Here is a 144,179-nt window from a genome sequence, read left to right as displayed (position 1 = left end):
CTTGACGTTCTTATCTGTTAAATGGAATATTTTCCCCCTTCATCTGATTACAAACAAAATTACAGGATACTATATATCCAGTGTTTAAAATACTGCTCATTATTTTGAAATGTTTGGGTATATTTTTTTACATCTTTATAAATATTTTTTAAATGATGTTGCTACATTTTAATAGTAAGAGTTACTAGTAAAATTAACTCTTCAGGCATTAATATAAGACACAACAAAACCACAGCTAATGGGTTGAGAGAACAGACAATCAGAGTAGAATTCAAAAGTATGAATTCAGGACTACAGGATAGTACAGTACTTAGGATGCAATCCTTGCATGGACCTGGCCCCAGTTTGATCCCTGGCACTCTGTGATTCCCCTAGCATCACCAGGTCTGTGCTTGACGGTCACACAGCACCCCTGGGTTGGCCTGGTACCACAATATTAATGAGGTACCAAAGTACCTCAAAGTCCAATCAGTACCTCATCCTCGGGCCTTGGATTGACTTGTTGCCCCGGTTGTCCAAGAGTTGCCCCCAGTCCCCAAAGCCGACCTCCAAAAGATAAGAATTCAAAAACACATGATTCTGGATCTTTTTTTCTCTTAGGGTAAATAAAGACATTTTAATAGTTCCTCAGAATTTCATATTGAGAAACAGCTGCCATTCAACATAATAAAGTTAGTGCACAGGATTTAAATTATGTTCACTGTAACTCCACAAGAAACATTTTGTAGAGTAAGCATTAGGGATGTTTCATTTTCCTAAAAAATGTAATATAATTTTTCCCATTGTGGCAAAAAAAAAAAATGATGGGCATGTCCTTCATTCCCTTGTCACTTTGAGGGAGTGACACTCACAGGGAGCATACACCCAAATTCTTGATCTTCTGAAAATAACACAGGTTTCGGGGGGTGTTTTCATTCTACTATATTTTCTTGGATAATGATTGTCTACTCTATATTTTCACAGTATATTTGTCCTAACTTAAACACTTCTCATTAATACTTTGGCATTTTATTATATAGTCTATGATAATTTGATTTTTTTTGTTAAAGAGCTTCTAATAAAAACAAGTGAAAATAACCAGCAAACTGTTCTTGTCTGATATATGTGCAATAAATATGGTCTTGGATGATTTCATTCCAAACATTTTATTAAGTTTAGGAACTAAAAGCATAAAAATATACTGGGAAAATCTTATGTAATAAGAATATTTCTTCTACGGAATCACCTATTACCATACCAGTTCCCAAACAACAATTCATTTCTCCTCTGAACTGAAGAAACAGTTTGATCAAAATTCTAAGGGCCTCTAGAGTCAAGGAGCCCTGTCCTTTTTCCATTGGAGCTAAAATGAGTCGTCCTGAGCATGAGAATAATATAGATATCAAGCAATGAAGAAAAAGCCCGGTTCTTAGCCAAAGGATCTCAAATCTCCCCCCACTAGCTCTGGTAAGGCTGCATGAGCCACACTTGAGACCTGGAATACTTTCTACTTTCCATGTCAGCGCCAAGTAATGCACATCCCAACACAGCGCTCATCAACACTACTAAAGGGGTAACAGACCCAGTGATCCACAGAGCCTCCCTCAGGCCTGCATTTTCCAGCACCCAAAGCAGATCATATTTCTTCCCACTCACTCAGCCATGCGGCACTCACCTTCTTGGGCCATGAAATCTTTGTTTATAAATCCCAAGTTAGCGCATTATTCATTTTCTCTTTTGCCTATATTTATTGAATGCCTACTATGTGTCAGGCATCAATAGTACGGTGACTAGGTGATAGGAACTATTTATTAACTAGTTATAGATGAAAGCATTAGTCATGTTAAAAATTCACTTAAATCATGCAGAATCCAATAATCTATACTGTGTTCAAAGCAAAGTAAATCACAGGGCAGCTGGCTCCAATTCTTTTTTTTTTTTTAAAGTAAGCAGGGTATAAATAATAAATAGAATGAAAGCGTCACAGTGAAAATTTTATCATGTGGTAAGTGTGGAGAATTTAAGAGGCTGGGCTTCTTTCTAGACCATGACATAACAGGGTGTGACCTTGGCTGAGTCACCTTGCCTGACAAGCCTCCTTTTCCTACTTGGTAAAGTACATGGATTAAGTGGGATGGTTTTTAAAGTGCTCTACTGATGAGCAGTCTCCTGAAGCAGAAACATCATTCTGCATTTGACCTTCATCACCTGGGGTCTCAGGTTGAAAAAAAATCACAAGTTACACTTGGGACCTTAAAAGGCAGAATACCCACAAGAGTGAGCAAGCATTCCTCTTAGAAGTCAATAAGCTGACAGGTAAGCAACATTGATTTGGGAAAATTAATATAATGAAAGAGTAATATTGGAGAAATTCTTAATCTTGGGGCAGTCGCCTACAAGGAAAAGGTATTGGGGGAATTAAAAATCAGTAGGTGACAATAGATCAATATTGGTTTCTTAGCTGTAACAAATGTTCCACGGAAAAATAATACATCACAGTAGAGTGTGATTGGGGATAAGGTATAAAGGGATAGATTCCAGGATAGTACTAATTTTTCAACTTTTTTCTTTCCATTGAAAATCATTCTAAAATAAAAATTATTTAAAAATGGAAAAGCCAAGAAGGGAATCCTCATCAGCTAAGTGACCTGGTGTCTGGTGTACCAAATGGAAAACTACCAAAGGAAAACCCTATTCATATCATCAGAATTAAACTCCCCCGAACTGATGATGAACTTCCTACACTGTTCAACCTCTTTAACCACCTCTTTTAAAATAAAAGTTAAGGAGTCCAGCCATAAAATGCAGAGCAATAACAATCACGGTAAGTTTACAAGCTCATGGTGGAAGACAAAGGGTCTGAGGAGATGAGCCCTGGCTCCCCGGGTAATTTATCTGGCTATCATTTGGAAGCAGAGTGTGCATGCACACCTGCACACACTCATGTACACACACATAAACACACATTGAAATACACACACACACACACACACACAAAGGAAAAGTCAATAGTCTTAGTAAATGTACAGTGTGTGCCAAAAGGCATGTGGATTAAAGGGAAATACACAACCACTTCACCTCAATAATATTAGCAAATTCTTATATAACTTAAAGTACTAAAGTCTGCAAACCTGGTCTAATTTTATCTTTAAGACACAGACTTTTGAGAGGAGCTCCCTTTGATCTACTCATTGCCTTTTGATATACTGTATTAACTGGAAACACCAACGACCTTTATTATGATTCTGCAGCCTTAGCTTTCTGCTCACAAATAATTGATGCTCCCTTTGCACCAGGCATAGTTTTCAACTGATAAGCAGCAGGGTAATTGGCACCTTCACAGGACATTAGGAAGGAGAGGGGGAAAGATCACACTTTGCAGATAGGAAGCAGTCAAAGATAACCAAATAATCATTTTCCTGCTAAGTTCTTCTGCATATATTAGATACTTGTATTTTCTATAGTTATACGAAGTGTTATAGTTTTCAACACACATTATAGAAAAAAATTGTCCTGTTGTCCCTGGATTTGTTAAAGATAAGGTTTTGGTATTACTATATACTCTAAGTGACAAAATTTTATGTAACTTCTAGTAATTGGTAATATTAGCAGCTTATGTTTTTTTTTCCTTTGTGGGTCACACTGGCAAGCACAGGGGTTACTCCTGGCTCTGCATCAAGAACTACCCCTGGCGGTGCTCAGGGGGCCATACGGGATGCTGGGAATCGAACCCAGCTTGGCCGCATGCAAGGCAAATGCCCTACCTGCTGTGCTATCGCTCCAGTCCCATGTTTTCTATACTCATTGCAGCATAATTAACGATGCTGTCATACTGAAATATGTGGACACGATTATTAATAAATTAGAATTAAATCCTTATATAATTATGTGTAATTCACTGTCACCACAAATACAATATTAGTAAAAAAATATAGGTGAACCTGTGCTTTACCTTTATAAACCTAATTTTTATTCTAAGCATAATTAAAAAAAAAAAAAACTTCTGGCCTTGCCAAATTTGGAAGAAAGTTTATTGTATTTTCAGGACAAAATCTTTCAATGTGATTCTGATAACAGCACTGGGCATACATTTTAAATTCTCTGCTTCTGAATAAATCAGATGCCTCCTAGGAAAATAGCTGAACAGTAAGTGTGTGAGCTCTGGGCTCCAAATAGACATGTGTACTGAGAGGCTCTTGCTTAATCCCACCCACCTCTCTCCTGACCTCTGGTGAAGACTATAGATAAGATCTCTGTCTCTTGTGGCAGATCAGTAAATGGGAAATGAGGGGAGAAAATCCTAATCTTCTCCACCAGTATCAACCACCAATAACCTTGGCCATTTTTCCGTGGTAGGCCCTGATACAAATTGACCTCAGTCTATGAGACAGTGTCTGGACATCCCAAATCAAGTCCCATCTGCTGGGTCAAGCACCATCAGGCCAGGTCACTCCAGTCTTCCTACCACGAAGTTCCTTACAGACTTCTCAGATGACTTCCTGAACTAAGCCACATCTGCCACGGCCTGTTCTCTGCTCCTCTTTTGAAAATATTCTCTTGCATATGGAGAATTTTCCTAGACTCAAGCCAGCTCGTAACAATCATCTCAGTTTATCCTCCGACTCTCTCAAACCAACTATGCTCACAGCTAGACAAACCTGGGCTATCCCCAGCATACCATATCGGTTCCCCCAACTACTACCAGGAGTGATCTCTGACTGCTGAGCCAGGAGTAAGCTCTGAGCACTGCCAGGTGTAACTCAAAACCAAAAATAAATAAAAAGATAAAATAAGTATCACTGTATCACTGTGTCACTGTCATCCCGTTCATCGATTTACTCTAGCAGACTCCAGCAACGTCTTCATTTGTCCCTGTCGCATGCTAGTGTAGCCCGATGGTGCTTGCTCACTCCAGGAACAAAAAGAGTACGTTGTTGTTACTGTTTTTGGCATATCAAGTACGTCACAAGTAGCTTGCCAGGCTCTGCTGTACAGGCAGGATACTCTCGGTAGCTTGCTGGGCTCTCCAGGAGGGACAGAATTTAATGGGGTGAGGAGAATAAGATGTTTTCATTTGTTTTTTTGTTTGCTTGGGGGAGGCTCACACTTAGCAACATTCAGAAGTTACTCCTGATTCTAAACTTAGGAATGACTTCTGGCAGTGCTCTGGGAACCATATGGAATGCTGATGCTGGGGATTAAACACAAGTCAGCCATGTATAAAGCAAATGCCCTACCCACTGGACTATCTCTCTGGCCCTATAACAGATATTTTGTTGAAGAGATTTTTTTCTTTATTGAATCACTGTGAGATAGTTACAAGCTTTCATGTTTGGGTTATAATCACACAATAATCAAACACCCATCCCTCCACCAGTGCACATTCCCCACCACCGATATCCCAGGTATACCCCCTCTTTCCCACCCTCCCCCTGCCTCCATGGCAGACAATATTCCCCATACTCTCTCTCTACTTTTGGGCATTATGGCTTGCAACACAGACACTGAAAGGTCATCATGTTTGGTCCATTATCTACTTTCGGCATGCATCTCCCATCCTGACTGATTCCTCCAGCCATCATTTTCTTAGTGATCTTATGGATGTCCAACAGACATATGAGAAAGTGTTACTAACACTTATCATTAGGGAGCTGCAAGTCAAAATGACTATGTGATACTTCATACCAGTGAGTATGACAAATATAAAAATCATTCAGTGGTGGGGCTGCAGTGAAAAAGCAACCCTCCTTTATAGTTGGTGGAAATGTTTCTGGTTCATCCCCTATTGAAAACAGTGCGGAAATTTCTTTAAAAGTAAGATTAGAGCTTTCATATGACCCAGGAATTCCAGGAATTTCACTTCTTGGTTTAGACCACCACTATACACACACACACACACACACACACACACACACACGCATACACAGAGAGAGAGAGAGAGAGAAAGAGAGAGAGAGAGAGAGAGAGAGAGAGAGAGAGAGAGAGAGAGAGAAAGCATTAATTTGAAAAGATATGGCAACAGATATGTCCATTGTAGCACTAAGTACAATACCCAGAGTGGACAAACAATCCAAGCAACAACAGATAAATGGAGAAAGAAGTGTGGTATATATTCATAAATAGCACAGCGGGTAGGGCGTTTGCCTTGTACGCGACCGACCCCAGTTCAATTCCTCCGTCCCTCTCGGAGAGCCCGGCAAGCTACAGAGAGTATCTCGCCCACACACAGAGCCTGGCAAGCTCCCCATGGTGTATTCTATATGCCAAAGACAGTAACAACAAGTCTCACAATGGAGACGTTACTGGTGTCCGCTCGAGCAAATCGACGAGCAATGGGATGACAGTGCGGCAGTGAAACCAGACATATGATATTTATGTATAAAGGAATATTATTCAGCTATAAGGAAAGATGCACTCATGAAATTCATTGCAAAGTGGATGGAACTTGGTGGTATCACATTTCTTAAACTAAGTCAGAGAAAGAAGGACAAATACCAGATGATCTCATTCATCTGCTATATCTAAGGAAACAAGACAATGGAATGTAAAGTATCAAACAATGACAAATCCTTGGCCCTGTGCATGGCGAAATGAAAAAGGAAAACATAAGAAGGGAATGGTGTAGTGGGTTGGATAGAACATAAGTATATTGATGGAGGGTCCTGAGCACTTTGTTCGCAGTGAGCCAAAAAAATTGCAAATCAAAATCATCAATAAACATTAGCACTATTTTTAGTGTGTAATTGAAATGAAAAAAAAACTTAAAAATGTTAAAATTTTGTTCATTTTACTTTTAACTCCAAAGGATGGGTCACAAAATTATGTCATAGCTAGCATCATAATGTTTACAATATTCCAATTTTAGTATATGTGCTGCTGAAACAAACACAATGATGTAAAAAAATTCTGTTTTATGCCACAATAATGTAAATTATTAATCTGCTAATGTGAGAATCCAGGCAAACACTGTAGTAAATATATAGGTAGCACCATCAAGATAGGAAGAATTCCTATCTTGGTCACTGGATACACAACCGTTAGTCACTTGGTACACAATCCTTGGTCACTGGAACCAAAGCAAGAAAAGGATAGGAAGGAGAAAAAAAATTAAAATAAAAATACAAGGTTGACCAGATGGGTTTCCATTTCAAATAATTATGCAATAGATTTTTGGTAAAATTTTATATAGTCAAGGTACACATTTAAGTCCCTTTAAAAATTAATAATCATTAATATTTTAGTTTTTCAAGGTCATGGTTAGGTGAATCTGGTTTTTTAAAAATTGCAAATTTATGGTGGGGGTTATAGTGACAACATTGCTTAACAACATTAGTGTAAAGTTGTTCCAAGATAAACCATGAGATTAAAACAAAAGTTACTCAGCACTTTTAAATAAATATTTCAACACCACTTGTGTTTGTTGCCAAGGTTATGAAAGAAGACTTTGATGATTCATTATCAGTAATGCTGAATTGATATAAGTAAATGTCGATTCACCATTTGTATGGAAAAAGTATAAATATTCTGATGGTATTAATTCAGTCTTCAAATGAACATAACTCAATCTCAGCTATTATCACTTCTTCATCCAATGAAATATAATTTACCTCTTAAAAGCTACTGTGCACATTTTATTTCTATTTTTAAAAGCTGTGACAAAGTTGTTTTAAAAATATTCATCACATTTTTATGATGATGTTTCTCCTTTTTTGAAATGTTAATGATTGGTCTCAAAAGGATACCACATCTAAGACCATAATACAATTTAAAAATGTTCTAATGTGGGGCTGGAGAGATAGCACAGCAGGTAGGGCATTTTCCTTGCACACAGCCAACCCGGGTTCAAATCCCAGCATCCCATATGATCCCCTGAGCACGGCCAGGGATAATTCCTGAGTGCAGAGCCAGGAGTAACCCCTATGCATCACCAGGTGTGACCCAAAAAGCAAAAAAAAAAAATGTTCTAATGTATAAGAAACAATAAAGTAATTGTTAATATTACCAAATTCAAGAGAAAAATAAATGTTCATCATGTTTTGTCTATTACCTAGAGTTGTACTCAGATTTATCCCATTCATGTGACCGAGAAATACTGATATATTTTTTCATGACATCTAAAGATGATGAAAAACTGTGAAACTAAAGATATTATCTTAAGTTTGTTGATTAAAAATGCTGTTATTCTAACCTCCAATTTTTAGCCAACAGTACATCCTTAAATATAAGATAAAAACACATTTTTAACTTTTTTATTTTTTAAATTATTATTATTGTTATTATTATTATTATTATTTGCTCTTTTGGTCATGCCCAGTGATGCTCAGGGGTTACTCCTGGCTTTGCACTCAGGAATTACACCTGGTGGTGCTCGGGGAACCATATGGGATGCTGGGAATCAAACCCAGGTCAGTCATGTCCAAGGCAAATGTCCTACCCGCTGTGCTATCACTCCAGCCCCACATTTTTAATTTTAAAATAAAATTGTACCAAACTATACAAAATAGCCTAGATAAAATTTAATTTTTAATCAATTTTGCATATATTTTCAATGTTTCGTATATTTTTGAATATTCTCAAACAAGAAAGTATGCCTTGATTGTGACTTAATAGAGATAAAGGAAAAACTTTATAATAATTTGAAGGATTATAATGCAGTTATAGATATACACCGGCATAACTTAAAATGAAGAATACAGTAGAAGTATTGAAAACATATTGAACTACTGTGTTATATATTATTATATATCTGTCAGAAATCTACCATAGAAAATTCTAGAGAAGCACAAAATTACTGAAGCACATATTCTGTCAGAACTGTAATCATCACATCTAAATACATGTGCAAAAATAAGAGTTAAAACAGAACATTACACCTACAGAAGAAAATCATTTTGAACTGGCAGACACCCTGAAAGAGCCAGGTACCCAAGGGGTCCACACATCCCACTGAGAAATACTAAGATAACCATGAAAGCTTCCCCCCAACTGGTCAGTTATTCCACTCTAGTCCTCTCCCTTTGATAACACAGGTGGTGTATAAGCTACTGACAAACTTCGAATGATCTGACTAATCTAGGAACAAGGAGAGAGATTTGAGAAGGTAGCCAAAGCCTCAAAACTTGAAGACTAGTCATGAATAATGAGTGATGTTTCCATTTCATAAGTAGAAGTCTCAGATATATATTTGAAATCTGAGCTAGCCTAGTCTGCATACCGATTCTCCCTTGTTTGACTTACGCTTTAAAGCCTCATTAATAGGGGTCCTGACTTCGCCACCACCAGCACAAACTCCCACACTATCTATTAAAGTCCCAAAAAGGGAACGAACTGTTTAAAATCATGGCAGTGATGGTATTCAGTCACTTTGTACCTTCAAACTATGAACTTAAACACATTTGCGATAATTTTACCTAAAGCATATGTTTTTTGTCAGTCCCCATTATACTTCCTCTTTCAACTTCTAATGTTCCAGAATAATTCAATTTTATACTTCTTAGCTTACACATTTGCACTTTCTTCGAATTCTGTTCCTTCTTTTTTTCTTCTTTCTAAACGTTTTTGTTGATCACTGTGAGATAGACCATGACAAAGCTGTTCACGATTTGATTTCAGTCATATAATATTCCAACATCCATCCCTCCCCAGGTTACATTTCCTAGTACCAGTGTTCCCAGGTTCCCTCCCATCACCCCCCACCCCTCACCCCCTGTCTGCCTATATGGCAGGTGTTTTTCTTTTCTTTTCTTCTCTTCTCTCTCTCTCTCTCTCTCTCTCTCTCTCTCTCTCTCTCTCTCTCTCTCTCTCTCTCTCTCTCTCTCTCTCTCTCTCTCTCTCTCTCTCTCTCTCTCCCCCTTTTGGGCTGCAATATTGGTACTGAAAGATTATCAAGAATATTCTTTTACCTACTTTTAACCCTCAGATCTTGTTCAGCATAATCATTCCTAGCTATTATTCAGCTCATTCTTGGACATATCTTTCAAATGTCCACTCTTCATGACACCCTCCGTCATGCCAAAACAGACCTGTGCTCCCAGCACATAACAAGTAGCTGAGGACCATTTGTATCACACCAATTGTCTATCCTTCTTCACATAACTGTCTCCCCGGTTATCTGAGGGAGGAAGACAGAGTTTATCTTAGCCACATTTGGAGTCACTCCTCTAAGCAAGCTCATGTCTGGTATACGGATGCGTAATGAATTTCTGATTCACAGCTGTTGAAGGACATGAAAGCCCTGACAAAGCAATGAGTGTTCCCTAGTCACCACTGATTTAGTTACCGAGATGAATTATCCTGTTCGACTATCTTTCTTCTGGCTCATAGGGTTCCTTCCTGCAATACTGATACACAATGAAAAATTGATACAACACAAAAGATCCAACACAAAAGATCAAGCTGCTGTGATAACAAGAACAAAGCCTGCATTTCTGTCGATTGTATGGAGCAAGTCATCCTATATAGTTAGTTCTCAAGCAACTAGGTTTTGTTGATGATATCTAGCCAAGCACTTACCATGAAATATATCAAGTTATAATCATAGCGTGCCTATGAAGAAGACATTAGCCCCATTTCACGGATGAAGAAGGAGTGCAGAGAGTATCTTGACCCAAACAGAGCTAGCCTGGCATTGAAGCTAAGTTCTCAATATCAAATATCAATATCAAATATCAATATCAAATTCTCAATATCAATAATTCCACTCTGCTTCAAATAGAGAAAGATGGTTCATTCTACAATATTATTTAAACAAAATTTTCTGAATCTGAAAAAACATTCTCCTATTAGCAGTTGATTACAGTAGATTAAAGAGGATACTGTTTTTTGTTTTTGCATAATGAACACAAAGAATAGTGTAGGAAAAAAATCTGTCCCCAATCTGTTCTAAGCAGAAAACTTAGAATTTAGGTCTCAAATATGCTTTTACTGTTGCCTTTGGGTAGTTTATAAATGAAATAGATTAGCCCTCTATTTCTATAATAAGCAGAATTTACTTTCCAGACCTGGTTTCATGTTTTCTTTAAGTGTAGTTAAAATGTTTGTTAAAATCTTATGGGGAAGCAGTAGGTGCATTTTAATTATTATGAAATGGTTGCAAGGGGTATAGCTTTGCTAAATATAGTTATCAGGTAAGAATGGAGAGTGTTAGTGGAAATAAAGTCTATCTTATTATACAACACCCAATCCCCCAAATAAGCACTCATATCTGTCCTGATGATGATATTTCTATATTTGTTTTCCAGTTGTAACTTGAATGAATGCGACTACAAGGCAGGGTGAGAGAAATTTACCAATTGGTAATTAGAACTTAATATATTCAGGCATGGTGAGTATTTTTATTGTTTATTTTACCCAAATTTGTAAAATTAATGTATATAACTTTAATATATATTAATATACTATGTAATTATATATAATAATATTATACTTATGTAATTTGCAAATAATGTAGCACTGTAGCACTGTAGTCCCATTGTTCATCAATCGATTTGCTCAAGCGGGAACCAATAAATAGCATAACCTATATGTTATGTTACTGTTTTTGGCATATCAAATATGTCATGGGAAGCTTGCCAGGCTCTGCTGTGCGGGCGGGATACTGTCAGTAGATTGCTGGGCTCTCCAAGAGGGATAGAGGAATTGAACCCAGGTCGGCTGCACACAAGGCAAACACCCTACCTGTTGTGCTATCGCTCCAGTCCTTGTAAATAATAGTTTTATAATACATATCTGAAGGCTTGAAATATGCTTTTCATGATGAGAATAGCATATTACAGTTGAGGAAGAGAAACAACACTACCTGAGACCATTCTGCTATCAGGCTATTTCTGGAAGGGGAGACCAAAGTTCTGGAACCCAGGAAAGAATGAGAACACATAGACTTTTCTAATATGAAGAGAATGTCCACAAGTTGAGTTATCATGCAAAAAATCATGTGTGAGAAAATATTCTCTAGGAATAGGCAAAAGGAAATGATTTATAGAAATGTGACTTTTTCCCCTTGGTTTGGATTTTCATGACTTGCTTTAGGTTATACTATTTAACATAAAATCATATGCTTGGACTTTAAAAATAACTTTTTTTCATTTGTTCTGTTTTGTTTGGGGGCCACAGCTGGTGATGCTCATGGATTACTCACAGGAATCACTTCTGTCGGTGCTCAAGAGACCATATGGAATGCAGGGGATCGAACCCAGGTCTACCACATGCAAGGCAGGCACCTTACCTGCTGTACTATTGCTCCAGCAACCCAAATAACATTATTTTTTAATACAAAAATGTAACTTCAAATTGCAATGGAATTATTACAGGATTTTTGGTAACTGGGGATTCTTAAAGGAATTTCCTTCAAAATTCGGTTAAGACAATATTATTTTACATAAACTATAGTAACTTAGTATTATTTTACATAAACTATAATGAGTTTTCATTGCAAATGTCAATGTCAATAAAACACAGAAGCTACCTCTTGTTACACAGAGCATAAGAGCAAATGAAATATATATGTGTATATGTATATACACAAATATATGTATCAATGTATCACTGTCATCCCGTTGTTCATCGATTTACTCCAGCAGGCACCAGTATCATCTCTATTACAATCAGCCCTGAGATTTTGGCAGCCTCTCCTTACTCATCTTTCCCAATGACTGGAGGCTCTTACAGGGTCAGGGGAATGAGACTTATCGTTACTGTTTTTGGCATATCGAATATGCCATGGGGAGCTTGCCGGGCTCTCCAAGAGGTATGTTACTGTATCTGGGATATGGTATCTGTTACTGTATTTGGGATATGAATACACCATGGGGAGCTCACCAGGCTCTCCCGAGTGGGCAATAGACTCTCGGTAGCTTGTCAGTATCTCCAAGAGGGAGAACTAGGCTGTTAGATGTTGTGTGGCCGTATTGCTGCCACACACTTCTGGGAGCATGGTTTTATAGTCTCTGGAGGTTGGCCTTGATGGGAATATGTAAAGTTGCTACAATAATCAAAACAATCTAATACTTGTATAAGGACAGGCATACAAACTGATGGAATTTCTATGGTTTTCTAAGCGCCCCAAAATAAGTCATATATATATATATATGTGTGTGTGTGTGTATATATATACATGTGTGTATACACACATATATGATATATATGTGTGTATATATATATGCATATATATATCTCAGAAGCCTCCACATAGCCAAATCACGCCAGGTATAACAATCCCCAATCCCCAGGCTGAACACTGTGACCTTCTCAGAATAAGGTGGACAGGTGTCTCTCGTTTTGCCAGGAGGCCCAGCAACTTCCACCCACACCAAACATCTTCCAACACATGAATGGCCGAACTCCACGGCTTCTGGAGCACAACGTCTCCTAATTTTTTTCTGTATTGGAAGCCCAGTAAGAGCACCAGTTTGGTGGGGAACGTTGTGTAGGAGCTCACCCAGCTCAGTGATGAAAACAGTGACACAGAAGGCTCAGCTAGCTCCAACCAGCCCAGGAAATCCTCAGACAATGCGTTTGGTAACATTATTGTGAGATATAACAATGATCATAAATTGAATTTTATTGATCTACTTTTTTGTATAATTCCATTTGCCATTTTGTTGTAACAAACAATATGAAATATGAAATAAATATGAAATAAATTTTTTTGTACTGGAGCGATAGTGCAGCTGGTAGGGCGTTCGACTTGCATGTGGCCGACCCAGGTTCGATTTCTCCGTCCTTCTCAGGGAGCCCGGCAAGCTACCGAGAGTATGCTGCCCACATGGCAGAGCCTGGCAAGCTACCCGTGGCATATTTGATATGCCAAAAGAGTAACAACAAGTCTCACAATGGAGACATTACTGGTGCCTGCCTGAGCAAATCGATGAGCAATGGGATGACAGTGCTACAGTGACACAGTTCTTCTACGGGTGCAAGTTTGGTGAATGGTTGAAAAACTGGGGACATTGCTGAAGGGAAAGGCATGGTGGTGGTGGGACTGGCATTAGAACATTGAGTGCCTGAAACTGTATTATGAACAACTTTGTAAATCAAAGCGTTTAAATAAAAAATAAAATACATGTATCAGAAATATTTAAAATAGCAAACTAATAAACTAGTTTTGATTCAGTACATTGCAGTGTGTAACAAAAAATCAATTTATAAAATTAAGCATTTCAAGTTTTATTTGAAATCTTCATAAGGATAGGCTCACCATGTCATTTTTAGGATATATTGTTGAGTTTTGCTTGCAACAGATGTGAAGCTTTCTTAAATATTCTCCATTTTATGCTAACCACTCAAATAGCAAGGATTTAGTGACACATATTGAAGTATTTTACAGACTTTTTAATTTTTTTAGATTTTTTTACATTGATATAGCACATTTGCAGTGGTACCTGGGAACCACTAGAACCATACTAGACGATGCTCAGTTGTTCTTTGGTGTCAGGGATTAAACTCTTGGCATCATCAATGAGTGGGTCAGGAAGGAAATCAAGGAAGAAATCAAAAGATACTTAGAAACTAACGAGAATGAAGACACGAGCTACCAAAACCTATGGGATGCAGCTAAAGCCGTGTTAAGGGGAAAATTTATAGCTCTCCAAGCATTCCTCAGGAAGGAAGAAAGGACCCACATAGATAGCTTGACTTCACGACTCAAGACCTTAGAAAAAGACCAGAAAAAGGACTCCAAACCAGACCGAAGGAAAGAAATAATAAAAATTAGAGCAGAAATTAATGACATCGAAACCAAAAAAACAATCCGAAAGATCAATGAAACAAAGAGTTGGTTCTTTGAGAAAATAAATAAGATTGATAAACCGCTAGCAAGACTCACAAAGAAAGAAAGAGAGAAAACTCTAATAAATCGAATCAGAAATGAAAAGGGGGACATCATAACAGAAACCAGTGAGATTCAAAAGATCATTAGAGACTACTTTGAAGGTCTTTACGCCATAAAAAAGGAGAACCTAAAAGAAATGGATGGATTCCTTGATTCCTACAATCTCCCAACACTGAAGAAAGAAGACCTGGAATACCTGAATAGACCCATCAATGTTAAGGAAATTGAAACTGTAATCAAAAACCTCCCCAAAAACAAAAGCCCAGGCCCAGATGGTTTCACTGGCGAATTCTTCCAAACATTTAAAGAAGACCTATTGCCTGTTTTCCTCAAACTTTTCCAGGAAATTGAAAAAACAGGAACTCTCCCAAACAGTTTCTATGAAGCACATATCTCCCTAATACCAAAAGCAAACAAAGACACCACTAAGAAAGAAAATTACAGACCAATTTCCCTGATGAACACCGATGTGAAGATCCTCAGCAAAATACTAGCAAATAGGATCCAACAACTCATCAAAAAGATCATACATCACGACCAAGTGGGATTCATCCCAGGGATGCAAGGATGGTTTAACATTCGGAAATCAATCAACATAATCCAGCATATCAACAAAAGTAAAGACAAAAACCATATGATCATATCAATAGATGCAGAGAAAGCATTTGACAAGATCCAACATCCTTTCATGATGAAAACCCTCGCCAAAATGGGGTTTGGAGGAACTTTCCTCAAGATAGTCGAAGCCATCTATCACAAGCCTACGGCAAGCATAATCCTCAACGGGGAAAAACTAAGGGCCTTTCCTCTGAGATCGGGCACAAGACAAGGATGCCCACTCTCACCACTCCTCTTCAATATAGTACTGGAAGTACTTGCGATAGCTATTAGACAAGAAAAAGAGATTAAGGGCATCCAGATAGGAAGGGAAGAAATCAAACTCTCACTATTTGCAGACGACATGATACTATATCTAGAGAAGCCTAAAACCTCTACTAAGAAACTCTTAGAAACAATAGACTTATACAGTAAAGTTGCAGGCTACAAAATCAATACCCAAAAATCCATGGCCTTCATATATGCAAACAATGAGGCAGAGGAAAGGGACATGAAAAAAGCAATCCCATTCACAATCGTGCCCCAGAAAATCAAGTACCTTGGAATCAGCTTAACCAAGGAAGTAAAAGACCTTTACAAAGAAAACTACAAAACGCTACTCCATGAAATCAAAGAGGACATGAGGAAATGGAAACATATACCCTGCTCGTGGATAGGGAGAATCAATGTTGTCAAAATGGCAATACTCCCTAAAGCATTATACAGATTCAATGCGATCCCTATAAGTATACCCATGACATTCTTCAAAGAAATGGATCAAGCAATCCTAAAATTCATATGGAATAACAAACGTCCAAGGATAGCTAAAACAATTCTTGGGAAAAAGATGATGGGAGGCATCACCCTCCCCAACCTCAATCTTTACTACAAAGCAGTAACAATTAAAACAGCATGGTACTGGAACAAAGGCAGAGCCGTAGACCAATGGAACAGGGTGGAATATCCCTACACACAACCCCAAATGTATGATCATCTAATCTTTGATAAGGGAGCAAGAGATGTGAAGTGGAGCAAGGAAAGCCTCTTTAACAAATGGTGCTGGCACAACTGGACAACCACATGCAAAAAAATGGGTTTAGACCTTGACCTGACACCATGCACAAAAGTCAGATCAAAATGGATTAAAGACCTCAACATTAGACCACAAACCATAAGGTACATTGAAGACAAGGTCGGCGAAACCCTCCACGATATTGAAGATAAAGGTATCTTCAAAGGTGACATGGAACTAAGCAATCTAGTAAAAACAGAGATAAACAAATGGGACTACATTAAACTAAAAAGCTTCTGCACCGCAAGAGATACAGTGACCAGAATCCAAAGACTATCCACAGAATGGGAAAGGATATTTACACAATACCCATCAGATAAGGGGTTGATATCAATGGTATATAAAGCACTGGTTGAACTCTACAAGAAGAAAACATCCAACCCCATCAAAAAATGGGGCGAAGAAATGAACAGAAACTTTACCAAGGAAGAAATACGAATGGCCAAAAGGCACATGAAAAAGTGCTCTGCATCACTAATCATCAGAGAGATGCAGATCAAAACAACCATGAGATACCACCTCACACCACAGAGACTGGCACACATCCAAAAGAACAAAAGCAACCGCTGTTGGAGAGGATGTGGGGAGAAAGGGACCCTTCTACACTGCTGGTGGGAATGCCGGCTAGTTCAGCCCTTTTGGAAAACAGTATGGACGACTCTCAGAAAACTAGAGGTTGAGCTCCCATTTGACCCAGCAATACCACTGCTGGGAATATATCCCAGAGAGGCAAAAAAGTACAATCGAAACAACATCTGCACATGTATGTTCATCGCAGCACTGTTTACAATAGCCAGAATCTGGAAAAAACCCGAATGCCCCAAAATGGATGACTGGTTGAGGAAACTTTGGTACATCTATACAATGGAATACTATGCAGCTGTTAGAAAAAAGGAAGTCAAGAATTTTGTAGTTAAGTGGATGGGCATGAAAAGTTTCATGCTGAGTGAAATGAGTCAGAAAGAGAGAGACAGACATAGAAAGACTGCACTCATATATGGTATATAGAATATCAGAGTGGGAGACTAATACCCAAGAACCGTAGAAATAAGTACCAGGAGGTTGACCCCATGGCTTCGCGGCTGGCCTCACGTTCCGGGGAAAGGGCAACTCAGAGAAGCGATCACCAACTACATTGTAGTTGAAGGCCATGTGGGGGAAGGGAGTTGCGGGCTGAATGAGGGCTAGAGACTGAGCACAGCGGCCACTCAACACCTTTATTGCAAACCACAACAGCTAATTAGAGAGATAGAACAGAAGGGAATGCCCTGCCACAGTGGCAGGGTGGGGGGGGGGGGAGATGGGAGTGGGGAGGGTGGGAGGGACGCCAGGTTTACGGGTGGTGGAGAATGGGCACTGGTGAAGGGATGGGTTCCCGAACTTTGTATGAGGGAAGTATAAGCACAAAAGTGTATAAATCTGTAACTGTACCCTCACGGTGATTCTCTAATTAAAAATAAATAAATTATAAAATAAATAAACAAATAAATAAAAAATATTAAAAAAAAAAAACTCTTGGCATCACACATACTAGGCATTAGAGCCACATTCCTTGCCCACTCTGTCCTTTTCATAGTTTGTTTTCCCATTAAGATATTTTTCAGCTTTCAGTTAATCATAATTATTTTTTATTTCTTAGATAATTGCTCATCTTGAAAATTTTGAGTGATTTTTAATAATAATTTTGAAAATCAGGGCTGGAGCAATAGCACAGCAGGTAGGGCGTTTGCCTTGCATGTGGCTGACCCAGGTTCGATTCCCAGCATCCCATATGGTCCCCTGAGCACTGCCAGGAGTAATTTCTGAGTGCAGAGTCAGGAGTAACCCCTCTGCATCGCCAGGTTTGACCCAAGAAGCAAAAAAAAATTGAAAAGCAACTTCAAAATTAAAGATACAAATTTATTCATGTACATTTGTCAAACTGTATTTTCCGTTAAGTACTTAAATCATTCACTAAAACTGTCTTTAGTTCTCACGTTCATTTCAAACTCAATATACACCTATGTATATGTGCATATTAAAATATTTGTTTGCTATTTTCCTCTTCTCCTACCATCATTTTTTTTTAATAATAATTTTATTGAATCACCATGTGGAGGGTTACATAGTTCTCAGGATTATGTCGTTATACAATTCTCAAACACCCTTCCCTTCACCAGTGCCCATCTCCCATCACCAACCCCCCCCAGTATACCTGCCGCCCCCTCCCACCTCCCCAGTCCCCACCCTTGTACATGATAAGTTCCACTTCGTTTATGCCTTATCTCGATTACAGTCCATGTTTCAACACACAACTCACTACCGTTGTTGGGGTTTCCCCCCAAAAAGGAAAGCAGTCCTATTGCCAAGGAGGCATTTGATAGTTCTCCACTGCTAAGAATATAGAGATATTAAGTCCCGTTGTTTGTTACATAACTTTTCTTTTTTCCCCCTTGCCCCGCGCCACCGAGTTCACGCCTGTTTGGTAATCGCCACGCTGCCTGACAAGGGAAAAAAAAAACTGAAAAGGATGGTTATTTCCCGTCATCGGCAGGCGTGGGGCTCTGGCTTAGTTGATAGACTAGTCGAGTGTCTGCAAGCAGTTTCTGGAACCGAAGGGCTTGCGCTGGTATCGGCTCCGGCTCGAGATTCCACCAGCGTCCCACTGTTCCATGTACATAATTTTTCCCCTTATATCCCATTCCTACGCCACCAGGTCTGTTTGCTTAATGGACATCACACTATGTTTGACACCACGCCGCGTTTCTTCCCGAGAAAGAAGGATATTTCTTCTAGCTGGTGTGGGGATATAGCTTAGTTCAGTCTAGAGAGATGGCTACCACTTTGATTGCCTTCAATATTTCAGCAACAGACTTACTATTCTTGTTAGGATCTCCCACAAAAGTCCGACCCATTAAAAAGGGACATATTACATATTGCTGATGCTAAGATGACATTAGGTCGCGCGGCCGCAGCAGTTTTGGGTTTCTGTATAAAGTCCAGGGAAAGTACAACCAGAAATAACATCACTACAAACTTTTACCCTTTTATGGTGCTCATAAGATGGAGACGCCTAGAGAGAGGCTCGGCGTCTCCATTTTGCGCTCAGGAAAACCGCGGATCCTGCGCTGTGCTCAGGGGGGAGGTGTGGAGAGAGAGAGAGGTTAAAAGAATTGGGGGATGCCCGGCTCCCACTGTTTCATCGCACCGTGGGGTCTCTGGTCCCATGCCGGAATTAGTTCAGTGGGCTGCCTGGAGTCCAAGGGCGCTTCCTTGGGCTCTTCCATCATGCTCGCTCCGCAGCAGGGTCCAAAAAAAAAAGCTCCTACCATCATTAAAGACAGTTTAATGATGAAATAGACAAATTAGATTTGTCTACTTCATTGTCAGTTCTAAAACAGTGCTAGCAGCTGAGGTGGAGAAGCAGTTGGATGAAAATGAGCAACCCAGGTCAGAACAGAGGAAATCTGTATTTTAAAAACACTTTGAAAGAAATTTCCATTCCCCTAGGACATGTGACTCTTACAATTCATTCTGACCAGTAATATAGTAAATTAGTATATTCACTGTATCACTGTCATCCTGTTGTTCATCAATTTGCTTGAGCGGGCACCAGTAAAGTCTCCATTCATCCTAGCCCGGAGATTTTAGCAGCCTGTCTTTACTCGTCCTTCCCAATGGTACCGCATTGGTGGCTCTTTCAGGGTCAGGGGAATGAGATCCATCATTGTTACTGTTTTTGGCATATCAAATACGCCACGGGGAGCTTGCCATGCTCTGCCATGCAGGCAGGAAACTCTCGGTAGCTTGCCAGGTTCTTCAAGAGGGAGAACTAGACTATAAGAGGTCACGCGGCCATGAATTAGTATATTATCTTCCTAGATTAATTACAGAGATATTCAATAATAATTATCCATTATGTTACCTACTACACCCTTATGCCAGCAAGCTAGAATATACCAGTTCATCAAAAGCTGCTTAAAGGAAATAGTCTCTGTACTGATTGACAAATCACGCAGGCACAGAGAAAAAGCGTGAAAGAGACAGAGAGACAGATAGGTACAGAGATCAAGATAGACAGAGACACCAAGTCACAGAGAACAATGTTGGAAACCTGCAAAGGCTCTCTCTGAAGATTGAACGCCCTGCCCAGGGACAAAGTATTCGTACCCAAAGCTAAAGAGAACTTGGGTTTCTATTCACTGATTCTCTTTTCAAAAAGGTTTTATTGAGGTGCTGTGATTTACACTACTGTTAATGCCAGTTCCTTGCATACATCATTCTAACACCACACCTACCACTAGAGTGCTCGTTTCCAGTGTCCCAGTGGCCTTGCCCATTCACCACCCCCTCCCATAGACACCTCTGAAGACCAATTCTCCAGTTGTTGCCATTGGTCTTTTTTTTTGGCTCCCTTATTGTTTATGTTTTTAATTCCACATAAGAGAGAGAGATTCTTCTGTACCCATTCCTTTTCTTTAGACTTCAGTTGCCATGATACCCTGTTAATTTCATGCAGAAAGCAGTAAATTGCATGATTGTCTCCTTTATTATTGCCCCATGGTGCAAATATACCACAACTTCTTGACCCATTCATTCACAATTGGATATTTGAGTAGTTCTCTTATCTTGGTTATTGTCCTAAGGGATGCAATGAATGCAGGTGTGCATATATCCTTTCACGTTGATGGTTTTATGCTTTGGATTTAAATGCAAGATCTCAAAGAGATATTAGTACACATGTGTACTAGTATCATGTGTCAGTATGCCACAGTCAATAGGTGGAAGCAACTCAAATGCTTATCAGCAAATGAGACATATACATTTAATGGATTGCTATTCAGCCTCAAAGGGATGAAAATAATAACACATGCTACAACATGGGTGAACATGAAAACAATATTTCAGTCAGATAAGTCATCAAGAAAAGACATGTTGAATCTAGAGAGTTCAGCGGCTACGGCGTTTGCAGTTTTGCTGCCAACACTGGTTAGATCTCTGGCACCACATATAATACCCCACGCACTGTCAGAAGTGATCGTGAGGATAAAGCCAGGAGTCAGCCCTGAGCACCCCCACTTGCAGCCAAAATCCCACCACTACCAAAAAAGGCAAGTAGTATATTTCATTCACATAATAATTGAGATTAGTGAAATTTATAGAAACAGAATTAAAATAGTGGTTACTGGAGATTTATGGAAGCAAATAATGGGGATTTGTTTAGTAGGTAATAGGGTTGCAGCTTTGCAAGATTAGAAAGTTCTATAGATCCTCAAGTTCTGAAAGGTATTTCGATCTCCTGTTATTAATAATAGTTGTAAGGGAGCAATAATAGAAGAGGTGTACTAGTAGCACTCTTAATAATTAGTGCTTTTACTATAGAGCTGCTACTTCTAACATGAACATCTACTTGTTGAGTATCTACTAAGACATAGAACACAGAGTTTGCAATAACTTTGTTGATTCTTTTTTTTTTTTCTTTTTTGGTCACACCAGCGATGCACAGGGGTCACTCCTGGCTCTGCACTCAGGAATTACTCCTGGGGGTGCTCACAGGACCATATGGGATGCTGGGAATCGAACCTGGGTCGGCCGCATGCAAGGCAAACGCCCTCCCTGCTGTGCTATCACTCCAGCCCCAACTTTGTTGATTCTTATATGCTCCTATAAACTTTGAACTCATGGATGTACTTGCTGCCACATCATCATTTCTTTTTATTTTTTTTATTATATATATTTTAATCACCCTGGGATAGAGCATTACAAAATGGTTCATGATTGGGTTTCAGTCATACAGTGTTCCAACACTCATCCCTTCACCAGTGTATACTTCTCAACACCAGTGTTCCCAGTTTCCCTCCCACCACTCTCCAACTCTGTCCCTCCCCCCATCCTGCCTCTATAGCAGTCACTTCTCTCTCTTTCTCTCTCTCTCCCTCTCTCTCTCCTCCTCTCTCTCTCCCCCCTCTCTCCCTCCTTCTGTCTCTCACTCTTTCTCTCTCTCTCTCTCTTCTTACTCCAGCATCTATACTCAGGGATAACTCCTGGCAGGTCTTGCTTTTCTAGGGAAACAACCTGGGCTGTCACGTGCAAGGCAAGAACCCTACCTCTACTGTATTATCTCTCAGACCTCTGAAGGCGTAATCTCAGACAAATGGAGTCACTTTGCCATGGTCAATGAGCTATAAAAGCCTAGAATATATATTATTCCTTCCTCCCGGGGAAAGACTTAGCTACTAACTAATTGGGATTGGGGCATAGAAGCGCAGCTCCCTTTGCTATATGTCAGAATGAATACCTGAATGTGTCTTACACTCCTGGTTCTTCTCCAGGGCCAAACTCAAATTACTCTCAGTGAGTAATTACTCTCAAATTACTCTCGAATTACCCTAAGCCTGAAATTGTATCTTTGCTTGGTTACTTCCACTTCACTATCTCTACCACTGTATTTAGGTTTACTCACCCTCACCCCCAAGTAATCTTTATAAATCACTTCCATGCAAAAATCGCTTTCTTTGGACCTAATCTGATAAATTCAAATTAAGACATTCTCTGAAAAATTAGTAAAGTTTCTGATATGTAGTAAGATCCAGAGAGTGTTTAAAAAGAAACTCAACTACCCACTAGGAACAGAAAGCAACATAGATGTATCTCCCCATTCTACTAATGAAACAATCAAGAATATATACAATCAGGGGGCTGGAGCGAGAGCACAGTGGGTAGGGCGTTTGCCTTGCATGTGGCCAACCTGGGTTCAATTCCCAGCATCCCAAATGGTCCCCCGAGCACTGCCAGGAGTAATTCCTGAGTGCATGAGCCAGAAGTAAAACCCTGTGCATCTCAGGGTGTGACCCAAAAACCAAAAAGAAAAAGAATATACACAACCAAACAATTTGCATTTAAATGCACAGAACTTCACATGCTAAGTGAAGTCAGTCAGATGGAGATAGACACAGATTGATTTCTTCCATATGTGGAATATAAACAAATGTAATTAGGTAATATCAATGTATCAAAGACAGTAGAACCTGAGAACTGGTTTATAGAATTGAGTTTACAAAGGGTGGGGTGTGCTTGGGAGGAGACCCTAGATAATGGTGGAGGATCACGAACACTGATTGAGTGTGTGGTGTTGAGAATTGTATGCATAAAGCCATATCATTGTCGCTATTATAAATCATAGTGCTTAAAATAAAAATCAAAAATAGAAAATCAGTACTAACTATAAATGTTGGTCCTGGGACCAAAGAGGTATTATGGCAGGTAGAACACTTGCCTTGGATATGGTCAACCATGTTCAATCCATCACATAATGGTCTCCTGACCCCCACTAGGAGTAATCACTGAGTACAGAATCAGGAGTAAACCCTGATTTAGTGCATTGAGAAACAGAGAGTTATCATACCACATTGGTCTCTACTGGTACTAAATTCTCTCTTAATAGTAGCTCCTTTTAGAATCAAACATTTACTAAATAGCCTGTCTGGAAAGACAGACAGCCCTGACCTGATTTATCAGGTGACATTTTTGGAATTAAAACTTATCAACTATCAGGAAACAGTAAAGGTACCAAAGTCAAACAGATCTATTTCCTAACACAAGACAAAGGGAAGACATTTTGAAAAAGTGTGTCTTAGTCTGAGGCAATGCCAAGGAGAGAGAAATAAAAAGTAATAGCCTAATTTTCATTAAGTGATTGCTCTCATAAAGTAAAAGAGAACTTGTCCTTACTAGGACATTAACCCTGCATTGCTCTGACAATTAAGGAAACTCATAAATTAATCTGCAATAATAATGTGTAAAGAAAATTTATCTGAACATGGAGAGAAAGAAAAAGAGTAAGTTATCAGGGAGAAAATTTCATCCATTCTATTTTGTAAGACAATCTATAACTTTCATGTCTTTATCCTTGCAAGTTTCTTTCTTTTTTCCTATCATTATATCTTATCTCTTCTCTTCATCTTCCTTCCCATTAACCTTCAACTTAACAGCTCTCCTTATAGATACTTAAAGAATATTTCATCACTTCAAAAGTATTTTTCACAAAGAACTATAGAACCCCTTCACAGCTACATTGAAATGAAAATTGGAAATAAAAATAATACAATGGTTATGAATTTGTAAAGTATAATCTTTGAGGGGCTGGAGTGATAGCACAGCGGGTAGGGCCTTTGCCTTGCACGCGGTTGACCCGAGTTCGAGTCCCAGCATCCCATATGGTCCCCTGAGCACTGCCAGGAGTGATTCCTGAGTGCAGAGCCAGAAGTGACCACTGTGCATTGCTGGGTGTGACCCAAAAAGCAAAAAAAAAAAAAGTATAATCTTTGATTTTATTTTCATTTCCTTTACATTTTTCATTAAAAATTTGAACTATAAGCATTTGAAAAAGGTAACATGAAGGGCAAAAAGTCACAGTGATAAAGTGCAGATCTGGGGCCAGAGAGATAGTAAAGTGGATAATACTTTAAAGAGATAGTAAAGGGTGCTTGCCTTGCATGTGGCTGACTTGGATTCAATCTCCAGTACTGCCAGAAGCAACTCTAAGGATGCATCACAGATAGTAGCCTTCTTTTTGAATAGTTGCTTGGAGTCAGTGGGATGTCCTTTGAGACCTCATTTCTTTTGAAGTCTCTCTTAATTCTTAAGAAACCTGTAAGATAGTTATTAATACAGATGAAGTTACTTCTAATAGGGAAAACTTTTATCCCAGAGTAAGAAAAAGATTGTAGTAGTAGCGTATAAATTTAAAGACAAAGTAAATTTAAGACTATGGTAAATGCAACTTGCATTAGATAAAAGCTTCATGCATTCATAAATTTCACTGTATTTATTATAACTGGCGAAAGTAATAATAAATGTAGTAAATGCCTTATTAAAAATATCATGTTATTGGTTAAATTATTAGTGAGCGGTGACCCTAATTAACAAGGTAATAAGCCTGTTGACTTGCTGATGGAGCAGTTTTTCAGAGTCATCTGTGCCAGGTAAGTCTTTTCTGCAGGATAAGAAAATGTATTAAACATAGAAAGATAGGGGAAAAGGGTAGCTCCGGCAATTGAATAGGCCTCAGAAAAGTATGTGTTCTATTCCTCAGATCTTTATAAATGCCAGCCATCTCCCATCCCCCATTTGAAAAAAATAGTAGACCATGATGATAGATTTTATATCTTTGAGAGACTATTGTCTTGGGATTCTTTGCCACTTATTCCTTCCAATCTCTCCTTTGCTTCAGGATATAGTTCTGAGCCATCTAGATATTTGCTATTTGCCCAAATGTCATTGTTTGCTCCATAAAAAGTCAGCTGTTTATAACAATATGGCCTACCTCATGTTGATACTAATTTCCTCAAGCAAGAAACAAGTCAGATATGCCAGTTCTGCATGTTCTAAGGTTTATTTCTGTTAAGGAAAATAGGTCAGGGAAGGTTAGCTCCATCCCTACCAATGATTCGCTTAAACATTTATATGAACATGTGAGGTCACAAGACTGAGCCCTGATGTAAACATGAATAAAATAGCAATAGCAACGGAATCAGCTTTGGGTGTTAGTTTTTTAAAAAATCAAATACCCTGGAGCACTTTAAGTTTTATTTTTAATAAAGATTCAGTGGAAGTAAAATAATATCATATATGAATCCCCCCACAAACACACACAAAAGTCTTAGTATCAGATTTTTTGCTGACAATAATTATTAATTTTGAAAAATACCTCCTTAGCTTTGCCAAAAGGTTAAGAAGTGTGTTCTAACGAGTATAGAATAGAATCAGATGCAAATCAGTCTATCAATCCAGGAATAAATATTTATCAACTAAATAAAACATTGGCTAAGATAAGATTTCTTCTGAAAATAATTTGATATTCTCATTATCTTCTGGCTCAGTGATTTAGGAAATGTTAAGTATGAGTATAAGGTAATGACACTTATTCCGCTTGTCACACTTGAACATCAGCCTTGCCTTTTATACTATAATTTTATTCACTTAAATATTAGGGACTTTGCCATTTATATAAATTGAAATGTGGCAGGGGGAGAAAATGTTGCTATGAGTTATGTATCTCAAGAGAGTTTAAAGACCAATAGAACTTATTTCTCTAAATTATTATATTGGGTTTGATTTTAGAGTAGAATTTGATAAATTCAAGGATGTAAAATGTCTCAAAGATTTCCCAAGGGCAAGACTGTGGAGTGTGGTATTTGCATCACAGGACTATATGACTGTGTGAGTTGGTATGAAAAAGGTGGTGTTATAGGAAGACATAGGGGAAGATCAACAACAAAAAATCCAATACCCTGTGCAGATGTCATTTCTACTGTATTTCTTTGCATCTCTGGAATATATTCCCAGGAGTGGTATTGCTGGGTCAAATAGAAGCTCAATTTCAAGTTTTTTGAGAAACGTCCATATTGTTTGCCAAAAAGGCTAAATCAGTCTGCATTCCCACCAGCAATGAAGGAGAGTCCCCTTCTCCCCACATCCATGCCAACACTGGCCGCTTTTGTTCTTTTGGATGTGGGCCAGTCTCTGTGGTGTGAGATGATATTTCATTGTTGTGTTGATCTGCATCTCCCTGATGATTAGTGATGAAGAGAATTTTTTTCATGTGCCTTTTGGCCATTCAGATTTCTTTTTTTTTTTAAGAAATATTTTATTGAACCACCGTGAAAAAAAGAAAAAAAATACAAAGCTTTCAGGTTTAAGTCACAGTCAAATACTGATTAATCCACCATCCCTTCACCAGTGCACCCGTTCCACTACCAAGAACCCCAATACACCCCCCTCCCACCCTACCCCCCATCTAAGTAGCTAATGATATTCCCATTATTCTCTCTATATATTGAGTACATTCCATATTTCCATACAGAACTCACTATTATTGATTGGAAATTTTCCCCAACAATCAGGCCTTCTGAATAGGCATCATCTAATAATTTCTCTTCATTGCTGAGAGTGAAGACTTTGAGTCCGCGCGGCCTCAAAGAAATTTGGGTTTCTAATATTTTAGCTCAGTTCACAGTCAAAATGGATGGCTGCAAGAATCCGCTCTGGTGCCAAAATGGGTTAGGAGACCTCAGGATCACAGTCAATAGGCGCGGAGGGTCTGTTTCTCGTGCCGTGGCTCCCGGTTCATCTCTGGGCGGAAGGCGCGCCGGGAAGGCCCCCCCTCCCAGGACCACCTACAGGCTACGTCACTAAAGAAAGTCCTACCTCCTGGTGGAGGGGTCTTAGAGGGTGGCTCTCACCACGTGGCTGCTACCGCTGCCGCCATTTTCGCTCAGAAAAATGGGGTGGAGAGGGAAAAAAATCCCTCCCCGGGCTGCACAAGGTTGTAGCTCAGTTCACAGTCAAAATGCATGGCTGCAAGAATCCGCTCTGGTGCCAAAATGGGTTAGGAGACCTCAGGATCACAGTCAATAGGCGCGGAGGGTCTGTTTCTCATGCCGTGGCTCCCGGTTCATCTCTGGGCGGAAGGCGCGCCGGGAATGCCCCCCCTCCCAGGACCACCTACAGGCTACGTCCATTCAGATTTCTTCTTTGAGAAAGCTTCTGTTCATTTCATAGCCCCATTTTCTGATGGAATTGGATGTTTTCTTCTTGTAGAATTCAAACAGTGCCTTGTATATCCTTGATATTAACCCCTTATCAGGCTATTGGGTGAATATCCTTTCTCATTCTGTACACTATGTTTGTATTATGGTCGCTGTTCTTTCGAGGTGCAGAAGCTTCTCAATTTAAGATAGTCCCGTTTGTTCATCTCTGATTCCACTTTATAATAGCCAGAATATGGGAAAAAACCCAAGTGTCCAAGAACAGACGACTGGTTAAAGAAACTTTGGTACATCTACACAATGGAATACTATGCGGCTGCTAGAAAAGATGAAATCATGAACTTTGCATATAAGTGGATCAACATGGGGAGTATCATGCTAATTAAAATGAGTCAGAGAGAGAGGGACAGACATAGAATGACTGCACTCAGTTGTGGAATATAAAGTAACAGAATGGGAGACTAACACCCAAGGATAATAGAGATACGGGCCAGGAGGATCGCTCCATGGCTTGAAAGCTGGCCTCACATCCTGGCGGAAAAGGCAGCTGGGATAGAGATGGGACCATTAAGTGAGTGATGCTTGGAGGGCTCGCTCTGGATGGGAGATGTGTGCTGAAAGTAGACTATAGACCAAACATGATGGCCACTTACTACCTATATTACAAACCATAACACCCTATAGGAGAGAGAATAAAAGGAATGTGCCTGCCACAGAGGCAGGGGAGTATGTGCAGGTGGAAGGAGGGATACTGGGAACATTGGTGGTGGAGAACGAACATTGGTGAAGGGATGGGTACTCGATCATTGTATGATTGATATGTAATCACGAAAGTTTGTAAGTCTGTAACTGTATCTCACAGTGATTCATTAAAAAATATTTTTAAAAATCCAATAGGACCGGAGCAATAGCACAGTGGGTAGGGCATTTGCCTTGCAAGCGGCTGACCCAGGTTCTATTCCTCCATCCCTCTCAGAGAGCCTGGCAAGCTACCGAGAGTATCCCGCTTGCACGGCAGAGCCTGTCAAGCTCCCCATGGCATATTCGATATGCCAAGAACAGTAACAACAAGTCTCACAATGGAAACATTACTGGTGCCCACTCTAGCAAATCAATGAACAACGGGACGACAGTGCTACAAAAATCCAATAGCCCAGTCAAAATTGGAGAGAAGAGATGAACTAATACTTTCCCAAAGAATGCATATGAAGGGCTAGGAAGAATATAAAAAAGTTCTCATAGTCACTTATTATTAGGGAAATGTAAATCAAAAGGACAGTGTTCAGATGGAAGCAGGAGTCTTAGTTTTGAGAAGTATATACACTATTTAACAAAGAGGTAGAATCAGTCACCATTCTCACCAGCGTTGGATGAACTTCCTTTCCCCCAGCGCCACACTAATGTTAGTTGTTTTTGTTCTTTTTTATGTGTGTCTGTTTCACTGGTGTTAAGTGATATATCAATATTATTTTGACTTGCCTTATCCTTATGATAAGGAATACAGAGTATTTTTTCACTTATGTATTGATCTCCTCTATGTCTTTTCGGCAGAAAGTTTTAGGGTCACGACCGGTGGTGCTCATGGCTTACTGGCTTACATGCTCTTGGCTTCACATTCAGGGCTCATTCCTTGCAGGACTCAGGGGACCATACTCAGTGCCAGGGAACATACCTGCGGCAGCCGTGTGCAAAGCAAATGCCCTAACCATTGGACTCTCTCCAGCCTCTAATTTTTCAGAAAGATCCATTCATTGACTACCCCCACTTTTGTATCATGTTGATTTTTTTTATTTTTAGGTTTTGAAGTTCTTTAAATATTTTGGATATAAATCCATTATCACTGGATCCAGCAATCCACTTTTTGGCATTTACCTCAAGGACTCTCTCCAGCCTCTAATTTTTCAGAAAGATCCATTCATTGACTATCCCCACTTTTGTATCATGTTGATTTTTTTATTTTTAGGTTTTGAAGTTCTTTAAATATTTTGGATATAAATCCATTATCACTGGATCCAGCAATCCACTTTTTGGCATTTACCTCAAGGGCAAAAAATGCTATAAGAAGGTATATTAGCATTCCTATGTTTATCATAGTACTATTTACAATATTCAGAATATGAAAAGAATGTGAGTTTTCAACAACAGATGACTGGACAAAAGAAACTATGGTAACAAAGGAATACCACTTGGCTATTATAAGAAAAAACAAAATCCTGCAATCTATTGCATATGTGGATGGATCTGGTGTATCATACTCAGTGAAGTAAATGAGAAAGAGAAATAGATAGTATCCTCTCTCGGGGGCTGGACGATAGCACAGTGGTAGGGCATTCGCCTTTCACGCAGCCAAACCGTGTTCAATTTCTCCACCCCTCTCGGAGAGCCCGGCAAGCTACTGAGAGTATCGAGCCTGCACAGCAGTGCCTGGCAAGCTACCCGTGGCATATTGGATATGACAAAGGCAGTAACAATAAGTCTCTCAATGAGAGACGTTACTGGTGCCCTCTCAAACAAATCGATGAGCAACGGGATGACAATGACAGTGACAGTGATCCTCTCTCAGAGAAAGAGGAAGAGAGAAGCGAGGTACCTGCCATAGAGGCAGACTGAGGTGAGGGGTGACTTAGGAGAGTGGGAGAGAAACTGGTGATACTGATGCAGGGAAATTACACTGGTGGAGGGATGGTTGTTGCAACATTTTATGACTGAAACCCAATTATGAACAGCTTTGTAATGCTCTATCTCATCGCCATTCAATAAACATTTTTAAATATATATATATATATATTTTTGGTTCACACCTGGTGATGCACAGGGGTTACTCCAGATTTTCACTCAGGAATCACTCCTGGCAGTGCTCAGGGGACCATATGGGATGCTGGGAATCGAACCCGGGTCAGCCACGTGCAAAGCAAACACCCTACCCGCTGTGCTATCACTCCAGCCCCTTTTTTAAAAATATTTTTAAAAAGTATCCTCTCTCCTATGTGGGGTAAAAAATGAAACATAATAATAGAATAACAAAGGCAAAGATACCTGGTAACTGATCTATAGAACTGAGCTTAACATGGTAGGGGATGAGAGGTGGAGGTCCTCATATATGCATGTAGGGGTTTTACTGTGATGGGGGACATTCGTGTGGAGTGTGTGGTGTTAGAACATTTTATGCCTGAACCCCTATCATTAACAGTATTAGATCTCAGTACCTAAAATTTAAAATTAAAGAACCCCAACAATGAGAATCTTCTTACAATAACCAGAATGGCATAAATCAAAACGTCTGGAAACAACCAGAGTTGGGCGATGTGGTGAGAAAGACACCCTCAGTCACCTTTGGTGGGAATACCGTCTGGTTTAACCTCTATGGAAACAATTGGAGAGTTCACATAAAAGTGAACTCTCATTTGACCTGCGATACTAATGTTGATAACTACCCCCAAAACATGAAATGGTCATTTTAAGACACACACTCAATTATGTTCATTTCATTATTTAATAAAATGTCCAGCTATGAGTGAATGGATAAAGAAGCTATGTTATACTTACATATCGAATATTATGCAGCTATAAGAAATGATGAAATCACCCAACTTACAGCTATATGGATAAAAATAGGAAGGCATCATGCTTAGTGAAGTCATAAGGAAAGAAACAGATACATAATGATTCAGGATAGAAAGATACACAGCGAAGGAATGACAAATGGCCAAAGGCAACATAATTGGAGAGCTGACACACATAACTGAGTTTACAGGCAGGGGCTGGAGGTGGGGATTGATGGAAGGAACCTTTGGGTATTGATGGAGGGAAGTGTTCTGGTGGTTAGTGTGGTTCTGGAATGATGTATGCATAAAACTAACATTAACAGTATTTTAAATCACATAAAATTTAAAATTTTTATTTTTTAAATTTTTTTATATTTTTGCTTTTTTTTTGGATCACACCTGGCGATGCACAGGGGTTACTCCTGGCTCTGCACTCAGAAATCACCCCTGGCGGTGCTCAGGGGACCATATGGGATGCTGGGAATCAAACCCGGGTTGGTCTCGCGCAAGGCAAATGTCCTACCCGCTGTACTATCACTCCAGCCCCCAAATTAAAAATTTTTAAAAGAAGACAATATAACTCTTGGAATTCTTCTAATGGAAGATGCAACACAAAAGATCCTGAAATATAACTGAATGTACAAATAATCAGTTTCTTTATTTAATATTCTGGTTCCATCGATCACAGTTGTGTGACTTTGGATAAATTTCTTAGCTTCAATTTACTTATAAACTCATTTATTGAGTGGGAATAATAAAAACACCTACTTTACATGCTTAGTGTGAGGACAAAATGACTCTATATGAAAAGTATAAAGAAAAAAGTGCTAAGTATCATAAGTTTGAATTTAGTTATTAGTGTAGGTCAATAGCAATGTAAATGAATGATAATTAGATGAAACTACTACTATACTTCTGGGGGAAAATGTCATCCCCGGACCTCAAGTATTTTCTGTTTTTGCTTTTGAATTGGGCAAGGGAGAAAACTTGACTTTCAAAGTTGTTTGTTTCAAACAGAGTGGTTTTTCAAAGAAAGAAATTATGGTCCATAGACCTGGAGCAATAGCACAGCGGGTAGGGCGTTTGCCTTGCATGTGGCCTATCCCACATGGTCCCTTGGCCACCGCCAGGGGTAATTCCTAAGTGCAGAGGTAAGAGTAACCCCTGTGCATCGCTGGTGTGACCCAAAAAGAAAAAAAAAGAAATTATGGTCCATAAAAGTGGTACAATTTTGCCAATTAAAGGACTAGAACATATTTTCCTAACTGCTTAGTTTATTTATTGGCAAGTTGGAGAGAATTTTTATTTTACATTGGTTCCCTGCTAAAAACATCAGTGAGTGAATACTCTTAAGGCAGTGGGAGACACATAAAGGGTAGACATTAAGTAAAGTCAGTCGCTAGTCAACAGCATTTATTGATTTACTTTTGTGTGAAAAGTATTGTATTATATGCCGAATGGGTAAGTTTTATTCTTATTTTTCAAGGCACAGAGTTGATCTGGCATAGGCTGACCTGAATTTTTTTATAAAAGCTTTCTAAAGTTGGTTGCTGAAGCAATTGTTACTGAAAAGACAGAACATTTCCACTACCCTCAATTTGGCAATTTAATTTATCCTCACTTTAGTCCCCTTTTCCAGAACTCACCTTTATACTTGAGAAAGTCTCTTGATCCTGAAGTATATGCTAATAAATCATGTTCTACGATATTAAAAACAAAAAACCAAGACACATGCTTATAATAAAAGCTATCATTTTCTTATGCTATGTGTCTTCAGATATATTAACGTTAATTTATAAACATTTAATTGCACCTACTATTCCTGGATTCTATTCATCCCTGCAAGTCATAGAAATATTTCTAATAAACACCCTGGTCCACAATATGAGAATTACAATTATTTCTTTCAACACTTCTGTTTCTGCAATAGGCTTGTTGCATTATTAGGGAGAAAGAACGGAATTTTAGCCAAGCTCAAGGGATGCAAACATCAATGCAGCACAAATACTTCAAAGAGTACTGGCCAGCAACCCAAAAAGGTCCCTGAGTGCAACCTGACCAGTGCCTTCATAAGCATTTTGAGTTTGGGTTGTTCTTGAGTTTCTACCCATTCTTACTACCCCCTTAATCAGCCACATTTAACATTCCTCTTTATCCCAAATTACAATCTTTACAATTGGTGATAAGTTTTTCACCCTGAATTTTTTTTTGGAGATCAAGTCAGTTCCACAGAGCCCAGATTCGCAATCTTTTATTTACCTTGTGAGTGCATTTCTGGAGAAGGCATTTTACAGGTGTTTCTGTCTCCCATGTAAATGTGTTTGTGTTTTGTGTGTATGCGTGGGTGGGTGAGGTACCAAAGGAAGCACAAGGTATCTTGAGTTCTAATAAAGGGTACAACTAAGAGAAAATTTATTTCAAGGGGGATTTTTCTACTTACTAATTAAAGTATTTGTACACCAGTCACCATCAAAAGATAAGGACAATGACAGGTTCCTCGCAATTGTTTTTCAAGCTTAGATAGTAGCTACCTGACAGCAACTTGCATATTTGAATGTTTAGTTTCATCCCCCATTACTAAATTTTTGCCTCAGGCTGGATATTGGAAGGAGTGTGGGCTTAAAGTTTTACCTGTTAGATGGCTAGCAAGGAATTCTGAGTGCCAGTAGCACAACTAGACAGAATCAGAATCGTTAAACTTTAGATAAGCATGTAGCATTGTCATCCTTGTTTATCGACTTGCTTGAGCGGGCACCAGTAATATCTCCATTGTGAGACTTGTTACTGTTTTGGGCACATCAAATACACCACAGGTAGCTTGCCAGGCTCTGCTGGCTGGGCAGGATATTCTCGGTAGCTTGTCAGGCTCACCGGAGAGGACTGTAGGAATCACACCCAGGTCGGCTGTATGCAAGGCAAATGCCCTAAGTAAAGCACACATACACATAAGATAGACAAAACAGACAATGAAACTTAGTGTGTTATTTCATATTTCAAAAATATGAAACATATGTCTTCATTTGAAAGAAAGTGCAAAATAAAAAGTAACATTAACAGCTAGCATTAATACATTAATACTAAAAACATCTTCGTTAGCAATATGTTTCATAATTTTGTTGCTGCAGTCCTCCCAACCTCAAAAGAAATATTATTCCCATGTTAATGAACAGGGGAGTGGCAGATAACATGGAGTCTGTAAAGATATGCAGTTTTATTTCATTTTCCTTTGCAATTTTGCAGTGTTTCTTACTCAGTTTGTCTCAGACTAATTCCAAGGATGGATTGTTTGTAGGCTTAAAAGTGATTCCTTTTTGCTTGTCTCCATAGGATCTCAGAGGTCTTCCTGGTATAGTTTTCTCACAAAATAGCTCAAAGCTATTTGAGCTAGTACTTCAGGCAATAACAGTGATGGATTTCATTTGGCTAATTCAGAAGAAACTAAGATTTTCCCCTCAATTCTTAAAAAATTTAAGGAGATATTCCTCACCATTGCAAAAATTCCATCTGTCCTATACAGATGCAATTGCAGTTTGTGCAATCATCAAACGCACTGATAATAAAGTATATGCTAATGAATATTGCTCGTCATCCAAAAACTGTGGGCCTGAAATTAAGTAAGCAACTTGACATTCTATATTTTATTAAGGTTAGCAAGCTTCTTTAAGAAACCTGTCACACAGTACATTAATAAACAAGGTCATGCCTCAGCCTCCCCAACAGTATTTTATTTATTGAATTTTATCACGTTTACCTTAGATGTGGGAAGAGAGTGAGAAGTATCACACGTTCCTTATTTTTAGCATTTATGAAGCTGCACACATACGTCCTCTCCCTCCACCTCTGCCGTTATGAATCGGGCACTTCATATTGTAATACTTTGGTGATTATTGATTTCGGGTTACGATGGGAGCTCAGTGTAACTGCGAGCATTCACTGCCTTCAATTTGACGGTGCGCAGCGGCTGCCCACGCCTATTGACAGGTGCCCTCTGACTTTCAGATTGGTGTTCGTTTGCTGATGAACGCGCAGAAGGGGGATCATGACCTTTTCTCTTATCTGGACAGCTCTTAGCTTCACAAACATTTTTTTTTTCTCTTTTGGCTCCAGGGTGTTATTAACAACAGGGCCATAGAACAAAGAAATGAAAAAAATGGGAAGCACATAATTGTATGAAATTTCCTTTATCGGAAGACTCCGGAGGCTCAAGGGAGGGTCTCATTATAAAAGCGTTGACTTTCTTTGAGAGTAACAAATTTTATGCACATATACATACACGCATGTTCTAATGAGCTCGTGGTTCAAAATTATGGGCTACTTGCTTCTCTTCTTCGTGGGAATATGGAATTCTGATTTTATTGGAAAATGGTTGGAAAAAAAATAAAAAAGGACACCAAAGTCATTAAACTTACTATGCAGCAGTCCTGGCTTAAAACAAAACAAATTATAATTAGATGTGACATATTAATGATTAAAAATTAATTGACTCACTTCTCTTATATTTAAAGGTTGTATACATTTGACATTTTAACATTTAGAGTAAAGGTATTAGAAACACAAGCAAATTATAGTTTAGGTTTGGAGCCCTTCATGCCTCCCAACCTTTGTACCTGAATTTAAGAAATTTAACCTTAAAGAAAGAGTCCAGATAAATTGAGATAAAAACATGTCTGAGACACTGATACATATTTTCTATATTCTATAAAGGAAGTTTTTGAAGTTAAGTATGTCAAGGAAGTCAAGAGAATATTTCACTTGGGATGACTAAATTCAAACTAGAAGTTCCCAGAATACTGATTCAACGTGGGATTATTTAGCATAGTCTTCAAAAATAAGCTGAGAAGCAGAGACATGAGAGTAATATAGCAAGAACCTAGCAATTAAATGACAGTAGAAATCAACTGAGATATTTTCAGCATAGCCTATCTGTGACAGCAGATTTATTAATGATTTCAAATGACTTATTTCTATTCACTTATTTCACTCTCTAAATAACTAATATTTCCATGTCCTTTATGTGCTGTATCTAATACAAATGTGTGACAATACGAAAAGCAATTTGCTAAAACAAATCTTACTTTTAAAACCTAATTTTAAGTTTTATGTATGTTTATATTTGAAAACACTCACTTCCTTTATTTAATTTGACACCCTTACAAAAAGATGAGCAATTGGATTCTAACCCCCTCACATTTTGTTTAAAATAAATCCCTCTGACTTGAAAACACACACCATATGTCAAGAGCTCTTAAAAACAGAGATTTAAAATGGCAACATGATACAACCTTAACTTTAATGGTCCCAGCAGGACTTGACCAATAAATATAAAGCAGTAAAAAATAAAAAGACAGAAATTTCAATGAGTATTGTTTTGCATTTTGCCTAACTATGGCAAAGAACTACATAAGCAGTTAAGCATTAAATCTTACACTTCAGTAGAAGAGGTTTATTTTTCCTGTAGGATGAGTTTATCATCTTTGGATATCAGATGAAAAGAGAGGAGGAATTTCCATGACAGAATTGGCTCTGAAATTGTGCCTTATGAGAATTTCCCCTGGTCTCTGATAAAGTATTCTTATCCCCTATTCAGGAACCATGGCATGAACACAAATATAAATAAAAATGGTGAGTATAATCACATTCGTTTACTTATTAAATATAAATGAAACATCTCTTTCTTTCCAGTCTAGCTTTCATTGAGTATAATTTTTCTGTTAGCTATTATCTGCATATATATATATATATACTACATTTTTGTTCATTGCTCAGAATTATGACACTAAAGCATAATTCTGGCACTTTTCTAAATTACTAAAGAAAAAATAGATTACACTCATCAGGGTGTCTTTCTATCATAAACTTCAATATATTTAAAATTCTTCCTTAATTAGTCACAAGTGACATGCATGAATATTGCCAATTAACCAGAAATGTTTTGCCCCAAATATCCATTTGCCAGAAGTTGTTAAATAGGATACATGACAAACTAAGGAGAAGACTAAGTCATAGCTTGGATAAATCACTAAAACCATTTTTACATAAGCTATGTTTTTCTATGTTCTTATTGGCCTACCTGAAGATAATAAAATGTAATTAGAGCTTATCTATACAGTCTATTAAAAAAATCAATAGATACTTCAAATCTATATATTTATCTGGGTCCATCAGATGTCATTATATTTTGTTTTTATGATAATATGCTTCTTTTATTTTTATGATAGTGTAGATAGTAGAAATGTCTGCTAAAATTTCTGCCCAATGAGTCCTCGGAATATGACCTTATTTGGAAATAGAGTCTTCAAAGATGTAATTAAGATGAAGTCGTATTGGATTAGTTTGGGCCATAAATCCAATGACCAGTGACCTTAGAAGAAAAGATGACACAGAGAGTCACAAGAAAAAGAGAAGGCCTTGTGAAGACAGGCAGAGATTCGAAGAATGAGTGTACAAGGTCTACCAAAAACTGCTGGCAGATACCTAGACAGAAGAGTTTATCTGTCTGAGGGGTCACTATGGAAAGACCCCCAATGTTACTTTGACCTTAGATTTCAGCAAGTCGTATCTGCACAAGAGGATGGATTAATCTAAAAGAAATGAAACCTGAAAAGTTTTAACCACAGGTTTCCTAAATGAAACACTGTCCCCAATCCTTTTAGACCTATGCCCACAACATAATTCAGGCATCACTAAAACTTAAGACATAGATAAAAATCTAAAATAAAAAATCCAAATAATAAGATCTTGGCTATCAGCATTGCCCCTTTAATGTACTTCATGGACCAAAGTTGAAAATTTGATATACTTTCCAATAGGAAACAAAACAAAAAAATTGATTTGATTTATTCTTAGCAAGTATACCAGAAAGCTATTTCTCCCTGCTTGATTATTTGGAATTATATTGTATTTGTGGACCCACTCTTTCCAGAGGAGATGGCAGACTTATTTTATACAATGAGAAGGAAAGTTGCCTTTATTCCATCCTCTTTCTCAGGTGACATGATAAAATTTATCATTGTTAATTTTGCACATAGAATTAGAATCACAGCATTATTTTTCAATTTCAAAGTTTTTATTTCATTATTCTTCAAATAAACTTATTTTTCCCTTTCTGGTAGCTGTTTAACCTCATTTCTGCTGAAAACAACTTTTAGAAAAAAATGGACTTTATAGAATGCTAAAAACATTTTTTAAATGTTTAGAAATATGTTAACTATTCAATAAACCTTGAGCAACTATTATGAAAATTAATGATTTATAATTTGATAAATTAAAATTTTATATCACTTGTGTATGATAAATATACATGAATAAATGTATATTAGAAGGTAGAAAAAATCCATGAATAAAACCCCACACCGTAGATGCACGTCAGAGGGGTTTTGTGATCATGCAAAGACTCATGAAGGACAATGAAGAACTTAGCTTTGAAGTCCAGATATAACTTGTTTATAAGAAGGGATAAAATCTAAGAAGGGGGAAAGAGGTTGCTTAATATTATTCTTCCTGATACGGAAGGGAGTGGTAAGTCCTACAGTGCACTAGACAGTCATTTAATTTTTGTAAATTCTGTGTCATTATAGCCTGGCATAAGTAGCTACTCAAAAAAACACATATTTGAATGTTCCGTGTTTATCTTATGATTAAATAAATGAACACTTATTTATACAGAACAGTAAATGGACATTCTATAAGTTTGGGGATTACTTAATCAACCCTGCCCGCTGCCATCCCCTTTCTCTTTGGTAAACCTCCCTTTGTTGTCAATGTCTAATTTATTTTTTTTTGCTCTTTGGGTCACACCTGGCGATGCTCAGGGGTCACTCCTGGCTCTGTACTCAGGAATTACCCCTGACCGTGCTCAGGGGACCATATGGGATGCTGGAAATCGAACCCGGGCCGGCCGCGTGCAAGGCAAATGCCCTACCTGCTATGCTATCACTCCAGCCCTGAATGTCTAATTTTTTTTATTATTTTGTTTATTCATTTGTTTTGTTTCTATTGCACATTCATGAGCCTATGTATTTGTTTTTTCTGACTTATTTAACTTCTCATGATTACCTCAGTTTTCATCCGTGCTGTTATAAATGGCAAGGTTTCTTTTTTATGTAGCCAAGTGATAGCCCATTGTATATATACCTCTGCCTGATTCAGTAACTCACTAATGATCACTTAGGCTGTTTCCATGTATTGACTGTTATGAATAATATTGGTGTGAACATCAGATCCATGTGTCCTTTTGAGTTTTGCGTGTAGCCAACACAGGTTCAATCCAGGAACCACAAACAGAACCCTCAGCTCCTGAGCACAGAGCAGGAAGGAAGCCTGGAGCACCACTGGGCATGCCCCAAGACAGCAGAAAAGCATCTTTTTTCTTTTTAATTTTTTTAATTGGGCTGGATCCATAGCAAAGCGGTAGGGAGTTTGCCTTGCACGCAGCCGACCTGAGTTCGATTCCTCCTACCCTCTCGAAGAGCCCGGCAAGCTACCGAGAGTATCTCTCCCCCACGGCAGAGCCTGGCAAGCTCCCCGTGGCGTATTCAATATGCCAAAAACAGTAACAACAAGTCTCACAATGGAGATGTTACTGGTGCCCGATAGAGCAAATCGATGAGCAATGGGATGACAGTGACAGTGAATTTTTTTAATTAATTTATTTTTAAATGAATCATGAGATACAATTACAGACTTATATACTTTAGTGATTACGTTTCAGTCATACAATGATTGAGTACCCATCCATCCACCAGTGCCCATCCTCCACCACCAATGTTCCCAGTATCCCTCCTGCAACCATGATCCCCACCCCCGCCTCTGTGGCAGGCACATTTCCTTTTACTCTCCTTCCTTTGAAAAGCATCTTTTTTGAATTAGCATTTTCACATTTTTTCAGTGATTATTCATGAAATTTTTTTATTAGAAAGATGATGTCCAAGAACCTGAGAATTATGTATCAGGTAAGTTTTTCCTTTCAGGTACACCCACCATTCATTTGCATTCAAACCAGATATTTTCTCTAGTAGACTGGTTTCCAAAATTATAATATTTACAATTCTTTTTTTTTTTCAGTTAGAAGCGAAAGATCACATAATTAATTTCAACAAATGTCTACACTTTCATTTGTGTAAATCTATAACCTTCTTTCAGATAGACTTCTAGAACAGTTCTTTACATTTAAGAAAAATCCCACAAACAGGCTTAAGATAACAATAACTGGCTATTTTAGAGTTCTAAAATTCAGAAGAATGAAAAATGTTTCACCAAAATCAAAATATTCTCAGATCTATTCTCTTTCTGAATGCTCTCTGGGACAACCAGTTACTTAACCTCATCTAATTTATAGACTCACCAAGTGTTTTGTTTCATATCTCCTTTCTAGTCTATTTAGCCAGTTGCATAGCTATCTCCGTATCTCCCTCTTTTGCTTTTAAAATTTTCATATCCCTTCCCTGAAGATACTTATAACTATATATATACATAAAGTAATATACCTAAGTGCATATGTAAATAATTATGGAAATTATACCAGTTGAGTTTGATGGTATTGTTATATATATATATTATTCTATCTTAAAAAAATTTTTATTAAATCACTGTGACATAGACCCTTACAAAGCTGTGAATGATTGGATTTCAGTCATGCAGTATTCCAGCACCCATCCCTACATGTGCACATTTCCACATTTCCCAGTGCTAGAGTCCCCAGGTTCCCTCCCATCATCACCCATTCCCCGCCCCCTGCCTATCTTAGTGACAGGAGCTTTTCCTCTTCTTCCTTCTTTTCCTTCTCCTTCTCCTTCTCCTTCTCCTTCTCCTCCTCCTCCTCCTCCTCCTCCTCCTCCTCCTCCTCCTCCTCCTCCTCCTCTTCCTCCTCCTCCTCCTCCTCCTCCTCCTCCTCCTCCTCCTCCTCCTCCTCCTCCTCCTCCTCCTCCTCCTCCTCCTCCTCCTCCTCCTCCTTCTCCTTCTCCTTCTCCTTCTTCTTCTTCTTCTTCTTCTTCTTCTTCTTCTTCTTCTTCTTCTTCTTCTTCTTCTTCTTCTTCTTCTTCTTCTTTTTAATTTTTTTTCAATAAAAATTTTATTTTATAAAATCACCGTGTGGAAGATTACAATGCTTTCAGGCTTAGGTCAGTTATAAAATGCTGAAACAACCATCCCTTCACCAGTGCCCATATACCACCACAAAAAAAAAAAAAAACCCACACAATACACCTCCCATCCCGCCCCCCCCCACCCATTACCTTGTAACTGATAAGTTTCATTTTACATTCTGTTTACTTTGGTTACATTCAATATTTCAACACAAACCTCACTATTGTTGTTAGGAGTACCCCACTAGATTCAGACCTACTGTGAAGACAAATGAGGTCGCGTGGCCGCAGTAGCGGCCGCGCGGTTTTGAATTTCTGTACTTTAACAACTAAGTCCAGGGAGATTTCTTCCAGATATTGGATCATTGCAGGCTTGAAAACCCAATCTGTGGTCGTCTTAATATGGCGGACACCGCGCCCTTCATCCCCGGAGAGAAAAAGGCGAGAGAGAGAGAGAGAAATACCTTTCCCCTCCTGGGCGGGCAAGGGGCCGAGGCTTAGTTCTCAGGCTGGAGACATTCTGCGAGGAGTTGCCCATGCCAAAAGAGGTTTTCTTGGTCTGGATTCACGCTTGTGCAGCTGCGGAGAGACCGCACATGCGTGCGGCCCCCGGGATCACATCTCGGCGGTGGGAGGGGCCGGTGCCTCCCACCTTCCCAAGAGCACCCTCGAGTCCTTTTGCTGCAGTTTTTGTCATAAATCCCATCTGTGGTCGTCTTAATATGGCGGACACCATGCCCTTCATCCCCAGAGAGAAAGAGGCGAGAGAGAGAGAGAGAGAGAGAGAGAGAGAGAGAGAGAGAGAGAGAGAGAAATACCTTTCCCCTCCTGGGCGGGCACGGGGCAGAGGCTTAGTTCTCAGGCTGGAGACATTCTGCGAGGAGTTGCCCATGCCGAAAGAGGTTTTCTTGGTCTGGATTCACGCTTGTGCAGCTGCGGAGAGGCTCTTCTTCTTCTTCTTTCTTCTTCTTCTTCTTCTTCTTCTTCTTCTTCTTCTTCTTCTTCTTCTTCTTCTTCTTCTTCTTCTTCTTCTTCTTCTTCTTCTTCTTCTTCTTCTTCTTCTTCTTCTTCTTCTTCTTCTTCTTCTTCTTCTTCTTCTTCTTCTTCTTCTTCTTCTTCTTCTTCTTCTTCTTCTTCTTCTTCTTCTTCTTCTTCTTCTTCTTCTTCTTCTTCTTCTTCTTCTTCTTCTTCTTCTTCTTTCTTCTTCTTCTTCTTCTTCTTCTTCTTCTTCTTCTGCTTCTGCTTCTTCTTCTGCTTCTTCTTCTGCTTCTTCTTCTCCTCCTCCTCTTCCTTCTTCTTCTTCTCCTTCTCCTCCTCCTCCTTCTCCTCTCTTTCTCTCTCTCTGTCTTCTCTCACTTTTTGCTCATTGAGGTTTCAAAAATTGATACTGAAAAGTTATCAGGAATATACCTTTACCTACTTTTAACACAGTTCTTGTCCAGCATGATCATTCCCAGCTACCAGTAGACAATAGTCCTACCAGTCCCTTCTCTATCTTACGTACGTTCCACCCCACACACATTTGTCATGGATTTCAACCATTGACCAGTCCTACTAACCCTTGTTTTACCTGACCAAGGATGTTAGTCTTCTACTATATTCTTAACATACCACAAATAAATGCAGTCATTCTCTATCTGACCCTCTCCTTCTGACTCATTTCACTCAGCATGATGCTCTCCATGTCTATTCACCTATAGGCAAATTTCATGACTTCATTTTTCCTAACAGCTTCATAGTAGTTCATAGTGTAGATGTGCAAAAGTTTCTGTATCCATCTGTCTATTCCTGAACACTCAAGTTGCTTCCAGATTCTGGCTGTGGTAAACAGTGCTGGAACGAAATTGGAGTGCAGGTGGTGTTTCTGATACGTGTTTTGGGACCCCAGGGTATATTCTCAGAGGTGGTATTGTGGATCAAGTGAGAGCATAATGCCTAGTCTTTTGAGAAATATTTAAATTGTTTCTGGAAAAAAACTGGAGTAGTCAGCATTCTCACCAACATGAAGGAGAGTCCCTTTCTCGCCACATCCACACCAGCACTGTTCGCTTTAGTTCTTTAGGATGTGTGTCAGTCTGTGGTGTGAGATAATATCTCAATGTTGTTTTTATGTGCATCTCCCTGATGATTAGTGATGAAGAGCATTTTTTATCATGTGCCATTTTGTCATTTGAATTTCTTCTTTGAAAAAGTTTCTGTTTATTTCATCACCCCATTTTCTGATGAGATTGGATATTTTTCTTGTAGAATTCAACCAGTGCCTTGTATATCCTTGATATTAACCCCTTATCAAAAAGGTATTGAGTGAATATTCTTTTCAATTCTGTAGACTGTCTTTGTATCCTGGTCACTGTTTCTAAGGCACGGAAACTCCTTAGTTTAAGATAGTCCCATTTGTTTATCTTTGTTTCCACTTGCTTGGTCAGTGGTGTTTCATCTTTGAGGATACCTTTAGTTTCAATGTCCGGGAGGGTTTTGCTGAACTTTTCCTCAATTACCTTATGGATTCTGGTCTGATGTTGAGATCTGTAATCCATTTTGATCTCACTTGTATATGGTGCTAGGTAGTGGTCTGAGTCCTTTACTTATACATAGCGGTTCAGTTTTGTCAGAACCACTTGAAAGAGGTTTTCCTTGCTCCACTTCATGTTTCTTGCTCCTTTATCAAAGATTAAATAATCATATATTTGAGGGTGTGTCCATATTCCATTGGTCCACAAGTCTGTCTTTATTCCAATACCATGCTGTTTTAATTATTACTTCTTTGTAGTATACTTTGGAGTTAGGGGAGGTGATGTCTCCTATCTCTTCCCAGTAAGAATTGTTCTATTTCTTCCTGGGGCTTATTGTTCCTTATGAATTTCAGGAGTGTTTGATCAGCTTCTTTTAAAAAATGTAATGGGTATCCTTATAGGGATCAGATTGAGTCTGTATAATGCTTTGGGGAGCATTGTCATTTTGACAATGTTAATGCTTTCAATCCACGAGCAGAGATGTTTTTACATTTCTTGTGTATTTTATTTCTTTTTTTTAAATGAATAACCATGAGATACAGTTACAGACTTACAAGCTTTCATGATTATGTTTCAGTCATACAGTGATCGAGTACCCATCCCTCCACCAGTGCCCATTCTCCATTATCAATGTTCCCAGTATCGCCTCCCACCTCCCCACTCCATCTCCCCCACCTCTGTGGCAGGCACATTCCCTCTCTCTCTCTCTCTCTCTCTCTCTCTCTCTCTCTCTCTCTCTCTCTCTCTCTCTCTCTCTCTCTCTCTCTCTCTCTCTCTCTCTCTCTCTCTCTCTCTCCTTTTGGGTGTTATGGTTTTCGATACAGGTAGTAAGTGGCCATCATGTTTGGTCCATAGTCTACTTTCAGCACACATCTCCATCCTGAGCAAGCTGGCCAAGCAACATTTACTTAGTGCTCCTTTCTCTATCCCAGCTGCCTTTTCCCCCAACATGTGAAGCCGGCTTCCCAGCCGTGGAGCAATCCTCCTGACCCTTATCTCTATTATTAGGTAATGTAGGTTGAGGTATTAGTCCACAGCACTATTAAAGATGAAAATAATTGTTGCCACATGAGTCACTGCCACCTTGGGAGGCCATATCCCTCTGCCACCACTGTACCTGTTATGGACGCCAAGTTGTTGCTGGTCCTGGATTAGAGTTCTACTTTCAGCGCACTTTTAAAACCTCAGCAGTCTCCTCTGGCCTAGGTGCTCAAGTGGGCACCTTAGCTGAGAAGTTATCTTCCAGTTCCCTCTGGCTGCTTGTTTGGCACCCTGCCCCAGAGGCCCACATTTTCATTCTTTAAAAAGATATCTAGAAGTATAATTTCTGGAGAATACAGTAGTTCTGTAATTTTAAAGTAGTCTCCAAATTATTTTTCATAGTGGCTATGCCAATTTTCATTTTCATCACAGACATCATTTTCTCTTTATTTGTGCTGAAACATTTTTTTTTCTCATCTTCGAATATCAAGCATGATTGCAGGTATGAGATGATATATCTTTGTGGTTTTGATATGCATTTCTCTAATGGTAAGAGATAGTGGGCCCTCTTTACATGTACCATATTAGTCATATCTAAATGACTTCTTTAGGATCATTTAGCCTATATATAGAGTATTTTATTACTTCAGCTTGAATATTTAAATTAAATTAATTTAAATATCTAATTAATTTTAAATTACATTTTGTGTAAAGTATAAGATATGATGGTATTGTTTCCTATAGGATGACATTGTTTGTCCTTTCTGCCTTGCCACAGAGAGCTTCGGTTTATTGGGTTGCACCCATGCACATTGTTCCTGAGGCACTACCATTCCTCTGGGATTATCTGTAAGCTCTTTCCTTGTGTTCTGCTTCCCCAGTTGGTCAGTCACCTTTATCTCCTAATCAGACTCTGTTAACTTGCAAATATTGCTTTTCTCTTCTCCTTAAGTCCTTTGCACAGTTAATTCAGAGCAGTTATCCTTTTGTATAGACACAGGAAGACAGTTAATGCTATACTTTTGTAACTTGGGACTTAATTGACTCTGAATAATATTCACTCCTAGGCATCTGTTTTCTCGATGTAAGCCTCAGTTGCCCTTAGTTCCTAGCACCTCAAAAGCAGGGTCCTGACAAGGGACTGGATAGACCCAGGGCAAGCTGTGAGCTACTCTGTCATGAAAATGGGTCCGACCGAAGTACCATAATACTGAACTATAAGTTATGAGCATGGCCATAGACGAATTCTGTCATGATCCAAAAAGTAACAACTAGATTAGGACCCTGCTAGGGTTAGGGATCTATAGCAAGATGTCTTCAGGAGAGCCACCCTACAAGCTTAATGTATCTCTTACTGTGTCCATACTAAATGACTAACATTATTAAGGAGTAGAATTAAGATGAATGTTTAAATGGCTACTGGACTAAGGAAGGAGAAACACACCCTAGGTGGTATTTCACCCTTGAGTGGATCTCCTGGCTTCAGGAGATCAGGAAGGGCTTTCATTTGTTGATTGTGCTACTGGACCTGGGTGTGGTTGCTACTGCCAAGGCTTGAAAGGTGTGAGAGGCTAGAGAGACCAGGATGATGAGTTGGGACACAGAGAAACCAGCAAGGGAGACAGAAAGAGAAGAATGTAGGGGAAGGCTTTATTAGAAGAGAAGAACGTAGAGAGGAATGTAGGAGCAAGATCCAGGGGAGAGGAATTAAAGAATATCAGGGGATCAGGGAGGATCAAGGGGAATCCAGGAGAAGGAAAAGAGATTCGGGGAAGGAGAGTCAGAGGAGAATGGAGACGAGATGGGAATCAACTGCAATTGATACCAACCAGCCTGACCCTCATTTTCTCCTTTGTTTGTTCATGGCATTGGCCGTCCCGGGTGAGGAAGCGGCACGAAATCACTGAATGCAGGCGGCATGAGAGCCACAGAATTCCTAGTCATTTTATGATTACACAGTTTCCTTCTTTTGCACAGGACTATCCAGTTTTCTTAAGGAAGTGAATTTCTTTTCTCTGTTGCAGACTTTTATAAATTAAGTATCCATATATGTGTGGGCTTCATTCTGGGTTCTAAATTATGTTCTGTGGAATCTATGTCTGTTTTTAGTCCAACACAGGGTTTTGGTAACTATAAGTCAGAACATTTTCATTTGGACACTAAAAATGAAAATATGCCCCACACTCAGGAGTTGGAAGATTCTTAAAAATGAATCTTAAAAATTCAGTGCACTCATTATCAAAATACCAATGACCTGATTTAAGGAAATAGCACAAACAATACTATCATTTGTGTAGAACCGCAAAAGAGCCAGAGTAGCGAAAGCAATACTGAGAGGTGGATACCGACAAAATGCAGTTCTCTTCAAAAGCCAAATATGAGAACAGCAGCCTTTTGGAACTAAGGTAGAACCCGTTGCCAGAATTATTTAATATTTTTTGGTAGGTGGGGGAGAGATAATGAGTTAATTTGGGAGTTTTATAATCTCTTCTTCATTCATTCATCCTCAAAGGCTCACCATCACAAAGAGGTCATTCCTGAGACAATTCTAAGGGCTGAGGGCCGGGGAAAGAAAAGAAAGGAAGCAGTTATCTTGATAACAAGGCCACAGAAAACACAATGCTGAGAAGGGCAAGGTCATCCTTGTCTGGAAAATTGCCTGACTGTGGAAATCTGACCTGTTCAAAAACAAGAAAAGAAAAGAAAAAGTACTGCAGAACTTTTAAGTTGGTTTCCAAGAACAAGTCTATTTTTAGTTAAGACTTATTTTAGAAACAGGCCTCCAAGTACAGGGAAGCACTTAGAATTCTTTACAACAAAATAAATATAGGTTTGTAAGATTTACACCTTTTCACAATGTTTGTTTGTTTTTTGCAGATGAAACTCTCCATGCTTGCAAAAGAATTCTTTATCCTATATCCAATAGATTCATGGTGAGTGAAAGAGAGTAATTAAATAAAAATCTAATAATTAGCACAGCGGGTAGGGCATTTGCCTTGCATGCCGCTGACCCGGGTTCAATTCCTCTGTCCCTCTTGGAGAGCCTGGCAAGCTACTGAGAGTATCCCGCCGCACGGCAGAGCCTGGCAAGCTCCCTGTGGCATATTTGATATGCCAAAAACAGTAACAACAAGTATTATGATGGAGATGTTTACTGGTGCCCAGTCGAGTAAATCAATGAGCAATGGGATGACTGTGACAGTGATACAGTGAATTAAATAATGAGTAAGAATCACTTCTGGGGCTTCTGTCCTGTACAAAGTCAAGGCAGATTGAACCAGCTCGTTGATTTAGTAGAGTTAGCCTTCAACCACTGTCAGACTGAACAACTACTCACTTTACAGCCCTTATATGAAAAGTATTTCTAGGGAGATTCTAGACAGCACCTGAAAAACCTGAAAATTGAGTAAAAAGTCTTCTACAAGTGTGATACCATTTCAAAATCAGAAAAAAAAGCATGTCTGTTCATCAAATCACTATAAAGACATTTTCAAAGGCAAAGGCAGCTAGGATAGAGAAGGGATCACTAAGAAAATGATGGCTGGAGGAACCGGGTGGAATGGGAGATGCATGCCGAAATTAAATAATGGACCAAACATGATGACCTCTCAGTGTCTGTGTTGCAAGACATAATGCCCAAAAGTAGAGAGAGAGTGTGGGGAATATTGTCTGCCATGGAGGCAGGGGGAGGGTGGGAAAGGGGGGGGGGTACCCGGGATATCAGTGGTGGGGAATGTGCACTGGTGGAGGGATGGGTGTTTGATCATTGTGAGATTGTAACCCAAACATGAAAACTTGTAACTATCTCACGGTGATTCAATAAAATTTTTTTAAAAAGACATTCTCAAAGGCATGCCATCCCAAGCCATAGCAAGGCAACATGGATAAGGGTAAGGAAAGAGCCTAGGTAGAGCTTGAAACCCACAGACCAGGAGAAACTGAGTTTCAATGTTACATCATTCAAAAAACTCTTCTCCTAATTCAGAGTGAAGACATCTGGAAAGGCCACTGTAGGGCTAGCAGAGAATGGGCCAGGAGCCTGGGGATAGCTCAGGTCCAGCTATAACAGTACAGAAATGAAAGAAAATGTGTGACGTGCAACTTGCCAGGGGCTTTCTATGGTTGATTCTCTCTGGGCATCAGTTTTTTCATGTACAAAACGGAGATCACAATGTCCTTGCTGCTTACTTTTCAGAATATTAAAGGAGTTTTGTACTTACAAAAATGTACACTCATTGATTATTTATTACATCCACTCTGATAATGTGATGAAGACAGAAGTGTCTTCTCTGGACATTCTAGATTATACCAGGTCAAACGAATCACAGAATCACTGCCAGCATCATCTTTCCTAACAAGGATGACAAAACTTTAAAGCATCGGCTGTTGAAAGGAATTTTTTTCCATTGGTATATTCACCATTATAGGCAAAAATACAAATGAAAAAAATATAAATTCAGAACTGGATCATGGGACTGTTTCTATTTTTTTCTCTCCTTCTTTTATCTTCTTGTCCTTTCTTTCTTTTCTTTTCCCTGAAATCACCATCACCACAACCACAGGTGGTTTCATCTGTACCATTTTCACAATTTCAATTCTGACCCTCGTGATAAACTCAAACTCTCCTAGTGAGGATGATGATAATTACACTTTGATGAACACTATTTTTTTTGTCAAGAACAAAGACTAGAATGTTATGTAGTTTTTCCTCATTTACTCTTAACAGCAACTCTGAGAGGTAGTTATTATTATCTGCCTTTTACAGATAATGAGAATTAGAAGAAGTGATATTAAGAAACTGTCACTGTCATACCATTGCTCATCAATTTGTTTGAGCTGGCACCAGTAACGTCTCTCATTGAGAGACTTATTGTTACTGTTTTTGGCATACGCACGAGTAGCTTGCCAGGCTCTGCCGTGCGGGCTCCATACTCTTAGCTTGCCGGGCTCTCCAAGAGGGGTGGAGGAATAGAACACAGGTCAGCCGCATGAAAGGCAAAAGCCCAACCACTGTGCTAGCGCTCCAGCCCTTTAAGAATCTAACCTTTAAAAATGCAGGTGATTCCAAACCATAAGGTACATTGAAGACAAGGTCGGCAAAACCCTCCACGATATTGAAGATAAAGGTATCTTCAAAGGTGACACAGAACTAAGCAATCTAGTAAAAACAGAGATCAACAAATGGGACTACATTAAACTAAAAAGCTTCTGCACCGCAAAAGATACAGTGACCAGAATCCAAAGACTATCCACAGAATGGGAAAGGATATTTACACAATACCCATCAGATAAGGGGTTGATATCAATGGTATATAAAGCACTGGTTGAACTCTACAAGAAGAAAACATCCAACCCCATCAAAAAATGGGGCGAAGAAATGAACAGAAATTTCACCAAAGAAGAAATACGAATGGCCAAAAGGCACATGAAAAAGTGCTCTACATCACTAATCATCAGAGAAATGCAGATCAAAACAACCACAAGATACCACCTCACACCACAGAGACTAGCACACATCCAAAAGAACAAAAGCAACCGCTGTTGGAGAGGATGTGGCGAGAAAGGGACCCTTCTACACTGCTGGTGGGAATGCCGACTGGTTCAGCCCTTCTGGAAAACAATATGGACGATTCTCAAAAAATTAGAAATTGAGCTCCCATTTGACCCAGCAATACCACTGCTGGGAACATATCCCAGAGAGGCAAAAAAGTATAATCGAAATGGCATATGCACATGTGCACTGTTTACAATAGCCAGAATCTGGAAAAAACCCGAATGCCCTAGAACGGATGACTGGTTGAGGAAACTTTGGTACATCTATACAATGGAATACTATGCAGCTGTTAGAAAAAAGGAGGTCACAAATTTTTTATTTAAGTGGATCGGCATGAAAAGTTTCATGCTAAGTGAAATGAGTCAGAAAGAGAGAGACAGACATAGAAAGATTGCACTCATCTGTGACATATAGAATAACAGAGTGGGAGACTAACACCCAAGAATTGTAGAAACAACTACCAGGAGGTTGACTCCATGGCCTGGAGGCTGGCCTCACATTCTGGGGAAAGGGCAACTCAGAGAAGGGATCACCAACTATAATGTAGTCGAAGGCCATGTGGGAGAAGGGAGTTGCGGGCTGAATGAGGGCTAGAGACTGAGCACAGTGGCCACTCAACACCTTTATTGCAAACCACAATAGCTAATTAGAGGGAGAGAACAGAAGGGAATGCCCTGCCACAGTGACAGGGTGGGGTGGGGGGAGATGGGATTGGGGAGGGTGGGAGGGACGCTGGGTTTACTGGTGGTGGAGAATGGGCACTGGTGAAGGGATGGGTTCCCGAACTTTGTATGGGGGAAGCATAAGCACAGATGTGTATAAATCCGTAACTGTACCCTCATGGTGATTCATTAATTAAAAATAAATAAATTTATTTAAAAAAATGCAGGTGATTCAAACTTCAGTAATTAAACTTAAAAATATGTCTGTCGAGTCTGTCTAGGAAGGAGGCTTGGGGGTGGGAGAAAACATTTGGTGGAGGAAAGTTCACTCTGGTGATGAGTTTGGTGCTGGAGCACTGTATGCCCAAAACTTCATTTGAACAACTTTGTAAATCACTGTATCACTAATGTCCCATTTTTCACCAATTTCCTCAAGTGGGCGCCAGTAACGTCTCCATCGTCCTAGCCCTGAGATTTTAGCAGCCTCTCTTTACTCGTCCTTCCCAACAGTGCCAATTGAAGGCTCTTTCAGGGTCAGGGCAATGCGACTCATCATTGTTACTGTTTTTGGCATATCAAATATGCCACAGAGAGCTTGCCAGGCTCTGTCATGTGGGCAGGGTACTCTTGGTAGCTTGCCAGTTTCTCTGAGATTTTTGTAAATCATGGTGCCTTAATTTAAATATATAAACTTGCATATGTTTTAAAAATCATTAATAGTTTAAACTACCAAAATAAACAATTTACTGGAGGAATAAATAGAAGAAGAAACTTGCCTGCCTATGAGACAACATGCTATTAATGGAATCAATCTAGGTCAGTAGAACTTAAAAAAATATGTGTTCTACTCCCCATCCCTCCACTCCACAATCCTTGTTCTCCATGATGTAGTTAGGCTCGTTTCTGTTACGGTACAAACAAACTATAGTGCCATGTAACCCACCAGGAAACTATGTGCCTTTATATGACAAAAGCGGCCCTGTGCCAGAACTCTTAGGTCTTCCTTCAGGATCACAAGGAAGGAAGATGGTCCTGACACTGAACTATGTCCTCTGACACAAGGAGAATATGCAGAGGGAATACAAGAGAGGAGGGAGCAGGTAACCAACTGTGAGTGTATTTCTAACTATGCTACACCTGTCACTGTCACTGTCACTGTCATCGATTTGTTTGAGCGGGCACCAGTAATGTCTCTCATTGAGAGACTTGTTACTGTTTTTGGCATATCCAATACGCACGGGTGGCTTGCCAGGCTCTGCCATGCGGGCTCCATACTCTCAGTAGCTTGCCGGGCTCTCCAAGAGGGGCGGAGGAATTGAACACGGGTCGGCCGCATGAAAGGCGAAAGCCCAACCGCTGTGCTATTCGCTCCAGCCCTACGCAATGAAATATTACGCAGCCATAAGTAATGATAAAGTCATGAAATCTGTTGCTCCATGGATGGACTTGAACAGTATGATACTGAGTGAAGCTAGTCAGAGGATGAGAGGCAGACACAAAATGATCTCTCTTATACATGGGATATAAAGAAACAATGGCGTAACAAAAGAATACCAGAAGACGTGTTGACAGTAGATAAAGGACTGATCCATGTGGGTTTGGAGATCTCAGTCATGAGTTCCAGCATATCTGGGTTTTCCTGCTGGTCCACTCTCTGGTGAGGTTTATCCCATTTTGGGTGCGGCTCGTCTGAGCATGTGGAGAGTGGTGCAGTGGTTGGGTTCTGGAGGTTTTCAGCTGCTGGGGTTCTGCTTGGGGCAGGGAGGGAAACCTGCCCCCACCTCCAACGTGCCCTGGTGAAGACAGCCTGGTGCCGGGTCAGGGCATTCTGCAGCGCTCTCTTCTGGGAGCTTTAGTTTATAGTCTCTGGGCCTTGGCCATTGATGAGATTACATGGCCCCAGGGGCGGTTGGTGGGTGTGATTGCCAAGCTACTGGAAAACTGGGGATTTTCCAGTTTGCTTTTCATCAAAGCAAGCCTGTGATTCTCAGTCATGGGTTCCCATCTACCTCTGCACTACAGGCTGTAACTACATCTTTTGATCTCTTTCGAGATTTTTGGGTCTCTGAAATAAGGCCAATAAATGAGCTTATATAGCTCAGCTGGAGGTGGTTTGTGCGTGTGTCTCCCACATACCTAACTTTTGGCCATTTAATTCTTGGTAAACTTGGCCCCAAGTTGTTGGGGTCTGGCCAGAGGCACAGCAGCAATCTTGGGGTATCTGGAAGTCTGACGGCATCATCTAGCTGCTAATACATTCACCCCACAAGTACAGGTTTACCTGCTGGTGGCACCATACCCCCGGTAATATGTTTTTATTGCTTGAAGTAAAGACAACTTTTGACTTTTGGAACTTCAAATGTTTGCCACTTTGATTTTCAGATATCATTTATTTCCTAAATCATTGAAAGAAAATGGTACAGCCACATAAACTCCCCCCCATGCTCATTTTATGAGTCAAACATAAGCTTTTGTTTATTATCAAACAAAATTCACATGTAACCAAGAGAATAACCTATTGACATGAAGTCATGGAAATAATTTTCTCCTAAACATGACCCTCTAGAAATGGACAAAAATGGTATACCCTGTAAGTGAAACTTCATGATCAAATTCTGATTTTGAGCTCTGGCATTGATCTGACATATTTAATGAGTTTCCTTTAGATATTTATAATAATTTGATTAAATATTAATAAAATAAAATATAGAAACGCATGGCAACTTTTCATGGGTCACATGCAACTAAAATTTACTCACAAATGACAAGATGGCCAAAAATTAAATCCTGTTTAGAAGTGAAAAATCCACAAGGTCCAACAATATAAGAAAGCTACATATTCAAGCCGAATTCATTTAATTTTAAATATGATATGTTCTTGATATAAATCTGTAACAATGATTAAGATATGTCATACCGCTTGATTTCATTTTTCTAAAGAAACTATGACTCTGAGAAATTTTAGCTCCTAGCAATGATAACCATTATTGAGATTTTATTCACGACTAAACAAGACATTAAAGACAGTAAATTCTCTCGCCTCTGTGTTAATGAGAACACCTGAATTTCATACCACAATAGGCCAATGCTCTGAGTTTTTTGTCATAATCAGAATCTGTGATTGCAAATATCAAGAACATGTTTAGTATGTCCCAATACAGAGGCTATATACATCAGAAAGTGTTTATACACATCAGAAAGTTCATTCCAGTGAGGATACCATGTGGGAAAGAATATGATTACTCCTACACACACACACACACACACACACACACACACACATACACACACACACCACACACACACACCTGCTTTTGGCAAAATGATTTTTTTACCTCCATTTCTTAAGATTCATTGTCTTCTAGAGCAACCTGACTTTACTGGGAAAAAAATAAGCTTTGATATCCATGACACAGGATATGATTACTTGACAAGTGATATATTCTTTCTAAAATCTTCTACAATGTGTATAAAATAAAAATGCTAATTACAATCAACTTTTTGTCATGTCAGCAAATCACACTTTCTCCCAGAATGGTGCAGACAAGGACTCTAAAAAGTAATCCACTCTGTCAACTTGTGTAGTTCTAAAAGCAACATGCTTTTGGCCTGTCCAGAAGACTTTAAGTCTAATGATAAATCACTTTATCATTGTCATCCCATTGTTCGTTGATTTACTTGAGCAGGCACCAGTAATGCCTCTCTTCCTCCCAACCCTCAGATTTTAACAGCCTCTCCTTACTCATCTTTCCCAACGACTGGAGGCTCTTTCAGGGTCAGGGAAATGAGACCTATCTTAACTGTCTTTGGGGGCATATTGAATACACCATGGGTAGCTTGCCAGGCTCTGCCCGTGCGGGCAGAATACTCTTGATAGCTTACCAGGCTCTCTTTTTTAAAAAAAATAATTTTATTGAATCACCGTGAGATAGTTACAAGCTTTCATGTTTGAGTTACAATCTCACAATGATCAAACACCCATCCCTCCACCAGTGCACATTCCCCACCACCAATATCCCTGCTATACCCCCCTTTCCCACCCTCCCCCTGCCTCTAAGGCTGACAATATTCCCCATACTCTCTCTCTACTTTTGGGCATTATGGCTTGCAACACATGCACTGAGACGTCATCATGTTGGGTCCATTATCTACTTTCGGCATGCATCTCCCATCCCGACTGATTCCTCCAGCCATCATTTTCTTAGTGATCCCTTTCTATTCCATCTGCCTCCTCCCCTCCGCTCATAAAGCAGGCTTCCAGCTATGGGGCAATCCCCCTGGCCCTTGTATCTACCATCCTTAGGTGTCAGCCTCATTTGATGGTACCCTACACTCCACAAATGAGTGCAGTACCTCTATGTCTGTCCCTCTCTTTCTGACTCATTTCACTTAGCATGATACTCTCCATGTCTATCCATTTATAAGCAAATTTCATGACTTCATCTCTCCTAACAGCTGCATAGTATTCCATTGTGTAGATGTACCAATTTTCTTTAACCAGTCATCTGTTTTAGGGCACTCAGGTTGTTTCCAGATTTTGGCTATTGTAAACAGTGCTGCAATGAATATATAGCTACAGATGTCATTTCTACTGTGCTCTTTTGCTTCCTCGGGATATATTCCCAGAAGTGGTATTGCGGGGTCATATGGAAGCTCAATTTCTAGTTTTTGAAGGACTGTCCATATTGTTTTCCAGAAAGGCTGGACCAGTCAGCATTCCCACCAACAGTGAAGGAGCGTCCCTTTTTCCCCATATCCATGTCAGCACTGGTTGCTTTTGTTCTTTTGAATGTGTGCCAGTCTCTGTGGTGTGAGATAATATCTCATTGTTGTTTTGATTTGCATCTCCCTGATGACGAGGGATGTGGAGCATTTTTTCATGTGGCTTTGGGCCATTTGTATTTCTTTTTTGGGGAAACTTCTGTTCATTTCTTCTCCCCATTTTTTGATGGGGTTGGAGGTTTTTTTCTTATACAATTCTACAAGTATCTTGTATATCCGGATAATAATCTTTTATCAGATGGGCATTAGGTAAATATTCTTTCCCATTCTGTGGGCTCTTTCTGTATTTTTGTCACTGTTTCTTTTGAAGTGCAGAAGCTTCTTAGTTTGATGTAGTCCCATTTGTTTATGTTTGCTTCCACTTGCATGGTCAGTGCTGTTTCGTCCTTAAAGATGCTTTTAGCTTCAATGTCATGGAGAGTTCTGCCTACATTTTCTTCTGTGAACCTTATAGATTCATGTCTGATATTGAGGTCTTTAATCCACTTTGATCTGACTTTTGTGCCTGACATTAGACAGAGGTCAGAGTTCATTTTTTTGCAGGTAGCCATCCAGTTTTCCCAACACCACTTGTTGAAGAGGCTTTCCTTGTTCCACTTTGCATTTTTTGTTCCTTTGTCGAAGATTAAGTGGCCATATATTTGGGGGTCTGTGAGAGGATATTCAACTCTGTTCCATTGGTCTGCACATCTGTTTTTATCCCAATACCATGCTGTTTTAATAACTACTGCTTTGTAGTAGAGTTTGAAGTTGGGGAAGGTGACGCCACCCATCTCCTTTTTTCCAAGGATTGCTTTAGCTATTCGTGGGGGTTTATTGTTTCATGTAAATTTCAGGAGTGTTTTGTCTATTTCTTTGAAAAATGTCATGAATATCCTGATAGGGACTGCATTAAATTTGTATAGTGCTTTGGGCAGTATTTCCATTTTGATAATGTTAATTCTCCCTATCCATGAGCAGGGGATGTGTCTCCATTTCCTAGTGTCCTCCTTTATTTCTTGAAGTAGTATTTTCTACTTTTCCTTGTATAGGTCCTTCACCTCTTTGCTTACCAGGCTCTCCGAGAGGTCACTGTCACTGTCACTGTCATCCTGTTGAGCAACAATTTGCTCATGTGGCAAGTAGTCAAAATGATAAAAACCAATATAAAAATACAATTAAAGTTATACTAACCTGATAGTCTATAAAATCAAGGTACCTACTGCTGGTCAATACCAGTGATGACACTGAGTCTTCAACTCTTCTGGGAAAATAACTGCCATATTTGGGAGGGGCACTTAAACTTAAGTATTGCTCTTTATCACCTAGAACATTAACAAGTCAGTATTTAAACAGTAGGATAAAGTAATCAGGGTAGAATTTTAAGGGAGAAAGGGAGTGACCACTATTATTATTATGATTATTATGATTATTATGATTATTACCAATGCATTTACACCCTTGAATAACAGTTTTGTGGTTACCATGGTTAATAGTTGTGTGGCTTTTCCAAAAGTTCCAACCATTCATATTACTAAGATAATGGGGATCCCCTGTTTCTTGACTATATCCTCAGCCTGCCCAGAAAGAACCTCTGATTGAGTCCCTTATGATCCCAACCATTCTCTTTGGATTTTTTTGAACCAGAGAAATTTCCATAGACAAAACTAAGTGGGCCTTTCCCAGGAAGCTTTATAAATAAGCACCTACAGATGTGTTAGCCTCAAGGAAAAGTGACTCCAGACATTGCCAGCTTGGAAAAATTGCTCACAAGTGAGTCTATGAATGGAGGAGCACTTACACATCAGCACTAACATCAGGCCAACAGGGGTGAAAGAGAGGGTGAGAGTAATGACACTCTGACCAATGGAGATGCTGATCAGTGTGACTGGAATTAAAATGGTTGGGGAAGCTCCCTAGTTTTACAGTCGCACTGTCACACTGTTGCACTGTCGTCCAGTCCCGATGTTCATCAATTTGCTCGAGCAGGCACCAGTAACGTCTCCATTGTGAGACTTGTTGTTTTTGGTATATTGAATACACCACGGTAGCTTGCCAGGCTCTGCCTTGCCGGCCGGATACTCTCAGTAGCTTGCCAGGCTCTAGTAGATAACATAATATGGATATTTTGGTTATTTTGAAGATGTCACTGAATCAGAAAAAAAAATGACCTTTTTTTTTTTTGTTGCAGTCAATAGGCAATACTCCCACCCCCTCAAAAAATGTTCTTATGAACAACTGGCTCTTTCAATAATTCTAGGATATTAATATTGACTTGGGCTGGAGCGACAGCACAGCGGTAGGGCGTTCGCCTTTCATGCATCCGCCCCATGTTTGATTCTCCCGCCCCTCTCAGAGAGCCCAGCAAGCTACCGAGAGTATCGAGCCCGCACAGCAGAGCCTGGCAAGCTACCCGTGCGTATTGGATATGCCCAAAACAGTAACCATGAGTCTCACAATGAGACATGTTACTGGTGCCCGCTCGAACAAATCGATGAGCAACGGGATGACAGTGACAGTAACAGTAATATTGACTTGGTTGACAAAATTGGAACAAAAGCTCTTAATGTTGCAGTCAAAGACAAACTTGTACATAAAGAGAGTTACTTTGTGCTGCTCTGATCTGAAATTACTGAAGCAACTGGACATGTGTGCTGTCCACCGTCAGATAGGGCATGAGGGCAGTCCCTTTGTGGGTTGCAAGTGGAAGTGCTTTCCTGACCACCCTCAGAAGCGGCACAGAGAGCGGTCCTTTTGAAGGTTGCTCCCAGAATCTGGGCGAGGAGTTGGAGAGAGATGCCAGAAGAAGCTCTTTTTCTTTTAGCCACTGCTTCGTCCTGCTGTGCCCAGTGCCAACTCCCAGGGGGCGCTCTCCATGTGCCTGGGAACCCTGAAGCGTTACTCCTAGCAGAACAGCTCAAAGGACAGAGAACAGCTAATGCTTTTGGATTTGTATCAATTATTTGAGGAGAAGAGAGTGAAACCACCCCAAGAAGGCTTTACAAAAGCATCTCTGTTTCCTGGGGCAGAGATATATTTAAACTATATACAACATCGTGTTAGTTTTAACCCACCTATGGAGACAAACATTAAAAAAAAAAATTACCAGAAAGTCAAGTTCCTAGAAGTCAAAAGCAGTTCTATCCTATCCTATGGCATATGGAAATCTTGAATGAGAATGGAGTAATAATGTCGGCTGATTAAAATGGCTGGTCAAAGCCACTTGCTTTTATTCCTGCTACACCTTGACCTGTAATATAATGGCCAGCCTTAAATCCATCACAGTGGAGTACAGAGTGCAATTGCAGAGACTGAGACATGGAAATCCAGCAAATTTTATCTGCTGTCCAGTCAAGAGATGCTCCAAATTGGAGCTCGGGCTTGCTAAGTTTAGGTGATCAATACTTCAATTTCTAATTATTTAGTGCATCTACTACCATCTCCAAGATATTCCCAACATGCTTTTGTGAGGGCACTCAGGAGCTTCAAGGAAGCTTAAAGTGAGGGAGAAATTAGTGATATTTAACATTGCTATTGCCATGTCTTAGGGGAAATAAACATAGCGAGATGAAACCTAAATTATTTAAATTAGCAGGTATTATTGAGTGATTTGCAATGATTTAACCAGGATTCATAAGTTATTGTATGTCAAAATATTAAAATGTGTATGTGTACATGTGGCCAGGCAAAAAGACAGACATCTATCCTTGCACACGCAGGGAGTAAGGGGTCTTTACATATATGACATGAATGCTTGCATACGTGAACAATTCTAGAGAAGATTATCTTGTGCACAAAGCAAATGGCCCTACCCCCACTGTGACAGAAGCAGATCCCCTGAGATTAGGGAAGAAGGAATTGCTTATGGTCAGCAGAGGCTGGGAGAACAATAGAGACCCCAGCAAAGACACAGCAGCAGCAGCATGCTAGGATGGGTGAGGGCCTGGCCACAGAACCACTGCAAACTAGATGGCATTGTCAATGGGACCAGAAGTGACTGAAATGGACTCAAATTAGCAATTATTATGATTAGCAGGTGGTTTCAGCGATATGAGGCCTGTGATACGACTCGGAGATGGGGGAGGGGGAGCTGCACATCAGAATGTATTTCAGTTTTTCCCACAGCACAAAGTAAACATGTTCAGAGTCAGTTTCCTACTTGAATAGAAGAAGAATTTATAGGTTCATTCAAAGCTGCTCTGAATTGAAAATGCCCAGTTTTTTTAAAAAGATAATCTTGTTACCCACTCATATAGTAGTTGAAATAAATTTTGATCAAAGTCGAAATGTAAATGATCTCAAACTGACACTTCTAGATTTTCCAAAAACTCATTTTAATTCACTGTGTCCTCCATATGGTATCTACATAAAATATTTGTTTAAAATATTTAAGACATTTAATAAGTTAATAATTTATATTTTTACTTAGGAGATTTTATGTCTTTATTTATATTTTTATTTATATTTTTAATAATATATATTATTTATATTTTTTGCTTCTTAGGGTTGCTCACAAAACTGATTACTGCATGTGTCTACATTTTTTTCACTTACTGCTTCTTTTTTCCCATGAATCTCAGGATACGAGCATATACTTAAAAGCTGCTATTTATACTTTTTAAAAAAATTCTTGGGTAGTGAGTGGCTTCCCCAGAAAGATTTCCTAAGATTCTGTAGAGTGGAATTGTCAGGAATGGGACCCTGTCCATCTTTTTTGTCACTGTTAAACTCAATGGGCTCTTATGTCCAGGCAAATTCTTGTCCAAATGGCCAGGATTTCTCTTTGTCAGTAGCTTATAGTTCTAAGGCATATGTAACTCGGCAACATGAACTGACTTTTCCCAGGCCATCTATCTCTAGGTCAAAGATAGCAGCTCTTAGTAGGTTTGGATAGAGAGCCCAACTGCATCAAAACTAATTCTAATGTATGCTAGGGAAGAACTGATTTCTGAGGACCTACGTTGGTATGCAAGTCCATCTAATTCAGGTGCTATAAAAACTATCCCAGGGGCTGGAGCGAAGGCACAGCAGGTAAGGGGTTTACCTTGCACGAGGCCAATCCGAGTCAGATTCCTAGCATCTCATGTGGTCCCCTGAGCACCGCCAGGAGTAATTCCTGAGTGCAGAACCAATGCATCCCTGTGCATTACCGGGCGTGACCCAAAAAGAAAAAATAAAACTATTCTGGGGGGCTGGGACTTAGAATCAGTTCTAACTGATGATATCTATTCGATTTGGTAGACTTTACTACACTAAAAAGTGTAAGTGGGATCTCAATCCAGGTAAAATGGAAAATGAGATAACTAACTAGAAAAATCAGAGCATAGAAAAAACTACACCAGCAATCATTGCTAAATTATATTTGGATTTTTGCACAACACTGCATTGGCAACATCATGATGGCTCTACCATTTTGTTCAAAAAAACTTGACTGGTGTCAATTTTGTGTGAATTCAAATGATTCAGGTAGAGAACATACCAAGAAAATCAGTGATTCAATGCCTGCATTTGTGATATTCTTAAATGTTAAAAGAAGTATTTCCATTCTTATGTGTGCTATAATGTTATGGAAAATCCCCTAAAATCAAAGTGATTTTTATTAAAACCATATTTATAAGTATATGAGCAATTTTTTTACAAATTATAAAAGATAAATTGTCTTGTTCTTAAAAGTACAATTCACTCACTGTACAATCAAAAGATACTACACATTTCTGACTAAGTTGAACAGATTATTTTGGGGAACTAGATGAATTACATAAATATAATTGCTTGTATTATTCAAACATCCCCAAAGGACTATTCGGTATATAATAAAGACCCTGGTATCCAGTGAACTTCAATCTTTAGTTCCCACCCCGAATTGTCTTAATAGCAATAAAGTGAGACTTGCAATAGTGAACAGGATCCTTTAATTTTTACGACTACCAAAACTAAAGGACTTTCATCTCCTGCATTACTGCACAAATGACGAACTTGTGGACCGCCCTAAATGATGCTTGGTATGATGTCTGGTGTTTGTCCCCAGTCACCAATGAATCTTTTACATCCTTAAGGTCAAACCTGAATATGAGATCATAGAATGACTATCTCCTTCAGAAGCCTAGACTATTCAATCACAATTGAAACATTTTTTTTCTGCAAAGTTGATGCATTTGTACCTTACAAAACTGAAAAGAAATTAGCCCCTTTCACATGCTGACTCCATATAGCTCACTAATATTAGTGCACTTGAACATATTTATTTTGATGATATTTATATATTGTAGCCATTCACTTATGTATTTTAGCTACATGCAGATAAACAGGAAAAAATGCAGTAATTTATCTTTGGCAATAGTACTATGATGGTAAAAATAAATGCAACACAGTTTTTAAAAATATAGAGTACATTCTTAAATAAAGAGGGATATCATCTTTGACCTAATTATTAAAATGCCAAGATAAATAAGAGAAATATTAGTAAGAGAATCTCAAATGCCTGGTGCTTTTGCTGCTGATTAATATTTTCAAATGCTAGAAACAGGTAAAAATATGAGTTCTGCTATCTGAAGGTGCATCTTCAAATGTTTGTACAACACAGTTACAGGTTTGAAGCACAAATTATAACCAAGAGTTCTGCTCATCGATTCTGCTTTTAGTATCATTATATTCTAAATAAGTTGACTTGCTTAAATAAATGATGAACATTTTATTTTATTTTATTATTTATTTATTTATTTTTTTGCTTTTTGGGTCACACCCGGCGATGCACAGGGTGCTCAGGGAACCACATGGGATGCTGGGAATCGAACTCGGGTCGGCCATGTGCAAGGCAAAGACCCTACCCGTTCTGCTATTTCTCCAGCCCCTGATAAACATTTTAGAGTACATACTTCTCTAATCTTTAATCAGCATTGTGTCACATCTATAATATAGTTTTAAATAAAATGAGCATGTAGTCCAAATTAAATAAGCACATTGAAAAGAATGACTGCCATCTGTGTCAAATGTTCAGGGATGCAAAGCATAACAAATCAACACTACTCTGTTGTTGTCACAGAAGCCACTTAGTACCATGGACAGAGAAGGGAGAAACTAAATTTTTGTGAAAAGATAGGGGACTTACTTCAGTGAACATATAGGATGAGAGAAAGCTAAAGTCATGGCTATAAAACAATGAAAATAAACTCTCACATATGAGTATTCACCGTTTATCATACTAAGGACATCTGCGTTCACTAAGATTATAAGTATACAGAAATTTCTTGTATCATCTTTCCAAGGAGATAATTGAAATTTATGAAAATTTCATAAATTTCTTATGAAATTTAAAATATGTATTACTTTAACCATGGCTTAAATTATTATTTCAATGTGAACCGTAAAAATATCTCAATAAACAATACAAAAACTGATAACTCTTAGCTGGCATTTGATCTTCACATACATAATACATAAAACTGTATTATGTTTGTATCCTGCCATATACAAAAGTTAGTAATATTATTAAGGGTATGTTTGTTTAAGTTTTTAATTTGGGGGTGTCTTCACATCTGATGGATCCAAAATTACTCCTGGCTCTTCTTCACTCAGAAGTCAACACCTGGCAGGGCCTGAGGGCTATATTTGGTGCCAGAGATTGTGCCCAGAGAGGACTCTATGTGGTGTCCACACGAAGGCAACAGTCTTACCCTCTGGACTCTCTACCTCCAGCCTCCTTAATTTTTTTTTTTATTGATTGAGATTCTGTAGCTTACAATACTGTTAATAATGGTTTCTCATGTACATAATTCCAACACCACACCCATTACCAGTTTAAGAGTATGTTTATTTCCTCAAGAAAAATCCCTTATGTTGGGGTTTAAGGTTTACTGGAGAAATAGTAAGGCAAGTAACCACCTTGCATGTGGTTGGCCCGGGTTCAAAATCCAGCACACCATATACAGCCCTTACGCCCTGCCTGGAGTACAGAGCCAGGAGTAATCCTTGAGCACAGCCTAGAGTCGTCCACAAAAACATAAATAAGAAGAGATTTTAATGGCTGATACATATGAAAACAGTGGCTGGTTTCAACTTGGGGATAGGGCACACCGAACAGTGCCCAGGTCCCTAACTCCGGGCTCCAGGATCACTCTCTTTGGTTCTTGGAGATACAGCATGTGGTACCACAGATAAAATTTGAGTCTTCCAAGCATATTCCGCATCTGCTTGGTCTGCTGAACTATGTCCCTGCCCCTAACTTCTTCTAAAAACAGTATTGAAATCATTTTAACATGTTTGTAGAAATTAGAAACTATGATGATTTAATTCACATATAAGAACATAAATGCATCCTTAGTTTACATTTTCACTAAGCAAATATTATAAAAATAATTTTCTAAACAATGAAGAAGCCAAAATGAATTAAATATTACTACTGCTTATAAAGAACTCAGAATGTAATGAAAACTAGTCACAGAAGGGTTAAAAAACAAGCATTAATGGAATGAATGGTATTTTTCAAACAATGATTCATGAAAACTACATAAAACTATTTTTGGAGATACTATTATGGTCATTTTAAATAAAAATTTTGGAAGAATCAGGGTAAGTGCTTTTAATAAATTGCTCAGTCAGTACATTGTAGAATCAGAATTCCAGATCTTTCTAGTCAAATCTGTCCCAGAATGAACAATTGTTAAGAGCAAAATTTAGGAAGGATTAAAATGTAGGTGCATTTTAACTGCTAAATTTGTTACCAATCATTCACAAAGAGAAAATATTATGTTTATTTCTAGGAGTACTTTATATTTATTTATAATGTGTCAGCAAGCCCATGTTTTAATTGGCACTGATATTCTTTTCCTGTTAAAGGAAGGAATGTATGACAGAGATTATCCAAAATAAGACATAATCTGCAAGTCTTTTACATTTCTATTTTGACAACTCAAATAGCATATTCCCTCTAATCATGTTAGCAAAGGCAATCAAAATGAGTTTGCATCACAACAGCACAGAAAATTGATGATAGAAATTGTCTCAGGTTATTGAATCGCTTAATGACAGGAGCTTTAATTTAAAATATGTTGTGGGTAATAGACCAAGTGGATAATCCACTTGTGGAAAATTGAGAGTATATCTGTGCCCACGTTTTAAGACCTGGGTATATGAAAGAGGTTCTGTAACATAACATGTCACAAAATAACCTGTTCCAAATTTACTAATATCCATTAAAATCAATAGGGTTTTGCAAGCCATGCATATGATAGATTGTATGAAATGTAATTAGTATTGGAAAATTGCTATTAAATCTCAAGCTCTTTGTACTTGAATGAACAAGATGTTGTCCACTGGGGATCCTTTTATAGAGCAACCTAGTGAACAGAGTCTGAAAGATTAAATAATAGGTGTCGTGCTGGTTTTTAAGCAAATGAAGTCTCTTTTCCTGGGCACAGGAAAACAGAATATTTTATCACTATAACAAAACACTACTTTAGTAGCATTTTCTAAAATGAGGTTAAAAGCAGAATTGAACAGCCCTAGGGGATGAAATTTTTGTATCCTATATCTGACCTGCCGGGAATAAATTATCTGAGGCTGACATCCCTTAGGCTAAGGGTTTTATAATGGAAACACCCACTCACCCTCCACCCCCGGCCTTACATACGGAGTAATACCATGAGACACCGTAATTTAGGTTCTCCGTTTTACAGAAATATTCACAGGGAGGCTTACCAACCCTCATATGCTGAGTTCCAAAAGATGCTTTGAAAGAAACAGACAGGGAGAGAATAAATGCACTTTTTTTCTTTCTTTCTTTTTCACCTTATCTGTGCATTCCTGGGTCACAAAAGCATTGTGCTGACTCTGGATGAAAACACCCCTTTGATGGAGGATATATGCTGAAAGGGAGAATTCTGAATTATGTTCTCTAAATTATCCAAGGCTTGGAGAGCAAGTATTGATTTTGAAAATGACTGAGCCAGACCTCGTACTGAAGAGCGCCCCCCCCCTCACTCCCCGCGCCCCAAAGCACAACATGAGATCTCGGGGCTGTGCTTCTGCCACGAGGCCCTCGTCTGGCATTGTTTCAAAAAATCAGAAAGTCATCCATCAACCATGGAGTCACTGCAATAAGTACGTGGTAGCTAAAGACATGTTTTATCTGCTCGCAGGATCCAATTCAATGAGCTACAAGGAGAATTAGAATGATATTGGACCAATTAACTAATGCACTCTGGGAACCATGAACTGTTAAGGTGTTTATTTTGCTGCCTCACTGAAAAGAATGAGAAGTTTATCTGCATAGTTAAGGGTTCTCTTCGCTCCATCCATAAATAACTTGGAATGGCTTCAAGCCAGATCTCTTCCAGAGGCAGATTGAGAATAAGGATTTGTTCTGTAATTGCCTCCACACTTTGCAAACAATTTAGGTGCAGCTTGAACTGCCGTGTGTTGTGTATTGTGTGTGTGTGTGCGTGCACTATGTTCACCTGTTTGTATATGGTACCTTAGGCATTATTACTCGACATTAATATTATGAGGGAGAATGAAGAATAAAATTACTCATTTATATACATGAAGCATCCCGCTTAATTTTTTTCATTCAATAGTAGTGATAAACAAATTAAATCTGAGAATAGTAGGTCCTTATATACTTACGAGGGTATATTTTATTTGTGTCCATTGTTACATGGGTGCATTTTCTGAGCAATTTGAGGTATAAAAGTTCAAGACCTTTACCCTCAGACATTTAAAGTCATAATGCAATTGTTTTGCTTACTAAACAGCACTGTAGTCCCATTGTTCATTGATTTGTTTGAGCGGGCACCAGTAACATCTCCATTGTGAGATTTGTTGTTACTGTTTTTGGCATATCGAATACGCCACAGGTAGCTTGCCAGGCTCTGCCGTGTGGGCGGGATACTCTTGGTAGCTTGCGGGGCTCTCTGAGAGGGACGGAGGAATGAAAACTGGGTCAGCCACATGCAAGGCAAACACCCTACCCACTATGCTATTGCTCTAGTCCTTATTTACTAAATAAATTCTCAAACCTAATGTATGATTTAAGAGATGCCAATTAAAACAGGTATCAGTGGTGTACAGCTTCTCCACACTGTTGGCATCTTGAGCTAGATCATCATTTTAGGCCTCTGCTATAGCTAATAGAGTATTCAGCAATATCTCTAAATTCTTTCCATTGGATATCAGCCTTCTCCACTAAATAAAAAAAATATGAAAAAATGTGTTCAGACATTGCCAAATGTTCATTAGGGGATAAAACCACTTCCATTTCATAACTACCAATTTAAAATAAGCTTTTAAGTATTTGAGGAAAACTTTTTAATGCTTTTCTGAATATAAGTTATATGAACACAAGACCACAGTCATTTGTGCCGATGCCTCAGCATATTACACAGAACAAGTTTGATGACAAGAGAAGGACCTGGCTTTTAAACATATCAAATTCAAATATCTTTGATTTAATTTTATATAGGGCTCCTTTTATCTCAGCATATAATTTTCTAAGTTATTTAGTATTGTCATTGAAATGTCTATTAGGAAAAGTTCTGTGGGCTCTTTCAATCCTGTGTTTATTTTCTGTGGTTATTTTTACAATATGGTCTGTGTCGCTAGTAATATCACACTGAAATTTTTCTCATAGAATCATCCATTTATTTTTTCCTTGGCCTTTTGAAAGATATGCAATTGAGTAATGGTACTGATTTCATTACCAATTGGTCCTGCAAAAGGGCAATTTTCCTGAATCAAGGTTGAAACAAGTCACAGAGTAAAAAGAAACCTATCTACCTCTAAATCACTTTGGAATTTAAGATTTATCAGACCTGAGATAAGTCTACATCAAACTAAAGTCAATTCTAGAGTTGGATTATGTCCAATGAATTGGAGAAGTATATTTAGCCAAATAAATAATTAACCAACCCTTCCCTGTCCCTGCCTCTAGCTGTCGACAGGGTATGCAATTTGGGGAATGCATAATCCACGTTAATAAGAAGGGAAATTCAACTTGGAAGATGTTTTGTTTACAAGTAATATTCTGTAAGCTTCACTAAATTTGCAAACTTAAATGAGTCATTTGGCCTCCGTAGGCTCCTGTGTCTTCATTTGTGAAATAGAAATAGCCCTAGTTGGTACTGACACCAAATTAATGCAAGTCTCAGATGGACATGTGAATTCTTTAAAAAAAACTCATAAAATGCAGTCTTGGTATCCAAGAGTGTGGTTCAGGCATTAAGCCATGAGTTCAGTTCCCAGCATTTCCCAGCACTGTTGAATGTCTTCCCAGTACCACTGCCATTGTGATCTCCAGTACTACAAGAATGTTTGATTTCCAGTACACCACAACCAAGTATGTGAAGCCAGAATATCACAGGGAAAATGTTTATTAGAAGCCCTGGTAAGTATCTCAAAAGGATACAGAATGCCACATTCAATGTTCAACTTAAGATGATTCATCCATGGTGAGCTTACTTACAAGGAACTAACAGGTAGTATCTGGGCAGATACCATGGATAGGCCAAGGCCTTGATCACAGATAAGCAGAGCTGTCAGCAGAAAGTATGAGCAGGAAGAAGGTTAACAGAGACCCAAAGAATACACATTGCATTTTTTTGAGGGACACAGAGTCTGAGGTGACCCCTCATAGAAATTGAACCCTGAGGTAAAAAAAGAACATAAATGGAGAAGGTAACAAAATATGAATTGAATATGTAGTTTTGTTAGTAACCTTAATTGCTGAGTTTGGGGCAAATATATCATGATCATATAAGAGGATGGGCTGAAGCGATAGCACAGCGGTAGGGCATTTGCCTTGCACAAGGCCAACCCGGGTTTGATTCCTCCGCCCCTCTCAGAGAGCCCAGCGAGCTTCCGAGCGTATCCTGCCTGCAGTGCAGAGCCTGGCAAGCTACCCGTGGCATATTTGATATGCCAAAAACAGTAACAACAAGTCTGACGATGGAGACATTACTGGTGCCCGCTCAAGCAAATCGATGAGGAACGGGATGACAGTGACAGTGACAGTGACATATAAGAGGATAATTCAAGAGAAAAGCTGAGGGATATGAATGAACTCTGTGTACTGATTTTGAAACTTCTGTACAAAAGTACTTCACCCTGCAGCACCCCTCTCTTTACATCAATGATCACTTCCTTGTAGAATAGTGAGATCCTCGTGGTGAATCCACAATACAGCTTGCGGAGGATTTTGATATACTGAGTTTGAGCATCCTGTTTGGCCAGGGCTTCGATGACTGCCTCAGTCTCAACAGAATCAAAGGCCTTCTTTATGTCGATGAACGTTGGACAGAGCAGCATCTTGAACTCTCGCAAAACTTCAATGAGTTTGGTCACTATGTGACCATCCACTACCCAGCCACTGCCACGCTACAGGTTGTTCTCTGGACCGCGCAGCCACACCATAAAACACTTAATACCTATTATTCCCGCACCATATTTGATAGGGTTAAAATTTGGTGTGAACCATGATAACACCTCTAAGGGCGATTGAAGGCCTCCCTAAAAGCCTCCGTCCCTCTCGGAGAGCCCGGCAAGCTACCGAGAGTATTGAGCCCGCACAGCAGAGCCTAGCAAGCTACCCATCTCGTATTCGATATGCCAACAACAGTAACAACAATTAGCCTCATTCACCTGTTTACCGAAAGAGCCCCCAATACAGCAGCGTTAAGAAAGATGAGCAAAGAGAGGCTGAAAAAAATCTAGGGGACGAACTAGACTGCCAAAACGAGGAAAGACTAAATGATTCCTATATTCAAGATATTTCCAGTTTCTGAATTAAAAGAAAAATCATTGACCCTCATGAAATGTGCATGCACACACATGAAAGAAAAGAAAGAATTCACATATGGCAAAAAAAAAGTCATGGATGAGAGCAAGAAGATTCAGGAAGGTGGTAGCATTTGAACTGGGCTTCAAAGGATAAGAGATGTGTTTGTACTTATGAGAGGAAGATAAACAGAAATTCTCAGCAGGTGGTTAATCTGCAAAGTTGAGGGAAAGGCTCAGGAGAATAGAAGATACTACCTTCAACTTGAGAAAGGAAGATCGATATCAGGAAAAGTCATTTAACCAAAATATTAGTCAAGCTAAAACTATGAATGTGCCAACATCTTTTTCAGCTACTCGATCACACACAAGTGTGTTGTTGAAATGTGGAAAGAATGAAGTAATGCAATTTTCAAGAGTGCTTTGCTTAATTCTAGGGCAAATTTTATGCACTGGGAGAGGCAAGATTGCTATGTGATGAGGAAATTAACTTTACTTTTTTAAAAATTGAATGACTGTGAGATATTACAAGACTGTGTGTGATCGGTTCTCTGTCACACAATGTTCCAACACCCATCCCTGCACTAGCGCAGCACCAGTGTGCATTTACCACCACCAATATCCCCAGTTTTCCTCCTGTCTCACCCTCCCCCACACCTGTCTTTATGGCAGCCACTTTCCTGGCTCTCCTTTTGGGCATTATAATTTGCAATACAGATACTAAGAGGATATCATGTTTGTACCTTTACCTACTTTTAGCACTCAGTTCTTATCAGAGTGATTATTTCCAATTATCTGTCATAGTGATTCCTTCTCTATCTAACTACCCTTTTCCTAAGTGCATGAAGCAGGCTTTCAACTGTGGACCAATCCTCCTGGCCCTTGTTTCTATTGTCCCTGGGTATTAGTTTCATATTGGTTTTTTTTTGGGGGGGGGCATTTGGAGTCCTGAAGAACAGTACAGGTTTTGATGCTTTCCTTGCATGTAAAACAGCCAAGTCTCTTTCATCTCCTCGAACCATATATGGATCCCTGAGCCCCACCTGGAGTGAATCCTGTGCACACAGCCTGCATACAGCCCTGAGCAAAATCAGGTGTGACTCAAAACAGAAGCACAAAAAGAAGAAATAAAAGAAATAAAAACATGGAATTTCACTAATGAGGAGGCCCAGGGGTCACAAGGCTGCACCTGGCCATGCTCAGGAGTTTGTGGTGCTAGGGATCAAACTTGCATGTCTTGCACATGCTCCACCACTGTAAGTTATCTATCCATTTCCCTAACAGTGTCTTCTTATTCTAAAGTAAATGTTTCTGGTTAAAGCCATCATAAAGGAAATTAAATGTTTTATTTATTACGCATATTTATCCCACCAATGGCCAAGATCCAGAGACTATAAAACCAAGCTCCTAGAAGCACGTGGCTTCTTATAGCCTAGTTCTCCCTCACAGAGAATCTGGCAAGGTACTGAGAGCATCTTGCCTGCATGGCAGAGCTGGCAAGCTCTCCGTGGCATATTCGATATGACAAATACAGTAACAATGATGGGTTTCATTCCGCTTACCCCGAAAGAGCCTCCAATGCAGCACCACTGGGAAGAACGAGTAAAGAGAAGCTGGTAAAATCTCAGGGTTAGGATGAATGGATACGTTACTGAGACCGCTCGAGCAAATCAATGATCAACAGGATGACAATGATATAGAGATTGTTTTTTATTCACATCCCACAAATAAGTACAATCATTCTATATCTGTCCTCTCCTTCTGACTCATTTCACTTAGCATGATAGTCTCCATGTCCATGCATTTGTAGGTGAATTTCATGACTTCATTTTCCTAACAGCTACATAGTATTTCATTATGTTGTTGTGCCATAGTTTCTTTAACCAGTGGTCTATTCTCATGGACTTGGGTTGTTTCCAGATTCTGGCTATTGTGAACAGTGCTGCAATGAACACAGAAGTGTAGGTGCTCTCCCTACTGTATATTTTTGGGCTCCGGGTATATATTCCCAGAAGTGGTATTGCTGGGTCATCTGGAAGCTCAATTTCTAGTTTTTTGAGGAATACCCGTATTGTTTTCCAAAAAGACTGGACCAATCAATATTCCCACTAACAATGAAGCAGAGACCTTTCTTCCCATGTCCACACCAGCAGTGGTTGGTCTTTCTTTTTGATGTGTGCTAATCTCTGAGGTATGAGATGCTATCTCATTGTTGTTTTGACTTGCATTTCCCTCATTAGCAATATAAGCATTTTTATGTGTCTTTTGACCCATTGTATTTCTTCTTTGAAGAAGTTAAGAAGTTTTTGTTCATTTCTTCTCCGCAATTTTTTATGGAACTGGATGTTTTTGTCTTGTAAAGTTCTACCAGTGTCTTATATATCTTGGATATGAATGTTTTGTCAAATGGGTACTGGGTAAATAATTTTTCCCAATAAGTGGGCTTTCTTTGTGTTGGTGCAAAAGTTTCTTAGTTTAATGTAGCTCCATTTGTTTATTTTTGCTTCCACTTGCTTGGTCAGTGGTGTTTCATATTTGAGGATGCCTTTAGCTTTAATATCATGATGGTTTTTTCTCACATTTTCCTCCATGTACCTTATGGATTCTTGTCTTATATTGAGATCTCTAATACATTTTGATCTGACTTATTTGCCTGGCATTAGAAATTGGTCTGAGTTCATTATTTTGCATGTAGCTGCTCAGTTTCTACAGTACCACTTCTTGAAGAGATTTTCTTTGCTCTACTTCATATTTCTTGCTAGTTTATCAAAGAGTTGGGGGAGGTGATGTCTCCCATCTTATTTTTCCCATGGATTGAAAAGCAGCATTCTTTTTCTCTTTCTCTTTCATTCCTATAAAAAATACACTCATTACTCCAAAAAGACCTTCCTAAAAAGAGAGACCAAGTTTTAAATGATTATGCTACTTTCTATTTGTATTAATAGTTTCATGCATAGTTAGTCATCAATGAATCAGGATAACCTACTATTTGCTTCTTTGGTGTTGTTTTTCAATTTGGATTTAAATCCATCAGTTTTCAGGGATTGCTCCTAGGTCTGTGCTCAGATATCACCGCTAGCAGTACTTGGATAACATATGTGTTCCAGGGTTCAAACCCAGGTTGGCTATGTGCAAGGCAAGTACTTTGCCTACTGTACTATATCACTCTGGCCCCAGTTCTTTGCCATTTTTATAAATTTACCCACTATCCACTTATGAAGATGGTCAAATACTTAAATAATAAAGTTTCTTCTCAGAATCTCAGCAACTTCTATAGAAACGAGGGTCTAGAGTAGAGCAGGGAATCCTTTGTCTGGCATATGAACAATCTGGGTTTGGCCACCTGCACCCTATATCGTTTCCCTAAGCAACACCAGGAGGATTTCTGAGCACAGAGCCAGGAATAAGCCCTGAACACCACTGAGTGTAGCCCAAAGTAAAAGAAAAAAGGAACGGGAATGGAAAGGAAAGGGAAGAAAATGAGCCATTTCTTTCATCAGTACAAAAAAAAATCTTCCACAAATGCACAAACACACTACATTTTGGATAAAATCCCATTTCTTAATTCTCCAAATGGAGAAAGCAAGCCATTAGCTCTTCTACCCTGGTTAAATTATAAATTACCTGCAGGTAAATAGTCTATCATTGCAATACTGCATCAAGCTTAGTAGGAGTGTCGTTTTCAAAGGTGGAGCCCTTCAGAGAGAAATCTGTTTTATTAGCAAAAAGAGGTCTCGAGAGCACTGGCCTAAGCCAGACAGGCTTCATGGTCCCCAGGAGCCTCTTGATTTATTTGCTCCCACACATTCACCTACAACATCACAATTCATTCTTGAGTAGAATACTCTATTATTCCTCTGCCCAAGCGTAGTAAGGTCAGAAAATATCAAAAGAAACACAACTTCTTAAGCAACATCACTGTCACTGTCACTGTCACTGTCATCCTATTGCTCATCGATTTGCTCGAGCGAGCACCAGTACCGACTCCATTGCAAGACTTGTTGTTACAGTTTTTGGCATGTCGAATACGCCACCGGTAGCTTGCCAGGCTCTGCCGTGCAGGCGGGATACTCTTGGTAGCTTGCCGGGCTCTCCGAGAGGGACGGAGGAATTGAACCCGGGTCGGCCATGTGCAAGGCAAACACCCTACCCACTCTGCTATCTCTCCAGTCAGTAAACTCAAAAAATGTTCTGCCCAGAAAGTAGATATAGGTGGTGGGGGTGGGGGTGGGAAAACAGAGGGAAACCTTGAGCCACTGGTGGAGGGAAGCTGACGCTTGTGGTGGAATTGGGATTGGAAGATTGTATGCCTGAAATACAACTATGGCTAACTTTGTAAATGACAGTAACTTGTAGCACTGTAGCACTGTCATCCCATTGTTCATCGATTTTCTCGAGTGGGCACCAATAGCATCTCCATTGTGAGACTTGTTGTTACTGTTTTTGGCATATTGAATAAGCCACGGGGAGCTTGCCAGGCTCTGCTGTGCAGGTGGGATACTCTCAGTAGTTTGCCGGACTCTCTAAGAGGAACAGAGGAATCGAACTGAGGTTGGCCGTGTGCAAGACAAACGCCCTACCCACTGTGCTATTCACTCCAGTCAAGACAAGTAAAGTTATATGCTTCTTCATTACATAATGGCTTTTTATTAATTTCTTGTATTAATTTTAGCAGTGTAAACACAGCAATAAGAGGAGAAAGTTAAAAAAAGCTTATTCAAAACATGGACCATTAAGTAACAGACAATTTTCATTACACTGATGTAGTTGGACAAAGATTTTCTGAGTTTGAGCTATCTGTGTAGAGCTGACTTTGCACAATGATGGAGAAAAAGAATGAGACATTATTGTCCTACAAGATTTCTGGAGACAAATTTTGGAACTGTTTTTACAGTTTTCAGATTAGAGGCATAATTTATGGCAGTAAATCAAAGTTGGGTTTATTAACTTAAGCTCAATATTAAAAGGCTTTTTTTCTATATTAAAGTGTGTCTCTGAAGTAAAATGAAAGGTTTGATCATGTGACTTGCGAGTGGGTAGCTCCAAATTGCTTTCCCAAACATTGTTATCAATAAGGATATGTTAAATGGGCAGTGCAGTAGGACAAAGAAGACTAAAGCCTAACCTATATGAATTCTAGCCTCCTTTTTCGTTTAGAAGAAGAAGAAAGGCTGAACTCATTTTCCACTTACCTTACATGTGTGAGGTTCCTCTGCACTTGATCCTCTGCACATCAAAAATAAATAAATAAATAAAAGAAAATTAAGAAAAACATACAAATTGTTTTTTTTATATTCACATATCCCTGTGTACCTTGCTATTCTTTTTCCAATTTGATCCTTCACAAGTCACAGGCTTATAAAATTAGAAGCCAAACACGTGGCTAACTCAGGTTCTATCCCTCGTACACCATACGGTTCCACTAGTCTGCTGGGAGTGATTCTTAAGTGCAGAGACAGGAGTAAGCCCTGAGCACTACTGGTGTGACCCACCCCACCAAAACAAAAAAAATACCACCAAAAAATCAAGAAACAAAAAGATCATTTCAAGTTGTAATATTCTATAAAAAAGCAACAGAGTTTATTTGGCTGGGGTTGGGGGCAGCCTGATGTGCTCAGGTCTTACTCCTGGGCTTTGCACTCAGGAGTCACTCCTAGCAGGGTTTGGGGCACCATATGGCATGCCAGGAAATGAACCTATGTTGGCTTCATGTCAGGCAGGTGCCCTACCCACTGCACTACCTTTTTAGGCCCTCTGAAGAGTATTCACAATGTCATTAAAACTATCACTTGGAGCCAGAGCAATAGTACACCTGTCTGACCCAGGTTTGATGTCCCTGCACCCAATATGGTACCCTGAGTGCACCAGGACTGATCCTTAAGTGTAAACCAGGAATAAGCACTGAGCATTTTTGGGTGTAGCCCACAAATCAAAAGGAATAAATAGAATTCAGGGACAAGGGAGATAATTCAAACATTTGAGTATATGTTTAGCATGAGTGGGGGCAAATTCTATCCTTGGCATGACGTGGTGTGACTGCTAGGTCACAGCTCCAAACTTGGTTCCTTCCCACTACGACAAATAACAAATTTAGTCTGACCTGGGTTTGATCTTTAGCATCCCACACAGTCCCAAGCACTGGCAAGAATAATCCCTGAGTGCAGTACTAATTCAAGAGTACCCCTGGGCATCATCAGATGTTGCCTACACAAACACATAAATGCTAAAAGAATGAAGGGCAAAGGGGAAACTAGATGATGTTTCCTTCCCCATTTGAAATACTCCACAAAATCAATTTCAACAGCAACAAACTAAGCCTAATAGCCTTATTGTATGAAGCTGCCACTGATGTGAGTCCTAAGGATGAGAATGAGGTTTCAAATACCCCAAAATAAGGGTAGTCCACGTGGTAACATAATTTAGGTGTTTGAGCATCAAACGAGGCAGCCGGCCAATGGTGGAGCAGCCAGTGTGGACCCAGGAAAGGGTAGAATAAAAACAGGTTAGGGGTTTTTAGATGTAGAGGCAACACAGGCAAAAACTGTCACAACTTGACTCTCCTTGAAGAGTGTCTGCTGATTGGCTGTATCGGAAAGGTCAGAGGTGATGCTGTACTGAGTCAAAGGCCAGCCTGGAAGCTGTCTCATTCTCTGCGACAGACAGACCCACATTCCAGTCTCTGATGCCTGCACCTACCTAGGCTCGCGGAGGGATGCCTTCACCTACTTCCCTCACCCCACCTCAGTGCCCTTCACAGTGCTCTTCAACTTTATGTCCTAGCACTACTTCTGTTACAGCAGAACATGGGCCATTAAGCATCTCCTTCCTTCCTCTTCAGAGGGTTTATCAAGACCCCTTTCTTCACCTTCTAGGCCTGTCTACTGCCTTCCCGCCTCTACCTCAGGCTGCCTTTGGCCCAGTCACCCCCTCTTCTGGAGTTTCCTCCCCTGTTTCTGGGGGTTTCCCTTTTCTGTGAAGGGTTCCCTTCTGTCTGAGGAGGGGGTGCCCTCATTAGGTCTGTGAGGTCTCTGCCACCAGTAGAGCTTCTCTGTCCTCTACCTGTGTGGGTTCCCTCCCCAGTAAGTGAGACCCCTTCCTTATAGGATCCCAACCTTCAGTCTGAAGGGTTCCTTGTCTCATTCCATGGGGTCCCCGCTCTATAGGACCCCCTCTCCAGTCCCTGGGGTACCCCTTCCTCAGTCTGAGGGCATCCACTCACTCTGTTGGGTCTCATGCCCTTCTTCCTTGGCCTTGGAGTGTCCCCTCTGTGCTGAGGTCTTTCTCCATCACTGCCCCACGCTACTCCCACCACACACACACGCGCGCATGCACACACACACACACACACTGCCATTGTTGCCACCTCAAGCAAATTAACCACTTCACACTTCATCCCAGATTCCTTGGGGCTGCCAGTGATCTGTGATCCTAATATGCATAATTCAAAACATCTGCTTCCTCATTATATGCCTGAAATGACTCTGATGAACAATCAAATCACAGGGTCTTAAAATAAATTTCTTAAAAAGGAATCCTTTAGAATACAAATGCCAAACAAGATGGAGTTTAATTTCGTAGCAAATGATGCTAAGTAAATCATTTTCCAAGCCTGTTTTCTCAGCTATGTAAATAGGGAGGTAAAAGTTCAGCACTCTTCCTCTTAGCTCTCTTATAGGATTAGGTAAGATACTGCATGCAAAGTGCACTCAAGAAATGTTTTTTATGTCATCAAGAAGAACTGGCGCGATAGCACGGCAGGTAGGGCTTTTGCCTTGCACACAGCCGACCTGGGTTCGATTCCTCCGTCCCTCTCAGAGATCCCAGCAAGCTACCAAGAGTATCCCACCCGTACGGCAGAGCCTGGCAAGCTCCCCGTGGTGTGTCCGATATGCCAAAAACAGTAACAACCAATCTCACCATGGAGATGTTACTGGTGCCCACTCAAGCAAATCCATGAACATCAGGAGCACAGTGCTACAACAGTGCTACAGTGATACAAGAAGAAACAAACAAACAACAACAAAATCTGCCTCCAGGCACTGTGGAGGTTTTCACAAGGCTGATGTGGCAGGGTGCCCTTATATGCTAAAGGTTGATTGTTGGCCTCAAGCAACCCTGCCCGCTGGGTCTGAGAGACATTTGTACTTGCTGCGTCTGTGTGCAGGTCTGGCATCCGTCCTTTCCATGTAAATTGTAAAGTCCAGTTTCCTGAGTTGGTGGGGTTTTGGGGGTGGGGGATGGGGAAATGGGGACAAATACAGACTTTGTCCTTTGTCTTTATCCTTGGAGGTGAATGAAGGCCCAGGATCAGTGCATATATTGTGCTGTTTAACTTTCTGTGTGGAGACTCTAGTTTATGTATTTATGGGTGTTCATAATTTAAATAGATGTACTAAATCTATATTTTGACATTTAGTTTTGGAGGAGCTAATTACTGTCTCCTTGATTTGAGTAACAGTTAAGAGAATTGATTTTTGGTTTTTGTTTTTAATTTTATTGCATCACTGTGAGATAGTTACAAGCTTTCATGTTTGGGTTACAATCTCACAATGATCAAACACCCGTCCCTCCACCAGTGCACATTCCCCACCACCAATATCCCAGGTATACCCCCGACTTTCCCACCCTCCCCCTGCCGCTGTGGCAGACAAATCTCCCATACTCTCTACTTTTGGGCATTATGGCTTGTAACACAGACACTGATTGGTCATCATGTTTGGTCCATTATCTACTTCCAGCATGCATCTCCCATCCCGACTGGTTCCTCCAGCCATCATTTTCAGTTAAGAGAATTGTTGCTCATGGCTTTGAAAAGCTTTCACAAAAGACTTTTCTTTCCTTTCAAGTTTCAGTTTCAGAATGGAAGCGTCTTTGGTTTAGCTGTTACCACCTAGCCCAGGCTCGTGTCTGCAGAAGGCCGGAAGTGAATTGGAGCAAGGGCAAGTCTTTGTAGCACACTTGTAGTTCAAGTCAAATATTAACTGTAAGTTTGGCTGTGTGACTTAACTTCTCTCGGTTGGCTCATATGTAAAATGACAATAACTTCATAGTACCTACATTAAGAGCCATTACGCATTTAAAAAAGATAAATATCCTATGCATAAAGTACTATTAGCAAAAACTCAAAAATATTTTTATGATAAGTACAATTAAAGTGATTGAATCATTATAATAGATCAGTAAAGAATAAGTTACCATTTCAAATAAACACATTTGAAAAAATAAAAATTGCTGCTTGTTTCATAATGGAGGTGGAAAGGACTTGAGCATCTTTCAAATGCGTCCTCTACTTTGGCTAGCCTTCTCTGGATCTTTGTCGTTAAAGAGCCACTTTGCCTACATAGCTTTCACTTAAATAGGGTTCTAAATCAAACTGTCCTCTGCCACCATTCTTCTCTGGGCTTCTGATATAATCACGCTGCCTGCTATTAGTACAGGGATGTTTAAAACTTCTATAAAACAAGAGCTAATTGCTGATCTGCTTAATTAAAGTGAGCCTTTTGTTGTCACATTTACAAAGATAAATGAAATAATCAGCTCTGTTCTAATGAGAGATAATTAGATTATGTAGTTCCAATAAATAAAGACCAAAATGCTCCCGATAGTCCCTGTGTGTCACAAAGAAGGACCATAGTGAGCCTCAAAGATGTGCATGTTAGTGACGTTTAACAACAGTGTATGACTATGGAATCCAGCTCTCCCATGTTATTATTTATACAAATTTATAAGAATCAGTAATAGAACACGCTGTGATTTTCTGAATGGGACCTGAAAAATCATTAACACTTGGTCCTAACTTTTCCACTGATAGCATATAGTGTCGAAGTAACTATAATTTGATTCTTAATACATCTGATCTATTAGTCAAGGCTATTCATTAATTGAACATTATGTATTAGAGACCCTAAACTTGCTTCTTATCTCATAATAATTTACTAGACTACATTATTAAAAATATTGTGTTAGGCATAAAAATTAAAGTGATTTAATATCAATATAAATGACAATAAGTAATGTATTCCCGTGTATGAAAACATCAAACTTCCCTAAGTTAGTTCTTGTTCCTGACTAGTCTTAAAAAGCCAGTCCTGATTTCTGGAGAGAATTGATCTTAGTCCCTCCACTCAAAGAGACCAAAGGTCTTAGTCACATGAATTGAGTTATATGAAGGTGAAGATAAAATTTCTAGTTTTCTTAAATTAAAAAGAAAAAAAAACAGAGTTATTGCATGATGAAAGGACAGACAAGCACACCCCCAAACGAAAATTACTGTCAGAGGTATAAAATGCTAAATGGATAGTTTTCAAACTTTTGATTCATGGGCTGTAAGTTTTTTTTATATTTGTAATTATATTTATCATTGTAAATTGGTAGTCTTAGGGAAAATACAAGATTTCTGCCCTTTTATTGGACCAACTAAGAATATAGAAAGAAAAATATATCCTCAGAATTATTTTACTATTTAATAAACAAAATAAAAAATATGTGCTTGTCGTAAAGGGCTGAATTTTAGACTAAATAAAGGTGTCTATTTAAAAAAACTTGTCGTTGCCCTTGTGTTCCTCATTTTCTCTGCACCAATATAAAGCTCTGCATTACCAGTCTCCTCTGAAGAGACTTTGGCAATAACAGAACTCGGTACCTGTAAAACCTAGAAACAGAAGATTTTTTTTTATTAAAGAATCACTGTGATGTACAGTTACAAACTTATAAACTTCTGTGTTTGCATTTCCCTCACACAGTGATCGTTTACCCATCCCTCTACCAGTGCCCATTCTCCTCCACCAGTGTTCCCAATATCCCTCTCACCACCCCCACCCCAACCCCCACCACCCCACCCTGCCTCTGCAGCAGGGCATTCCCTTTTGCTCTCTCTCTTTCCTTTTGGGTGTTGTAGTTTGCAATAGAGGTATTGAGTGGCTTTCATGTTCGGTCTATAGTCTACTTTCAGTTCGTTCGCAGAAATAGAGTATTTTTTTTTTGTTTATTGATTTGTATGTTTATTCTTTTTTTAAAATTTATTCTTTTATTGAATCACCATGTGGAAAGTTACAAAGCTTTCAGGTTTAAGTCCCAGTTATACAATGCTCAAACACCCATCCTTTCACCAGTGCACATATTCCACCACCAAGAATCACAGTATACCTCCCCCCACCCCCCACTCCCCCAGCCCCCCACCCCACCTGTGTAACTGATAAATTTCACTTTTCTTTTACTTTACTTTGATTACATTCAATATTTCAACAAAAAAATCTCACTATTATTATTTGGAGTTTCTCCCCCCTAAAGTCGGACCCGCTGAAAAGGAAGCATTTGATAATTTGTTTTAGAAATGGAATATTTTTAAAGTCAAAATTCTAAATCAGTTTGGAGAATTAAAGGCTGATCTGGACCAAGAATAAAGAAACCAAAACTTGGCCGTGCACAAGTTTACAGCAGCTCCTGGATGCCAGGGCTGGCCCCGACTATGACCAAGGAACTGACCCGCCCGTAGCCCTTCCCCACTGGAACACCAAGGTCTGCTGGTGATCTGGGCAGAGTCACCGGGAAGATTGTTTGAAAGAACGGAGGCATTTATGATTTCAGTCTGCTTTCAAAGCGTCCCCTAACCTGTGCTCCGCTTGCAGTCTAATTTCTTTGTGGAAACAGCCAGTTGAAGTGTGGCATTTTACATGACGCAGAGCAACGCGCCAGGACACCAGGGGCCAGTTCCAATCACTGCCCATCATGCTCCGTCGTGGCCAGTTCTTTACCTTCCCAACCTGGACAAGAACCTGCCTCAAGACTAACGACATGAGGCTGAACAGGCAGCAAGAGAGTGACAGGAGCGATTGTGGGCGTCTTCAACTTATTTCTGATTCTAGTCTCCGGTTGCTGGCTCGAATACCTAAGCAGTGGTTGGCGCTATGTTGAAACTTGAGTCTGAAATACAATGTCAACCTGGGCAGAATGCTGCCCGCAATTTGCCCATAAAGCCTAAATAAGTTGGCCCTGTTCTGTCTCTTGAAATAATATATTCCTGCTGTCCCTGGAAACAAGGCATGGAAACAGAGGTGGGGGGGGGCGGGGAGGGAAGAGCAGCAGTCATAGATCAAGTGTCTCAAATGTCAATAAATGGCAAAGGAGAGTTATGGAGCACAGGAGAGAAGAAGGAGGCTCAGAATATAGGCCTTGGTGTGCCCTCTGACCCCACTCAGAGAGGCCCAGTAATAAATCCAGAGGTGAGGGACATCTTTAGATATTGGAGCCATCCAGGAAAGCCATAGAGAATTTTCCAGCATCATAAACAGTTTGGTAAGAACAAAGATCTAATTTTGGAAAGCAATGGAAGATGGTGAAGGAAAAAAATTACCTCTCAATAAGTGTTATTGCTATCTTCTTTCTGTTCTTGCTGTTGTTCTTTTACGTGGAATGCTGGAATGCCAAGTAGAACACTTAGAAAATCCTCAATGGAACGTTCCTAAGTCAAGAATCAGAAAATAAAAGATACCCTTTTGCAGGTAATATAAAGCTGACCTTACCTAAAGAATATCAGCATCCAGACCCCTGGACATATTTGGGATCTAAGAAGCTTTCTTCAAAACCATCGATCTGTACCAATAGATCTGTCATCCTACAAGGCTGGGTTCAAGGTCAAGTATGTTAATAAGAATAATTAATGGCAACTACTGTAATGATCCCCAAAGCTCAATTGCTAAATATATAAAATCTATCTTTTCCAGACATCTTCTCATCCTTTTGTGCAAGTTGGTAAGAAGGGCGGAAGTAGAAGTGTGTGTGTAGGGGGAGAGGGGTTTGGGGGGAGTTGCTTCCTGAAATTAGTTAGGGATCCAGGCTCTCTTAAGGCTTCCAAGATCATTTGCATGGTGCACTATATTCAAGAAAAAGGGTTTCTGATGTAGTTTTTTTTTTAAGTCCAGGAAAAGACACATTAAATCCACCATATTGGGTCAGGTCCTATAGCCTCAAAGCAAGAGAATACGAACCCCACCATTCCTGATACAGCATGTAGCACTGTCTCTGACAGAGTGAAAATCCAAAGAGAAAGGAGAAAAGTACAGGAAATAGGGAAAAGCAGTCCCCTACCCTTAAATAGAGGAGGTATAGCCCTTGTTTGTTAATTGTTAGCCACTTCTCTCATATACTCAGAACACTTTCATTATTGAGTGGCACTGAGATATCCTACAATAAAGGCCGTGCGACTCCCGTGGCCCCAGGGCCATTGACTAAATGAGGCAATATATGGGCAAGAATATGCCCTTCAGGACCCCCATAGAGTGGTTGTGAGGATTTAATAAGATGATGCGTGTGACTTACCTCCTCTCCTTCCTCCCTTTTTTCACCATTACTGCCACCACCACCGCTACATATTACAATATGCAGGATGTGGTCAAAGTATGATTGCATTCAAAGAAATATAAGGTTGTACCCAACCATAAGTCCAGTCCAGTCCAGAGCCAGGCAAGCTGCCGTTGCCAAAAATAGTAACAAGTCTCACAATTGAGATGTTACTGGCACCCGCTCTAGCAAATCGATGAACAACGGGATGACAATGCTACAGTGCTACCCAACCAGAAAGCCAGGGATGCTTTTGTTCTTATTTTGGCTTGTACCTGGCAGTTCTCAGAGTTCACTCCTGGCTCTGTGTTCATGGACCACTCATGGTACTCAGGGAACCAAAGGGGGTGCCAATGATCAAACCCGAATCAGCTGTGTGCAAGGCAAAAGTCCTGCCTGCTGTATTGTCATCTCACTTCCAACCAGGGAGGCCTTACAATGTATTATAAAGCCGAAATAACAGATGCAACTTTAGTAAGAAGACATAAACAGCTATCCAGGTAAGGGGATATCATAAATGAGGATATTTAAGAAGCACAAGGCATGATTTTGTTTTGTTCTTTTTTATGCGGGTGATACCTGTCAGTGGTCTCTTTGGTGGCCGCCTGGCCCTCGTGGCCCTCTCAGTGCTGCAGCAGGGTGGCCACCCAGTAGCTCCTGCTTCTCCTCCAGCACTGCTGGGCGGAGAGATCCTCACTCAGGACAGTCACCAGTGGGGCAGGAGCTGACTCCATGCTCCAGTCTAGACAACTACTGATTTGGCGGGAGGTCAGGGGATCAACAATAAGACTTGTCCCCCTGGAGAGAGAGCACATCGGGTCGGGCACTTGCCTTGCACGCTGCCAATCCAGGGTCATCCCAAGGACTGCACGTGGTGTCCCGAGCCCCTCCAGGAGGGATCTCTGCGGACAGCCGGGAGTAACCCTGAGCACCGCCAGGTCTGGCCCCCAAACCAGAGTAAATAAGTCAAATTTCCCTGCTAGCCTAGATAGATTTCTCAGGGACGTTTTTGAGATCATGTGACAGTGATGATTCTCTAATTTAGAGGATTTTTCCCCCTTATGAAAGGTAAGTAAAATATATATACCTCTCGGAAAGCCTGGTAAGCTACTGAGAGTATCCCGCCCACACGGGCAGAGCCTGGCAAGCTACCCGTGGCGTATTTGATATTTCTTGAAAACTTTTCTATGTAAATATTAGCAACTAATCATAAAGGTATTTTTCTTTCTTTCATTTTTTTTTTCACTTTGAAGGGGCCTCACCAGCTGTGCTCAGGATTCACTACAGGCTTAAGGATAACCCCTGGTGGGCTCCAGGCACCATCAGCAGGGCCAGGGATCAAGTCCAGGTGGCCTTCAGCAGCATGCAAGGAAAATGCTTTATCCACTTTGCTATTTCTCTGGCCCTGTGAACATATCATTTTGCATTCAGGGTTTGATGTTTCACGGGAGGACACCTAGAGGAATAGTTGGATTTCACGGGAGCTTCATTCTTCCTTTCCCTCTCTTACAATCTTACTCTTGAGTTTGTTGGGAAATTCTACTGCTTCACAGTATATCCAGGAGAAGACAACTGCTAATATTTTATCTTGGTGACCACTCATCTCCCTTCTATTACTACAACTACTCTGCAACTGCTTCTGTTCTCATGCTCAGCCTATTCTCAATGCAGAAGCCCAAAAGAACCCACACCCCTTTCCTGCTAAATACTAATGACTCTTCATTTCTTTCCAGATAAAAATAGTCCTTAAAATGGAATACAAGACTTGTACAAAATGACCCCTTTGGCCTCATCTTCAAACATTAAAAGCAGGGGATTATATGCAATCATTCAAATAGTATTGAGAGCATCTCAGGACAGCTGAGGATAATACAGCCATAGACAGAGTAGCACTGTAGCACTGTCGTCCCGTTGTTTGATTTGCTCAAGTGGGCACCAGTAACATCTCCATGGTGAGACTTGTTGTTACTGTTTTTGGTATATCGAATACACCATGAGTAGCTTGCCAGGTTCTGCTATGTGGGTGGGATACTCTCGGTAGCTTGCCGGGCTCTCCGAGAGGGATGAAGGAATTGAACCTGGGTCGACCGCGTGTAAGGCAAACGCCCTACCCACTGTGCTATCGCTCCAGACAGAGTAGACCTGAAGACTAACAGCAATTTTAGCATTTGACAGGGTAAGGTGGACATCACTGAAATCAGTGATGGAGAAGAAAACGGGCTCAATAACAATACATATTTGAAAAATATCCCAAACTGGAAATACCCCAAATGGCCAACAGCAAAAGAGAAGGCAAAGCCACTGAGACAGTCTCACAGCTAGACACCACGTGACCATGGAGGCACATAACCGGGTTGTAATGAGCTAAAGGAGCCAGACTGAAAAAGTGTTCATCAAGTTTAAAAAATGAAACAAGCTTCCTAAGACAATGATAATCAAAATGTGGGCTACCAGGGTGTGAGGTCTGACTTGCAGAAGGCATGAGGGATTTCTGGGAACTGAGTTCTATAATTCTGTGTGTGTAAATTTTTATTCAAGTATTCACATAAGATATTTGTATTTTGTAATGTGAATTAACATTCCTAGAGGATAAGAGGAAAAAACTTATATACTAAAATCTGCAAAAAAGTGTCGATGTGAACATTTTCTGCCCTAAAAATAGCAAAACAGAGAGACACAATATTGCCATTGAACTGTATGGTAACGAGCAATTATTCTTTGGCAAATATCTTTCTAATTTTCCCCCTCACTTGCAGGCTATTACCCTATTACAACTAAATCAGGATCAAATTCAAGCTTTTCAGGCTTTTTGAGGAGGACGCAAGGTCTTCCGTGAAGTTCTATTACTTCCCAGCTCAGTCTCTGCTCCACAGAACTCACTGTGTCAAATCATGCCCTCAATCACATGGCTTTCAGTGACTGCCTCCACTGAAATCCTTAAGGAATCCTTAAATTCAATGTTCACCAACCCCTTGCTTGACTAACTCCTTCAATCCCCAACGCAAGTGAACAAAAAGTTTCCTGGAAATTTTAGCCCCGTGTTGCATGAGGCCATGTTTTGTCTATACAATTAAATGCAGAATTCTATAGGACAAAAGTTGCATTGCTTGTGCCCTCCCTGGACTCTAGTCCTAATGGTTTTGCACATTCAAATAATTAATATTTAGGACACCAAAAGTGGAGAGAGAGAGTATGGGAAATATTGTCTGCCATGGAGGCAGGAGGAGGGTGGGAAAGGGGGGGTATACCCGGGATATTGGTGGTGGGGAATGTGCACTGGTGGAGGGATGGGTGTTTGATCATTGTGTGATTGTAACCCAAACATGAAAGCTTATAACTATCTCACGGTGATTCAATAAAATAAAAATATTAAAAAAAAATATTTAGGACACCAAGGAGAAGACAGCCATTTCCAGCTCATTGCTTCCCTGCCGAGTAGCAATAATCAATCACCCTTCTTCCAGCGCCATGGTAGGGTTATCACTCCACTCATCATGGAAGCTTCAAGAAAGCGATTACAATTCTTTTTTTCCCTGATCTCATAATTCTCTGTATCTTTCTTGATGACCACAGCATCAAACCAGATGACCTTGACTCATAGTTATTTGGTCACTCCCACTTGAGTCATCTTCAAAGGAAAGGCACTAAAGATGCCTACCACATCAAACATTTAAGAATCTGAAACGCCACACGGTCTCCTCCCCACTTCAGCATCCAGTCAGCTCTCCCTCCCAGCTAATGTGTTTGTACCATATTATCAGTCACCCCAACCCCACTGAGTGCAGTGAGTTACAGCATGAAACTTGCAACGCATTGAGAGGATGGGAGAAATCTAAGAGGTCTAGGAGTGAAGCATGTGCTCACTGGAACACGCTTCTCCCACTTTTCTCTAGCAATGATGAGAAGATGTTTCCTCAAATACTTACAGCTTTATTGGCTATTCGAAAACTGCCAGACTCTTCTCTGAATTGAAAGTGTATCCCAGGGCCCAGCTGTCTGAAGTATTAAAAATAAGAGTAATCGAGTGAAGAATTACTGGCTGGCGGGCAACACCACACCGGAGAGTGCTCCGGGCTCCAAAATGAGCCGATAGCACCGGGGTGCCCCAGGTGGAGGAGGTTCTGTCTCCCAACCTTCTCCAGATGGAATCCCAGCGACACTGAGCTTCTACAAACATGGCTCTGGCATGTGGGGACCAGGACTATTTCTTCAACCTTTCTTGGTATACAAAGTGAGCAATGGATGGGGCTGGAGTGATAGCACAGTGGGGAGGGCATTTGCCTTGCATGCTGCCGACTCAGGTTCGATTCCCAGCATCCCATATGGTCCCCCAAGCACCACCAGGAGTAATTCCTGAGTGCATGAGCCAGGAGTGACCCCTGTGCATCATCGGGTGTGACTCCAAAACAAACAAACCAGAAAAAAACAAAGTGAGCAATGGAAAATAGATGATCTAGCATCTGCCCCTAGAAGGCAGGCTTGAATGGTGGTGTTGAATATCCAAGTGAAATATAATGCCCAAAACTATAACGAGACCCCAAGAGGCACACAAACCAAGTTGGGAATCCAACGGCTTCTTGCAGAAATGCCTCTAGACTGTGAACTAAGCTACGGCCTCATGCTGCCCCAAGAGGAGAAAGGCTTCTGTCTCTCGACCTTTCCTTTTGGTAGCGGCAGCATGGCGACCGCCATCTTTCAGACCCCATAGGAGGGAGGTACGAGTTTGCAGTGACGGGGCGCATGGGAAATCTCGGGATGGAGGGGGTGGTACCAGCGCTATTCCCGGCCGAGATGAGACCCCGAGCAGCCACCCACAAACAGCTTCTCTGTTCCCGAGTGGCCTTGAACCCAGAGGCACATAAACCAATTTCAGAACCCAGCGGCTTCTGGCAGAAATCACTCTGGACTGAATTACTAAAATACCAGAAATCCAAAATCATATATTCTTCACGACCAGCAATAGAAAACAAATTATCAAATGATGCCTTTTCGGCAGGTCTGATTATTGGGGGAAATTTCCAGATAATAATAGTGGGTTTTCTGTCCAAACATTGAATTTAATTAAAGTAAAGAGAGAGTAAAGTGAAAATCATCTGCCACAGAGGCGGGGTGGGGGGTAGGATGGGGGTCATACTGGGGTTCTTGGTGGTGGAACATGTGCACTGGTGAAGGGATGAGTGTTGGATCATTGTATGACTGAGACTTAGACCTGAAAGTTTTGTAACTGTTCTCACAGTGATTCAATAAAAAAAATTAAAAATAATAATAAATAAATGTGGCACCAAAAAATAAATAAGAGTAATCCAGGATACACTGCCATCAACTTTCAACTTACTTAGGCTCTGGAGCCTCTTCTCCAGACCTTTCTCATCTTCATTCCCACCACCCACCCCCTCAAACTCAGGATGTAATCACACAACGGTCTCCTGGCATTTTCCAGTCTCCTATATAAAAGTCAGTAATTTTTTTTCCATTTCCCATTCATCATTCCCAAAACTTCCAAGGGAACATTTTCTTGGGTTGACAATTTCCCCTATTCCAAAATATCTCGAGTCCTTCTTGTAGCTTTGTTTACAAGTTGAGCTCTACAGAGGATCTGAGGGAAAGAGAAAGAAAGGACGGATACAACCAACATGAACTCCCTGCGCTACAAGAAAGGGTAATGTCGAGTGAATGGGGCCTTTCTTAAGCATCTCAAATCCCAGTGGCTTGTCTTGTTCTTTTAACTATAAAGTCTGTGTCTTGATCCATTAATCCAGAGCTAATAAATTTCTGGTGTCAATTTGCCAGTTTGAGTTCACAAGCGCGAGGTTATTCATTATTGGGAAGTAGCCATCTCTGTAGGGAAATCCTTGAAAACAGGATTAGCAGAACAAGGCAGAGGGCACAAAACCTTTGGTGGAGAATGTGCCCATTGCTAATCAATGACCAATAGCCTCTTGCTGCAGTGAGATTCGAAAAGCAATAGCGGCTCAGTGATCTCTGAAATCATCCTCTGCCAGAGCATGAAGTGAACTTCTTGCCCTGGCTGAGTCAGGATTTCTAAAACTTTTCCCCAAAAGTGTTCCTTATATCAGTATCCAGTAAACACAGGTTCCTAGGGAGTTCAGAAACATCAAACAAACAATAGGAAAACCTCTCTCCCCCACCCCTCTGAATTCTAAAATATTTCTTTCTTAGTGTTTTTTAAGACATTACACTACTTAAAAAATTAATATTGTATCTGGATTTATGTCATTTATGTCATTCCCCTCTCCCTGTTTCACATTCAACTGCATGGACACACAGACACACATATATACATGTATATGTATATACATATATACATGTATGTATATATATGTGTACATATATATACATATATATATACATGAAACGATAGCACAGCGGGTAGGGCATTTGCCTTGCATGCAGCTGACCCGGGTTCGATTCCTCTGTTCCTCTCAGAGAGCCTGGCAAGCTACCGAGAGTCTCCTGCCCGCACGACAGAGCCTAGCAAGTTCCCCGTGGCATGTTCTATATATATGCCACAAACAGAACAAGTCTCACAATAGAGACGTTAGTGGTGCCCGCTTGAGCAAATTGATGAGCAACTGGATGACAGTGATACAGTAAAGTCAGTAAAGTATACATACACACACAATTGTATATATACACACATATATATGCATATATATTATATATACATACATGTTGTGTATCCTTCCATACTAGAGTAACTTGGAACAAACAAAAGAATAGAAACACTAAAATATTCTGACCAAGATCGACAAATAGGTCCTGTTTATCATTGCTTCTTTGATCAGGTCTTCATTCAAAACGTAGTTGTCGAAAATGATTTGCCTTTTATAGAACAAATTCAAGTTTATGCAATAGGCTTCTTCTTTTCTTGTGTAGTGAATCTCTTTTCTGCAGGTTTCTTTTCTGCTGCTGCTTTCTTGGTAAGTGCAGCCTTTCTCCCCCACTGGAGTCTTCTTTGGTTTCTTCATACCAACAACCTTCTCTTCCTGTCCTATCACAGGCTTCTTGCTGGCCACCTCCTTCCCAAGTGCTGCTGTTGCCTTACTCACCCAGATTTTCTGATCCCTGGACTGTTTCAAAGCATGGTCTTAGCATATGATTTTTAAAAAATAAATGGACTATAAATCACTTGTTTATGCTTTAATAATTACATAAATTTTGCATGTTAGACTATTAGCACAGCAGGTAGGGCATTTGTCTTGCATGCAGTCAACCCGGGTTCGATTCCTCCATCCCTCTCGGAGAGCCCGGCAAGCTACCGAGAGTATGAGGGTATCCCACCTGCACGGCAGAGCCTGGCAAGCTCCCCATGGCGTATTTGATATGCCAAAAACGGTCACAACAAGTCTCACTATGGAGACGTTACTGGTGCGCGCTCGAGCAAATCGATGAACAACAGGAAGACAGTGTGACAGTGCTGCAGACTAGTACCGCGATGGGTTTAATAGAACAGGGAAGGTTTCTTCATACTTCCATATATCTTCTCTGAGTCACCAGTCCCAGGACTTCATGTGTTCCTAGCAGCTGTGCAAGACTGGTCCAGGTGTCTTATGGCCTCTTCAGTGGCTGATCCTTACCCAGATCTATAGGTTTATTGATTCCAGATAGAGTTATACAAGAAGCAGTAATGCACTGATCTCAATATTGAAAACAGACAAATATATCCACAGTAATTTACACATGATTGGAGGCTTCTAAAGCCTCTTTAAGCCTCAGTTGCCTCAGCTGTCTGGAAGCTGCCACTGCTTAACTGAGCTGAAGACAAAATCATATCATGTGCATAAAGTACTTAGCACAGTCTTTGCACCTATCATTATTATCCTGGTGACATTATCAGCACCTTGGAGTTCCATAAATGCTTGACCTATGCCAAAAAGAGCCTGTAATTAGAATGTGATGGCCTGGAATCAGGTCTCAATTTTATCATCAGTTGGTAAGGTCTTTAAATCATGCTTTAAACTAATCCCCATCTACAGAAATAGGAACACAATATCTGTACATTAATGATCCGATGCCATTGGTGAACATTACAAAAATGAGATAGTATGAAGCATCTGAAAATATTTCATAGAAATGATACACATATATAAGCAAAAAATCCAGGTTCCTAATTTTCAAAAGTATACTTTAATTTTTAAAGGGTTTTAGTTCATAGGAAAATAATGAAGGTATGTGGATAAGAAAGGACGTGTAGTATGAGCAATGGAGATGACCGCTGCTAACTATGACTATTTTTTCCCTTGGAGCAATATATAATAGTAAGAATAAATGACAACATTGAGTTCATCTCATGTCATACACTATGTTAAAGGCTTCCCCTATACTCTCTTGTTTAAGACACACGTACTATATGTAATCATTACACTCTATTTACAGCTTAGACAAATTAAAAGATCTTAAATTAAAAATAGTCAAAAAAGGGGCTGGAGCGATAGCACAGCGGGGAGGGGCGTTCGCCTTGCACGCGGCCGACCCGGGTTCGATCCCCGGCATCCCATATGGTCCCCCAAGCACCGCCAGGAGTGATTCCTGAGTGCAAAGCCAGGAGGAACCCCTGAGCATCGCTGGGTGTGACCCAAAAAAAGCAAAAATAAATAAATAAATAAATAAAAATTAAAAAAAAGCAAAATAATAAAAAAAAAATCGTCAAAAAAACTTGCTCAAGTTGGTAAAATCTATCCAACTAAATTAAGGTTAGTTGGTTAATCAAGTTTAGATAACCCTAAGCCTAAACTTTTGGCCAATGTTCTCTGATAGCTCACCTTTCAAAAAGATCAAAAATTTGCTTCTTTTTTGTTTGTTTTTTTACTTTTGCTTTTGGAGGCCACTCTCAGCAATGCTCGTGCTCTTGCCTTGCTCTGTACTTAGAGCCCACTCCCGAGAGTGCTCAGATGACTATATATGGTGCCAGGGATTAAACCAGGTCAACTCTGTTCAAGCTAGCAACTTAACCCTTGTACTACCTCTCCAGCCCTTATCTCCTTCTTTCTTTACAAAAGAAAACATTAATGTATTCATTCACTTAGGTTTGGGGACCACAACTAGCAGTGGTTGGGAACCATTTCCAACTCTGTGCTTTGAAGGTCACTCCCAGTGGTATTCTGAGTACCTTCAGGTACCACGGATCAAATGTGGGCTGCCTTCATGCAAAACATGTACTCGCCTGTTGAACTATCTACCTGGCCCAAAGACTTGCTTCTTTTATAATCCAGAATGAAAGTCAACTTCTCTGGAATTCTCTTCTAAGGTCTAACTGTACTTGACCCAAATCAGCCTGAGTTGTGGTTTCAGGGTGAGTGATTAGTTAGAGAAGGGAGGGGACTGAAGTTTTGTACTTTCCCTTTTAGTCTGGGCGGCCATAGGTCTAAAATGTTGGGGCTATAAGGGAAGAACATATTAATATTTCTAGAATTTGAATTCCAGTTTTACTGATAACCAACTCTGTGACTATGACTTAACCTCTCTGATAATGTAATGAAATTTATCATAAGTAAAATTAAAATTTTAGACTTATACAAGTAACCTCTATCTTGGGAAGATATGTGAGAGCCATAGGACAAGATGTATAAGCCCATATACACAAGGAAGATCAACAAAAGTATCTATTATAAATCATTATGATTTTATAATTTTAGTGTTCTTAAAACTAAAATTATTTCTCAAATGGCACATTATATAAAACTTAAACATTTCAAAGCATGAAGCAAATTTGAGCAGCTGTCTGATTATTCTTATCAGTGAACAGTGGTTTCAACGTCATTTTTCTAGATATTATTTTGAATTAAAAGCCACTTGACATGGATTCTAAGAAGAAGGGAAAAAAAATTCATGCAGGTTAGCAGTGCAGTCTCTTGGGCACAGTAAAACAAATCTTGATTATTTTCAAACATTATTTGTACTTCCCACTTCTCTAAAGCCAAATCAAAATTCACTATCAAGGAAGTAGACTTCTTTCAGGATCCCGTGGCTTATCAGCAAAAGTTTTGTCACGCACAACAAGTAGCAAGGGGATGAGTGAGAGTGACATGTGTTCCACAAACCCTGGTGATTCTCTCCTTGCTCTGAGAAAGAGCTTATTGTTGATTCTTCTGCACTTAAGCTGATAAGTTCCTGTTGGACAGGCATGGATTTGATCAGAATCCATGACTAACCACACAACCCCTACAACAAAAACAAGGTGTTACGAGCCCTGTATCAGGTATAGGATGGTGTGTTGATCCTTCTACCCCGAGAGACAGTATTCATGGCTCAGTACTGAAAATCATGAAATAAGGACTGGAGAAGTACTTGCCTAATGGCTTTCAAAGAGTCCATGACATGACAGCTCTCTGCATCCTCTCCACATGTTACAGTCCTGCAAGGGCTTCTGGGCAGAATTAAAAGAGAGAGTGAGAAGCTAGGAGGAAGTTGAGAAGGGACTCAATGGGCTTCAGCCATCTATTAACATCTACTGTGCTCTGTGCTTCCCCTGGGGTCTCACGTCAGGCCTGTGACACAGAATCAATTCCTCTACTGCTTAGAGCAGCCAGTCAGCAAGTTTGGTCTAAATGACTAGACTGACGTGTCTCAAAATCCCACACCCACTTACAAAGTGCTCTGTCCTGGGGGCTGGAGAGATAGTACGTCAGAGAGGGTGCTTGCCTTGCACACGGCAAACCCTGGTTTGATCCCTGGCACCCTGATCCAGGTTCTCTGATCCCTGCCAGGAGTATTACTGCTGGTTGTGGCCCAAAATCAAGAGAACAAGCAAACAAAATATTCTGTCCTGTCCGGACGGTTAGAGGTAGCTACCCAGATTCTCTGCTGAGACATTTAACAGTTTCTTAACTGGCAGTCATCTGACCCCTTGTGTGGTGTACCCCCAGCATATTCCAAGGGATCACAAGTGAAAATCATGGCACAAAATTAGGGGAGCAATGAGTAGAACAGGAAACAATGTTGAAAAGGGATTACTTGTGTCACTTGTCATTCCGTTATTCATTGATTTCCTCGAGGGGCACCAATAACATCTCCATTCATACCTGTCGAGTGCTAGTGTAGCCAAACGGTGTCTGCTCGTTCCAGGAACATGAAGAGCCTCAAACTACTCATTCAGGGTCTTGACAAAGAAGTCTGACTATCTTGTAGGTGGGCAGCCACATGGTCTTTTCATGTCCCGTGGAATCTAGTTGGTAACAGCTCTAGTCCAACGGTCATCTCTGAATCACATTACATGACCGGCCCATCTGAGTTTTGATGCCTTGGCAAACGAGAAAGCATCCCTGATTCCTGATTGTTGATGGAGGTCAGAACTCCTGATTCCTTCTCTCACTTGGGTGGAACGTGATACTCCACGCATAGCTCTTTCAATTCCTCTTTGGGATACCCTAATAGCGTTCTCATCCTGTTTGCGTAGGCCCCAGGTCTCTGAGGCATATGTTAGTGCAGGAAGAACGGTGGAGTCAAAAAGATGTGCCTGGAGTCAAGGCTCTTTGTCCTCTTAACCACTTCTTCGACGCTCTTGAAGGCGTTCCACACTGCTCTCTTCCTCCTGCGCAGTTCTGGCGCCAAGTCGTTCCTCATGTTGAGTTTTCAACCCAGGTATACATAGCTGTTGCATTCAGAGATATTTGTTCTGTTGAGAGCAAATGGGACGTCAGGGACTAGTTCATTTTTTATGAACATTGTCTTGGTGAGATTTAGCTGCAGTCCGACCTTTCCACACTCATGGTTGAAGTTGGTCAGCATTTGTGCAGCTTGGCTAATGTTTGGTTTTATTAGAACAATGTCATCAGCGAAGCGGAGGTGGTGTAGTTGCCGATTGTCTATCTTCACTCCCATCCCTTCCCATTCCAGTTGTCACATAACATTCTCGAGGGTGGCACTGAAGAGTTTTGGTGAAATGATGTCTCCCTTCGGAACCCCTCTCTTTACATCGATGAACCCTTCTTTGTAGAATGGTGAGATCCTGGTGATGAATCCATAATACAGCGCATGGAGGATCCTGATGTGCTGAGTTTGAATGCCAGTAACAACAATGGAAAGGGATCAGGATCAGAAAAGTCTGAGAACACTAAGACTGTTATTTAACCGTTCGATGCTTTAGTGTCTCTGTCTAAAAAGTGGAATGAATAACACCATCCATGTGGGAGTTGTTTTAGGAAAAGAGTAACTAGATACAAACCAGAGCCAAACCTGGCTGTTTGTAGATTTACTTCTTTTACTGACAGCTCACAGTGATTTGCAATTCTAGTTCATTTCTCATGGCAGTCCAGGAGCTCTTCAGATTGTTTTACAGATGAAAAGCCCTTGTCTAAGAGGACCTGATCCAAGGGTCTAGGTTGCAACTTTAGAGACGTCTTTTTAAATACCACACAGCTTATTTATAATTTTGTCCAGAAAGTAAGCTACATCAAACCACTGGGCTGGAGCAATAGTACAGTGGGTAGGATGTTTGTCTTGCACTTGGTTGACTAGTCTGTGGTTTCTGGCATCCCATATGGTCTCCTGAGAGACAACAGTTTCTAAATTTCAATGTCTTTGGGAAAATCATCTCTGTAATAAAGTATCTTCAGTGAATAAAATTTTATTTGCACTATCAGTTAGTGCACTGCCTGTGCATCGAGGTAGATGAATCACAACCTTTAAATAAGTCAAAACAGAATACTCTGCAGGCAAACAATATACTTAGGTACTTTCTCTACCACTTTAGGTAATGTTACCCAGGCAGGCTTGAGTTACTCAGATTTACAAATGGCATAGGTGAAGTAAAGCTAGAAGCAGCTGTTGGGTGATTATTCACAGAAACTCCTGATGCAGTCAGGAGTGAGTCATATCAAAGGAAAGAACAGAAAAAGACACACTGAAAATAAAGACGAAAAGAAAAAGCATTTGGCCCTGGAGTTTTCTGAGGAGGAGCATATGGACATAATCAATTACCTAAATAATTCAGGAGGGAGAAAAGGCTGCTTTTACCTGAATTATCCAGATAATTTTTTAAAGCTATAGTTTGAGTGAAGATTTTCTTTTCATCCAAGCAAATGATTATTTTCCCCCAGTTTACCCAATAATTTAGTTCTCTGTGAGCATGCCTGGTACAGAACTACTATAACCATCAGAATGACAGCTTCTAGTGATGTCCTTTTTCTTACATCTTTGCTTCAGGAAAGAATTGGTTTCAAGCCATGTTCTTTTTTTTTTCTCTTTTGTGTACTGGTGAGCTTTTCCTCTGGAAATAAACTGGGCTGGCGGTCCTTTTGATTCCTTTGTACCATTCTATCTCGTCCATCAAGCTCTGGCACCTGACCTGTTACAAGGGTATAGAAAATAGTACAATTTGAGCATTTCAGAGTGCCGGCTTTCTATTTTTTAAGAAGGGATATTTGACAGCTACCTTTAGATCCACTTGCTTATCTAGGTTGCATTTTAACAAATTTTTGTCAAAGCAGACCATTTATTCACCAAAATAGGAGGTAAAAATGAACAACGAAGAGTTCTTATCCCAGTAAAGATGGTTTGAAACATTCAATGCTACGGCAAAGATGGAGAGAAAAGGAGAATTTTCAGATCAGTCCTGCACTGGAAAATGGCTCCAGCTTAAACTTCTGTGCCCTGTGATAAAGAGGGCACAGCACAATAGAGCCGTAGGATGGGTTGCTTGGAGTGGGGGCACACCGCCCTTCTCGAGCGCTCGGACTCTATCTGCTCCTCCCGCTCTCCTGCTGCACAGATTAGAAGTCACAGACATTTCAGGAGGCACAGAGCCTTCTGGCAAACCTCTTGGCTCCATCCTCATTAGGGACCATTGATCAGTTTTTACTGATTACAGGAAATGGCTATTAAATGGGGGGATAAATAACCACATCTGGAGGCACACGTCCTAAAATGACTCAGAGTCCCATCCTCCCTTCCCAGTGTAACTCCGTTTGGTGAGCGTGAACACTTAGCTTCTGTCCTATCTTTTCAGCAGAAACAGGGAGCCTTAGAATTTCGGATGGCAGGATGTAACAGACATAAAAAAAAATAAAAATGGGTTCACTATTTGCAATAAGTACTTGAATAAGACAAACAGAAAGCTCAATTAGTGAATCCAAGATGTTTGTCTCTCCCTAAGAGAAAACTGGCCTAAGAGAAAACTGGCCTAAGAGAAAACTGCTGCTAGCTGAACATCTCTGTTGTTTCCAATCAAAACGGAATTGCTTCCACTTATTTTAGAATACTTAATGCTTTCCCTTGATCATTTTGGTCTGACAATTTTGAACCCTCCTTGGTAAATTCTAATCCCTAGGCGAGACCCTAAGGAGACGACTCTGAGCTGAGCCCTGGAAGACCAGTTTCACCCTTTGCTGTATCAAAAATCAACACGGTGACACCCTGTTGACACTCACGCTTGTGCCTCCATTCGCTTGTGCCTCTGATTATAACTTAATATGTTTTCATTTGGTTTGTAGAGTGCCCCTTTTTAGCCTCTAGCTGCTGCAAGACACCATCTGTGATTGCCAAGGAAATTAAATTAGATTAAGCTAAAATTCAATCAACAGAAGAATGTTGCCTCTATGACTTTACCAGAAACCTTGAGAGCATAAGTGCCTCAATGATCCTCTCATAATACAGAAACAGGTCAACTTTGCTACAGTAACATTGGTCTGGAGTTTAAGATTCTCCCAGACGCAGCGACCAAATTCTGACCATTTCTGTCCCATGTCATGTGGCCTGCAACTGCTTTTTTAAAAAAAAATTTGCATAACTTAGACAAATCTTTACTTCTTATCAAAAAGACAGAAAAAAATTAAGGATTAAAAAAATCTTTAGGTCTATGCAAAAAGTAAAGGAAATTAATTTGCATAGCATCTAATATTTACCAAAATTAATTGAGTTCAATAGCTTTATTATAGTAAGCCATTATATAACTATAATTCATGTATGAGCAGGAATTTCTAATAAGAAAAAAACACCAAAAATAGTACTTAATAAGTTGAATAGACTACATCTGAAGAAATCATTTTAAAGAATATTTAAAGAATATTAATCAAAATTCAAATACAAATTTAAAAACTAAGAGAAACATAACATTCTCATTTGAAGACAATGTAAATTCAATACAGTCATTTAGCACAAGCACATATACAAATTATACAAATGTAAACTAATTCAAACTAAGTATAAACTAATAAGAAAAAAGTAAAATTATCCTTTTAGTAGTTGAAGAACATTCATAGAAATTAACAAGTTAAAAATATGATAAAATAGGCAATTTTTAAAGAAGCACCTATTTTTCAAAATTCAAAACATGGAAACACTCATCAAAATAGCAATGAAAAATTATGTATTACACAACAGACAAACAAACATTTTAAAAATATGTCACTTTGGTGATGATGAAAAAGAAATAAGAATTTTCATATATTTCTCCCAAACTGTAACATTCCACCATCTTCCAAGATATAATGACAGGGATTCTTACTATACTGGGGAAGAAATTTATAATAAATAACTGAAGATATGTATAGGAATTTCAGGGAGGGCATTAATTCAACTTTGTTTATAACATTAAAAGTTATAAATAACCTAACATCAGTATAACTATATAAACACAAAATTAAAACTATAATTATTTGAAGGAAAATTTACCATCCAATTCTGCTGAAAACAGGATAAAATTTCAAATATGTGTATATGTGTGTGCATATTTTAAGTTTTATATAAAATGTTTAGATAGTCTATTTAGTACATACACATAGTGTACACATACATATAACCACAGGGATTGAGGGAAAAGAAAATAAAACAATCGACAAAAAAAAACAATAATTATTACTGAATGGTGAATACATTTGCCATTTTAATGCTTACATTTCTTTGTTCAACATTTCTAAAAAAGAGTATTGCTTTATAATATTCAGAATAATAAATGTTAGGTTAAAAAGAAAAGAAATCTTACTTTCACTGCCACTGCCAAATGGCACAATTCTCATTCACTGCGTAGCGAGGTAGATTTCATTACCGTTTCCCGTCCACAGTGTGATAATTGTCTTCTTAACCAGTTCAGAACAGGAAGTGCAAAGACTCATAGCGAGGCAAAATACCAGTAAAAAATTCCCAAGGGAAAGAACTAAGTGGTGGAGCCAGGAAATGTGTTTTGCGTTATTATATGTGGCTTCCCATTCTGCCTCGTCTACCTCAATTCTCTTCTGGGTCTGCCCTTCCCAGTCACTATCACTGCACCTGTGCAAATATGTCGAGATTTGGGAAGCACATATTGCCACTCCTCCCTGTTCTATTTCATAATTTGATTTTTTTTATTGAAACACTGTGAGATAGTTACAAGCTTTCATGTTTGGGTTACAATCTCACAATGATCAAGCACCCATCCCTCCACCAGTGCACATTCCCCACCACCGGTATACTCCCCCTTTCCCACCCTCCCCCTGCCTCCATGGAAGACAATATTCCCCATACTGTCTCTCTACTTTTGGGCATTATGGCTTGCAACACAGACACTGAGAGGTCATCATGTTTGGTCCATTATCTACTTTCGGCATGCATCTCCCATCCCGACTAATTCTTCCAGCCATCATTTTCTTAGTGATCCCTTCTCTATTCCATCTGCCTTCTCCCCTCTGCTCTGAAGCAGGCTTCCAGCTATGGTGCAATCCTTCTGGCCCTTGTATCTACTGTTCTTGGGTGTCAGACTCATGTTATGTTATGTTATTCTATACTTCACAAATGAGTGCAGAAACTTTGGTACATCTACACAATGGAATACTATGCAGCTGTTAGGAGAAGATAAAGTCATAAAATTTGCTTATAAATGGATATACATGGAGAGTATCATGCTAAGTGAATTGAGTCAGAAAAAGAGGGACAGACATAGAAGGATTGAACTTATTTGTGGAGTATAGAATAACATAATTTGAATCTTTACTTCCTAACCCCAAAGGCTCCAACAGATAAACTCCAGACACAGAATCATGACATAACATATGTAAGTTCAGAAAGACCACAAAGATTGCACAGTTTTGAATCCTGGCTTCCCCCAAAAAAGGGAACAAATTACCCTTTTGAACACTTATAATGATTCAGTGCTAAGTTCTTTCCATGCATTTTCTCATTTTCAGTCTTAAATGTTCTCATTTTAAAGATCAGGTATCAAAAACCAATGAAGATAAGTTACCTCACTAATGTCTCATCATAAAATCTAAATTCATGGTATCATCTACCTGCTAAACCACCGTATCATGTTAACTCCAAATTAGACAGAAAATCATGCTTTTATAATCAACTTCAACTTAGCTTACAATACTGGATTTCAAGCAAAGACTCACTTATTTTCATCTTTTATCCCTCTTTTTGAATAGATTCACTGTCATTGTCACTGTTATCCTGTTCCTCATCGATTTGCTCAAGCGGGCACCAGTAATGTCTCCATTGTGAGACTTCTTGTTACTGTTTTTGGCATATCGAATATGCCACGGGAAGCTTGCCAGGCTCTGCCATGTGGGCTAGATTGTTAGTTGTAATTATGGTTTAATTCTCCCAATCCTCTACCACCTGTCAACCAAACCTTACAATGCTAAGTTCACAAAAACTTAAAAATTAATATATCTGTTTTGATTTTTCTTTCTTTGGGGATTTTAAATTAAATCCATCCCTCCACCAGTGCACACTTTCCACCACCAAAATCCCCAGTATCTCCCCACCCCTGTTCCAATCCTTCCCCTGCTTGTGTGGCAGACAATTTCCCCCATATCCTCTCTCTACTTTGGTTACATTCAATATTTCCACACCAGTCACACCACCACTCAAACTGCTGAAAAGGCAATGCTAGATGATTTGTTTTGTATTGCTTGTTATGGATAGAATAGAATGTCCAGGAAATTCTGTGTCGTTCTCTTCTGGGAGCTTCGGTTTGTAGTCTCTGGACTTGGCCGTTGAGGAGATTATATGGTGCTGGGGGCAGTTTGTGGGTGTGACTTCCAAGCTTCTGGAAAACTGGAGACCTGGGGGGAGGAAGCCCAGTCCTGATCTGAGCGGGCTTGGAGGTCTCAGTCACAGGTTTCCATATACCTGGGTTTTCCTGCCTGTCTGCTCTGGGGTGAGGTTCAACCCATCTTGTGTGAGCCTCGTCCCCTCTTGGGTGAGGCTCACCCGAGTGTGTGGAGAGTGGCCTTGCGCATGGTGGTGGTTGGGTTCTGGAGGTTTTCAGCTGCCGGGGTTCTGCTTGGGGCAGGGAGGGAAACTCAACCTACCCCCCTCAAGGTGCCCAAATACAGCCTGCACTTCTCATTGGGTTTTGGAAGCTGCACTTCTCACTGGGTTCTGGAAGTTGGTGGCTGCTGGGGTTTTTGGGAGACAAGCGGAGGGGCAATGCCTGCCCCCACCTGAGTCACCCCAGGGAAGTCAGCCCGGCTTAAAGTTTGGAGCCATCTCTGCAGCAAGCTGCTTGTTTTGAAGATAGTTTTGTGTCTTTGGATCATGGTCCTTGTTTTTATCTTTTCCAGAGAAATAAAATATTGGCATATGCCCGGCAGGGTGTACCTGCTCACACGCTTTGCTCCATGCCACCGGCCCTAACTGCAGCTTTGGATCTCTTTAGATATTCATGGGTCTCTGAAATAAGACGAATAAATGAGCTTATATAACTGAGCTGGAGGTGGTTTGTGGGTGGGGCCCCCACATACCTAACTTTTGGCTCTTTAATTTATTGGTAAACTTGACCCCAAGTTTTTGAGGTCCGGCCCAAGGCACAGCAGCAATTTTGGGGTGTCAGGAAACCTGAAGGCACCATCAGGCTGCTGATGCACTCGCCCCCCCAGGTACAGGTGGACCTGCTGGCAGCACCATATCCCAGAATGAAGAATTATCGTGAAGAGAATGGTCATTAGAGTTTATTGCCACCCAAAAGAGAAGATTGTAAGAGAAAAATAGCTTAAATCAAAGAGCAACTTAAACCTACTCCTGTAAGAAAGAATTTATAGGCTAGTTTGCATTTTGTCAATTACAAACTCAGTTTAACCAGCCTTCCTTATTTTTCCTGTCTCTGCATTATTCCTAATGAGGTCAATAATGCCTTTTTTTTTCCTTTTTGTTTTTTGGGTCACACTCGGCAATGCACAGGGGTTTCCTGGCTCTGAAATCAAAAATTACACCCAGCGGTGCCCAGGGAACCATATGGGATGCTGGGAATCGAACCTGGGTTAGCCGTGTACAAGGCAAATGCCCTAACCACTGTGCTATTTCTCCAGCCCCTCAGTAATGCCATTTTAAATCTTCAGTGAGTGCTATAACTTTTTTGCTTCATTTTCTAATTTTTGACAGTAATACAACACAAATTTTATAAGAAAATCCTCAAATAAATAACATAATAAGTCACACACCTGACTTATCCACTCGCAAACAATTCAAATGAAACAACCCAGTTGGGATCTATGGCATCATTTTGTTGACATCCTTGTGAATCTCAGGACCATTTGTCTGGGCACTTTTGAAGGAGTCCATTCCAAGAAGTCAGGAGGTGAACTGCATTGACCTCTTGTGGTTCCTTCCAGCTTGATGTATAACCCCACACATTTGGTCATCCATCCAAATAAGCATCATTGTTAGAACCCATGGTTCTTCATAACTGAAGAGAATAAAGTACAGGAATGGAACAGTAAGATTGTTGATGGCTAAGACAAATTGGACTATTACTACTATCTAACTTGAAAAAAATGACTCTGTCTCTAATACAGATTTCTGCAATGTGGTCTCTGGGTTATAATGCGTTATAATTAACCCATAGTACTGCCATAGCTAAAAATTAATCAAAATCATAAGTAGGACTTGTACATTTTAAGAACTTGCTCATACACTTCAAAATGTTCACATATTAGATTTTAATGACCTCTATCCTGCAAGTTAACTTCTGGTTATTAAAAAATCAGGAGTAGAATCAAATATTCATATTTCCAAGCTAGTATGTTTACTTAGATAATTTGTAAATATAATTTTAGAAAAGTTTCCATGGAATCAAAGCAATGACCAAAGGAATGATCAAACTAGTTTGTCTTTCTGGATAACTCTATTCTTTACCACAAAGAAAAAATCATGGTCTATGTCTCAGTCAAGTAGCTTTGAACTGCAAATAACTTAATCATGTCTCTAAGTGACTTTGAGAGTGAAGAAATGCATTAGCTCATTTTAGAGGCAGTCCAGAAGAGATGCTGGATTTAGGGTCAATTGATTCAGTGGTTCAACTAGGCCATTTGTGATCTCTTTTCACTATCTCTCCACTTTGCCATTGTTTAGGCTAGCATGTTGTTTCTCTCTCTTCAAAGCAATCCCTCTTTCCAAGAAGGCCCAGAGTTTCCTAGTCTTTCATTACCTCAAACCCTCAACAAAGTGCTAGCAATTAGATGGAAAGATACTGATATATTTACCAACTGTATGTATTGAGGTGGAGAAGTTGATCACAATGCCCATACAGACAGGATCATTGAAATGGACATTAAAAATGGACATAAATATAAGTAACAGAATGGGAGACTAACACCCAAAGTAGTAGAGATAAGGACCAGGAGGTCTACTCCATGACTTGGAAGCTGGCCTCACATTCTGGGGGAAAAGACAGCTCAGATAGAGAAGGGAACACCAAGTAAAGGGTATTTGGAGGACCAACTCGGGTTAAGAGATGCCAGCAAAACGTAGAATATAGATCGAACACATTGGCCACTCAATGGCTCTAGTGCAAACTACAACACCCAAAAGGAAAGAGAAAACAAAAGGGAATGCCCTGGGATCACTGGTGGTGGAGAATAGGCACTGGTAGAGGGATGGGTACCCGATCATTGTATGACTGAAATGCAAGCATGAAGGTTTGTAAATATGTAACTGCAACCCACGATGATTCACATTAAAAAAAAATTGTAATGGACATAAAAATGTCTGGAGAAGCTCTTCTCCTAGTAGAGACAATTTCCAAATCAAGTCATTAAAGAACTTGATCCCACCAAACACTTTTCCCATGTGACATACAGTGGAATAATTTCCTGTTTCCAGGGTGCACTATCTGGCACTGTCTGTCTTTCCGTTATTCATTGATTTGCTTGAGTGGGCACCAGTAACGTCTCCATTGTGAGACTTGTTCCAAAGTGCACGGATCAATTTTAACTAGGTACAAAAATCTTTACTACACCCCAATTTATATTCATGACTATTGATTTAATGGTTAAGGGGAGAAAGACACAATTATTCACACACACACACACACACACACACACACACACATTGGATAACACTGGATTGTCTTTGTTGCTCCCACAGGGAGCTTAAGGTTTATTGAGCCACTCCTAAAACAGAGCAACTGAAGTACACCTAGTAAGCTTAAAGTTTGGTTCTTCCTGAGGACATCTCACTGTATATTTCAAACCACAATCCTCAGACCAGGTTAGTCTTCCTAACCCCAGCAGGGTCCTTATTCACTGTCACTGTCACCGTCATCCCCTTGCTCATCGATTTGCTCGAGCAGGCACCAGTCACGTCTCCATTGTGAGACTTGTTGTTACTGTTTTTGGCATATTGAATACGCCATGGGGAGCTTGCCAGGTTCTGCCGTGCAGGTGAGATACTCTTCGTAGCTTGCTAGACTCTCCGAGAGAGACGGAGGAATTGAACCCATGTTGGCCGTGTGCAAGGCAAACACCCTACCCGCTGTTGTGTGCTGCTGCTCCAGCACAGGGTCCTTATTCAGTTACCTCTTTTGGGTCATGACAGAGTTTGTCCGTGACTGTGCCGTAAAGGGAGAGATCAGACGATGCTGGGGAGTCTGTCTGTCACCCATCCTCCACCCGGTGTCCCAGTAAGCCTGGGGAGGTCACTCCCAGTCCTCCAAATGCAGTTCCCCCACCCTGCCTGCGCCTGGCCTGCACTTGGGCCTGCCTTCACCACAGCCCACCATTTCTCACTTTTTATGTATATTGCATGTTGGGTTGAGTGAGATGAAAAAACTCAACACACACACACATATATACATATGTGTGTGTGTGTATATATATACATACACACACACCAGGACCCCAAATCTACTCATATATGCAAAGAAAAGTATAGGTTTTTTGTTTTCATATTTGAATTAAACTTTTAAGTCTACCATATCCAAGGCAGTAAAGTTAAGAGTTAAATTTGGGTTCTAGAGAGATAATGTCCTGGGTCAGACCATTGCAAAATCTTTGTACATGAAAACATGCAAAACACTTAGGCTATCCAACAAAGCTTCCTGAGCTACCAATTCCATTAACTCATGAGGGCACAGGGAGAAGGGAGCAGGCGATAGTAGCTAACTATAAAGACACGAAACACATCTTTAAAAATATCAAAGTTGAAAGATATTACTGTTTCCTTAGAGACTGATGTTTAAGTGCATAAGAGTAAAGTATTCATGAAATAAAGAAAAGAGACAGATTTCCAGTAATCCTGACTGTCTAGACAGGTGGTGTCTAAAAGCCACAGTGGCCAGGACTGTTTTGTTATCAATCTGCATGGTGAAAGGGTCCAGAAATGTCAGTGACACCAGTGCCATTAGCACATAACAATAAAAGAGACGTGAATTGGCCCAGAGCACAGCTGGAGGGATATTTCCAGTCCAGGACTTCAATATTCAGATAGCCCATTTTCTTAACATTTACCCTCAGAAATTATAAACTAAATTATAATGTAGTTTGTTGATAAGCTATTATTTAGTTCTCTTGGCATATTTGAATGTTAATTGCTGTCATCAAATGACGATATTGTTTTCTTTTTTGACCTAATATATGTTTATTTTTAAACTTTATTTAAATGTTTATTTTTAAAGTAAACTCACATCCTTCACTTCTATAAAACATAAGCACGAATCTTTCTATAAGGAAAACCATACCCACTTAAAAAAAGCACATTTGTCCATTACAAAAATAACCAAAGGTTTTCTTGTAATTCAGGATGAAAAATAAAACTGCAAATTTGGATTTTGAAACAAATGCTGCCAATACTTTAAGTAGAACAGCTTTAGTGACAAAGCCAATGAACCAGAATGGAAGTTAATTTCACGATGCACTCAAATACAGAGAAAAGGTTGGAAATGTGGCTTTTGTGTAGGGGTGTAGAGTATATGCCTGACATGCAAAAGCACCAAGTTATATTTCTGTCCCTTCCCACATCAATGTCATCATAAGACTGATGCGAAAGTGGGCTGTGGGAACCACAGAATCCATAACATAAGTTAGTACGTTGAAAATTACAGAGATGAAAGAGAATAACACCCAGAGCATCGAATGATGTGAAAATCATGAGTAACCAATGTCAGGTTGCTGTATAATTAAGAAAAATTGGACGTTGGAACATAAAACAGATGAACTATAATGGGAAAAGGAATTTTGCAATCTAAAAATATCATAGAAGACCAAAGAGATAGTCAGGGGTTAAGTCAGCCTTGCATGTGGCTGATCCTAATTTAGTCCCTGGCACCACACGGTCCCCAGAGAAACATGGGGTGTGGCACCCAAACATCCTGGCAGAATCAGAGCTACAGTTTTTCCTTGGGCTCATTAGCCTAAAATTGCCTGGAGTGCACATACAAATGTCCTGAGCATCTCTTGGAAGCTTCACCTATGTTACAGGAAAGAAAGGTTTTGCTCTGTTTTTCTGAATGGAGAATTTGATCATGGTTTAAGCATAAGAAATAAAAAGCAGAAAAAAAGCTGAGATACAGTTGAGAAAAGGAAAAAGAACAGGGGAAATAATGATTCTTTGGATCTATAGAAGATAGAGTGATAAATGAATTTGACAACAAGGAAGAGACAACAAAGGAAGGAGGTATCAATAATCTCAAACTTCTCCCAAGTAAAGCCAAAGTTATTTATTTATATTTAATAACATTTATGTCCCACACCTAAGTGAAATGATACCATCATCCCACTCCAAGAGACTGAGACAAACACTGTAAAATGGATGAGCTCTTGAGGAAAACAGAAGCCATTGCCAGAAAAAATGTTAAGGAATCTTGAAGCCCAGAAAACAGCAGAAAACAGGAATTTGGACAGACTCAATCTGCCCAATTTCTGTAAAATCTGAGACTTTATCCAACAGAATTTAAGAGGCTATGCATGAAGAGGGATAGAGGAAATTTATCAAATGTACATGCATACAGGTTTTTCTCCTTTCTGTAGTCCAAACACTCATTAACATCTGAATACTAGTTATTTTTGTATGGACATAGCAAGAGATACATTGAGGCTTGCAAGGCAGCTCTCCTGGCAACATCTTGCCACAGACTCAGACTACAGCACTCATGCCAGATTAATCATTCCTAACCCTAGCAGGGTCCAAATCTAGTTATCACTGTTTGGATCATGACAACATTTGTCCATTACCAAGCTCTTAACTTATAGTTAAGCATTAGGCACTTTGGCCAGGCCCATCTTGATGCCAAGGTAGCACACAACTCACTGCTTGCCCTGGGTCCTTCCCGTCCCTCATCAGGACCCTGCTTTTGGGGGTGCTAGGAAGTAAGGGCAGCTGAGACTTAGGTTGAAAGAAGAGATGCCCAGGAGGAAAATATCATGCAGATTCAAATGACTCCCAGGTTACAAAAGCATAGCATTTGCTAAGTCTTCCTGTGTCCATACAAAAAGGATATTGCTCTGAATAAACTATGCAAATGACTCAAGGAGAAGAGAAAAACAATATTTACAAGTCAACAGAACACTAAGAAAGAAGCTACAAATAAACATAGAAGAATGGGAGCACTGTGACGGGAGTAACCCAATAAACCTAAACTACCTGAGGCTATGTTATCCTACAGGGGACCATGTGGGATGCTGGGAATTGAATCCGGGTCAGCTGCATACAGGGCAAACACTCTACCCGCTGTGCTATTGCCCAGTCAATCATTTTTAAATCATATGATCCTAATGAGAAATATTCACGACAAGGGGCAAGGTAGAAATCTTGAGAAGGCTGGCAGTACTGAATCAGCTATTAGTCATTTCTTGACTTTGTTTTTGACTCATTATTTTAATATTAAGTTCTAGGAATAATAAATTTGAAAATTACTCCATTTCCTTAGCTGAAGTTAGGATAGAAGACTGTCTTATCAGAGGGAAAGTTCTTTAGTAGTGCTGAAATAGCAGACAGCTACTAGTGAATGCCTTAAAGAAGTTCGGGTAAGAGCAGATAACCAATTAACAAAAAAAATCTAAATGACCTATGCATAATTCAGTCATTAAAGACACAAATAAGGGGTTTTATGAGAATAACATTTCTATTTGTTAAAACATGTATGAACATGCAAAATCAGTTAATTTAATCAATCAAAGCATGTTGTGTAATAACAATTAAGAAGTTGTAAAGTTATCCTCGTTCCTAACAAGTAATTTATAATTGTTCAAAAATCATTATAATCTAAGTTAATTGGCATAGGTTGATATTCTCCATGTATCACTAGCCAGATAGTGATTTGCCAGATAGCAAAAGACAGAGAGTCTTTTGCCCGCACGCCTGGCTGTCTTCCCTCGGGGCCCCTCAGAGGGGATGGGCGCCAGCTTCCCTCCCCACCCCGAGCAGAGCTCCTGGCAGCCAAAGACCACCGGAACCTAGCCACAGCCATGCTCAAGGCCCCTCTCCACATGTTCAGACAGGCCTCGTGCATGAAGGTACCAGCAGAGGAACCCAGGTGTGTGTAATCCCATCAATGACCAACATCCAGAGAGAGACTTAAAAGCGAGCTCTCAGAAGTGATATCTTGTAGCCTACTTCTCCCTCTGGGAGAAACTGGCAAGCTTCTGAGAGTTTCCTGCTCACATGGGACAGCCTTGCAAGCTTCCCATGGTGTATTCATATGATAAATCCAGTGACAAGCTGGATCTCATTCCCCTGACCCTGACCCCTAGTGCAACATCGTCGAGATAGACTTCTAAGATCTCAGGGAAAGGAGGAAATGAGAGGTTACTGAGCCCACCCAAGAAATCGGTGATTAACGGGATTTCATGATCACTAGCCTAGTTAACCTACAGATACACATAGGACCAGTCTAATGATTGTACACATAGGGCACTGGGTTTTTTTCTCCCTGCACATCAAAAAAACTCGGTCTTCTCATGAGTATCTTCTAAGTTTGACTTCAAGTTCAGAGATTTCCCTAACTAAAGTTAACACATCTTTTGAATGTTTGCTAATTCTTTTTATTTAAAGAACTGTTATTTACAAAGTTATAGATAGTTGAGTTTTATGCTTATATTTCAACACCAATCCCACTACCCGTGTCAACTTTCTTCCACCAGTGTTCCCGCGTTCCCTTCTACTCCCAACCCCTACCCACTTCCCACCCTTTCACCTTAACAGGCACATTACAAAGTTTCAGAAGCTGTAGCTTGGATACCAGTTTCAGTGTTGTTGAGTCTGTAGATTTTGGATATAAATCTATGTATCACCCATATCCATATCACCAGTAAAACTTAAGCCCTTATGTCTGTTCACCAATTATTCTTTTTGCTCCCTTGATTTCTTTCCTTCTGTCTTTCTCTCTAAAGACTGGGGTCAAGAGTGATCTAAGCATCCCCTTTTACTAAAATACATTTCCTCATCCGATATGCTATATATCACAGATAAGAGAGGTCATCCTGTGTTTGTCTTTTGTCTTCTGACTTACTTCACTCACCATGATAGCTTCTAGATCCAGCAATGTTGCAGCAAATTGCATTATTTCATCATTCTTTGAAGCCGCATAGTATTCTATGGTGTATATATATCATTGTTGACTATAAGAAGCTCCCAATTCTTTCTTGCACAGGCAATGGTGCAAACAGGAAAACAGAATCCCATATTCTATTTTCTTTTTAACTTTAACAGTCAGTGATGGGTGAGGGTGAGTGGATTCCTTCTGCCAGGAGTCTTCCTGACAGCCAGCACTGGCGCTGGTAGTTTTCCAATTTGTATTTATATCTACATATGTCTCTTCCATCAAAATATGCCAGAGGCAACTAAAAGATATTGAATCAAATATTAATGCCCAAGATACCACCACATTTTGTAATGCCTTCAGCCTCCTTCAACAAAGGGATTATAATGCACTCTTGTAATTTTACATCAGCACAGTGCAATCAGTAGATATCAATTTCTCTCTGGGAGCTCAAAAACTTTGTTAACTGCAATTTTAGTTCTGTGCCCTAGTAAGAGTAAGTAAGTGGCTGTGTCAGACTCCCAGAGATCATTTTAGCCCCATAAATCCTGGCAGGAGGAAACCATGGAATACGAGAAATAAGATTCTTTGCCAAGTTCCTGGAATTTTTTAAAAGTTATTTATTTATTTATACAGTTGTTCATGATGATTTGTTATATTCAAACATTCAAACTCCAATCCCACCACCGTCACACCTTCCCACCACCATTATTGCACCTAGAATTTTTAAAAGAGGATTTCAAAACATCCTGTTAAGTTCTTACCCATTTTGTGAAACTAAGGTTAAATACCATTTCTACCAAAGCCTTGATCATTTCCATCAAAAACGTTCTCAAGAAATATTAAAAATTCGCTTGATGACTATTTATTTGGCATATTACATCACCTATCAGGTAGCTAGCTTGAGGGTAAGAGCTAAATACTTTTTATTTTTACAACCCAGCCCCTTAGCAAGTCTCACAAGATTTTTTAACTGGATAAATAAAAAAATTGTCTACTACCAAGTTTAGGACAGAGGGAATACTGATGCGTTAGCAAAAATACATAAAATGATCTTTTGTGGTCAAGATAAGGAACAAATCACTTTTTTGTGGAGGAAAAAAATCTGATTTACAAGACATTTTAGGATTGATAGAAGTGCAGAGTCAGAGTTAGCTTGCTATAGGGTCAAATTCTAGATGCCTAAAGAAAAAAAAAAAGGTTTTTTTCTGCCTTTATTGATGATGGTAGAATTAGATTCCACGTTTTCCACAAACACATTTTATATCCAAGCAGAGGAAAATGCAGGTGGCTGCTAGCTGGGTGGACCTGCTGTCCTTTCCTCTCACATCAACGGACCCTTCATTGCCTTTTCCTTGAATATCATCAACTACCAGCAAAATGAGTCACCCAACTGGGCAAGCAGTTCCATGGAACTTTCAAATTTTGGCTTTGTATACCTAGGAATCTTCATCAAACACAAACATTTAATTAAAAGGTAGTTATAAAACATGCCCTAATGATATTCATTTACTCAGCAAACATACACACTAACATGGCAATTCTTCAAAGTATTCACAGTGATGTTCATGGATGTTTAAGGTCAGGATATTGAGTTCCAGGTCTATAGAATCTCGGACTCTCCTCACGGGTTCTAGCTGACTCCCACCCTCCCAAGTATTTAGATAAACCTTCTCTATGTTGCCAGAAAGTTAACAAGTGACCCATGGCAAAAGGACCCTGTGGTCAAATAAGTTTGAAAAATTATGAATTTAATCAAATTAAAATTTTAGGGATTTTCTGAGTCTAACATGCTAACAGGCACTGTTATTCTCCAGTGCACCTCTATTAGAGACCTGTGCTCCAAACATATGTTTTGAGAAATTTGACTTCTTGGCCCTTCTTACCAAGTAACGAAACCTCAATAGTGAAAAAATCTGGAGATAAATGATGTGATGCCAATGTCCTACAAATAATATCATTAAATGCTTCAATTGTTCACCACAAATAGCTGTAGACAAACTCTTGAATACTTAAAAACACCCTCTACTATCTCGGGCCGGGGGCAATACGGGCACGCTCTCCACCAAGATGCGACTCCAGTGGCCACACGTTTGTGCGGCCGCTCTGCTGCTGATCGACCACAATCCAGAAGCCAGCTAGATTACTTTTGGTACCAGCAGCTGCTTGTAGCAATGTCTCTATACTGTGAACTAAGTCATAGCCCCATGCTGCTCCAGGAAGGGAAATGATGCAATTTCTAACAAAAATCTTCCTCAACTTAGTTACTAAAATACTAAAATCCAGAACTCCCAAACCAAAATGAAGAGACTTCATATCTCTTCATTCTCACCAATGGAAAACTAATTATCAAATGCTTCCTTGTCAGCCGGGCTATTTTGGGGAGGGAAACTCCAACAACAATGGTGAGTTTTGTGTTGAAATTTGGAATGTAATCAAGGTAAAGAGAAAGTGAAGTGAAATTTATCAGCTACACAGGAGGCGAGGGTGGGCTGGGGGAATGGGAGGTATATTGGGGTTTTTGGTGATGGAATACGTGAACTGGTGAAGGGACAGGTGTTGAAGCATTGTATAACTGAGACATAAGCCTGAAAGCTTTGTAACTTTCCACATGGTGATTCAATAAAAGAATTTAAAAAAAAAATCAACACCTGATAATTACATTCCCGTTTGACTGTGACACATGTAGGATCTATGTTTATGGTAGGACAGGCAGAAAAGTGAGGGGCTGTCTGGTCTCAATATCACTGAAGTTTCAAAATAGTATCCTTCCTAGAACGTGTTACACCACCCATCAACCTCCAGCTAGCCTCTAATCAAATACAGTGGGAAATCAAGATGAGGAACTTTTAAGCCTTCAGTCTGAGAAACTAGAGTGTGCGTTCTGTTTGTGGGTTCTAACGTTTGTAAGGATGATAAGGCTCAGTCTCGAGATGGAGGTTTAGGTGCATCTCACCCACTCACATTTCTATTCCACAGGAGATGGGTTAAACTTCTGGGTACAGACCACCAAAGACCCTAAGATCACAAGGATTCTCTCAAGTTCCCAAGTCTATGTGCTTGACTTGATTCCTCTGATTCATTAACAAAAATCAGTTAATGTTTCTCTGTATCTCTCTGTACAAATATGTGGTAATGTTTAAAGACTTACATTGTTCATTTTAAAACTACACTACGTATCCTGGAGAGGCAAAAAAATACAGTTGAAATGACATCTTCACTTATATGTTCATCGCGGCACTGTTTACAATAGCCAAAATCTGGAAAAAACCCGAGTGCCCAAGAACAGATGACTGGTTAAAGAAACTTTGGTACATCTATACAATGGAATACTATGCAGCTGTTAGAAAAAATGAAGTCATTAACTTTGCATATAAGTGGATCAACATGGAAAGTATCATGCTAAGTGAAATGAGCCAGAAAGAGAGGGACAGACATAGAAAGATTGCACTCATCTGTGGAATATAAATTGGCAGAGTAGGAGACTAATACCCAGAATAGTAGTTTATAATACCAGGAGGTTGTCTCCATGGCTTGGAACCTAGCCTCACACACTGGGGGAAAGTCATCCCAGATAGAGAAGGGAGCACCAAGTAAAATGTGATTGAAAATCCCGAGCAGGGAGGGAGATGCACGCTGAAAGTAGACTAGAGACTGTACATGATGGCCACTCAATACCCCTACTGCAAACCACAACACCCAAAAGGAGAGAGAGAGAACAAATTGGAATGCTCTGCCACAGAGGCGGAGTGGGGTGGGGGGGATGGGATAGGAGGGTGGGAGGGATACTGGGTTCATAAGTGGTGGAGAATGGACACTGGTGGAGGAATGGGCTCTCAAACATTGCATGAGGGTAAAACAAGCACGAAAATGTGTGAATCTGTAACTGTACCCTCACTGTGACTCACTAATTAAAAAAATCAATAAATTATTTTTAAAAAAGAAAAAAACTACACTACATATCTCTGGTATTTTATTTGAATATAGCACAGTAAAAACGTTTAGCCTTCCTATTCATACTATGTTTTTTTTGGTAGATTTAGGTTAACATCTTACACACAAAAATACTCAAACATGTTTACCTGAAAAAAAACCCCACCTTACTCGTGGGTTTTATCATTGCTAGACAATTATTGTTTGTACTAATGTCATGGTGCAGATTTCTCGATGTTTGTTTTGCAAGCGAATTACACAGGACTACTTTTCTGGAGCTGAAGTGAAAATGTACCATTATTTTATCCAGTGTTTTAAATGCCTAGAAATATTGATCCGGACTGCTAGCCAGCTCAGAAGAATGCCCCACTTGCTGCATTGTGTTCAGAGACAATCTAATAAAAGCTTGCTGAATAATAAACAATGGGAGCTCCTCCTCGATTCTAAAAATTTAGATTGACAGGAATAATCCCCTCCCTGGAAAAGACAGATCAGCGGGCACTTTCCATAAATCCATTACTCCCACTCACCCATAAGCCAATAGAAGACTTTGGATTATTGGAACTTTTAGCTTTAAGAGAAATTGCTTTCCTAAATCTGACCCTCTACACTAAATATAAAATATAGACCATCTGTAACAATGGGATTGGAGCCCAAATAGCCATCATGTCTCTGAGGCAGAGGTTAGAAGGTTGATGCGCACGGGTTCCAAGGGGATGGGAATGGAGATGACCTTTTGCCTTGAAAACGGTCACTTGGAGCTGTAACGCAGAAGAAAGGGGTCAGGTATTAGCCAATAAAGAGTCTCTGAAGCTTCTGCCCTGTTAGATATTTACACAGGATAGGGAGAAGTCACAATAACAACACAGCAAATAGCACCAATTCTCACAAATATGATCACGTTATCAGAAAGAATGCGAAACCAGATCTATTTCAGGTGAAATATATGTTGAAAAGTCTTTCAGAATCAACAAGTAACTGTAAATAGAAGTCAGAGGATTTGGAAAATAGCTTTTATTTACTGTGCCACATTTTTAACCATTTGAATGGCATATCAGTGTTACCACTTTGCTCCGTAAATTGTGCAGGCAAAGCACAATTTATTCCAGGCAGTCTTTTTTTCTCTTTTAAAAAAAATTAAATTATAGTGAGATAGAGTTAAATAGCTTTCTTTCATACAATGATCAAACACCCATCTCTCCACCAGGGTACATTTTCCACCACCAATGTCCACAGTATCCTGTTCCCCTCTTCCCACCCCCTCCCCCTGCCTCTATGGCAGACAAGAAAAGGCACTTTATAAAAGTACTTTGTTGATATTCAATAAAATTCCCATTGTCCATGTTGTGAGTCTGAATTTGAAGAACAGAGGCTAATCGCACATGGAAAGGAGGCCCCCAGGTTTGGGTGCCCTAGCAAAGTAGCTTGTAAATAAAATGGTGTTTAAAAATAAATTTATGATAGACTCCTAGTGAAAGATTTTACTTGAGAACAAAATGCCCATTCAATGGAAGACAACATTTAGCAGGAAATTTCACTACTTAGAAGTGGATACACCAGAATGCAAGAAAGATCCAAAGATTCAAAGTGGTATACACAGCAGGTGAAAAGATTAGGAAAATAACACAAGACTATTAAACACAGTAGTAGTACACACACCTAATGAACACAAGAATACACACACCTGTCAGTTCATAAAGTAAATCAGCAAGTTTCTTGGTTATAGTTTTAAATGCATCCAAGGATCCAAGGAGGAATGGAGGCTTCTTACTTTGGGTTTGCCATGATAGTATTTAGGGAAGACAGATTCGTCTAACAAATCATAAATTTAATTTGAATGTGATTCTGAGCTCTTTCATTTCAAAGAATTCCTGCTCCACTCTGAAAGCTGGAAATTGTAATTCTTTTTTAGTACAATTCCCTAAATGCCTAGAGTTCCTTCCCCCCCTCTCCCTTTTTCAAGCCATCTCTTTGAGACCAGTTTCTTTAGTGAAACCATTCTTAGTTTGCGGTGAACATATGGAAATTAAACCTCAAAGAAAGAAGGAACACAAACAGTCACAGTTAGTCATACCTTCATCAGCTTGGTAATGGAAAGAAAAATGACAGAGTAATATTGCCACCAGCGATTCCTAAGTCATGTGATTTTGGGGGGGAGAGAACTGATCAATTTTGGTTGCCAAGCAACAACACACAGTCACAGATAAGAAAAAGGAAGGGAAACATATTTTTTTATAAATTTCTTATTTAGAAAGTTTATAAATTTCATGCTTTGATTATAATTATCTTTAAGACTAATGTTACTTTAAAAGAAAATCATACCATTAATTAAAAATAACTTTCATGAATAGGCAACATGCAAAATACTGTTGATAAATAAATAGCAAACTTTAGAAACCAGAGCTAAAATTTGTAGTTGTCATCTCAGAATGTTTTATTAATGATATGTATGTGTTTATTAATAAGTTTATTGCCTTTGTGTCATACTTATGTCACTATCAAATATTAATGCCTTCTATATTATAATAATATGTATTGATATAACTGAAATTTGCTTCCCAGTAGGTGTCACCATGAATTATACTTCTGAAATGTTAAAATCAATAAGAAGAATATTAGGAGGGCATTATAGTATATCAATGAAATGAATTCCACTTAAATACTGCATATAAAACAAACTGACTAAATATACCAAGTTTTAATTTTTAATATATGAACATATAAGTTTTGAATATGAATCTTACAATAAGTAATCATGCACATCTGAAATATAGAACAAAGACACTACACAAATAACAAGAAGTCCTACGGAGAGTTTGACTTAAAATAAGCCCTGGCTCATTGTTGAAATAAATAATCGTTCATTTCTTTCCACGAGACAGAAGATAATGTAGACAAGAGGTGTAGACTAAGTGGCTCAAATAAATCCTAAGTTCTTTTCCCTTGAGTAAGATGGCAGCTGTTCGTCCCTTCACTTATTCCTCGTACTATTGTAAGCTCTTGTTTGGGAACCTTTTTTTTCTTTGCACTGTGTAGGATTGGAGGATGTGTATGCAAACAGGATGCCTTCTCCGTGAATACAGCAGTGTTCACCCGCTCCTGGGCTCTCAGTTGAGACGACTGACAGGACAGCTCGGTGCCTGGCTGTGCTATCTAGAAATCAATAAAAGACTTCAGCTGGTGCTGTAAGAAACCATTCATAAAGACAGAGGGATGCCGGCTTTCTAAATCCAGGGAGAAACCACTAGTAGTCAACAAAGACACAAGCCCATCTATATTTGAGTTAAATTAGAATATTGCCATTGTTTGATTGATTTCCTTCACAGTAAGGATGGCTAAAGGAGGAGAATAGAAAGCAGTTTCCTCCCGACACCCACTATTTAACTTTGTGCACCCTTGGGTGCCCACGGAGGTCCTCACCTAGATATGTCCGGCAGAAACATTCACAAATTGTTCAGATTTGTCCCAGCTTCAGGGCTGGGACTGATATCTCAGATGACAAGTATAGATCATGGTCTTGTTTTCACTAGAACTCTTCCATAATCATATTTAACAACTTCTAGGATGTTATTACCTTAATCCATCATCATCATCATCATCATCATCATCATCATCCCGTTGATTGTCGAATTTCTTGAGCAGTCTCAGTAACATCTCCATTCGTCCAAGCCCTGAGATTTTAGAAGCCTCTTAAATAATCTTAAGTTTTTTTAAAAAAATTAAGATAAAAAAACCTTAATCCATAGCAGGAGAAATTTCAGGCACCAACATCATCAATAGGAACAAAGCTTGAGGATCCTTCAATCCCTGTATCACAGGCCACAGGCATAGTGAGACATTTGTCTCACTTTGGGGAGAGCAGGGTCAACAGTAATAATATCTAGCAGGGTCAAGCCAAGCACATACAATACTCTTCTAATCTTCCTACAAGTTAGGTCCTATCTTTATCTACCTTTCATAAATGGAAATAAAAGAAAAAACTGTTGAGGGTTCCCCAGCACCCTGGAATATGGAGCTAAGTATCTAGCTCCCATCCTCAATAACTTCCCCAGAGTTGCTTCTTTTAAACTGTCATGTGTTGACAGTTCAAGCATGAAGCCATGTATGAAACTACCGCAATTTTGGTAGCTTTTTTTAAATTTTAAAAATCACTTAATTCCAAGGTGAGTGATTTATACTATCTAAAGAATGTCTCTCACTTTGTTATGAAAGCCACAAAAAATAATTAGTTGAGACATTACAAAACAAAACTTGGGAGGTAACTCTATACATAAAAAATAGTAAGAGGAACAAGACCTATTTGAGCATGAGGCAGACACAGGAAATATACTGCCATGACTCCTCTGTTGAGCCCCCTCATAGTCTGGCCATAATATCCTACAGGAAAGATCCTCTTGTGGCCAGCGAGTTAGAGATCCTAAAGCCGTGGGCCTTCCTGGAGGAACATGGATTGCCAACTCCTACTGTACGAAAGACTTAAATGTTTCTTCCCTGTTTCCCAACATCCTAACCTGGATCTATGCTCTTAATTTTCCACTGGATAGAGGTTTATACCTGATTTCCATGTTAATTTTATTTCCAAATACCACATCTTCTCTTTGCAAATCAAGATGTAAGGTTAAGTTAGAGCGATCGCACAGCGGGTAGGGCATTTGCCTTGGATGCGGCCGACCTAGGTTTGATTCCCAGCATCCCATATGGTCCCCTGAGTACCACCAGGAGTAATTCCTGAGTGCAAAGCCAGGAGTAACCCCTGTGCATCGCCAGGTGTGACCAAAAAGAAAAAGAAAAAGAAAAACTGGTTTATTAATAGAGCTTTTTAATGGCTATCTTCATAGAAACAACGTTCAGCTCATTAGAAGTTCTTAATTAGAACTCGCAGGTTTTCAACAAGTATTGGAATTACCTGAGTTGTTTGTTAAGAATTACATATCCACCTCACCTCCACACTTCTGAAGAAAATTCTATCTCAAAATGATAGTGGCCATGGCTTGTTTGTTTGTTTTAAGATATTTCAGTGACTGCACTTCCAGAAATTCTGCTTGATGATTTTTCCAGGTTTCTACTTCAGTACTTCTCCCTCCCTGGGTGGGCCCAGAATGGATGGAAATATATTTCTTTATCATATGAAATATTCCTTTTCAGTTTTCCAAGAAAATCCATACCGTTTTCCATGCCTGTTTTTGTTCTACTACCACACTTGTTTAATTGCTTATTGCTGTGCATACAAATGGAGTGAAGAAGCTCGATGTCTTTTTTTAATTTTTTAATTAATTTTTATTTTTTATTCATTATTTTTAATTCATTTTTTTAATTTTTTCAGACCTGCTTTGATTATTTAAGGTTTTTGTGATACCTTATGAATTTTATGAGTGAAATGCAAGACATAAAAGAATAAATTTGGTAGGACAATATACCACTATGAAATATCTAGACTAGGCCAATTCTAGATAGACCTACAGATGCAATGCATCAAATTCAATATCTCATTAAAGGGACAGTGTGGAACTCCTAGTTAGTAGGGCAAAGGTTAGGCATTGATGAAAAAGTTTTGAAAATGGTTATAAGAATTCCACAATCTTGAGATTAAAAACATTACAGGTTTGTACACTATAATTATCAAAGGACAGCTAGATAGAGCTTAGGTGGCAGAACACGTGCCTCACACACACAAGGGCCTGAGTTGAATTTCCAGCACCATAGGATACTGAGCACCACCTCTGCTATGCCTGTGGTGTCTGCTGAGCACTGTCATTCAGAGTATCACCAACTCACTCTGGACTGAGCTTGACTGAGCTCTACAGGGAATGACCCCTTTTTTTTTAAAAAAAAAGGGTGAAAATGGCTAAATTTATATCATATGTATTTAATCACAATCACAAATCACATGAATCACGAAATCCCGTTGATCGTGATTTCTCGAGCAGTCTCAGTAATGAATGTCTCCATTCGTCCTATCCCTGAGATCTTAAAAGCCTCTCTCCACTCGGCCTTCCCAAAAATGCCGCACTGGAGGCTCTTTCAGGGTCAGGGGAATGGGATCCAGCTTGTTACTGGCTTTAGCATATGAATACACCATGGGAAGCTTGTGAAGCTGTCCCATGTGGGCAGGAAACTCTCACAAGATTGCCAGTTTCTCCCAGAGGGAAAAGTAGGTTATAAGATATCTTCTGGGAGCTTGCTTTTAAGTCTCTGGATGTTGGCCATTGATAGGATTACACACACCTGGGTTCCTCTGCCGGTACCTTCAGGTGTGAGGCTTGTCCGAACGTGTGGAGAGGGGCCTCGGGCATGGCTGTAGCTAGGTTCCGGTGGTCTTCGGCCGCCAGGAGCTCTGCTCGGGGCAGGGAAGGAAGCTAGAGCCCATCCCCTCTGAGGGGCCCCGGGGAAGACAGCCAGGCATGCGGGCAAGTGACTCTCCTAACCACAATAAAAATCAATTTTAACACGTTTTTTAAAGATATTATTCTTTTTAACATTCTGGCAGTGGATATGGAATAGTAGCATAAAACAACAGAAAGTGTGGGGCTGGAGCGATAGCACAGCGGGGAGGGCGTTTGCCTTGCACACGGCCGACCCGGGTTCAATTCCCAGAATCCCATATGGTCACCCAAGCACCGCCAGGAGTATGAGTGCAGAGCCAAGAGTAACCTCTGAGCTTCGCCTGGGGCAGGGGCAGGACGTTCTGCAGCACTCTCTTCTGGGAGCTTCAGTTTGTAGGGCCTGGGGCTCTCAGTCATGGGTTCCCACCTACCTCTGTTCTATAGGTCCTAACTGCATCTTTTTGTCTCTTTCAATATTTATGAGTCTCTAAAATAAGGCCAATAAATGAGCTTATATAGCTGAGCCAGAGGTGGTTTGTGGGTGTGTCTCCCACATACCTAACTTTTGGCTGTTTAACTCTTGGTAAACTTGGCCCCAAGTTGTTGGAGTCTGGCCAAAGGCACAGCAGCAATTTTGGGGTATCTGGAAGTCTGAAGGCATCATCAAGATGCTGATGCACTCATAGAGAAAGCGTTTGACAAGATCTAACAGCCATTCATATAAAAATTCTCAACAAAATGCCCATATAAATTTACAAAGGAGCTTTCCTTCATATAGTGGATTCCACTTACCACAAAATCAAAACTAGCATCATATTCAAAGGTGAGAAGCAGAAGCTTTTCCTCTAAAATTTGGCACAAGATCAGGATGTTCACTCTTACCATTATTACTCAACATAGGATTGGAAGTTCTTGTCACAGAAATTGGGAAAGAAAAGAGACATTAAGAGGATCCAGATTGGGGTGGGGAGAACTAAAGTGGCCACTTTAAGAAAAGACAAGTCCCACAAGTATGCCAAACTCCTACATAAAAATGGCACAAATCCCTATCACAATAATCTCTCTCAATGTCAGTGGACTAAATGTACCAATTAAGAGACACAGAGTGGCAGGATGGATTAGAAAATTGAACTTAACATTCTGCTGCCTACAATAAACACATCTGAACAATCAAAGCAAACATAAGCTCAAAGTCAACAGTTGGAAAACAGTTTTCCAAGCAAACATCCCCCTCAAAAATGCGAGGGTAGCCATATTAGTAATCGACCACATAGACTTCAGGCTGAAGAAGGTTATAAGAGACAGTGAGTCATTTCTTAATGATCAACGGATCTGTACATCAGAAAGAACTCACACTCCTGAATGTGTATGAAACTGAGTATCAGAAAAATACTTGAAACAACTGCTAATTGACTTGAAGAAGGACACTGATAGCAACACAATAATAGTTGGAGACTTTAACACCACTCTGTCACCTATCGATAGACCAACCAGAGTTTTAGTCTGGTTGATGCTTTATTTGAGGGAAGTAAAGGAAGAAAGGATGGGTATTGGGTGAATATCCTTTCCCATTCTGTTGATTGTCTTCGAATCTGTTCGCTGTGTCTTTTGAGGTGCAGAAACTTCTCAGTTTGAGGTAGTCCAATCTGTTCATCTCTGTTTCCACTTGGTTGGCCAGTGAAGTGTCCTCTTTAAAGATACCTTTAGCCTCAATGTCGTAGAGGGGTTTGCCGACCATGTTTGTGATGTGAGGGAAAAGGCAGTTCAGTTAGAGAAGGGATCACCAAGGAAGTGGTGCTTGGATGATCCGCTCTGGATGGGAGACACACCCTGAAAGCAGACTATAGACCAAACATGATGGCCACTCAATACCTCTGTTGCAAACCACAACACCCAAAAGGAGACAAAGAGGGAAAGAGAATGCCCTGCCATAGAGGCTGGGAGGGGGGGAAAGGGAACGGGGTGGGGATGCTGGGAGGGATGCTGGGACCATTGGTGGTGGTAAATGGGCACTGGTGGAGGGGTGGGTACTTGACCATTGTATGACTGAAATGTAAGCACAGAAGTTTGCAAGTCTATGACTGTACCTCACAGTGATTCACTAATAAAAAAAATAATAAGATGCCATTGACCTGATCTAATAAAAGGAACCAGGATCCAAAAAAAAAAAAAGAAAAGAAATGGAAGAGAGGAGGTTAGTAGATATAGAAGGGAAGTATCATCTCCAAAAGACTGAATACACATTCCTCTCCAGTGCACATGGGACATTCTCCAAGATGGACCACATGCTGGGTCACAAAACATAGCTCCATAAAATTAAGAGTATAGAAATTATACCAACTATCCTTTCAGACCATCATGCCCTGAAAATAGAAATGAATCACACACAGAAACAAAGGATCAAATCAAACATCTGGAAATTAAACAACTCATGACTGAACAACAAGTGAGCTAGAGAGGAAATCAAAGTGAAAATCGAAAGATTCCTGGGAACAAATTAGAATGAGGACAGAAGCCACCAGAACTTGTGAGATACAGCAAAAACGCTGTTAAGAAGAAAGTTTATAGCTCTGCAAGCATTTATTAGGAAAGAAGCAAGGGCCCACATCAATAACTTAACCTCACAACTTAAGATCTTGGAAAATGACCAATAAAAGGAGCCCAAATCAGGCAGCAGGAAGTAAATAATAAAATTTAGAGCAAAAATTAATGATATAAATGCCCCAAAAACAATCCAAAAGATCAACAAAACCAAGATCTGGTTCTTTGAGAATTTTTTTAAAAAAAATCGATAAACCACTAGCAAGACTCACAAAGAAACAAAGAGAGAGTAACCCAATAAATTGTTTTATAAATGCAAAAGTGGACATCACAGCAGAGACTGCAGAAATCCATAGGATCATCAGAGATTGCTTCAAAAATCTTTATGGCATGAAACAAGAGAAACTTGAAGAAACGCAAAAAAATTCCTGGATTCTTATAACCTTGAAAGGATGAACCAAGAAGATTTGAAATATCTGAACAGACCTATCACAATTGCTATAAATTAAAGTGGCAACTAAAAGTCTTCCCAAAAACAAAAGGCCAGTCCTAGATGGAATCAGTAGTGAATTCTTTCAAACCTTTAAGGAGGAACATATTGCCAATCCTTTTCGAGCTTTTCCAGGAAATTGAAGGTACAGAAACACTCCTAAACAGGTTTTGCGAGGCTCATATCACCCTGATACCCAAAGCAGACAGACACCACAAAAAAAAATCAGACTGATATCCCACATGAACATAGACGCAAAAATTCTCAACAAAATACTAGCAAGTAGAATCGACAACTCATCAAAAAGATCATATAACATGATCAAGTAGGATTCATCCTGGGGATGCAAGGATGGTTTAACAGTTGCAAGTCAATCAACATAATGCACCACATCAAGAAAAAAAGATAAAAACCACATGATTATAATAATAGATGCAGAAAAATCTTTGAAAAGATCTAGAACCCACTTGTGATAAAAACTCTCAACAAAATGGGAGTCGAAGGAACTTTCTTCAATGTAGTCAAAGCCATCTACCACAACCCACAGCAAGCATTATTCTCAACAGGGGAAAGCTAAAAGCCTTCCCTCTAAGACTGGGGACAAGACAAGGTGGCTCACTCTTGCTACTTCTATTCAATACAATACTGGAAGTACTAGCCATAGCAGTTAGGGAAGAAAAAGATATTAAAGGCATCCAGAAAGGAAAAGAAGAAGTCAAACTCTCACTATTTGCAGCTGACATGATACTATACATAGAGAACCCTAAACTCTCTACCAAAATGTTTCTAGAGACAATAGATTTGTACAGTAGAGTGGCAGCTTACAAAATCAATACCAAAAATTCCATGGCTTTCCTATATGCAAATAATAAACGAGAAGAAAGTGATATTTAAAAAACAGTCCCATTCAAAGTCCTGCCACAGAAAATCAAATAACTCAGAATCCCATTAACTAAGAAGGTATAGGACCTATGGAAAGAAAACTATAAAATGCTACTTCAAGAAATAAGATGACAGGAGGAAATGAAGACACATCCCCTGTTCATGGATTGGTAGAATTAACATTATCAAAACAGCAATACCCCCCAAAGCATTATACAGGTTCAAGGCACTCCCAATAAGGATATCCATGACATTTTTCAAAGAAATTGATCGAACACTCCTGAAATCCATATGGAACAATGAATCCCCATTAATAGCTAAAGCAATCCTTCAGAAAAAGAAGATGTGAGGCATCACTTTCCCCAATTTCAAAACCTACTACACAGAAGTAGTAATTAAAATAACATGATATTGGAATAAATAGAGACCTGCAGGCCAATGGAATAGAGTAGAATATCCTGGCACATACACTCAAATATATAATCACCTAATCTTTGATAAGGGGGCAAAAAACATAAAGTGGAGCTAGGAAAGCCTCTTTAACAAGTGGTGCTGGGAAAACTGGACAGCTACATATAAGAAAATGAACTCTCACAGACATAGAAAGATTGCACTCATCTATGGTATATAGAATAACAGAGTGGGAGACTAACACCCAAGAACTGTAGAAATAAGTACCAGGAGGTTGACTCCATGGCTTCGAGGCTGGCCTCACGTTCCGGGGAAAGGTCAACTCAGAGAAGCGATCACCAACTACATTGTAGTCGAAGGCCATGTGGGGGAAGGGAGTTGCGGGCTGAATGAGGGCTAGAGACTGAGCACAGCGGCCACTCAACACCTTTATTGCAAACCACAACAGCTAATTAGAGAGAGAAAACAGAAGGGAATGCCTTGCCACAGTGGCAGGGTGGGGTGGGGGGGAGATGGGATTGGGGAGGGTGGGAGGGACACTGGGTTTACGGGTGGTGGAGAACGGGCACTGGTGAAGGGATGGGTTCCAAACTTTGTATGAGGGAAGTATAAGCACAAAAGTGTATAAATCTGTAACTGTACCCTCACGGTGATTCTCTAATTAAAAATAAATAAATTTTAAAAAAAAAAATAGAATAAAAAAAAAAAGAAAATGAACTCTCACCTCTACCTAATGCCATGCACAGAATTCAGATAAAATGGATTAACGATATCAATATTAGACCTGAATCTATAAGTATATGAAAGAAAAAATAGACAAAATCCTCCATAATGTTGAAGCTCAAGGCATCTTCAAAGATGAAAGACCACTGACTAAGCAAGTGGAAGCAAAGCTTAACAAATGGGGCTACATTAAAGTAAGAAGCTTCTGCACTTCAACAAAACAGCCTCCAAGATACAATGACAGCTCATGGAATTGGAAATACTATCCACCATGTACATTATGGATTCATGTCTGATATTGAGGTCTTTAATCCACTTTGATCTGCCTTTTGTGCCTGGTACTGGTCTAGGTTTCTCTTTTTCAAGTATCTGTCCAGTTTTCCTAGCACCACTTGTTTAAGAGGCTTTCCTGGGGCTGCAGCGATAGCACTGTGGGCAGGGTGTTTGCCTTGCACACGGCTGACCTGAATTCAATTCCCAGCATCCCATATGGTCCCCCGACCACCACCAGGAGTAATTCCTGAGTGCGTGAGCCAGGAGTAACCCCTGTGTATTGCCAGGTGTGACCCAAAAAGCCAAAAAAAAAAAAAGCTGTCCTTGTTCCACTGTTCCACTTCACATTTCTTGCTCCTTTATCAAAGAGTAGGTGATCATATATTTAAGAGTCTGTGACAGGATATTCAACTCTGTTCCATGGTATGAGGATCTGTTTCTAATCCAGCACCATGCTGTTTTAATTACCACTGCTTTATAGAATAATTTGAAGTTGGTGAGGTGATGCCACCTATCTTCTTTTCCCAAAGGATTGCTGTAACTATTTGTGGAGGTTCATTGTTCCATATGAATTACAGGAGTTTTTTTTGTCTATGTATTTGAAGAATGTAATGTGTATCCTTATAGGGACCACACTGAATCTGTATAATGCTTTGGGGACTGTTGCCATCTTGACAACGATACTACTCCTGACCCATGAGCCATGGATGTGTTTCCTTTTCCTGTGTCCTCTTTTATTTCTTGAAGTAGTGTTTTGTAATTTTCTTTGTATAGGTAGGTCCTTTACCTCTTCAGTTAGGCTTATTCCAAGGTATTTGATTTTCTGAGGCACTATTGTGAAGGGGATTTTTTTAATAACTCTTATTCTCTTTTGTTATTTTGTATAGGAAAGGCATGGATGCTTGGGTGCTGATCTTGTAGCTTGCCACTTTACTATACAAACCTATTGCATCTATTAGTTTTTATATAGAGTCTTTAGGATTTTCTAAGTATATTATCATACTCTCCACATGTAATGATAACTTGACCTCTTCCCTTCCTATCTGGATGCGTTTGAAATCTTTTTTCCTGCCTAACTGCTATGACAAAAACTACCAGTATTATACTGACTAGGAGTGACAAGAATAGGCAACCATGTCTTGTCTCCGATATTAGAGGAAAGCCTTTTCGTTTCTTCCAATGGAGAATAATACTTGCTGTGGGCTTGTGGTAGATGGCTTTGACTATACTGAAGAAAGCTCCTTCAATTCCCATTTTGCTGAGAGTTTTCATCATAAGTGGATTCTGGATCTTGTCAAATGCTTTCTCTGCATCTATTTATATGGTCATATAGTTTTTATCTTTTCTTTAATTGATATGATAAATTATGTTGATTGACTTGCAAATGTTAAACCATCCTTGCATCCTAGGATGAATCCTACTTGGTCATGGTGTATGATCTTTTTGATAAGTAATTGGATTCTTTTTGTTAGGATTTTGTTTAGGATCTTTACATCTGTGTTCATCAGGGACATTGGCCTATAATTTGTCTTCTTTGTGGAATCTCTGTCTGCCTTTGGTAGATTGTATTTGATTCATAGAAACTGTTCGGAAGTATTTCATGAAATTTGTTTCATGAAAGTGTTTCATGAAGTGAGGTCATGAAATTTGCCTGTAAATGGATGGACTTGGAGAGTATCATGCTGAGTGAAACGACGCAGAAATGAGGAGAAACAGATATAGAATGACTGCATATATTTGTGGTATATAAAAAAAAGTATGAAACTAATATCCAAAGTCAGGGGGAATGGGCCAAGAGAACTGGTCAATGTTTGGTCAACGGTGTGGGAGATGGAGGGTAGTTAAGATAGGGGAGGGCCCATATGACAATACTAGTTGGAAATGATCACTCTGGACAAGAACTGAGTGTTGAAAGCAGGTAAAGCGATATATATTGTTGGATATTAACCCCAAGTGTTCTAGGCCTCGTCAGTGAATTGTCCCTTATCCTCCTCCCAGAGAAGCTTATCATGCCCTTGCTAGCATCCCTAATTAAAGTTTATCTTTGACCTTTCCTTTGTATTTTATGTCTCATTGACACAGTTCCCCAAGTTAGCCTTAATTACTTATAAGCCAAAACTTTCTGGTAATTAATACAAATTTGTATGTGTAAGAGATTTGTATTTGAAGTGCTGTGTATTTGTACTGGCTTTTATATTTCCTTATAGCCTTTTTCACATTTTACTTTAGAGCAATTTTCTTTGGTTAAACACAGAAAGACCCTTAATGCTATGCTTCTAATATTTGGGAGTTGATTGACTCTGAGATATATCTACTCCTGGGCATAATTACTTGGTCATAATTACTTGATTCAGGCTTCAGTTGCTATAGTTCCTAACACCCCAAAAGGGATGGACTCAGGGAAACTGGCAAAGCTACCCTGGCATCGAAATGGAACAGTCTTGGTGCAAGCTGTTATGAATTAAGAGACAGGAGCCCCACTGGGGAAGGACAAGCTGAACTGGCCTGAGAACTTACTCTAGAATTTATAGTAAAAGCCTTGCTTATTCTCAGAGCCCAGAGAACTAAGTGTTACAAGACTCGTTTGCTCTCAGCCCAGAGAACTAAGTGTTGAGATTTTTGTCTCTTACTGTGTTTATCTAAAAAACTGCAAGTATTGATAACTTAAACAACTAGAGGGAAAAATAAAAACAATGTAGATGTCCCTGGGAGACAAAGTGTCTCCTTGCTTTAATCTCCCTAAAGGAGAATTTCCCATTTTTTTTAATGTTTTATTAGTGAATCACCGTGAGGTACAGTTACAGACTTACAAACTTTCGTGCTTAGGTTTCAGTCATACAGTGGTCGAGTGCCCATCGCTCCACCAGTGCCCATTCTCCACCACCAATGGTCCCAGTATCCCTCCCACCACTCCCACCCCATCCTCCTCCCACGCCACCAATTTTCCATGTTTTATCTATGTAAAAGATCTATGTAAATTTCCAGATGTCTTGCCTATGTAAATGATCAATCACACCTATGTCCTTACTGGGATCCCCTTTCAGATGTTCTCTAAGTATGCTAGCAGCTCTGCATCAAACAAGCCACCATTTTCACCGTCAGGTTGTGACCCGCCATCCTTCCCCTCCCCCCCTCATCTCCCTGACTCTCTGTCTCTCTGCTGGGGAGGACTTCGAAGAATGGGAAGAGCTCTGGGCCACGTGTTGGGTAGTACTCTCAGAACCCGAATTTCATTTGATGAACTCACAATACATGATAACCTTTCAACATCTGTATTGCAAACCATAATGCCTAAAATGAGAAAGAGAGAGAGAGAAGAGAGGTGCCTGCCATAGAGGCAGGCAGAGGTGAAGGGTGGCTTGAAGGGGTGGGAGGGAAACTGGGAACACTGGTGCTGGGTGGAGGGATGGGTCTTGGAATATTGTATGACTGTAACACAATCATAAATAACTTTTTAGTGCTCTATCTCAAGGTGATTCAATTAAAAAATTAAAAAATTAAAAACAATGATTAGAATAAAATGGCACACCACAGGCTGGTAGAAAATATTCATTCATCACATCTCTGACAAGGATCTGCTGCCGAGATATATAAAATTCACAAAATTCAACAACAGAAAAACAAACGGCCACATTAAAATTAGAGTGACGAGCTGAACAGTCACTTCTTCAAAGATAAACTACAGATCACATATAGGTATATGAACAAATACTCTGCATCACCTATAATCAGAGAAATGAAATCCAAACAAGTAGATGACACCTCACACCAGTTATACTCACAGAGAGTAGAAACAGCCAGAACGGGTAAGGATGTGGGGGGAAATTATTCTCATCCATTGCTGATGGGAATGTCATTTGGTTTAACCTCCTTGAAAACAAGATGGAGCCTTCTCAGAAATAAAAAATTGAGCTTCCATATGACTCAGCAATTTTATTCTTGGCAAGGGACCCAAAAGAGTACTTTGCAAAGACATTTGCCCTCCTATGTTTATTGCAGGAATTTATTTGCAATTTATTTACAATAGCCAAGATCAGGAGACTATCCAAATGCCCAAAAACAGGAGTGAATAAAGAAACTATAGATATAATATATCATAGAATTATAGTCAACTATAAAAATGATGAAATAATGTACATAAATAAAACTAGAGGGCATCATACTATGTAAAGTCAGTCAGAGGGAGAGAATTATTTATCTCATGTGGGTTATAAAGAAATTTAATAAATTAATAAAAAATGGTCAACAGTAACACACCAATGAGTGTCTACCTACAGAACTTTGTCAAAGGTGTGGGGATAAGTATAAGGGGACCTTGAGACTTTGATTAGAAATACAAACTTAGGTATTGTGTTGAATATTTTAATTCCTGAAATTCTATTATTAACATTATTGTGAATCACTACCTAAATAAAAGTAAAAAAAGGAAAAGGAAAAGCAAAAATTTTAAACAGTTCATAAAGTTTGCAAAAAGAGAGAAATATTTATGTGGTAGACGGGGTCAGATATATATCAGTGGGCTGGAGAACATGATTTTTGGGGGGAAGCCCCAGTTTTATCCTGGCACTACTTGGTGCCCAGAGTACCACCAAAAGTGACCCTTTGGCACTGATCCACAAGTAGACACCAAGTGCAGTCAGGTATGGTCTCACTCTCCACCAAATATCTTGTGCTGAATCCTGTACACAATGACTTTAAAAAAGAGAGAGACCAATGGTTTATCAAGTGGATGCATTTCCAGCTAACACTGGTCTTCAGACAAGAATTGAAAGGTATAGAAGAAGATTAGAACCTTAGGGATAATAAATTTGTCTTTATATGATACTTGTAAAACTCCTTGTATAGTTCTTTACCTAATTCTTCCTCCATAATTTTCTCCCTTTGTCCCCCTAAACAACTTTTATCATACGGGTAAATAACAGCTTTGACGGAAAAATTAGAAACCCCGTGAGAGATAATCCTGTCAGTTAAAAAGAAGTCAATTTTTATTTTTAAAAGTATCATAATTATAATTTTTTCAATAATAAGTGTAATAAATAATGATAATTATATTTGCATGAGTGTATATCTTGCCTTTTCTTGGCCCAAAAAGCTTTTAGGAAATTAAGATTAATTTAGTCAAAACAGCAAACATTTAATTTATAACTCAGTACTCTAAATTCTCTCTAAATAAATCCCATACTGCTCTGGCTTTCCCCATGAAAATCTGTACAGTGTACTCCTAGTTTATTATGCCTACTTGAAAAGGGTAATTTAATAAGGCATCAGTACAAATACTTAATTGTTCAATGGCTATCGACAATGCCTTTAAACAGTTGCATATTTGCCAGATTTAGCTAATGGAAGTAGAATTGCTACTTAATGTCTCAGCTTGCACTGGTGGAAAATAAATTGTATCTGACATTCCTTTGGCTTTTAAAGGACATACTTAGATAATATTTACAGTCAAAATTGATCTATTGTTGCATTTATGTTGTCTTGGTTTAAAAAAACAGCATCAAATGCGTTCTAAAGAATTATATTTCCTTGTATCTGCTTAGTTTCCAATGTTTTTGCACACACTAGCCTCATTTAGTGGGTGCCTAACTAAAATCTAACTATATGAGTGGAGAACAGATATTTTAATTAAGTGAACAGTTATTTCAGCCTTTTTTAATGGGGTCGTGAGGGTTAGCCATACACAAAAGTGCCCAGGTCTTACTCATGGCTCTGTGCTCAGGGACTTGCTCCTGGCTGTGCTCAAGAGAGTCTATGAAGACCCCAGGATTGAACCCAGGTCAGCTAGATGCAAGGCAAATAATGCCTTAACCCCTGATCCTATCTCTCTAGCTAAATAGTTATTTTAGCTACAGCTTAAAACACAGATGTGATGATGATCAGTAAACTGGGTTGCACATAGAGTGTGTCCGTGAGAGAAAGAGAAACAGAGAGAGAGAGAGTGTGTGTGTGTGTGTGTATGTGTGTAAGAGAGAGAGAGTGGGAGAGAGAGAGAGAGAGAAAGAGAGAGAGAGTTTTGAACAAAGACTGTATCCAGGAACTTAGACATCCAGCATATCCTCTACTGCTGAATTAACTCCCTAACCCACAGAATTTTTACTTTTCTTGTAGCATAAGAAATTGTTTCTCGATATCAAACCTCCCAATACACTAATTATCGCAGTATCTTTCTCAGTTGTGTCTAGGAAGAATACAGAGCTAGGAGAAGAGATCTACAATTTCTGGTGCTTTTTTGTTTTGTGTGTGTGTGTGTGTGTTGTTAGCTTGATTGGTTGGTTTGGGGGTCACCCTGGAAGTGCTCAAGGCTTACCCCTGACTCTGCACTTAGGGATCATTCCTGATGACCCTGGGAACCGTAAGTGGTCCAGGAATAGAAACTAGATTGGCAACATAGAAACCAAGTAGTCTTCCCGGCCCCTGGAGATTTAATATGTGTATCTCAGTCACTTGCTGTAGAGGTATGCTAGACACATTATTAACTCATTAAACCTTAAAAACAAAACTGATTTACAGTATCATTATCTTTATAATTTTGCTTTCTTTACTTTCTAAGCCCCACAGAAGTCACTTACCTCTGGCAAGCCTACTTTAAGCAAGACATTAGACACCAAAGAATATCAAGAAAGTACAATAAATTTAATTACTATTCTTAGTCAAATTATAACACCCAGTTAACTTGGTGAATTTTTTTTCTTTTGGGGTCACACCCTGCGATGCACAGGGGTTACTCCTGGCTCATGCACTCAGGAATCACTCCTGGCAGTGATCATATGGGATGCTGGGGATCGAACATGGATCAGCCACGTGCAAGGCAAATGCCCTACCTGCTGTACTACCTCTCTAGCCTCAACTTTGTGAATTTTATGATATGTATTTGACATACAGTCCAGGGCCTAGCGACTAATTTGTTCATTCATTCTATACATATTTTTTGAATATTTTGACATATACCAGAATATCTTGATTTAGACTCATTTTCAATTAGGACAAATCTTTGAGCATCTACTTAGATGCCAATTTTATTTTAGGGAGAAATTTAGAGATATGAGTTCTTCTGTTTACAAGATAATTCAGTAAATTGCTTTTTAAAAAGGACTATATAACCCTAGGGCTAGAGCGATAGCAGAGTGGGTAGGGCATTTGCCCTGCATGCGGCCGACCCAGGTTTGATTCTTCGGCCCCTCTCAGAGAGCTCAGCAAGCTACCGAGAGTATCTTGCCGGCATGAAGAGCCTAGTAAGCTCCCCATGGCGTATTCAATATGCTGGAAACAGTAACAACAAGTCTCACAATGGAGACGTTACTGGTGCCTGCTCGAGCAAATCGATGAGCAACAGGATGACAGTGATACAGTGGTATAACTCTAAGCATATACACTAAAATAGCACGTTTATTGAGAACCAAGATGCCTTCAGAATTTGCAGTTCTTGTCACCACTTGTTGCTATATGTTCATAAATATTATGCCTTCCCCTCTCTCTGGTGGCCTGATTCCTCTCCTTACTCAGAGTTTTTGCTCCCTTATCACTTCAATATGTGAGTACTCTATTGCACTGTACAATATTAACTTTGCTAAGTCTAGGGGCTACCTATTGTAGAACCCCTTCCTTATATAGGTACAAGTGAGAGTTGGCCAAAAGAGGAATTTGCACTTGATTTGGAAAAAAAAAAAAAAACGAAAACTGTTACTCTAAGAGGCCTATTGCAGTCAGATATTATGCTACAGTACCTGACGAGATTCTGGAGCTTCTTGAACTATTGTGCAACAAATACAAGTCACCTTAGAGCCACTGATTCTATTAGCTATCACTAAGTGTGGACTCGGGCCAGAGCGATAGCACAGCGGTAGGGCGTTTGCCTTGCACGCAGCCGACCTGGGTTCGATTCCTCCACCCCTCTCAGAGAACCTGGCAAGCTACCGACAGTATCTCACCCTCACAGAAGAGCAAGCTCCCCGTGGTGTATCTGATATGCCAAAAACAGTAACAAGGAGTCTCACGATGGAGAAGCTACTGGTGCCCACTCCAGAAAATTAATGAGCAATGGGATGACAATGACAGTGACAAGTGTGGCCTCAGGAGTTGCCTGAGGACTCACAGCTTCCAGAGTGCCCTTCGCTTAGACCTATCCACAAACATTCCCTACACGGCCACTTCTAGAGCCATATACGCTTGTATACTTTACGAGCCCTGGCTTGTCTGCCTTGGTAATGTTTTGTCTGGTCTGCTTATTGATTGTTTCTCTGACTCCACTACTTCCTTGACCAGTATTAAATTCCTCCTATGCCATGTAAAATCCAATGCTATTGTATTTCTCTTATTTCAGGAACAGGCGTGGTAACTCTGCCTCACAGTCTACGTTTTCTAGATCACAATCCCCAAAATAAAAAAATAAAAAGGTTTACTTTGGCTCTGTGCTCAGGAATCACTCCTGGCAAGTCTCAAAGAACCAACTCTGTTGTCAAGGATCAAGAAGAAGGAGGAGGAAGAAAAAGAGGAGGAGAAGGAGGAGGAAGAGAAAAAGGAGGAGAAGGAGGAGGAGGAGGAGGAGGAGGAGGAGGAGGAGGATGAGGAAGAGGAGGAGGAGGAGGAGGAGGAGGAAGAGGAGGAGGAGGAAGAGGAGGAGGAAGAGAAAAAGAAGAGGAGGAGGAGGGGAGGAGGAAGAGGAGGAGTAGGAGGAGGAGTAGGAGGAGGAGGAGAAGGAGGAAGAGGAGGAGGAGGAGAAGGAGGAAGAGGAGGAGGAGGAGGAGAAGAAGAAGAAGAAGAAGAAGAAGAAGAAGAAGAAGAAGAAGAAGAAGAAGAAGAAGAAGAAGAAGAAGAAGAAGAAGAAGAAGAAGAAGAAGAAGAAGAAGAAGAAGAAGAAGAAGAAGAAGGAAAGAACATTAAATAATTTAAGAATATTAATAACTCAACATTTTCTCATGGCTTAGATATCAGTAAATTTTAGAAAACTTCATGTCTCACAGGGGAAAGCCTATATTGAATTGATATGTTACAACAATAATATCTAACCTCCTTAAGGAACCAGGATTATGAAACACAGAAATCACACTCCAGACAAGAAGAGTGGTCAAATTCAGACTCAATCAGCAAACAGAAAAACAAACAAGTCCTTATAAGACAGTGTATTATTGTATTATTGTTGTTGTTGTTTTGTTGTTGTTGATGTATGTTATTTTCACCCTGAGCCCCATCATCATATATTCTAATGAACTGGGATTACACCTGAATCTGTTTTGTAATTGATTTGTGATCGGTTTATAATGCTACATAATGAAAAATTTAGATTCACACCTTTGTGTGTATAACACCTATCACTAAAAACTTAAAACATCTTGGGGCTGGTGTTATAGCACAGTGGGCAGGGCATTTGCCTTGCACATGGCCGACCCAGGTTTGATTCCCAGCATCTCATATGGTCCCCTGAGCACCAACAGGAGTATTTCCTGAATACAAAGCCAGGAATGACCCCTGAGCATCGCTGGGTGTGACCCAAAAAGCAAAAAACAAACAAACAAACAAAACTTAAAACATCCCTTTATGTATTTTTTCCACTTTTCCTCTTCCTCCTCTTCCTCTTCTCCCCTCCTGGTAATTACTATGTACTTTTCACCAATTCTAAAAGTTATTTTTTTGTCAGTTAATTTGTTTTCTTCTTCATATTTCAAAAATAAATGAAACCATCAAGTAATTCTCTTCCACCTCCTATTTCACTTAGCAAAATCAATGCAAGTCATCCATTTTTGTCACAAAATAAGAAGCCATGTCTTAATTGCTAGGTTATTTAGGGACATTGGAATGAAAATAAACCTTCAAATTAATATCTGCATGTCTTTCAATATTACATATAGGAATGATTTTTATGACTATTAAGAGTTCCTTTTCAAACATTATCTTATTTCAGCCACCATGACATGTAGTTTTACAGAACGCTCCATTCAGTATTCCAACACCAGACACACCACTGCCGTGCCCATTTCCTCCACTCCTGTCTCAGGGGTCGCCTCTCGTCATTCACCCTCTTCCTTTATTTTGCTTTTCTTTTGTTTTGTTTGTTCAGTTTGGAACACCTGGCAGTGCTGAAGGTTAACTTTGGCCCTGTGCTCAGGAATCGCTCCTGTCAGGTCTCAACTGTATTGTCAAGGATCAAATCATGGTTTTCCGTATGCAAGGCCTTACCAGCCCCAGTTTTAGTTTTTAAGGACTCTCTATGGGGGCCTCATTGTATGCTCCCTTCCGGGAGAAGCAGCCGTGAGTTCTGGAGGGTGGCTGATGAGATTATCTGGCGCAGGCAGGAAGTGGCTTTATGGCAGGACACCCCCATAATCATGCACCCGACTCCTTGCCAGGCTGTTTTCACTTGGGGCGCCCCAGAAGGGGCAATTGAGAGCCCTCCCTGCCCCAGGGGACCAGCCCCAGTAGCGGACCTCCACTACCCCACTGCCGCCACGCTCAGGATGCTTTCCACACTCTCAGGCCAAGCCTCACGCTTGAGTGAACATATTCCTGGACTGTGACACATCATCATAGAGGGATATATATATAAATATATATATATATATATATATGCCTCTCGGAGAGCCCAGCAAGCTACCGGGAGTATCACGCCTGCACAGAAAAGCCTGGCAAGCTCCCCGTGGTGTATTCGACATGCTAAATACAGTAACAATAACAGGTCTCATTCCCCTGACCCTGAAAAGAGCCTCCAATCGTTGGGAAAAACGAGTAAGGAGAGGCTGCTAAAATCTCAGGGCTGGGATGAATGGAGATGTTACTGGCGCCTGCTTGAGTAAATCGATGAACAACGGGATAACAGTGATACAGTGATACAGTGAAGAAATATCTATTCCATGTTCTATGAGGCTGCAGCAATTACATCAGCACCAATCCTTTTCCTACACTTCCTCACCAACCAACACCTGTTTCTTCTGATCTTTTTCTTTCATTCTTTGCTTTATCCTTTTTTTTTTGCAATTTTAAATATTAAATCACAGTGAGATAAACAGTTATAAAGTCATCCATGAACGGGTTTCAGTCACACAGTGTTCCAACACTAGTCCCGTGACCATTGTACATTTCCTACCACCAATGTCCTAATTTATTACCTTTACATCGTATTATGTTTCTAGATAGGCAAATGGGATTAAATGTATCCTTAGTATGCTAAATAGTATTTTTTAAAAATTTGATATTCAAAAAATCAAGTACAGTGTTTATGTAATTGAGTTAAACAACTGTTTATTAAATTAGTGACAAAACTGAATTGGAGATATTTTTAATAGGAGATATTTTGGATGAATAATAAAACTGTTTCAAATTCCCATGGAGACTTCACCAAAAGTTAAACTTCCATTCCTATCACGAGGAAATACCCAAAGGGATGATAACAATTTTCTCTTCCTCCTTCTGCTTTGTTAAAAACTAATAAAAAAAACTGCAACAAAGAGTAATGAAAATCTACAGAATGAGGTCCCATGTACACAGTGTAAGGTAGACTTTATGAGAGCCTTCTTATTCCAATTGGGGATTGTTCAAAGTGGTGAGTTCTATTGTTAATCATGTTGAAAAAAAAGACAGCTTTAGTGTAACAAATACTTCATCCTAATTCAGAAGATCAACACATGAAATGAACAGATCAGAACAGTCTGGTGGGGAAAGATAAAAGGTACAGAAAAAAAAATTATGTGTTTCAGGCTAAGTTTACGATGTCCAAATAAATAAGAGAGGACTATTATCCTGGGACATTTATTATTGCAGGTAATAAGCACAATCAGAATAAAATAAATCAATCCTTTTACAAAATGAATTTCGTTCAGTGTGCTAACTGAACTAACACAAATTCAGAGACACTAATCCAGGAAGGTCCTCAGGGATATTTTACTCTATCCATTTCATTTTACAAGACCTAACTCTAACCCAGGAAAGTAAAGTGGTTTTCCCAAGGTTTCCCAGCCACTGATGAACAAAGCTGAATCTAGATTTCAGCACTGTAGCACTATAGCACTGTCATCCCATTGTTCATCGATTTGCTCAAGCGGGCACCATTAACATCTCCATTGTGAGACTTGCTGTTACTGTTTCTGGCATATTCAATACGCCATGGGGAGCTTGCCGGGCTCTGCTGTTCGGGTGAGATACGAGAGGGAGGGAGGTATTCAACCCGGGTCTGTGCAAGGCAAACGCCCTATCAGCTGTGCTATCGCTCAAGTCCAGATTTCAGCACTATTCAAATTAATACTTTAATACTTTACATTTTCAAAGAAAATTAACCCTGAAATTAAGTTATTTATTGTGCCAACTACTCCAAAACTTTCCAGTGATTTGCTGTTTTAATATTCACAATAGTAATAGTTTGGGGTCTGTTGCTCTCTTCATTTTACAAATGAGAAATGTATTTAAAGCAATTTAAATCAAAGATACATAGCTACAGAGGCAGAACTCAAAAAATTGACAGAGCCAGAGAGATAGTACAGCAGGGAGGGAACTTGCCTTGTGTACACCCAACCCAGGTTCAACCTTCCTGCATCCCGTTTTGTCCCCTGAGCACTACCAGGAGTGATTCCTGAGCAAAACATCAGGGGTAATCCCTAAGCATCATTGGTTTGTCTCCAAACTACCAAAAATTAAAAAATAAAAGATAAAATAAACAATGTATTATACTCTAAATATACGTTGTTAAGCCTAAGTATTAGTTATATATACCTGGACACCACAGGTAGAAATGAATATTTAGACATATCAAATAATTGAGTATTTTTCTTTAAAATGCTGTCAATGATAAATAAATTTTCTTTAGAAGTTAAAAAAAAAAGATTGTTGACCTTCAGGGTCATTAAGAACTCAACTTAATTTCCAAAGGAGCTATCAGTTAAATATCTAACTAATTATCTATAATTTCCAAGGCACTGGAGTAAGCAATGCAAAAAGTACACTTACTGTCTATCTAAATTAGGTCTTCTGTGCACTACAATAATGTGCCTTCAGGGAGACCCCAGGACCTGGTGCTAGAAAATTAAACAAAAAAAAAAAAAAAGACTGACCCAAAACAAAATGGAAAGAAATTTATTTTGGTTATAAATTTATATAGGTTTATAACCAAAAAGGTTTATAATCAAAATTTATATAGGTTATAAATTTTATAGCCGGCAACTCCTGAGTTCTTTAAAGTTATTTTGGATAATGTTTTGACTTTTGTTTTGTTTTTTTGTTTTTGTTTTGTTTTGTTTTAGTCTCTTTCTCTATCCACAGACACGGAGACCAAACTCCAATGATCAAAGCTTCTGATAACTTTCAAAAGTGATTTTTCTCAAACATAAGCTAAGTTGCACCTCTATCACTGCCAATGAATCTGACCAGAGAATGGCTGCATTCCCCTGCTGAAGTACTCCTACCAGAAGTTGTGATGCTCCTGTTCCAGTGCTCCCCGACTGATCCAGTGCTTCCTGAAATTTATCAGACTCCAAATAGCTGCTCCCCTAGGTCTCATTGCTGCAACCACTACTGATGCTGTTACAGAAACAACTCTTCAGTTTTGTTACAGACACTTCATTTCTTCAGGATAGGACTAAATGACTCTCATTGGTGACTCTTATATCCTTGGACAGTACAGGACAATTGGACGCTTTACGACAAGCACTGTTCTGGGTCCAGGGTCGACCTCCATCCCTCCCGGAGAGCCCAGCAAGCTACCGAGAGTATCTCACCCACATGGCAAAGCCTGGCAAGCTACCTGTGATGTATTCAATACGCCAAAAACAATAACAACAAGTCTCACAATTTTATGTGAGTCGTTACAGGAGGATAGTGCTACACATGTCAGTTTCCAGGTGTCACCCCTGACTCTGCACTCAGATTTCGCTCCTGGTGGTGCTCAGGGGACTGTAGGGATTGCCAGGGATTGAACCTGGCTTGACTGTGTGAAAGTAAAGCACCCTATCCACTATGCTATCTCTCTGGCCCCAGATATGTTTTGATTTTTAATATGATGCTCTTTTATTTTAAAATTATTTTCAATTTCCTGAAAATTGTTCAACATAATTCTTAGTTTAAAAAATTGTTTAGAATCTCATCATCAAGAAATGTCAATTTACTATTAATTTTGAGTGATTAACATGTCACAATGATTAATGTAGAAACAGATATATAAATATTATAAATAACTTGTACTTTAGTGCTTTCAAATGATATGAGGTGAAATTTTAAATAACATGAGATGAAGAAATTCCTCCTTTTCAAAAAGTTTTTTAATCTCTTACTAGAAAATATTCAACTAATGTAGGGTTTGGAGCTATCATGATTTCACAGTATTTGGTTACATTTCAACTTTACACAATAAATTTTCTTGCTAGAATATATGAGGAAATATGTCATATATAATAATTAAAATATTTATAATTTCTTGCTAAAATATATGAGGAAATAATCACACTGACAGTTACACTTTCTTCCACTTACCAATATATTAATAAGTGATGAAAGAGCAATTTCTCATAAACTTTTTGTCTATCTGTGCACCTTCTTTGAGGAAATTTCTGTTTACATCACCCCCATACACATTTTTGGGAGGTGATTGGTTTATTTCTTTCTTATAAAGTTCTTCCAGTGCCCTTTATAGTTTGGATATTAACCCTTTATCACTGTATCACTATCATCCCGTTGTTCATCGATTTGCTCAAGCAGGCACCAGTAACGTCTCCATCCGTCCCTGTCGCATGCTAGTGTAGCCCGATGGAGTATTGGGGGCTCTTTCAGGGTCAGGAGAATGAGAATTGTCATTGTTACTGTTTTTGGCATATTGAGTATGCCACAGGTAGCTTGCCAGGCTCTGCCGTACCATCTATTTCACAATGTAAAATCAGACAAGCAGATATGACTATTTATTTGACATCCATAAATATTTGATAGTGTTTGTTTTATTAAAGTCTTTGACTAATTACATTTTAGCATTTTAGAATTTTTAATATTTATTAAAGTTATTAAACATAAATAAGTTAAATTTAATTCAAATTTGTACATACTTATACAATTTAAGTAATATGGTTACAATAGTGTTAATTTTTGTGACATTGATGTGCTAGGACCTTTCAACCACCAAAGTGACTGATACCCTTCACCAATGTTAGATTTTTTTTGTCGTTTTTTAAGTGCTTTTTGCTTATTTTGGATAACCTTGGATAGCCTAAAGTGCCATATATCACTACCTTCTCCTAGTCTGTGGGTCTTGTTTTTATTTTGACAGTGTCTTTCATAGAATAGAAACATGTTTAATGAAGTGCAGTTAACCCTTTATTAACCCTTTATATCCAAGACAATCTTATCAAACACTAGGGTTATTTTAAGCCAGAGTTTGTATATGCTGAATTTTCTTCATTCTCTCCTCACTCTTCCAGCTGCAGCCACTTCTTGGGTGATTCCAGTGTTTAACACCAACAAGATGCAAAACATTCTAGCTCTAACATCTATCCAGTTCAAAGCTATTTAAAAGCCTTTTGTTGAGGCCTATTTTACATAACATAGCATTCATACACTCCAGCAATATAATTTAATTATTTTAATTACTTTATTGACTAATGAGACTACCACCATAAGTCACTTTTAAAACACATCTGTTCTCCTAAGAAAAAAACATATTTTTGTTCTCATATCCTTTTACATGCCCCTCTTGGAGAGCCCAGCAAGCTACCTAGAGTATTGAGCCCATGCGGCAGAGCCTGGCAAGCTACCCATGCATATTGGATATGCCAAAAACAGTAACAATAAGTCTCTCAATGAGAGACGTTACTGGTGCCCGCTCGAACAAATCAATGAGCAACGGGATGACAGTGACAGTGATCCTTTTACATATAATTTTGATTCAGAACCTCAGACTAATATAATCACTGGCGCATTATTCTCTAAGTTATTCTTTTCTGGAAATTTCATAGCACTGTAGCACTGTCGTCCCATTGTTCATCGATTTGCTGGAGTGGGCACCAGTAACGTCTCCATTGTGAGACTTGTTACTGTTTTTGGCATATCAAATATGCCATGGGTAGTTTGCCAGGCTCTGCCGTGCTGGAAATTTCATAAAAATAGGAATATAATTCATAGTGCTTTACATCTGGGTTATTTCACTTAAAATAATAGTTTTGCTTTTTATTAGTAACAGGAGATATGTTGATATTTTTTCTTTTATTTTGTTGCTGAGTAATATTCCATTGTATGACAATTCCAAACTTGTTAATCCATTTACCAGTTGATAAACAGTCATGTTCTTAACAAATTATGCTATGATGAATATTTTTGTGGGATTCTTTGTGCAGAACTATGTCTTTATTTCTCTTAAGTTTGATAATTCCTATAAAAAGGAATCAAACAGCCAGGTCATATGGTGGTTTTATGATTAACACTAAAGAAAACTCCAAGTCATTATTAAAAGATATGTACCATGTTACATCTCAATTCACATGTATTCTGTTTCTCCTTTCCCCCAGCCTCATAAACATTAGCTATTCTCCTCTTATTTCTTGTAGTCTGACAATTGAAAATGAATCATTGACTTAATGATTGAAAATAAGCACATATTTCATGTAGCAATTAGAAATTTGTAGAACTTCTTTGGTTAAATACCTTTCTTTGTCACTTGCCCATTTTCATTGGTTTTCCTTTAGTTCTTTTAGTTCTTACCGTGAGTACTATTGTAAATTCTGGGTACAAGTCTAAATATCCTTATCAATAAGTGTTTTGCAAAGTTTCTCTTTTTTGCTTGTTTATTTTTATACTGTATCCCGCATGGCAGAGCCTGGCAAGCTACCTGTGGTGTATCTGATATGTCAAAAACAGTAACAACAAGTCTCACAATGGAGACGTTACTGGTGCCCGTTCGAGCAAATTGATGAGCCATGGGATAATAGTGATACAGTGATACAGTTTGAAAGAGTAAAGATTTTAAATTTGACATAATTTATCAATATTTTATTTAAGAGCTTTTGGTGTATGTCTAAGAAATCTTCAATTATCTCAAACTTTGCCTTTCTCGAAGACTTTCATGTCTTTTTCCTCACACTACTATTATTAATTTTTATTCAGGCACATTGGTTTACAAAGTAATTCATAGTTAACTTTCAAGTATATAATGTTACAACACCGATCCCACTATCAGTGTCAACCGATATCTCTAGGTACCTTCCTACCCTGGCTGCCTCCTTGATAGGAAAAAATTTAATTTTGGTTGCAGTATTTTTATCTCTTGCTTTCATTATTGTTGACTCTGGATTTAGATATTATATATTCCTCACCTTTACACTGACAGTGTGTCTTAGCACCTGCCTCTGCTACATCCTGTCTGCCTCTTTGCCTCTCAATTTCTTTTCTTCCCTATTCTTCTCATCACATAATCTAGGCTTTTGATAAATTGCATTCCCTTGTCCTGTTAGTTTATATGCCACAAATAAGTGAAATCATCTATTGTAGTTGCCCTTCCTCTGACTTATTTTGCTTAAGATGATACCCTCTAGTTCCATTCAAGTCACAGCAAATTGCATAACTTAATCATTTCTTGCAGCTACACAGTATCCACTATGTATATAGACCACACCTTCAACTTCCAGTCATCTGTAATTGTACACCAACTTCAATTTCATAGCCTCGCTATTGTGGTAAGTGCTGCAATGAATAATTGTGTGCATGTGTCTTTTTGAATGAACTTTTTGTGTGTCCTGGAAGTAGATACCAAGAATTGGAATTTCTGGGTTATATAGCAGCTCCATTCTTCTTTTCTGAGAAATAGCCAACTTTTCCTTATAAGAGATGAGCCAAACAACATTGTCACCAACAGTGGATGAGAGTTGTTTTTATTTTAAACCCATAGTTGTCGACACAGATTATTCCTATCTTTTAAAAACTGATGCTGAGCACTATTTTTTGGCATGGCTACTGATCATCTTTCTCCTTCTGCAAAGTTTGTTGTTTCCTCTCCCCATGTTTTGATAGGATTTGGGGGCTTTCTTAATTATCTCTGGATTTTCTTAATTTAATATTTTTTGCTCATTGTTTTATTTTTAGCCTGTTTTTTATTTATGTTGCTGTCTTATTTCTTAACTTTTGTTTACGTTAACTTTACCAATGGAATCATATCATGGAGTATATCTTTGAGGTCCTACTCTTTGTATTTTATGGATTCTCATGTGATATCAAAGTCTTTGAACCAAACTGAATTGACTTTTCATAAGGTGTAAGATATGGATATAGCTTCGACTTTGTTTTTGTTTTTGTTTTTCAAGCCCTCATTACTGAAGAGACTATCCGTATTCCACTTCATGTATTTAGATATTTTTAGGTAAAGACTTAGTTGACCGACTATCAGGGGATCTGTCTTTTGGTACTTGATTCTAGCGTATTAGTCAAAGAATCTCTCCTTATTGCCATGTCATGCTGTTTTGATCACTATAGTTTTAAAATATAGTTTCAAGTTAACTAATGAGTTACCACCCGATATTTAATGTCTCAGCATGGCTTTCAGGATGTTTTATAATTCCATTACAAACTTTATTATTTATTTTTTTATAAAGTTCTACTAGTGCTTTATATATCTTTGATATTAACCCCTTAACAGATGGGTATTGGGTGTATAACTTTTCCCATTCCACGAACTTTTGTTGCATCTTAGTCACTATTTCTTTTGAGGTGCAAAAGCTTCTTAGTTAATGTAGTCTTAGTTAATGTAGTACTGTTTGT

The sequence above is a fragment of the Sorex araneus genome, chromosome 2 (genome assembly GCF_027595985.1).
Source record: "Sorex araneus isolate mSorAra2 chromosome 2, mSorAra2.pri, whole genome shotgun sequence".
NCBI lineage: Eukaryota > Metazoa > Chordata > Mammalia > Eulipotyphla > Soricidae > Sorex > Sorex araneus.
Note: the sequence above shows the minus strand (reverse complement) of the source record.